At 36.7% G+C, this 144,179-nt stretch overlaps 1 protein-coding gene across 2 annotated transcripts; it reads left to right on the forward strand.

The window, feature by feature from the left end:
- Nucleotides 1–18,032: 18,032 nt before the first annotated feature.
- XIRP2 (xin actin binding repeat containing 2) lies at nucleotides 18,033–87,104 on the forward strand. 2 transcript variants are annotated; one of them, XM_036857609.1, is made up of 9 exons: nucleotides 18,033–18,171; nucleotides 40,344–40,504; nucleotides 44,844–44,981; nucleotides 66,326–66,436; nucleotides 66,815–66,887; nucleotides 67,841–67,971; nucleotides 68,633–77,996; nucleotides 80,084–80,217; nucleotides 85,222–87,104. In XM_036857609.1, the coding sequence occupies exons 2-8, from the start codon at nucleotides 40,448–40,450 to the stop codon at nucleotides 80,176–80,178; spliced, it is 9,969 nt and encodes a 3,322-aa protein (XP_036713504.1). In that variant the 5' UTR covers nucleotides 18,033–18,171; nucleotides 40,344–40,447; the 3' UTR covers nucleotides 80,179–80,217; nucleotides 85,222–87,104. The 2 variants fall into 2 exon arrangements, with proteins under 2 accessions (XP_036713504.1, XP_036713505.1); XM_036857610.1 differs by lacking the exons at nucleotides 18,033–18,171; nucleotides 68,633–77,996 and having other exon boundaries at nucleotides 40,348–40,504.
- Nucleotides 87,105–144,179: the final 57,075 nt, after the last annotated feature.

Below are 144,179 nucleotides of genomic sequence, written 5' to 3' on the forward strand. Positions count from 1 at the left end.
TAAATAAATAAATAAAAATAAATTAAAAAAAAAAAAAAAAAAAAAAAAAAAAAAATGTTGTGTAACAATTTACATTTGTAGGATATATAAAGAAATAAACCCTCTCATACATTAGTGGTGGTAGTACAGAAATGGTATGATCTCTTGGAGAGACAATTTTAAAATGTTAATTAAAATTCAAAATCTCACCCAAACATTTTTTATCAACTTTTATCTATTTATCTAAAAGAAACACTACAAATGAGTATAATCATCAATATTGGAGGATATATATTGCAGTATTGATTTTATTAGAGAATAATTGGATAAAACTTATATGCCTATCAATAGGGGGATGATTAAATAAATTATGGCTCACCAATACCAAGAAATACTATATAACTTTGATAAGAATAAGATAGTTCAGTTGGTACTGACAGAGAAAGTTTTCTAAGATGTGTTGTTAGGTTGCTCTGCTGTCTTAATGTTTTACAGCAAGAAAGTATTTTCCATGTATTACTAGTATAATTTTGAAAATAGAAAAATCCCTCAGAGTGTGGCAACTTTTCTGATTAAGTAAAATACTGAAATCTTCATAGTATTGTTGTCAAACCCAAGTTTGTGTGCCTGACTCACAGTGAGGTCAAACAAACAAAAATGTCGGCATTTAGAACAGAGAAAGATTTATTGCAAGGGCCAATCAAGGAGAATGTGTGGCTCATGCTCAAAAAGCCCAGACTCTCTGATGGTTTTCCTGGAAGTTTTTATAGGCAAAGTTTAAGGGGAGGTATGCAGGGTGTGTGGCCTTCATCTGATTGGTTGATGGTGAGGTAACAGGGTGGTGTTCCAGGAATCTCAATCATCAGTCTTCTGGTTTCAATCAGTCTGGGGTCTATGTCCTTGTGCTCAGCCTGAAGTTACCATTCTCCACCCAGGTGGGGGCCTTAGTTCCTGTAGAAGAACTCAGAAATATGTATCAGATTGTTATGTATATCCCTTGAAGAGGAACCAGGACCCTGCCCCATCACTGCACTATTGTTTCTTGACTGCCTTTCCTTTGTTTCTGCATTCCCTCACTCCTCTAATTAGTAACTGTTTGAATCTGCCCTTTGGAACTCAGGGAAGGTCTAGGAGGTTGAAACCTTTTTCCTACAAACAAGAAATGGGGGACACGGAAAGGCTTTTGTATCTGGGAGGGCCCCACAGGGTCCTGCTTGGTTTCAGTACTGTGAGTGGCATATTTATGTGCTTAAGAATCGTAAAAAGCTGTAAAAAGTTAGGTTTAAATTTTATAATAGCAATATAAGTGAAAAACTATTATATTAAAACGTGGCTATTTGGACAGTGGAACTGGCCTTTTGTTGCTTATTTGATTTCCACATTTTTTAAAAGACCACTGTTATTTCAATTTCTTTCCACCTTGGTGGAAGTTTTTTAGAGATTTTCAAGTTTAACAAATATTAGTGAGTAAAGTATTTTAGAAGAGGTTAATACAAAATCTTATAACTTTAAGTAAAATCTATTTTAGGACATAGCTCAATCTATGATATTGCATTGTTTGAAGAACAAAGTCTAGATTCTTTTACAGGTTTACAAAGGAATAAATTCAATGTTTGTCATTTATCACCAAGCAATCTGGATTGGGTCCCAGTGGCTATAGGACATTGCTTAAGTTGTTTGCATTTCAACTGGCTCTTAATAAACAATTCAGTCATCTTAAGTGATATTGGAAATTGTTAATGGCATAAAGAAGGTTGTCATTAAATATAAACCAATAGGCTGAATTCCTATTGAGGCTAGGCCCTAACATAGGATAAGAAGTAATAGGAAATGAATTCTGGGACAGAAAAAAGGTTAACAAAAGAAGGTAGATCATGAGAAAACCGATTCTCTAGGGAGCATAGGCATTTACATTTTAAGGGAGGACATTAATACCAATTATGTGTCAGACATAGGCACTGACAATGCAAGGATGCGTAAAACATCCTCTCTGAATTCTCAAGTCTTATAATTTGAGTTTCTCAAATCACCCTGCTAGCATGATTATTAAAATGCAGATTTCTCAGTGCAACCTATAGCTTAAAGTAAAATGTAGCTTATCTCTTTGATTTAGACTCTGACTATCAGTGCATTTTAATAAACTTCCCAAGTGATTTCCTTGCATTCTGGTCTAGTTTGGTAAAATATATTACCTTGGATTTTTGTTTGCTAAGGGAAATACCACTGAATTCTAGAAGCTCATAAGTACCAAGATCCATCTTGTGTTTGGAGAGAGGCAGGAGTTGGGCTGGAGTGGGATCAAAGTTTTGAGTTTTGGGTACAGGCCAGTCAACATGAAAATAGCTAACAAAGGCATAAGAACACAAATTAAAAGTACCATAAATTTTAGATCAGCAAAAATTCTCTTCAGACAGAGAGAAATAGGGAAATATATTCTCAAATGGATCCTGGGATTCTCCCTCTCTCCCCATTGAAGTCATTCAAGGAAATTATATGTCGGAGTTGTTTGTGTGAGTGGAGCAGTCTTGCAATATCTGGGTTGAATCAATTCATGTAACAAATTATGGTTGAGCATCTCTTATAGACTAGGCTCAGAAGACACAAATATGAATTAAGACTATAATCTGGCTCTCAAGGAGCTCACAGTTTAGAGAAGAAGATGGATATGGATACAAATATGTTGAAATAAATGCTGATAGAGCTATAGAAATAACTATTCATTTATTCAAGCAACAAATTCATCGGGTGACTACTGGACACCAGGCACTAGATATACCATGATGAACAAAAACGTGGTTCCTGCCCATATGGATCTTTCATTCTGGTGGAGAAGGTAGAAAATAAGTACATAAACTAGTAACAAAATAGGTAATGACAAATTGTGAGAGTAAAGGAAGAAAACTGGGTGTATGGGATGGGGATGGCTATGGAGTTACTGGGGACAAAGGAACCATTTAAAGATAATCTTTAAAATTGAATTTCCAACTAGATTTCAAAAGAATTAGCTCTTAAGTCTGACATGATATTTTCTGGGCTATTTATGTGTCAGTAGGCTGTCAAATGATTGTAGAGGTGATATCAGCTCTCTTTTCCTGTTGTCGTATTTGTAAATCAACTAACGCCTGAAGTAAGCACCTGTGACTGACAGTTCTGTGAGAGGAATGTTCTGACCATGTACTTTCATTTCATTCAGGTTAAGCTTACTTTTTTTTTTTAGACCAGCTGGGTATTATTGCTTATGTTTTTTTAAAGTCTTCATTTATACATACATAAACATTTATGTCCTCACAGCAATGGACTTGATATGTCTTCATGCCCAACACAACCTGGGCTTGAAGAGCAAGAAGATAAGTCAAATCATAGTTAATTAGGGCTAGAAAAACAATATAACAGAAACCTCAGCTCTAGATATGTGAATAGCTATTTCAATAAGAAAAAACAGCACAGGCGTAGAGAACAAACATGGATACCCAGCGGGAAAGTGGGGGTGGGATGAATTGGGAGATTGGGATTGACATAAATACACTACTGATACTATGTGTAAAATAGATAACTAATGAGAACCTACTGTATAGCACAGGGACCTCTACTGAAAGCTCTGTGATGACCTAAATGGGAAGGAAATCCGAAAAATAGGAGATATATGTATAGCTGATTCTCTTTGCCGTACAGTAGAAACTAACACAACATTGTAAAGCAACTATACTCCAATGAAAAATTTAAAAAAAGTAAAAACGGGCCCATGGAGAAATGTTTACCATGTTGATGCCCCCCTTCCATGTAATCACTTTGAGAAGTACAACATTCTACAAAATAGAAAATACCTAGATGGCTTAAATGGAAGTTGGTGTTTTGAGCCACTGGCATTAGAATAACAGATAAAATGATCCCAGGATGTCTTCTTCAGATGCTTCCTCAAATGCAACCCCTCCCCCAATTGTACATTCAACCTCTACATATATCTATATGATGATTCTGGCATGTTCTACACTGTGTTATGATTTATTTGTCTATGTTATTCACAAGTACATAGCAATATGTGCCCTGTGTGAAGTATATGTTAAAAATACTTGTTGAATGAATAAATTAATTTTGAAATACTAAGAATCATTGAACATAGTTATAATTTTGTGCATATGGGAATATGCTCTTTCATATACAGACTCGTGATAAAATAGTTGAAAATGCCCTTTGGTGACGGGCAAGTCCAGGTTAAATCCTGTTTTGAGCACTTATAAACTGTGCAACATTGAGAAAGTTACCTAACTGCTCTAAGCTTTAATTTCCTACTCTTTAAAATAGTAAAGTTAATAATAGCTATCTCTTAGGCCTGTTGTTGGTATTACCTAGAATATTACATAAAAATAACTTATTATACTGCATAGCACTCAAAATGGCGCAGATTTTGTTTGTCAGCTAGGGAAAGTGCATTCTATAAAACTTCTATAAGATATATTTATAGAGTGAATCATTTTAAAGCATATCTCTAAGATGTTTCCAAGTTCTTTGCATCAATAAACAATTGTAAGTTCATCAATACAAGTACTTGCATACTCAGTACCTAGTAGACATTCAAGGAATGTTATTTATGTGAATACATGATTTTCCAGGTCTTGACAAGGTGGTTGGCTATGGATTGCACTTCTGAGGCATAAATTTAAATGATAAGTTTTGAAAAAACTTTGTATCAGATGAAGTCTGCTGTATTCATGTTTTTATGACCTGTCAATAGAAAAATATTTTTTTAAATAACTAAGGCTTGAAGAGTAAGAAAAACTGACCTATCAATGTAAAATGACAATTGAAGCAAAACATAAATGGCTCTTTGGCTAATCAATAAAAATAGATGAGGAAACAGACAAGTGTCTAAAACTTCAAAGATAATGAAACTGACTGTTCATGACTTTCCTCTTCCAAGCTCCACTGCATCTTTTTTAGATTTTTATTTTTATCTTGCTTAGGTTTTTTTCAATTCACAGTCTAAAAATGCCCATATTAAATCATCCCTACACATTTTCCCAATTCCCAACATAAACAAATCAAATGTTGCTTAGAAACGTTTACTATGCTTTGTTATTTACAACAACGACAAATGCATTGAGTGCAATAAAGGCATGAACACAAGCATCCTCAATAGACACATGAAGCAGTTTATGACATCCAAATGGCATTCTTGAAAAAAGTGATAAGTTCATGAGAAAGCCCAGTGAACCTAGTTTTGTACTGCTAAATCCTTCCCTCAAATCTTCTTGACTTTCATTGATTCATTTACTTATCTATCTACTTATTCTGTATTTCATAAAACAAACATGTTTTGGGTGTGCTTTTGACTTAATTCATTATTTTTGCTTGGGATAACATTTGATCCTAGTATGTTCAACAGAATGTTCCTATGTCAAAAGTCAGTATCTACTTTGTATGGATATTGTTCTTCATTTACATGAAGCAAAGGAAAGAAGCTTACATATATACTAAATACATATACATGTATATAGCTCAGAGGCTATCCTTCATCTCCAATTTTTTTTTTTTTTTTTAGAAATACCAGACACAGACACAGAGAAGGAAGTCCACTAAAAAATAAGTGATTTTTCATTACTTTTAGAAAAAGTTTTGGGAATCCAGAACCCTTGCCTTTCTTCCCCCACCCACCCCCCACCCATGATCAGAGCAGCTTGTGAAATGTTACTAATTCCATACTCCTAGAGAAAAAAGCAATAAACTTCCTTGACAAGGCTGCTGGAGATCATTATGAAAAATGTTGCAGAAGGAGGAACAAACAGTATGTGTATACAAGCCTGAGTACTGACGTAAGAAGAAAAAATTGCACAGATTCATCTTGGTCATTGTGACATATCTTAACTTGATATCTGTCAAGGCTTTTGGTGAAAATATTGTAGGAGAGACTATTAAGAGTAAAAAAAAATCTATGAAAGCTGTTTCTTTTCTCCCTGAAAATAAAGAGCATCAAGTGTGAAGTTATTTATCGACATAATAAAATGCCTTAAAACAGTGTTGTAGTTATGCTGAAACATAAACATAAAGTTTGCCATCAGAACCTATAATTTGCTTAAAGATAACAAAAGAAAGATCGTAGTCAATTATATGTCTTATCAGGTTACAAACAGTAGATATCCTTACAAAATGCACCTGAAAATCACTAATTAAACAGAGCATCACAGTTTTAGTCTCTGAGGCTACATCGTTTTCTCCGTATTTTCTATCTCATTTATAACTACAAATGTTTTGGAGGCAAGAATCTACAGTAGAAGATTTTGACATGCAGTTGAAGGATACAAAGTTTTTTTAAATTGTATAATATTTACCTTTTGCAAAGTTGAAAGCACTAGATTTATCTAACGTTTTTGAAATTCAGTTCAAATGGACTTAAACATGAAATGGAGTAATAGAGATGTGTCCAAGCATCTGTTCACCAAACCAGCATTTATGGAGCACCCACAGTGTACCAAGCCTTGTGAAAGGCCCTGGGTATCCAGGAACAGCAGGACAGAAATAGACCTACCCTCACAGAGTTTACCATGTGGTAATAATAGCTTACATTTCTATTGTGCTTCAACAATATGTAAGGCATTTTTACAAACATTTGTCTTATCTACTTCTTATCCTTTGAGATAGGTGTTATTATTCCCAGCATATAAATGAGATTATTGAAACTTGGACATTTTGAAGCTGGGAGATTCAGAGATAACTACAAATATGTGTAGAGGATATTCAATCACAAAAATAGCCATTTATATTTTATTTCACTTAATGGTTCTTTCAATAAGATTTCAATCAGGAGACAAGAAACCTACAGTAATTTCAACAGGGAAAATTTAAATAAGGAATTGTCAACTATAGCAGGAAATAGTTACAAAAGGGGGTTCAATATAAAGGGGTAAAGAAAACTCTAAGGAATACAGAGATAGCAGATATAGAGAGCAGCCACGACCTCTAGGGATAACACAGAGCACCCAAGAAAGAAACAAATATGGAAAGGGGCCTCTGCCCTAATAAAGCTGGGATCCAGACCTCAGGGCACTATTGTGGCCCACTGGATGGCAGAGAAGTTCATCGGGGGGCTGCACTGGGAAAGTGGGAAATCACCTTCTGGGTTGCTGAGGGAAGTACCATGGAGAGATGCCATATGCCGCTGGTCACAGAGCATTACAAGAGCCTGCCAGGAAAGAGGATGCACAGAAACCAAGAACTGTTTCTCTTCCAGGATCCCTCCAGGGTTCTCTACTGATGAAGCTTCCCATCTTGCCAACTGGCAAGGGAGAAACGTTCCAGTATCGCAAACAGAGCCACAGAGGGTAGATTTGGAGCTTAGAGGAATAAAATGATAAGTGACACGTTGGTATATCAAGAACATTTAGATGAGTTGTATCATATCATTTATTTGTCACAATTCACTAAGGGGATACATATTTTATTCTTATGTCATGGATGAAGTCATTTAAAAATATATTTCCTGTATTTGTTTTAAAAGATAAAGAACTATGAGATTAAATATTTTGCCCATTATTATAAGGAGTAAAACTTACAACCTGGTCATCGAAAGCGTTGAATTTGGCCAGACTGGTCCAATTTCTGATTGTTAGACTTTGGGCAAAATACGTTGGGAAAAATATTTAACCTCTCTGTATTTCTGTTTCTTCATTTAAAAAACAAACAAAAAACAGAACTTACTTCATATATTTCTTATGAAGATTATATTGGATGATGTTGGCAATGTGTTTGGAATGTAGCTGGCACATACATAATGCTCATTTGTAGACTACTGTTGTTATTATCATATATTATTGAGTTACTTCTTCCATTAAAAAATCTTAAATATGTGGGATAAAGAATAAAAATCTATAAGCATCCCAGGAAGAAAATCCATCATATACAAAGCAACACTGTCAAGCTGCACTGAGTTTTTCTCCAACCTGTGCAATGCTAGAAAACAGTAGAATGACATGTGTGTGCAGGTCTTGGGCGGGGGGTAATTATTAATAAATAATTCTCTAAGCAATCTAGTTGTTTCTAACATATATAGGCAACAGAAAAATAAGATATTAAAAAATTAGATTTAAAAAATCTGGCTACAAAAGTTCTTCCACTTGTAAATGTATATTGTCCAATGGCAAATGACAGCACGTTTCTTATTTGAAAAAAAAATTTAATGGGGTTTATTGTTTTGTTCTTGTTGTAAATATGATATGGATTTCCCATTACAAGATAGAGGAAGTTTAAAGAAAATAAAAATTACTGATATTCCTACCCAGCGAGAAACAGGTGTATTTCCTCCTAGTTTTTCTCTCAATGGATTACATGTAAATAAGCATATATAAATATACATTTTTAGGAATTAGCATTCTACTAGCTGTGTAGTGATATTCTATATTCTACAAGATGTGTGGTGGTATTTGATTGTGTTTTTATTAGTTATAGTAATTTCTGAAGGTTTTTAAATATATAGTAATGCTATTTGAATAATGATAGTTGTACTTCTTCCTTTCTAATCATTTTGTCGCATATTTCTTTTTCTTGTCCTATTACACTGGCAAGACACTCAAGCATGATGCCAAGTGGAAGGGATGAGAGTAGACATCTTCATCTAATTTTTAATAAAAACAAAGCATTCACTTTTTATCATTAAGTGTGATGTTGGCTATAGAATTTTATGTACATGCTGTTTTTGAAGTTTAAAAAATTTCTTTTTGTTCTTAGTTTGTTGAAAGTTTTTAATCATGACAGGATATTGAATGTTGTCAAGTATGGTTCTTCAGTTACTGGAATGATAAATTACTTAAAATTTTTTTTAATCTACAATTATGGTGAATGACTTTATTTGCTTTGGAGATGGAAATGGATTTGCATCATTGCTCACGAAAAAATAAAGCAAATGCAGACCATTGGGTATATAATTCTCCTATTTGTATAAAAAAGGAAAGTATGGAGATATATATATATATACACATAGACATGTTTTATGCATATATTGTCACTCACATACGTGTCCTTTTATGTACAGAGAACATTTCAGGATAATGAAAAACTTAACAACAATCTGTTGCCCATATGCAAAAGGTCTGGTTGTCTAGGCTAGGAGAAAGGTTTTATTTTATGCTTACTCTCTTGTGCTGTGTGAAATGTTGACCATATATGCCTTTGAAAAAAATACATGCCTCTATTTTTTATGGTTATTTATTGCATTTAGGCTTAAGTATTTTATTAGCTTAGAATGTATTTTGAAGTAAAGTATAAGGTGAGACTTTGAAATATTTTTTTTCCAATTATTTAGTTGAGTTTAGTCTGGAGAATTAATTCCATTTTGTTATGCTTGATTCAGAATAGTTATTTTTATTCCACTAAAAGGAATATTGATTTCAACACCAATTTCACTGTATTTGAATTAATGTAGCTTTGTAAATTGAAATTTGTTTTGGGGCTAGTGTGCCATATTGGTTTATCATGTTTTTTACGTCACTCTTTTATTAAATTTTTGTATACATTTTTCTGATGAAATTTGAAATTTGGTCACCACCTTAAGGTGTGTACCTTGACCACTCAAATTAAAGTGTTTTCTTTTTCATACCACTGATTTCTTCTTTTTCATAAACTTATCCCTCTTTATGCAGTATATATATTTGTGTATTTACTAGGGCCCATGGATTTTTGTTCATCCTATAAACACTATATCTAGACAGCACTTGATACACACCTGCTCTATAAATATATGATGACTGACCTACTCAATGAATGAATGCATGTGTGAGTGATTGAATAAATTCATCAAACTCCAAAAAAACACACACTCGATTTTATTTCCACTGCTTTTCTCCACTCTTGACATTTAATGTCACATAATTTATTTTAATCTATGATTAGAGCCCTGAATTATTACATTATTAAGATAAGATGTCATGAATACTAAAAATATATTATTTTCCATATACATTTTTTCAAAGATTTTGGGAGAGTTTACATTCAATTTTGTAACTGCATTTACAATATTTGTTTACTTTTAATTCAAATAATAATTCTTTTATACAATAAATTTCTCATTCTTTTATTCTTGATGTTGAATCATCTTTTGTAGGCTTGCAGATATATTTTAGTTGCTTCCCTACTGAGGATATATTAACCATTTTCTTTGAGAAATTTTTATATATTGAAAAATATATCTCTATATGCCTCATACATGAATAACAGGCACTTGTCTATAATGAGAATTCTTCATTCAAATCTATGTCCATCATAAAAACAAACAAAAGCGAAACACCTCATATACAACATTCCACTCTATCATAATACATAATGTCTCAGTGAAGAACTCTGAGAACAGCTTGTCTTTTTCCTTATTCATTATTTTTTATCTTTAAAATTCAAAAATTTATAAGGGCATATCCAGGTATCTTGATGAGCCTTTGGTTTTTTTCCTCTCAGATCTTCAGCTTGAAAACTTTTTCTTTTCTTTTAAATTTAATTATTTATGTCCTTGCTATTTTTCTCTTTCTTCCCCTGAAACAGTTGTTTCTTTGATCATATCTCTACCGTTCGTATCCATGATTATCTAGGCCATCATTTTCATCTCTTTGATTTTGCTCCTGCATTACAGAAAAATTTCTCAAATCTTTGCCCACTTCATTGATTGAATTAATTTTTTTCATATGTGCTCTTTACTATCTCAAATGCTACTTTAATTTTCTATTGAATTTTGCATTTTCTTACAACCTGTTTTAGTCTTCACTTTTTCCATTCTTTCATTCCATCCTATTCTCTCCTTAATAGCACCTATTATGGTTTTGTAGAGGCTTCTCCTCCTGAATCTTTTTGAGAACATCAAGAATATAAGTGTAAATTTTTCAGCTATTTCAAAAATAAACTAATTTTAAAAAACTATGTTATCAATTGGCCTCATCAAGTCAGTGCCCTTTGCCTTCTTCCAGCAGTACCTCCTTAGGACATCTTGACTTATTTACTTTACTTGTACTGTGTTGAGATTGATTCAGGCTTGCCATTTCCTTCAGATAGGGTAGGTGAAGTTTTTCCTTTTCTGCCATCACAGAACACTTGGCTCTTATAATTTCTCCCATAATTTTTCCTTTTTGTCTCTGAACTACATCTAAAATCTTTAATTTTTGGTCCTATCCAAATTTGCTGAATAGAGGTTGAAACTTCTACCCCATACCTTACAAAATTAACTTAGGTTATCAGATACAGTGTGTAAATTTGCTTTTGCATGGTGCAAAGCATGAAAAATTGTACAAAGTTCCATCATCTACTCTCTAAAGTGCTTCCTCAGGAACCTAACAATCCATCCCATTTCTCCCTTCTGAGAGATGTAGTGCATGTATTGATATATACAGAGAGGGGTAGGGGTGGAGATGAGTCAGGGCTATAGCTCAGGTTGGCCCAGAAGTATTTCACATGGTACTGAGGGAAGAACTCCTAGTTTTGGTCAGAGCAACATGAGGCTGTGGAGTGAGTCAGTCTTTCCCTCTTACTTGAGAAAATTGTGTCCACTTCTGATTCAGAGAGTTCACTATGCAATGTGTCATCCAAAACTGTGATTCATGTTTGTCACTCTCAATCATAACCATTATTGGAAATTCTGTACAAATGTCAGAATATTTTCTCCTCTTCTTCTTCCTCCTCCTTTTCTCTTATTTTTTTAATCTCCTTCATCTTCTCTCTTACACAAACATAAAATCACATTAATACTCTATCTTTCATTACTGTATTAGCAATTCATGCTATTTTGTGCTGCTTTTTCTTTTTTACTATTTTATTTTACAGTTAATAAAAATCCTATTAGGAATGTGTAGTCCTCTGTCATTTTTTAACCAGGTAGCTCCCTAATTTTAACTTACCCTTTTCTGGATCAAATCTCGTAGATTCCCTAGAGTTCTTTAATTCATCCTTGTCTTTGTTATAAGGAACATGTTTTATATAAATTACATTTAAAGAGTAGAGATGATTCACATACTGAAGTACCTAGTAAAGAACGTTTTTCTTTTTCTTTTTTATATTGGGAGCCAGGTCACTAGACATCCCCCTGTATGCAGACCCTGATGGTGAGTCAAGAAGGTCCGCATTTGGCTTATTAGTCAGGTGATTCCACATCCCTGTTTGCCCTGGACTGTTTCACATTGTGCTGTTGTGTTAGCATAATTATTTATAGTATTCCTTTCACTCTCTAAAGCATCCTGGTTTGCATCATCCTACATAAGACTATGAGATACAATTAAAATGTGAGTCATATATGCCTGAAAGACTTACTCGTGCTTCCTTAATACTGTGATGTAATTTTTTTAAATTTATTTATTTTATTTATTTATTATTTTTGGCTGTGTTGGGTCTTCGTTGCTGCATGTGGGCTTTCTCTAGTTGCGCAAGCAGGAGCTACTCTTTGTTGCGGTGCACGGGCTTCTCATTGTGGTGGCTTCTCTTGTTGCGGAGTACTGGCTCTAGGCACACGGGCTTCAGTAGTTGTGGCACACGGACTCAGTAATTGTGGCTCGCAGGCTCTATAGCGCAGGCTCAGTAGTTGTGGCACATGGGCTTAGTTGCTCTGCGGCATGTGGGATCTTCCCAGACCAGGGCTCGAACCCATGTCCCCTGCATTGGCAGGCGGACTCCTAACCACTGCGCCACCAGGGAAGCCCCTTGTGATGTAATTTTAATAGAATTGAGCAAGTGAAAATTACAGTTAATTAAATTCAGCCATAATTTAGTTACTAATACCCTAATCCTGCTTGCATGACAACTGAATGGGTCATGCCATCAACAATGTTCAAAGCAGATTGTTAAACTCTAATTGGTGGATTAGTACTTCATGTATGCTAGATAATAATGTAGAATTTGAAACAATATATATTCAAGTTCTTTAATTCTAAAAATTTTAGACTTTTTGTTCTTTAATTCTAGAAATCTTAGATTGGCCCCATTGGTCCAGGGACTATATAGCAGGTGACTGAAGTACAATTGTCCCAGCTTTAAAGTTCTCACTCATCTACTCTTTTTGTCTTTGGAGTGTCCACTGATTGATAGTTCACTCTGCTTGCTGCCATGCACAAAAGGCCTTGCCAGAGCCTACCTATTTTGCAGGCCTACACTGTGCCTTAGCCACAGTATTTATCAATATGTGAAAGAGGTGACCCCTCTCAAAGCATATCATTCAGGATATGTAATAGTGATTGGATAGAATTTTTAGATTAAGGTCAGGATAAATAATATATCCCAAATAATCCAAACATATGAAATCAACAGAATTGAGTCTAATTCCCAATAAGGCTGATTAACTTTTGTCTTTGAAGAAGTTACTTAACTTCACTCACCCTCAGTTTCCTTCTATGAAATGGTGATGATACCAAAATCTTGGGGTTGTTGTAAGAATAAAAGAAAATAAATGTAAATCACCGTGGCACAATTCTCTTATAAAGTATAGATTTATTATTAAGGGAAAATTAAAGGAAGAAGAGAGAGTCACTGCTTTTCTTGGAAATTTTTAATATTAATGAACAAGAAAAGAAAGTGAACCAAATGAATTCCTAGATGGTGTCTTTTTTGTTAAGGAGAATAGGCTTCAACCAACAAATGGTACCAGCAAAAGTAGAAAAGGGAATAAATTCAAGATTACTGATGACCTAGTAAAGAAGCACAGAGAATTTTGAAATCCCCTAATCAGATACATTTTATTTCAAGTCATCAAGAATATCTACAAATGTAGATACATAAATGGATCTAAACTCATATATCAGTTTCCCTTCAGAGGGAGATCTTTAGCAGTAGTAAGACTTTATATATGTTAGTGGCTCCATTCTGTTAAATATCCTTTATCATTGACTTAGATAACACATATATTGCCTTGTGAAGAGAACAACTATGCTTGATGGCAGAAGCGAGCTGGAATAATGGGATGGAATCATTGCCATTCACTTAGGCATAAACTAAACAATTATAGGAGAATGTGATATAGCTTGTCAGTAATATATGCAAAAAAGACTTAGATTTTAATGGACGATAGTTATATGATTCAACAATGTCATATTGCTGCAGAAAATCCTGTGAGCACTTTTTGATATTCAATATAAAATATCCAAACCAAAGCTTTCTATTTTTTATTCACCTGTCTTCCAGATTACTAATCTTGTCTTTTGCTGTCTCCCATTTGCTATTAAACTATCCCTTGAGTTCTTAATGTCTGATATTGTATTTTTCAATACTGGAATGTCCATTTCATTATTATTTTGTAATTTTAATTTTATTGTGAAATTCTCCATCTTTTATATACTTTCTATGTTATTTCTTGTATTTTCTTAAATATATAAATCATGATTATTATTTTTTTTTTATTAAATCATGATTATTTTAAAGTCCTTATCTGCTAATTCAAACATCTATACCATCTGCTTTTTCTCCCCTTTTTTTTTTTTTACTTGTAACTAGCGACAGTGTTCTGTCTCTTTGTGTGCCAGGTATTTTTTTTAATTGAAAGTCAAGCATTGTGTTTTCAAAAAGCAAAGGTGGAAAAGCTCCAGATGATATACTTTCATCAGAGAGGTTCAGCCTGTCCTCTGCTAGGCAGATAGAGTAGAGGGGGTAGTGGGGCTGACCACTTTAAGTTTTCTTTGAGAATCTGTCAGATCCTATCTCTGCTCTACTTTTCAGAGGTCTTCAGCTTGGATATGTAGCCTCACACCCCGTGAAGCTTCCGAATTTGGCAAATGTCTTGAGGGGGAGGCTGGCTATGGCTGAGTCTACTCAAGTCACCACTTTTATCACCCCAAGCCTGATCAGGTCCCCAGCTTTGCCGTTTCACCTGTCTCCCACCTTCTAGGGGCTGAAACAGGATCCTCACTCAGCCTCCAGCTCAGCCCACACTATCAAGCACCACTAGGAACAAAGTTATCGCAGATTATTTTACAGTCAATTTCCCTTTCCTTTGAGGACTTTCAGCTGTCACCTGTCCTCCCAGTAGACCTTTGTCTCCTAAGTGTCATGAAAATGCGGGCTATTCCACTTTAATTTTCTGTGTTTGGGCTTATGACTGTAGCCTGCTTTGCTGTGAAATTTTGAAACTTAGCCAATATCTTGGGGAGAAAGACGAATTTGAGGTCCTGCTACTCTCCAATTTTGTTACTCCAGTCCCATGTAACTGCCAGAAGTTTTGCTGTCCTTTTGTCCCCCAGCAGCAGTGCTCTTCCTGAGTTGAGCCTGGATTCTAAGCCTCTATCTGCATCCGGAAATGAAAAATAACCTCCAGGGACAGCCTCAGAGTCTTAGCTCTTAGTCTTGCATTTCCTGAATTGTTTTCCCTCTGGTGCTTATTGTTTGGCTGATCCTTGATACCTTACATATATTACTTTTGTAACTGATTCAGCTTTTCTAATTTTTCTCAGTGGGAGCATTGGCCTGATGCTAATGACTCCGTCTCACTAAAAGCAATAGTCTTATGTAGGTTCCAATTGAGTACAATACAGGCTTTAATAGGTAGAGGTATCTAGGCTCTGTGAAGATAATTTAAAGTATGTTTATGGATTGGATAGGGAACAAAATTTTCCACTTAAACTTTCTAAGATTTTTGATACAAGGAATAACCTGCTGGATCTTTCTACCTATTTAGCTAGCTGTCATCCATCTACCCATTCATCCATCCATCTATCCACCCCTCCATCCATCTTCCTTTCAGAGTAATTTCATAGCAATTAATTAGATTGTTACAAAATGAAGAATGAAAATTAGCGTCTGAAACAACTGAAATAACAAATGGTAAGAATCTAGGTGCTGACATTTTCATTGTCTTCATGACAAAAATGAATAAACCAAATTGTATGATAGCTAGCTAATTCTATAACTGAAAGATTTTGCTTGATCTTACGTTAGTTAATTTATGCATACTACCTTAGATCTAACATTTATTGCTCTTAATCCATTACCACCTATTTTATAATGTTTCAACAAGGATTCTTTTCCTATCCATTTTTTTTCTTTTAACAATGCATAATCATTGGGTTTTGGGGTGATTATAAACATTAGAAAATATGAAAAAATAATTTTATTTATGTATGTATTTAAATCAAATATATTTTTTTCCTGAAAGGGCAGAAACAGAAAGTTTGAAGAAAGGTTGTCTTGAATGAAACTTAGAGAAACAAGTGAAGAAACCTATCACTACAATGGAAGGAGAAGGCAGGCAGTTTTAAGTGAGAAGAGAAAATAAGGAAGCTACAAGTCATATCTTTGAGTAATTACCAATATTTTGAAAGACTAAAACCATGATAAGCATCATTAGCACCTATATGCAAATACCAGATTAAATTTGACCGTATTTACATTGTGGGTCGATCTCCTCATGACTTAAATCGAACTATTGTGATCTTAGATCTGTCTAATGCCATTTTCTTATCCATATAGCAGGATAAAGTCATAATAATAATAATAATAATTTTAAAATAAATATTTTGTCCTAGATGTAGACTTTCATGAATATTACATATATATTATGACATTTAATCTTCACAACCACCATTTAAAGTAGGTAAACTTCGTCCTGTTTAGTTATAGAGAAGTAAAATGAAGCATAGACAACATATGAAATTTGCCGGGTCATAGAGTTTAGTTAGTGTCAAAATCCTGTGCTCTACATCAGCACTGTCCTGTAGAATTTTCTGCAATAATGGAAATGTTCTGTCACTGCACTGTCTAATACATAGCCACCTGGCACATGTAGAAATTGAGTACTTGAAATGTGCCTAGCACAGCTGAGGAAATGAACTTTTAATTTTATTTAATTCAATCAAGTAAAATTTAAATGGTCACATGTGTCTAGCAGCTACCACACTGGACAGCACAACTCTAAACTAATCAGATTATATTGGCTGCTGGCCCTGAAAAATCTTGTGAAGTGTACAAGAACACCATTTTAGAAGCTTTTTCTTAATCAGCTGGAACATCACTCCTTGACCTACTTTTAATAGAAATCAATACTGTATATGGAAAAAAATGTAATGTATATACTGGTCTTTATTAGTAAATAATATGGTAAATAGCTTACTTGTAAGCATTTGTATGAAATAAACAGTATGTAAGTCGGGTGCTTTCTTTAAGTCAAAGGGCAATTTTCTCTTTCTTTATTTGGGCTTGCTGTGAGGGCATTAGTATACATACTTAACCCCACATGAGGAAAATAATAGAAGAGAGGAAAGATAGGGGAAGCTGGTTGTTTATATTTACTTAGAATGTATTAGATGTTGGCATTATGGAGCTAAATGGTGAGTTCTCCTGCTTCCTTCCGGGTCAGGTCTGCAGGGTGTGCTGAGTAAGCAGGGTGGCAGCAAAGGACACTTAATATGATTCTTTCAGGAGCATGTGAGGTGACTCCTGTCCTTTGCCCGCTGTTCCTCCTGCCAAGTGATTTTAATATTAATGGGCAGGAATCACACAGTAGGTGTGCCCTTTATTCTCTCTAGAATGCCTTAACACTCCTTCTTCCTTCACTTTTTTGTCCAAAAGAGCACTTTCTTTACTTATATAAACATCACAATAGTGTTTTGCTTTATATGTGAAGTCTCAAAAAGCAAACTAATATTTTCCATGCCTAAGAACATTCTGTAAATAAAAACAGCGTTTCCACTTCCTGAGAACCCAAATTCCACCAGAATAAATTGGAACATTCTCTCTGTGCTTTATTTTCAGATTCTTGACTCTTAAAGATTGAAATTATTAAAACAAATGCAAGTAATTCAAGAGCTTTCATTCCTCTTTTTCCTCATCGGTGCTGGTTATATTTTAGGCTTTGTTCAGAAGGTCAGAGTTGGCTCGATGGTCATGGCTGTGGAAAGGATTTGATTGACTGCACATGTGCTAATACTATGCATACATTATTGAGGGCACTACGAGGCAGAGTGCCCTCAGAGAACACTTCTGAAAAGAGTAGTTGACTCAGGCCCCACCTATACAGAGCTCAGTTCCTAAAAATAGGTGCTAAGTTGCATCCTTTAGACGCAGGGCTGAAATAAATTCAGCAGTCCTATCTACTCTCTTGATAGACCCTTCAGTGGAGCTGGCCTCCACTCCACCGACTGCTTTCAGGGGACTGGGAAATTTGCTGTACAAAGGAGGAAACTAGTCTGTGAAGAACTGTAAAGATACATGACATTTCCACGAACTTGGGGTTAAGTCTAAATATTATAAAAGGTATGTGTTATATAGTCATTTATACTCTACTTCCAGAGTTGTGATATGTTCTTGCTGATTGCTTAAGATCAGTGAAGACCACAGGTCAAATTGTAATTGTCCTCACAGCAAATATTCAGTTGCATTTTGTAGAATAGTTAGCATTTTTTATTTTTAGTATTGAAGAAATATGAACCAAACTTGATAAACAGACATCAATGAAAATTATACTTCAATTTATAGCTAAAAGGGAAAACTGAAAAAATTAGTTTATCTTTTATGAGCATAAATTGATAATGTATACAGTAATATGTTTGAAATTCTAAACTATATTTCTTTTTTTTAAAAAAACTATATTTCTTAAAATTTGCTGATGGAAAGAAAGAGTTGAAAATATGCTCAACTGTTGCAGCTTGCTCAGAGAAATGTATAAAATGTATTCTTTCTCCAGCCTTAGTTTGATTTTGTGCTTCTTGCCCCAGCCAGTTCATCTCCTCTGGGAGTATTACTGGACTAAGGATTAAAGAATCAGGTTCTTACATGTTTTGCAGAATTAAGAAAAGCACTGCCAGTTGGATCTGCCAGGCCTAATTATAGTAACTACAAACTTAAAGAGAGAAGACTGAGATTTTACTTTTAAAATAACATGGCCTATATACTGTTTCAAATGAATTTATTCTGTCTTCAGTTGCCTATGAACACCTTAATTTGGTCCTGTTGTGCCTTAAATGTTTAGATGTTAGAGACTGAAGTGATTTGGAAGAGGCATTATAACAGAATCTCTTACGACACCAATTAAAAGCAAGGACACTTTAAGATTACATAATACAGGGTTTAAATTTAGCCAGCTGGTGCTGAACTGAAAGATATTTTATTTTTACCAGAGCTCTATTTGGTCACTGACGAGCTGGAGTTTGTTTGAATTATTTTAAAATTTTATGTGCAGGGTGCCAAAGGACGAGTAAAATATTTACCTCAGCTACATTCAGAGCCCTGAATTTTAATATGAGAGAGCACCTGTTTTGAGTTTTAGAAGCTATTACCATTGAGTGGCAAAAATATTGGATAAAAAACGGGAAAGTGTTGAATTCTGTGCTTAAATATTTCTCTACTTCTCTGCCTAATCTTTGAATCTTTTACCTTTTTTACTGTTAACATGTAAATGAACAGCTAGATCCATGTTTTAAAGTCATTCAGCATTTCAGATGTCTACAATACGGCAAAGTGCCAGCTGTTTGGGGAAAATGTAGTCTGGAGTTTGGAGTAAATATTTCTGCACGCAGTGTTGTGCATCTTTTAGATACCACTTCCCTCAACCACCTGAAAAATAAAAGTAGATATTCTAATGATCACAGAGAGCTTTACTTCAGAAAATGTCAGGTGGGCCTCAAGTCTTCAGTGATTACAAATGAAGAGAGGGTTGGTTGTCTTTCCTCAAGTTTACTTTTGGGTAAAAAAACCCCACAAAGTTCATAGATAATTTACTATTGTTTACCATTGATAGCTGTCTGCTCTTCAGTCATTTCCAGTATTTTGCTTCTCACTTACACTTAGCACAATTGAAAAACTTCTGCATATCAGTATTCATTTTATTCGTTTGGTAAAATACTACTTATGATGAGACAATTTGGGGTTGGACCCCCATGGTAACCTTGGAACTGGAAACTGATACTTCCTCTCTTCTCTCTCTCTCTCTCTCATGCATACACATAAGTCTGGGCAGTAAGAGACCATTTTGTAACGCTTGTTTGTTAGCTTGGAGTCACATCTAGATTCTGTAATTTACAGACCAGGCCAGAAACATAATCAGTGCTTGGCAGTATAATTCCCAGATTTCTGATTGAACAATCTGTGAGGGATAGAACTTAAATGACATTACGTTGTCCTTTTTATTTGCTTCCCACCCCCTCTTTTAAAAGCATTCAAGTTACACTTTGAAATTTAATTAAATTGTAATTTTTTTCCCCCTGCTTCTGAAACAAACACTTGCTCATTCAGATTATAGGTTCATCCTTTGCAGAATGTGGGTAACATCAGACTTTTCTGATTCAGGAATAACTTTTTTTAGAACACTGATTTATTCACTATAAGTACACGGTCTTTATGTGACTGCATGATACGTTGTATTGTTGTTTTTTCCCTGACACCAAATGCATGGTATTTTCTGACACCAACCAATTCTCCAATTCTCTGACACCAGCGGGGTGTACAACAATTCAGTTCAATTCTCACACTAACTTCCAGAGTTAGAGCAGAACCCACTGATTGCCCGCACTTTAGCCACTAACTCAGGAACAGCCAAATGGAAGAGATTCATAGAGTAATGGGCGGGGGGGGGGGGGGCACAGAGCTTCCATGCCCTCTCTGGGCTCACCACCCATCAGTATGTTCACCAACTGGAAGCTCACTAAATCCTGTTGTTTAGAATTTTTATTGAGATTTCATGATGTAGGATGATTGGCTGAATCATTGGCCATCATTAAGTAGGTTCAACCTCTGACCCCTCTCCCCATTTCCAAGGTGGGAAGTAGGGCTGAATATTCAGACTCTAATCGCCTGGTTGGTTTTTCTGGCAACCAGCCCCCATCCTGAAGCTATCTCTATTTCCTCCACCCCCGTATAAGGCCAGGAATTAGCTCATTAGCTAGCATACCAAAGACACCATCACTCAGGAGTTTTGAAGGGTTTTAGGAGCTCTGTGCCAGGCACCAGGGACAAATACCAAATACTTATTGTGTATTATATCACATATATCCACAATGTTACTTCTCCGTCTATGAAACGCTACCTATAAACTCCAGAGTAAAAGTTTCATCCTATTTATTTTCCTAATCATTGGAATCCTTCTTTTGCAAACTTAACTAACCTGAGTACTTCTCCATTTGTACAATATAATCAGGAAAAAGCACAAAGAGCAATGATAATCAGACAGCCAGTGTAAAGAATAAAGGTTTTTTTTTTTCTTAAGAATTGAGAATCAGCAAATTCAATGAGTTATTTGTATCAGTTTGGATACAAGAAATGAGAGTATTGCTATATTTAATGACTCTTGGGACTTTGTGGGCATACATGATGGCATAAAAATAATCTGGCAGTGAGCAGTGCAATAGGTAATCCAAATTCCTGGTAGAGTGGCTGTACTTCTTAAAATATCACAAAGGATAAGAGGAATTTATTACATAGATAACACAAAGAACCTCAGTGACTATTTGATTTAACACCTTTAAGTTCTAGATAAGAAAACTGAGCCACAGAACATTAACTAGTAACTTACAAGATTTAGGCAGAGAGAACTAGAAACCAACTCTCTTGACTTATATTTCAGTGCTATATGTCATTCTGCAAAGCTTTGTGCCATATCACCCCAACCTTACTCCACCCCCAGGACTTGGAACACATTTAGAGGTAAACCTTGATAAAGCCTTTTTTCTTCCAGGCTTTTGTTGCTTTTTATTTTGCGTTTCCTGTTTCTCTTCAATTTAGGATAAATTATGGAAAAGGAGAACTGATCCACATATTCATTTAAAACTCAAAAAAACGGTGATGATTGGTTTATTTTTTAACTTGACTAAGCGTCTAAGTTTGCTCATCTTCTGTGCTAGATGAGCTGCTTCTGCCCCCAACCCCACCGCAGACCCCCACCTTCACCTTGTCATTGGAGACATCATTCTTCACTGCTCCTTTTGGCAGACCTTCAAGTAGGTTTTAGTCTTCTACATTTTTCTAATTGTATGCAGGATATATCCTGTTGTGCGGCAAGGTGAACGCTTTAGATATGTCTGACTGTTCAAAAGTAAATAATTGCCAAATTGCTCCAGGCACACATACGACTGAAAATAAATATAATACTAAAAGAATTATTTTAGGAAATTTTTGTTGGTCAAAGATCCAATAACACATTCCCCCCAAATCTGAATATATCAACATGTGTGTTTCTAAATGCATTAACTTGGTAGTTATCAACATAGAAAAGCTAAAAAGAAAAAATTGTACCACCATTAATTTTTTTAAATAAATTTATTTATTTATTTATTATTTAATTTTATTTATTTATTTTTGGCTGTGTTGGGTCTTCGTTGCTGCGCACGGGCTCTCTCTAGTTGCGGCGAGCGGCGGCTACTCTTCGTTGCGGTGGCTTCTCTTGTTGCAGAGCATGGACTCTAGGCACGCGGGATCAGTAGTTGTGACTCGCGGGCTCTGAGCGCAGGCTCAATAGTTGTGACGCACGTGCCTAGTTGCTCCGCAGCATGTGGGATCTTCCCGGACCAGGGCTCGAACCCGCGTCCCCTGCACTGGCAGGCGGATTCTTAACCACTGCACCACCAAGGAAACCCTCACCATTAATTTTAAAAGTAAAGTACAGCATTATAAATGATTTCAAAACATGTCAATGGTTTTCATGTAAAGCTTCATAAATATGAACTGAATATAAAATAATGTTCGAATAATAATCATTTTATTTTATTTTTTAATTCATAGGAAGTTAATTGCATTGAAATAAGATGTAGGCAGAACTCACATTATAAAGTGGCTGGGTTTGTTTAAACTATGTATATTAAATTTTGATGAGTACGGTCACAGTTCCCCATTGAATTGCATTAAAATTCAAGGGTGCTTTATCACTATCTCTGTTGTTGTTGATTATTTCATCTTTAGTCCGTACCATCATAATAAGAATTCAGCTTTATCTTATCTAACCACTAAGCCTTTTTGTCAAGTAATTAGACTTCATAAGTAACTATAGTAAATAAGTGCTCCAGGGAAACAGTGAAAAATCTTTTTTTAAAGCCAAGGATCACCTTTTAATTTATCTGTCTTATAAGTTAGAAGTTTTTCTTGTCGACACAAGGGTCTTATTGTCAAGTTGGAATATTCTGGGAAAGAGAGAGAATAAAGTGAGTTTGGTCACATTATTTAAGGGTGGTCAATTCCAGCTACAAGCTTTGTTTAAAATTCACTGCCTCTGCTTCTGTTGGATTTTGACCGATTCTCCTGAGTATTATATAGGGTAAAAGTCTGCTATTTGGCTACTAGGGTGAAGCCCAGCCCAGTTTCCAGTTGGAACACAGGGGCCAGAGCTAGAGGTGTCAAAAGAAGAGCAACGGGCAGCAGTCAGCCGCTTGGTCGGCTCTTTCTGTCCTCTGTGCCATCCGAGGATGCTCAGAGTGAGAACAGAACCTCGTTACAGCCCTGACTTCTTCAGTAGAAACTATGCTAGCCCTCTGGGTCCCGGAGGACTCAAAAACATTTATTTTTAGGAATGGAACTGTATTAGTGCATGTGTGCTTCAGTCACTGACTCATTCTGGAATGGGAATAATTTCAGGATTCATCATCCATTCATTCATCCAGAGCTGAACAATAACCCCAAGTTTAACTCTGTAAAATATCAGAGAAATGAAATCTGAAAGGAAGGCATATGTTTGTATTAAAGTTGCAATATTTTTTTCCCTACAAAGATCTAGTCCAGCTATTGCAATTGTCAACTCAGAACTACAGTTTATAGTTTCTAACAGTCCACCCTTTAAATAGAAGCAACAAATTACCGCAAACTTCAATTTTCACTGCTTTTCATTTAATTCACCATTTCAGCCCCACTGGCCCCAGCTTCTCGACTATGTCATTATGTTATACTATTACCATCCCTTTCAATTTGTGCTCCATTATGCTCATATATACATATATGTGTGTCTGTGTATGTATACATTATTTTCTATAAAGCACAATGTTACCTTTTCCTCCATATTGTTCTCCATTTCTTTCATATTTTAAAAGTCCATTTAGATGCTCAAAGAAAGATGAGTAGTCTTCAAACAACATCCAATAACCACAATATCATCCATAATGACACCTCTTTTTACCTTTTGTGTAACATTGCGTAAAGAGCCTAACAGAGTTTTGTAAACATTTGTATCGAGAAAGTGCGAAGTTACATCTTTATAATGACGATGACAATAATAAACATTTCCTACAGGATTATTCTCCCATAGATAGCTATATAAAAGGAGTTCCAGGAGTTGACATATAAAATTTCATTATTGATATCATTTTTACATTTTGAAATTAGGAAGTTTTTTGAATAGTTTTTGAAATTAGAAAGATTTCACAAATGATGTGCTATGTTCTCTCTCTCTCCCTTTCTCCTTCCTTCTTTTTTATTTCATTTCTAGTAAAGACCTCTGGAATATATTACTTAACCCTAGAGCTATCACTATCCTTAAGATGTATGAAGTGTCCTCAGTTTACCAGAATCACAGAAACATCATCTCCCAGGGCCAGAAGAGATTCCAAAGGAAACCCACATAACATTTTACTAGGAAACCAGAAAACGCTGTCAAGTAAACCCTTATTAGTTGAACACAGACTTTGCAGCCAGACTACCTGGGTTTGAATTCTAGCTCTGACACTTAACCAGCTGGTTGAATCTGGGCAAATTATTTAATCCATCTCTGTGCCTATTTCCTCATCTGAAAATCGAGATAATAATAAAATCTATCTCACAGGGTTGTTTTGAGGATTAAATAAATTCATATTTGTAAAATGACTAAAACAATAGAGCCTGGTACATACTAAGTTCTACATAAGCTTTTGCTGTATTATCATTATTATTATTGTTCAATATATGAGACTAATATAATAACCTTTACATCTTTACCAGAGAGCAAGATAAGAATATAAAGTACCAAGTTATCCTAGATGCTGAACATTCAAAATAACAGCACACTAAATAAGAACTGTTTGAGAGAAATTTATCTACCTGATTTAATAGGTTGTTCTTTTGTTAAAGGCATCCTTCCCTTTCAGAGGTACACTCCTGAGCTATTTCTGTCCTCTCTGGAGTTGTAGAAAGCTATTAAATACCCTTTTTCTATTATAATCTTTCCAACACTTGAAACTAATAACTTTTCGGTTATCCTTAGTGATGTCAGCATCACATTACTTAAAGAAACTGAACTCTTCAACCACTTCAACCATAATGACTCTGCCTCCTTTCTGATGGAGCTGCTCACAGCCATACATTGGACCTTGTCGTTACTTTGAGTTAGTTCTTGGACTCTCAGAATACTCTTTTAGATCACAGTTTTCTTTCTTTTCAACTACAACTGGTCTTGACCCACAGCATAGCCTTCCCATCCTCAACACATCCTGCCCATCAGCCCTCTGCCTCTTTTGCCTCATCTCTCTGTGTTTTGGATCCACTCACAGTGTCTGAGTAAAGATGGAAGGAGGACTCTTACTGGGGAGGGACGCACTGAAAGATGGGGCTGTGGGTACCAGACTGTTTATCAGGAGAATCTAAAGCAGAAAAGGCAAAGAAGAATCCAATAATGAAAGAGAAAGCAAAAGCTTATGAGCCAGTGAAATGGTACAATGCATCAGGTTTGATGGATGAAGCTAAGTGGGAAAATAAATCACAAGGTCAGAAGTAAGGAGAACTAGGAACAAGACAGGACGGAGCCTAGGATGGACTAGGGCACCCATTTCAACCAAGGCCAAGAACAGTTCAGAAGTGTTGGTGGCCTGGTGTTAAGGGCTCCTGACTCCGGGCTTCAGGGATGGGTCTAAAGCTTAAAGGAACCATGAGGCACCCAATGCCCACTCAGCCTGGGCCCCATTGTCAGCTGCAAGAGAAGAGCTTTCACTGACCTCCCATCTCATTTGTCCCCACCTTCTTGAGCTAAATCTACCTCATCAAAAGCCAGTTCAACATTTTCCTCATAATCTTATATATGTGCTCCCATCCCCAGGCTGCCTAGGTGTATATATTTATATATATATTTACATATATATATTTAAAGGTCTGTGGTTTTGCATATATGCTAATACCCAACAATCATTTTATTCACTTTTAATTAACTGCATATCACATTCACCATTATTCCTGACAATCCCAGATGTTCTCTATTCTAATGTACCACTGGAAAATTTGAAAATGGAAACAAATTTGTGGGTAATATGTGTTTTTAAAAGCCACGTTGAATTTTAAAAGGTTTGTCAAGGTTAAGATTAAGACTTAGTTACTAGACATATACATTGATATAATATGGATGGAGCTGAGAACTGATGGAGTGTGTGTGATAAGACAGAAACAGAAGACTGGGGATGGAGCCCTGAAAAATATACATGGTTGGGTGTCAAGAACTGTGTGTTTGTGTGTGCGTGTGTGTGTATGTTTTTCAGGAGACATAGATAGATGAGTGTTACTTTTTCCTGGTCTAAGCTACTCACCAACTCCACACTCGGTTTTGAGAGTTTATAAAGAACAATGCAGAGAATGCTGCAAAGCATCAGCATTTTTAATTCCTCCTTCTGAGATATTTCTTGTAATGGCAAGTGTTAGGCTCCATGAGTTTTAGGACATTTCCCTCAGGCCCTGCACTGCTGGTGAATGGGACCTGGGGCTTTCTGCCACGTCTGCTTTCCTTGGCAGACTTTCAACTCAGAGCTGCACTGGGACACTCTGAAAACTTACTGAGGTCTTCCTCCTAGATCTCATAAAACAAATAGGATACTACTTGTGATTCAGTGGTCCTCCAAAGAAAAGTGTGTGTGTGTGTGTGTGTGTGTGTGTGTGTGTGTGTATTAGTGTTTGCATGTTCTAGCCGCAGTCCTGTACTTGCCCACTGGCCTGGGGAAGCTAGTTATTTTTTTCTGGGCCAAACTGCGATAGAGATATGAATGTGTCTTTTCTAATTTCTTTCTGCAAATATGTAATAGCAGGAGAATTTCTGGCAGAAATTAAACTGGGCAGAAAGCCCAAAGTTGACTAGTTTCACTTTCCAAACACACATTTTTGTGCAGTTCTAATTTTCACCTGCTCATGTGGTGTCCCGCTGAGCATTTTGGGGGATGAGCTGGATTTCATTGTGGCAGCCTCACAGGTTCACAGGCAAAAAGTTTATTTTTGCTCCCTCCCGGAAGCTCTAATCCCAAATCTCACATTGCTGCTCTGCTTAAATAACTTCTGTTACAGAATTTGGAACTTGTTTTCTACTCTTTAAAAAGAAGTACGAGAGAGAAATTAAAATCTGTCAACAGGAACCGTAAAAAGATGGGCATTGAATGTTGCAGTATTTTTGCAAGGCAGTTTCATTCAATAAATGCTTATTGGGCATACACTGTGTACAAGTCATGATGTTATATGTTAAATACCTGTGAAGTTGGCCGTATTCATCTCAACTGTCGGTTTGCTTCTTGGCAATCTAGGAATTTTAGGTAATAATAAAAATTGAATAACCAGTTCTGCAAAAATGTTAGGAAAGTCTCTGGCACTCATTGTTAGGGAAAGCACAAGCATGCCATGCTTAGAGGTGCATTATATTTCTCCTACCTCCACATAAGGGCCCACAGGAACATTTCTGGCCACTGTGTGATGGCCAGCCTTTCATATTCACAATGTGGGTGTTGCCATTTTGTAAACTGATGAAACTAAGACATTCTTTGGCTGAAATCATGGTGGACACGGTTATGCAGGCTACTAGAAGATTTAAGAGATGGAGACTGATGCTGAGTTCCTGGCTAGTGGTTGATAACCTGTAGTTGTAGTTAGGTGTCTAAATTTTTAAAATAATCTTTAAAAACAAACAAGGAGATGCTTAACTTTAGAGTCTGAGTTCCCTTTTAGGTAAGTTGTCCTAAAACAGTAGGAGATCACACTAAGATAAAGTGATTTGTCCATCTGCCTAAGGCTTTTGGTACCTAAAGGGAGTAGTCTTGTAAAGTGATTCTATTTTAAAGCCGTGAAAGCCTAGCTTCATATGGAATTTTACAAAGAAGCCCAATATATAGTTTTTAATTGCTTCTTACATTTCACTTCCCACAACTTTCCTCCTCTCACTTTCCACTACACTTGAGTTTAAATACCATTGGTCTAGGAAAACTTTTGTTTGCAAGTTTTAATTAAATTCTCGGTTGTTCACAGATGTTACTGTCTTAATGTGCATGGAAAAGAGCAAGTTTCAATCTGAATAACATTTAAAGACTGATTTTTACACTTCGCCCTCTAAAAATAGGAGTGAAATAAGCAGCAGAAACTGAGTTCCTCCACTTATGGGGCACTTACAGGATTAGGTTTTGAGTCTGAGGGAAAAGAAACAAATGCCAATGCCAAATTTTTTAAGATAAGTAACTATAAATAAGTTAAGGGATGATGAGACTGACTAACTATGTATCCCACGTGTATCTTAAGCAGGGAGGACTATTAAATTACTTCCACTCATTGGACAGTTCTTAAGACCAGCATATCATTAGGAAACTGACATCATCTCTTTCTTTTGAAATTACAGTCTGTGTTGATATGCAGAGGATATTTAGGTCACGTTAATGGTGACAGGGAGAGTAACCCAACACCTGGCTAATTCAAAGTCTTGATATATTAAAATCATTATAGCTTTAATTTATAAACATCCTTGTTCGAAATTTAAAAGACTGTTCAAAATGTATACAGCACTATCTAGTGTCCCCTGCAATTACGGGGGACAATAATCAGAAAGGAGTTGTGACAGTACAAACATTTGACAAGTGCTGATTACCTTTCATTTTAGAGCATGTTAGAAGAACCAGAGCTTTGGTAAGAAAAGCAGATTCTTAATATTTCTGCTTAAAATTCACAGTTTTATCTTCCTACCCAGGAAACATTTAAATGATTAAAGATCACATCGTTTGCAAAGTGTTTATTTCTTTAGGTAGAATTTTTCTAATTACATCAGTGCTCTGAAAGAGTGAATTTACTTCCAAACGCGTCTTTTATTCAGCAAGCAAAATGTTGCATTATTTAAGCATTTTCACTTTTCTCCTTGATTGCTTAGCTTTTCCAGATAATGTTCAGTAAAGAAAGTATATGGAATTAGTGTGCTTTCCTTTCTTTGATCAAGTCTGTCAGCCATTAAGTTCAAAAGAAAACCATATCAAAGTATGCTGTTATTTGTGGACTTAGGCAGAGAAAGCATTTTAAACAAAGACTTACTTAAGGCCATTGAAAAGAGTCTGTGTAAATTCAAAGACCGAATTTCTCTAACACAAAAGGTGGACTGAATTAAGTACATTTTATTATTCAAAGGAAAAGAATGATTAGTAAGAGAGAAGCTGCCACAGCATCAATTGTCTAAGTCATTGAGAGTCAGAGTTTAGTGATTCGCTTTCTTTTAATATCCTTTGTCAGAATAAATCTCAGATGCTAACCTTAATGGAGAGGTGAAAGTCGGAAAGAGGGTGAAGAATTGAGGAATTCCTAAAAATGGATCTGGAAACGTCTGGCTTTTCCAGACTGCAGCTAGCATAGAACTGATTTAAGTTAATAGTAAGTAAGTAACTTTCCTACCCTGCCCACGCTCAAACAATTTAAAGGTAGGCATGCTGGGAAGATGTTTTTCAAAGCTGCAAATTACTAAATGTTCATCTGCATTTTATTACTGTTGCTTATTTTTGATCTGTTGAGTGACAACAGCATACTTGCAACTAAACGAAACAGTTCAGTACACATGAACTAACTTCGTATGGATTTTTTAAAAGCCTGTGAGAAACAAAAGTCGATTATTTTAGGGAAAGACAAATTCTAAGCTAGTAATCAGTAGGAATAAAAAAGGAGTATATTAGGAAATAATGAGTGAGAAAAAGAAGTTATATCAAAGGGGTAACAACTTAGGGAGAGGTGAATAATGTAGAATGATACCAACTTTGAAGATTTTCTAGAACAGAGACTTTAGGAAAAAAGGGATGGAAATCAATTTAAACAGAAGGAATACACAGATTAAATAGAAAGAATACCTATATTCAAACTAACCAAATATTAAAACACCTCTTCCTTTAGCAGTTATCAAACACCTAAATAAGGTTCTTAGTAGGGGTACAGAGGCGCCTAGCAATGCAGAGGTACTTAGAAGAGCAACCGTGGGATGGATCATAAGTGAGGGATCCAGGATCCTTCTCTTCTTTGCCTTTGGTGGGTGGTGACAAGGGCAGCAGAGACTTAGGGAGCTGCCCAGTTATCCCCGCCTGACTGGTCCAGGCCAGGGTTCGTTGTGCCAAGCCCACTGTTCAGAGACCCTATAGGAAAATGAGAAGTGTGAATAAGCTTGAGTGATGGTGCCATGATTTTACCTAAAAAACAGAGCAGGGGAAAACATGAGGAACCATCGCAGGGAGAAAAGGAGCAGATCTGTCCCTATAGTGGGCCATACTAGGGTGATTTTCATGAACTTTACATTTTCAGGGGACTGCCCTCTTCTTTGCTGGTGAAAAATTGGTAGTTCATTGGCTAGTGCCAAAAACACGGAGAGACTAACACTTTGGCTATCATATACATTGACATTCTTCTCTTTTATATATATTTTCTCCATTCCCATGGCCATATGAGCAGGACTGTGCTAACTTCCTTGCCCTAATCTCTTACTGTAATTATCTATTCTTTCACAATCTCTTGCATTCTCCTTGTTTCAAGCAACATGGCGGACACTTGGCTTATAAAGAGGAATGGAATATCATTATAGCCTTTAGATTCATATGGACCAGAGTCAAGTCCTATCCTTTCTACTTACTAACTTTGAGATTTGGGAAAATTTCATAACTTTTATTATCTCAGACTTGTCTCATGTCAGATTATCTGGAAAATAATACCTAGGATATATAATAACACCTAAGGTGACTGGGAGCCAGTGAGCATATATTATTTACTATGTGCAAGCTACTGTGTAAAACCCCTTACTTTAATAAGATCTCCTTCAGTCCCCACAGGCAATCAGATTCTGGTGTCATTCTCATGTTACAGCTAAGAAGAAGGAGACTTTGAGAGGTTAAGAAATTTGCTTAAAGTCAAAAGTAAGTGTCAGAGATAGAATAAATATTGGGCTTTCTGGGTCCAGGGTAGATGGTCAATCTCCCTGTGGGTCTGCCTGCTGCGGGATGAAACCGAGACAGAACCCAGCGTAAAACAGGTTTCCTAAATGAACTTAACCCTGTGCTGGAGGAGTGTGCATGTGGGTGGAAGGTGAGAGAAGTAGGGAAGACAGAGAGATTCAACGATACACTAAAAAGTAACAAGTAATACAAACAGAAGTGTAATTTTTAAATGTTGGGAGAGCACAGCAGAGGGAGCTACTCACCGCCTAGATTAAGTGGGGAAAAATCTGAAGAGAAATTGAACCACTGGGAGGATACATGTGAGGGACTTTTCAACCCCATCAAATCTGATTGGTCTTGATCTATTTTAATTCAATTTCATCTCAGTATAAATAGATGTGATTTGGGGGATGGGGAGGTGGAGTGTGTGCTACCAAGTTCCTCAGGATTCCCCACCTAAGGAGGACTCCATTTGGTATGTGTTCAGAAAAGGTAACTTCCTTAGCAGGGCCAGCCATCTGGGAACTTTTTTATTCCTAAATCAGCATGTCGAAATGGTTGCAACCTGTTGTGTTTCTGTTTTTAGAGATAAGGCCAGATTAACACTTAGAATACTGTATTTCTTTTTTTTAAATTTATTTTTATAGATTTCCTAAGCACTAGTGTTTTTGTTGTTGTTGTTTTTTTAAAGAGATTGGAGTTTATTTATTTATTTATTTTTGGCTGTGTTGGGTCTTCGTTTCTGCGCGAGGGCTTTCTCCAGTTGCGGCAAGCGGGGGCCACTCTTCATCACGGTGCGCGGGCCTCTCACTGTCGCGGCCTCTCTTGTTGCAGAGCACAGGCTCCAGACGTGCAGGCTCAGTAGTTGTGGCTCACGGGCCTAGTTGCTCCGCGGCATGTGGGATCTTCCCAGACCAGGGCTCGAACCTGTGTCCCCTGCATTAGCAGGCAGATTCTCAACCACTGCACCACCAGGGAAGCCCCCAGAATACTGTATTTCTTGAGGATCTCTCTGGTGTTTTTCTTTTCCTCTCCTTTCAGGTAGAGCAGGACTAAATACAATGGTGAGTAATTTGTGCCCTGCCCTGAGCATGGTGCTTGGTCAACAGCAGATGAACAGTAGATGTTTACTGAATGTACGCCTAAAGCCTTAAGAGGAGAGTTTATCAAATACTCTTACTGTATACCTGGGATGCAGATTTAAACAAGAGGAAACTTTGATGGAAGCATGCCACCACCTCCCATGCCTTGAGGCAAAACAAATCAATAGAAATGAGAGCAGTGGACCTTGCTTCACATTTTCCTTCCCTTATAGTAAAGTTTGTCTCTCTCCCTGCTGGCTTGGATCAATACCTAACCCCATCTCAAGTTTGATCTCTATAGTGACCAAAGAAATATAACTGAAAAATTTGCTTTGCTTTCTAATTCTAAACTCAAGCTTATAAGGACAAAAAAGGATTCGCTTAGAGACATAGAAATTCAGCTTATTGGTTTCCCTTTGATTTATCCCTAGATACACTGAAATAAAGAATTTGTGTGTAGATGTTTAGGAAACAGAAAAGAGGATTCATACCCTTAATTTAAAATTTACTTTATAATGTTATATTTTAATAAAAAATACTTACATAAGAGACTGTGTAGAGTTAAATAGCTTTGTAGTCAGAAATACCTGAACTTAATTCCAAGCTGAGCCGCTTACTATATGATTTTTACCTTTTTAAATGTTACTTTCACCGCAGTAAACTAGAAATAATACCACCCATCAGATATAGTTGTTATAAGAATTAGATGTAAAATGTAGGTGTGTAAGAATACATGTAAAATGATTAATGCGTAATTGATACTCATTAATAGATGGTTATCATTGTTATAATGCAACGTAAGTCTGATTGTGCTAGGGAAGTGTCTAACAAGAGACTTATATTGTAAAAATATGCATCATCTATAAGCATTTAATAGTTTTAATTTATTTGACTATTTCAAAGGCATTTAAGTCATTTTATTCAATTATTGATTTTTTTAACTGGCCAATTCCTTAACTAAACTAAGCAATTAATTAGTTTAATAGCAATATGATTGAATTTTCAAATATGCCTGAACTAGCAATATTAACCTACTAATGATTATTTAATTTCTGTCTAACTTCTGTACGTTCATAACTGCTCTCGTACCAGAAGCACTTCTTGTGAGATGATAGGAGCTGCGGAAAACAGAAGGCACGTCTCCATAAGAAAAACTTACTACAGTTAGAAGTGGCAGTTCTGTTACTCAGAGGGATTACTATCTAAATGGCCATTTATGCTGAGTCTTATCTATAAGTAGGTGGACATTTATTCTTCGGGGTGTGAAGAAATTCAAAGATGTTTCCATCACAGGGTGGTTTGTGTATATGAATCTGTGCGATTAGGGGGAGCTAGAACTGAAATATGCCTTAAGAAGAATTTACTGTGTAGTGATTTCTGACTTGGTCAGGTGTATGTGTATGTACAGTGGATGCTTGTATTAGTTTCCTGTTGCTGTTGTAACAAATTACTGCAAACAATTGTAAGCACAAACAGTTGGGCTTATAATAGCACAAATCCATTATATTATAGTTCTGGAGGTCCAAAATGCAAAATGAGTTTCGCTGGGTCAAAATCAAGGTGTTGGCTGGAGCCCCACTCCTCCTAAAAGCTCTATGAGGGAGGTTGCCTGTTTCCTTCCTTGCCTTTTCCAGCTTTTAGAATCTACCTACATTCCTAGACTCATGGGACCTTTCCTCCACTTTCAAAGCCAGTAGTTTAGATTCTGCGATGAATCTCTCTCTCTCTCTCTTTCTTTTTCTTCCTCTCCCTCTTCTTCTCCCTCCCCCCTCCCCCTCTTCTCCTTCTCCTTCTCCTTCTTCTTTTTCTTCTTCTTCTTCTTCCCTCTCTGTCTCCTTCTGTCATTACCTCTCCTTTCTGATTCTGACTCTCCTGCCCCTCTTTCACTTGTAAGAACCCTTGTGACTACATTGAACCCACCTGGACAATCCAGGATAATCTCCCCATCTCAAAATCCTTAACTTAATCACATCTGCAAAGTCCCTTTTGCCATGTAATGTAGCATATTGACAAATTCTGGGAATAAGGGTGTGCACATCTTTGGAGGACCAATATTTTGTTTACCATACTGCTAAATCTTGTCATTTTCCTCTGTCAGGCAACTGGATGTATAGGATATCTTCCAGTACCTGTTGAATTAGGAGAATAGTGGTTATGGAAGATTTAGTAAGGAGGCAAGAACTAATCCTTTTTATTACCCTGAGAGATGATCTGTTTTTGTTAATGTATAAATCATGCTAATCAGATGAATGGATGGATTTTGGGGAAGGTGACAGTAGTACACACAACACAATGCATTTTTGGGGAGTGGGACCATAGGGAGGTTAGTTTAAAAGATGGAATCTGATTCACTGGGTTCGTATGCTGGAGGGGCGGCACAGTATAGCTTTCGTGCCATCATGGCATACACTTCCGCTCATTTTAGTCTTTGCCCTTCCTCTCCATGTTTTTTAAAAATTGTAAATTAATGCAAGATTGTGCTATACACTTGCTCTTTCATTTTATTCTCCATTTCTTGGCTTTATAATATTCAAATGAGGGTAAAATATATAAAACTCAAATTGATTACAAATTTGACTTGGCAGCAGCATTCTGAACGTTTAAAAGAGATGGATTTTATTATTAGCTGAGGGATATGCAAATATTATAAATTATAGGAAATTTATTCATGCTAATGGCTCTGAGTCTATGGTATGTCCATCGGTATGATATGCTGTACACAAATCCAAGCTGGATTATAGATTGTATATTTAGATTTGATAGAATTTAGTTCATCATTCTCCCAATTTAGTTCTCAATCAATTTTCTGAGTTCAAAGCAGTTGACTTCTTTATAATGCATCCAGAATATAATAGCAAGGCTATTGATATGTCACCAAAAGTACGCTTGCCTCTTTGAAGCTGGCATCTATATTTGCATCAGCTTTGTGGGCTTCCATGTGACACCCCAGCTCATTCTCTGCCTGGCTTTTAGTTTGGACTAAATAAAGGCTTCTCGAATTGATTTTAGAAAATTTCCAAGAAAAAAATCATTAAATTCTCATTTTTCTGCTCGAGAGTTCAAATTACTATTGAACCTTACAATTTCTTTTGAGTCATACTTATACATTGCGTTAGTTATCCAGGACTATTTGTTTATTGTATATATTTTATTGCATAGGCAATGAGTCAGTTAACAACAAAAAAGGCATCTTTTTGTTGTTTGAATTTTCCTTCATCTGTTTCCTTGGGCAAGTGATTGTTTGGGTTTGTCTTTTGGTTTTTGGACTCTTGTACTTCTTGAGATGTAGCATACATAGAATTGCGCTTAAGTCACAGAACCTGGAGCCAGACTGTCTAGCTTCCCTTCCAGCTCTGAAGCTCACCAGCCACATGATCTTGAGCAAGTTTTACAATCTTTTCTGTGTCTCTGTTTCCTTATCTGTAAAATGGAGATTAAAAATAAATATAGTCTCTACCTCATAGGGTGGTTGAGACCATTAAAAAGACTAACTAATCTGACACATAGAAAGCACTTTATACATATTTGCTATTATTTTTTTACTTGTGAATCATTGTTTTAAGTCCTTTATCTGTCTTTTCAGTAACGTTAGTTTTTTTTCCAACCAATATTCTTTCCAGAAAATTAACACTTCAACATATTTATTATAATTGTCCCTTTTCCATTTTCCTTTGGCCTTATAAATTTTTTGAAAGATTTTTTCACTTTGAATTTTCATGCTTAGAAAGTCCAACTAAGATCATTTTATGAATTACTTATATCTCTCTAAGAATTTTTCATCATTTTAAAAAGCATTTAACTCTTTATCTAATTCTCCGTGTGTAATATGCAGTGTGGTGAGGAACTCTGAATGTTTTCCTCAAAATCATTACCTACTTTTCCCAACATGATTTGTTGGTAATTCTGCTGTTTCCTCCCATTTCTGCATTGTTCTCTCTTCCACATAGTCACATGGCCAACTCCTTCGTGTTTCAGTGCAAATGTTCCACTTCTCAGGATGCCTTCCCAACACCTAGCTCACTGACACGCCCAGGTGGATTAGGTTCTCCCCCGTAGGCTCCCAACTCACCTGGTGCAAAACCATAAACTCCTTGGGCTATAATTGCCTGTTTCTCTTGCCAACTAGACTGAAATCTCTGGAGCATAGTGAATGTGTCTTATGCTTATTGTAGATAATCAATGTTTATTTAATAATAATGAATAAGTATATTAAAATAAACTTTATTAATTATATAATTCAAATAATTTATTTTTGAAGTTTCATATGGCAAAGATGGAAGAAAGTTAAAGTCATCCACAGCAATTACAGTCCCATAAAATTCTTCTTCTTGTTGCAGATGCTCTTTATATGTTTCTGTACTATGCTAGTCAGCATGTAGAGTCACATCGTTGTTACAACTTCATAGTGGGGCAGCATCTTCTATCTACAGAATAGCTCTCTATTTCATTTAACATATTTTGTCTTTAATGCTACTTTGCATGAAAGGAATATAGTCATGATAACTTCTCTTCATTTATTTTTGCCTCACAATTTCTTGGCCAATATTTTCTTTTTAAATTTTGTGTCTTGCAGGTGGCATATGGTTGGATTTATTTGTCTTTGTCTTTTAGGGTGAAGTTTGACCCGTGTTTATTTACATTTGGTTTTACACTATTACATTTGGTTTTCTTTGTTAAGGCTCTTTGTTTTCTTTTTTGGCTGACTTTTGTTAAATGGACTGTGTTTGGCTTTTTGTTGACTTCTCACATGAGTAACAACTTGAATTCACATAGAGTAGTCCTCAAAACTAAAATTTCAGTAACCAGTAATCAGTTCTCTAACTGCTTTTAGTGTTCAGTGTTTTAAAGAAGATACCTCAGGATTTCTGAATTTTGTTTCTTCATCACAGAAACTCTTCATGTCTGGATCATGTCTGGATAATTGTAGAACTTTTCTTTTTCCTTGATTCTGAAATGTTTTACTAGGATTTGCTGATATATTGGTGTTTTAAAATTAAGTTTATTCCTATATTATGGTAAATACTTTAAATCTATGCCCAAATTTTATCTTCAGCAAAAATTTCTTCTATTGTATTTCATTTGTTCTGCCCACTCTCCCTCCCTCCCATGGAAATGCTGTTATCTTCTAGTTTGAATTTTGCTGTCTGTTCTCTATCTTTGTCATCTTCTTTCACATTGTTGTTAGTATGTTATTGGTTTTCTCTTCTGCAGCATATATTACTCTATTAACTGCCTTCAATGTGTATTTTAATTCTTCTAAGAAACCTTCAATACCCTTAGTTCTCTTCTCACCTTTGATAACTTTCCTTTCTTCTGATTTCACCACGGCTAGGAAATCAGACACACCTCTGCTTACGCCTGTACTGTAAATCAGACAGAGCAAATATCAGCTTCACAACTCAGATATTAGCAAGTGTTCTCTTAGTGAAATAAAGAGGTCAAAGTACTTTTTACTTTATTCTATAGACTTATTTATTGATGACAGTAGCATCATTTTTTTCAGTCAATTATTTGCTTTTTTAAAATTTTTATATAAATTTTAAATGTTACTTTCCATTTACAGTTATTGCAAAATATTGGCTATATTCCCCATGTTGTACAATACATCCTTGAGTCTGTCTTACACCCAACTTGTTCTTCTGTGTTACCTTTCTCTTTATAGTTACCCTAAACTCATTTAACACTGTTTCCAATCTCAGTTGCATCCAAGTCTTCTGAAATAGCACATTGTGAGGTCAGGCGACCAATGTTCCTATCTTCTTCCCCACACATCCCTAAGTCCCTAAGTAAGGGACTGTCTTATCAACCCTACAAATTTACATCAGGTGTCATCAGCATCAAGATAGGAACAGATAGGTGCACTGCCTTATAGTATACTAGTCAGGAAACATCACCTTGTTTTTCAGATGAGGAAATTGAAAGACACTGACTTAGGAGGTTAAGAAACAACATGGACACAGGTTGTTAGCTGAAGGTTGGTTTTCTATTCCATGACCCTACCTGCGTAGGCAAAGTTACTGATGGGAAAAAGGGAAGGGGAGAGAGCGAGAAAAAGAGAGACAAAGAGAGAGAGAGATTAAAATGTAATGTTTTTTCTGTGATCAGAATAAAAGGCTACAAGGCAATGGAATCCAAATCTCTTAATACTCAGGCAACTGATTTCCTGACCATTAATCTTAGGCATTTCCCAGTAGGATGAAAATGATAAAAACCATTTGGAAATATTTCGAAAGTAAATACTCTCTGTAAATTTTTGCAAAAATAAACTGCTGACTTTCTGTTAAGATTAATAAAAGAATGACATCTTTAATTAATAATGTGCAAAATGAAATTTATATCTTAATGTGGAAAAACTTCAGTGGTTCATGTTCAATAAAATTTATATAGTGACCATTTACAACAAAGTAAGAAGAGTACAGCTGAACATAAACGGAATTCATCTGTGCAAATAGATAATCCAGAGAGGAAAATAAATATATATTTTCTTCAGCATGTGAAAGATTTTCAGTAGTTGGTGGGAATCTCTTTTTATCAGGATCAACTGGAGGAGTGTACCTTTGTGTGGATATGAGGTTTTGGAAGACAGCTGAATTTTTAAAACTAACTGACATTTATTGGGAACATAGTTTCTACAATCACAGCATTCATATGATACAAGGTCTTATTCCTTTATATTTTTTTCCTTTCAATACTGTGTGAAATAAAATATAAAAAATAAATATTAAAATTTTAAAAATATATTTACAAATTTTATTAAAATAAATGAAAATTTTAACTGAATAAGAAGTCCTTAAGGAAAAGCAAATACGCAGGGAGTCAAAAAACAAATGATTTTTAATTTTTCCTGGGTCGCAGTAGTTGTTCTCAACTGCTGTTGTGTACAGAAATCTTGGAGACGCTAATAGAAAGAACAAACAATGTAATAAGATGGTTCAATGTGGGGACTGGATAAGAAGGTAGGGAGAACAGGGCAGGGAAGGAACAGCTTGGTGGTCTGTTACCTGGGGTTGTTTGGGACTTGGTTCATTGTAATTAAATCAAACCGATTCAAATAACAAAGTATACCAAAGACCGCTAACCCTGTGAGTCCAAAAACCTACCAGCCCTAAGGTGAAAGGCAGGGGGCGTATGAATGAGTGATAAACATATCAAAACCCACACATACACACATATACACACACACACCATATACTGGTTGGTCCCAGAAGGAGCCCTTGAAATGATTTTGTAATTACAATTCTTTAAGAGTAAACCAACAAGCAGAGTGATAACAGCAAAGAACACTGGATAAAATAAGAAAAACTAGTTTTGGAACCAACTCTGGCACCTATATCTAAATAACCATCACATTAACCAGGGAGGGTCCTTAGGTTTCTTTCACATAAGGAAATATTTAGACATGTTTCCTTATGCCTAAAAGGAGTTGGTTAGACTAGGTGAGACTGTATCATCTCTAAGACATTTCTGTTTCTAACAACTGTTATTCTGTGATCATGCAATCAGTCTTTTGCTCTGTTGGCAAGTATGTAATTCCTAATACCCTGTATTTTTGTCAGGTAGATGGCTTACGTGGGAAAATATAAGATGCTCTGGAACAACTGACAAAGGTTTTTTTTTAATGGGACTATTATTTCTTTCTTATGTTACACATGCCTCTATGGAATAAAAGGAAAAAAATCCACAGTCTATAATTCTCATAGCATTCACATATTTTAGATTTATCTCCTTGAGGGTTGAAGGGTAGGGAGAGAAGCAAAGAGCAATTTTTAGATTTGCCAAAGATTTAGTCAAACCACCAAATCTGACACTTAACTAATTGTGTGATCATGGGAAAGTTTTTTAACTACTCTGACTCTCCATTTTCTTTATCTATAAATTTTAGAAAATAATAGAACCTACCTCATGAGGATGTTAGAGAAGTAAATGAGATGATGCTTTTATAGCATTTAGCATAACACCAACACATAATGCTTCAGGAAATGTTCATTAACATTATGTATCTCTTAATAAATACCTATCGTTTATCAGAATAATTGCAGGAGTAGGAGTGGGGACAATATTTTCTTTTGCTGTTTGCATAAGCATATGTTTCTGTGTAGGCATTTTGTAGCTTTACTTGAAAGCTTGAAAGAAAGAGGGTGACCATGAAACGTGGAAAATACCATGGAATGTTACAGTCTGTTTTCCGAGACCAGATGTTTTAAGTGCCTTCACTGTTCCTAAGATGATGCTATTGTCTTTTCAAAACCTGAAACGATGCTACATTTGTTTTCAGTGACTGCTGGCCCTAGTAAGCCTGCGAGTGGATTTGCAGAAGACAGTGCTGCGCAGAGAGAGGGTGCGTCAGACCTCCGGGAGGTGGTGTCCTTGAAGGAGCGGATGGCGAGGTACCAGGCAGCTGTTTCCAAGGGTGACTGCCGCAGCTCCTCCGCCAACGTAAGCTGCTTCTAGCGCTTCTGCATTAGGCAGGCTGCTTGTCTGCCTTTCACATGCCTCCTTAACACTGCACCATAAGAATACTACTGGACAATGGGATAAAGTAGAAAAAAACACAGAAATAGTGTGTATCAAATCCAGAGTATCTGAAATTAAGCTTCAGCTCTGCCACTTATTAGTTGTGTGAACTTGAGCTACTGTCTTAACCCTTCTCTGAACTTCAGTTTCCTTAACTGAAAAATGGGAAAAAACCATCTGCTGCAGAGGGTCTCTGTGAAGAGTAAAAGAGATAATTTACGTGTAAGCCATAAGGCACTGTATAAATGTGTTACTACTGCCATAATTATCATTTAACCTATAGCTATTCTCCTTGGGAAGGTTGGGAATTAATTTCAGATCTTAGTAATGTGGGTCTGCGTGCTGCCCTCCTTGGTCTCATGTATAGTTCATTTAAATTCACTGGCAGTATAATTTCTTTTGCTTTTCTCGTTTCTCTGTATGCCCTAAATCCATTAGAAGTAGCTTAATCAACATAGAAATGAGGGAGATTAGCAATGTAGGGACTCTGCTAAACCAATTATGATTACAGGAAACAGCAGGATTCAGTAAGACCACCAGTTTTTAGAGCAAATGCATAATAAAGTCATATTCAAAAGAATTTGTTGGGTTCCATATTCTGTGGCCTTCGATCCACAGGATTTGATAAGTCATTTTATCAGTAGCAGCTTTATAGCTTAATGGAATATAAGGATATTCTTTTATAATTATAATCTCCAAATTAGCAAAGTTGTTCATTTAACCAAAAGAGAAAGAGAGAGGGAGAATAGCCAAGAAGGCTGGTATTCTAAAATAGCTACTCTGAACAATTTTCTTTACAAATCATTCAGAGACAAGAATGACTGTGCCAAACTCATTAACAATGTTGCAATTCTAGATGACATTTAAGTTTTTACATAGTTATTGAAATACATTTCAGGCGCACCATAGATTTTGAATGAATGTACAGAAATGACATAAGTAACTTCATCACTTCCAAAACTAATAGTATCCCTCCAGCGCCTCCTGCCACTCACTCTTCTTACATAGCACCCCCTGCTGGATCATTAAGGAACTTTACTACAAATTAGTATTCTAAATTGGAAACATGATTCTTGGTGAAGCAAGCTGACTTTGAAAATACCTAGTTAAAGACTGGTTGTTTAGTAAGCAATCTTTTATCTAGGAAGACTTTTATCTTGCTAAACACTAGGAGAATATACCATAAAACAAATTTGTATAAGGCATGATTCGTATTTATAGTGTACTAAAAGGAGAATATTTAAATTGGACTCATAAGGAAACTAAATTATCTCACTATTTAATATAAAAATTTTAAATTTTAATGCTATTCTGAAGAAATTCTACATGTAAGGAATTTAATAATCCTTCTCTTCCCTGCCCATTTACAGACAAAACAAATTCAGGGACAGTGATTTATGGTAGATCATGCAATTAGACAGGGACAAAGCCAGACTAGATTCCAGTCTCTTGATTCTAGTACTCTTTTAACTATATTCAACTGCCTCCTCTTATATAAGAAAGCATCTTTGGTCCAAAAAAAGTGCCCTACTGTTTAGTTTGGCCCTAAGCTAATGTTTTGAGAAAAAATGAGCACACATATTGTCTCAGAGAAATCCTGATAAATATCTAAAGTAAAGCAAAATAACTGCCTTATTTGGTCAGTTGCATCAAATGTTTGTTCAATCAAAAAATCATGGAAACTGCTTATAACCAAATTTCTGTCTATACAAATAAACCAAATATTTTATGTGCAAAATTTGGAAGTCACTGATTTGGCCCCAAACTGAATCCATTATATTTCAGTCACATTGAAGTAGGAACTCTAGCCCAAGGTTTTAAGTGTCACAACTGGGATTAGAATTACTGTCTGTCCAACTCCCCAGATTGTTATTTCTATTATGCCCTACAAACCAAGAACAGTTCTTTGTAAAGGAAATTGCTGATTCTGTATGGAATATACTTACCTAGGTTTAAGTGTTATGTATTTAAATTAACTTATTATTAAAATAACATTAGGTAGGTTCTGTATTAAGTATTTAAACTAACTCGTTAATAGAATAATTATTATCGGCATATCCATTAAATTCCAAATCTTGTTTCTGTGTCCAAGAATAAGAAACATAGAATAAGGATAAACATTTTTAAAAAGGTTCAACACAAAGCAATCTAAGTTATGTGGTCATTTACAATTACATGGATTAGTTGGGATGTTAGTACATGGTGGTAAACAAGGCAAAGTGATCTCAGTCTGAGCAAAGAAACATCACTCCAGCTCATGGCCATAGGCTTCTCCTTGAGGAAGTCCTGCCATCTTACATATGTAAACTTTCCAAGCTGAGCTGAACAAGAAGACCTCATCACCACCACTAACTAAACTATAGCTCAAAGGACTTTCTCCCTTAGGCCGGAGAGCAGCATCAGGAGGGCTGGGGTCATGGTTGTACTACTAGTAGAAATAATCAACTGTATGCGTTTTTGCCTGTGTAACATGATCTGATTCCAAAGCACAGTGCTAAAGTAAATGAATGGATATATCTGTTTTTTAATTCATTTAGTAGATAAGAGGCAACCTGTTCAGTATAGGAACTGATATTTTTGTGTAAACGCACACACTAGTGAAGTATCCACTCGTTAGCATAATTAATGAGGCTTACCAGATTAATTTGCACATCATTTGGACACTGTTTATAGTTGTTGGAAAAAGTAAGTTTCTTCTTAACAAAATTTGCCTTAATTTCTGTAATTTAATATGTATATATTATCTGCATATGATCAATTGAAGAAGGCCATTTATGTAAATTAAATGGCAGAGGGGGTAAAAGAAATATTGTAGCCTTAATTCACCCTTCCCTTTCTTTATCTTAAATTTCAAAAGAGATGCCATAATTTCTAATGACTTTAACATGTATCAAGTGACAGTAATTGACCAGGATTTACACATGAAGTTTGTTGCAGAATTTGATAGAATGTATCCCTTCTTTCCATAGAGTCAATGTGCATTTTCTTAAATATTTGGCAGTCCCTGTAACTAGGGAAAGGTTATGAACTTGATAAAGCAACCACTTGAGTATTTGCTAGTAATTCAGATAATCCTGAATATTAATTTCACCTCCAGTATTCTGGAGTATGGAAAACCCCAATTTAGTAGCTGTATTTTTAGTATTTGTTTGAGGAACTACATATTTGGGTAAAGATTTCAGGATCCCAGGAGTCCACAGTCCAAGGTATGGGAACCTCAGCTCACAGGCATTCAGTTACTCTCAGGTCTCAAGGTTTCCAGGGTTATGTCAGGACTAGGCCAGACCTCAGGAGACCTCCTGTGCATGAAGTGTCACTGAATCTCCTCCCAGTTTCAGGTGGACCTGGATGTATCTTAGAGGAAAGTGGGTTGGCCTGGGGCCTGTTTGCTTGACAGTTGTCATCCCATCTGGGCTTGAGTGCCCGCTAGGCTGGGGAATGTGCTGAATCATCAGAACCAAAGCCTTCGAATTACTGCACTTCCCACAGGGGCATCATATCTGACAAGACTCCTCAAAGTTATTCAGGTTGTTCTAAATGACACCTACTGGAATAGGCTTTCTCATCTGTAAAATGCCAATGATAGACCTGAATCCTTCTAAACTTAGACATCCCCACCATAAATGACCGTATCTCACAGAACATGGAGAAGCATCAAGTGACAAAATATATGTAAATACATAGAAAATCACTCAGCACTATGTATTAAGTAGTTGTTATTTTTACTAATATTAATATTTTTGTATATTAATAAAAATATGCTTCCCAAAATAGCTTCAAAGCTATTTTGTTCATCCTTAATGATTTAAATACATTTTGGAATAAGTCAAATGTTTTTTAATATTCTTAATAATGTGTTACCTATATAGACATTTGGAATTTTAATGACAACTTTATTGTGGATTAAAATTGAATCCATTATTCTAATTTCTGCTAGTCTGTGTATTATGAGAGAAATCCATTCTAACAGATCTAATCTCCAGACATCAAAATCTATCTTGAGATAAGGAAAATTAACTCAATATTTTAAAGATCCTCTGACTTTATATCAAAAGACTGATACAGGAAAAAACAACATGGAGAAATTATTTTTATTAAGGTTTTCTGTAATAAGATCCTCCTGAAATAATTGTGTATGTTAATATCTTTTTAATATACCACCCAATAATTATCAACCATTTTTTAAAAAATAGCTTGAGAATCCCATCCTGAGAAGATGTCAAGCTGAAATTTCGTTTTTCTTTCCTTTTTCTTGTGTTAGATGCTGGAAGAATCAGAAACGCGCACAGTGCCTGGTGGTTTGGCCAGAGTGAAGAAACAATTTGAGAAGGACAAAACTGCTTCTTCCTGTAATACCTTTACTCAGTACCAATACCAGCACCAGGGCAGATCTGAGCAGGTAGTACTACTGTTGGTAAAGGATAAATCATGTCTGGTTGAAATGCTTTCATTTCAGTGCTAATATAAAACACACATCCCTGCCCTCTTTGGTGGTATATTTATTTTCATTACTCATTAACAAGAATTGTAATTTTAAAATGTTTTAGAAAATCACCTTTAAAGCATATCAATGTATTGATTGATTTACTTGGAGCATTTTGCCATGTTTCTAGGGAATCATACTGGAATATTTTTTCTCTTGGCTTCTAATGTCTCAAACAAAAATGAAAATTAAATAGCCTAGGTTAGTCAACAGGTAAATAGAAATGTTTACATTGAGCCTATATTTACATTGAGCCTCTGCCTTTAGGTTATAATTCATGATAAACTATCTGTTATTTGTTTGCATAGATTAAATTTGAAGCATTATTCAGCTGCTTATCGTGATGAGTTTTCTGCTTTCTTTAAAAATCACTAAAAATTGAGTAGTGGAAACCAGATGTTATATAAAACTGCATAATACAACTTCTAAATGCTCTCTTATATAAAAGATTATTTCCCATTTCATTACTCCATTGTCATATATTACCGAATATTGTCATGGGTTATGATTTTTGAATGTGAAAATCTAAGTAATAAAACTCATTAGAGTGAGCCTGGCACTTTGGAAAATAGTAATTGCGCTGTAAACAGCTGGACTTAGGCCAAGGTTTTCCAGGAGGAAGAAAGTAACTGGGGTATTTCTGAAATGTTGTAGTCAGGGATAAACGTGGGGTTTGTTTTTGTTTTTGTTTTTTGGTTTTGTTTGTTTGTTTGCTTGCTTGTTTTTTCAGAAAACTCCCTAGGGTATTTAGAGTTGCCTAAGTTGTGACTATTAAGGCAGTTGGGTTTGTAAGGTGGCGTCGGGGGCAGTATATCAGATAGATTGATTAAAAGTCTGGTATGTGGAATAGTATTTGTTTTCTTTTTCTGGCTTTGTTTGAAAAGTAAACAAGAAAAAAAAATGTGCAATGTAAGTTGCTCACAATAACTTTACGGTAAGAGTTCTTTTAATTTTGCCTGAAGGAAATGTAATGTAAATAAATTAAGATTGGATATACTTGTGACCTAATGTATAGCTCTTGCAACATAGGATTCTAAGTGAATCAAGTATATGTGTTTACTTGAAACTGATCAACCACATGCTATATAGTCGTCATTAATAATTTAAATAAATCCTACATAGAAGTATAGGTAAAGTATTTCCATATCCTTTATTTTGCAGGGAAGCAGTGTGATAGAGTGTAAGGGCTATGGGACTTGTAGATCTGAGTTCACACACCACCTCTGACATTTATCAGCTGAGTCCCATAGACCCAGGGCCATCTTCATTGTGGGCAGTTAAACAGGGCTGCGTACTTAGAGGGGCCCTGCACTTAGTTTCATGCTCTGCTGTCATCTTGAAATTCTTAATGATTTTTGAATAAGGGACCCTACATTTTCATTTTGCACTGGGTGTGGCAAATTATGTAGCCAGTACTACATAGTCCAAATTCATAACCCCCTCAAGTCTCAGTTTCTGTTGAGTTATGATGGAGAAACTGATGAGTGTATTGTCTATCTCATGAGGTGATTGTGGCGGTCAAAGATGACCAAGAGCAGTTTCCATTAAAGCATTTCATCATCTGTGAAACTTGGTATCAGTTAGGATGCTTTATATTGCAAAAGACCAAAAACCCAACCACAAGAGTCTTAAACCAAAAGGAACATTACAGATTCATAAAAATGCAGTCTTGTGGAAGGGAGGTTTGATGTAAGTTCCAGGGGTGTACTAGAGCAACTGGCTTGTACCAACTCTTTGATTATTAAATTTTCAAGAATTTTGCAAACCAGATAATATCGTGTTAATAGCTTGAAATCAGCCATGTTGAGAATATTTATACCAAGGGAATTGGCAAATGCAAAAAATCAGGGATGTCCCTTCCCTTCCCTTCCCTTCTTCCTTCCTTCCCTCTTTCCTTCTTTTCTTTGAGAACCCATTGTGAACCATTGATGTAATTAAGGACTCACAGTATGTCTCTAGCGTAGTAGCTAAGAGCACTGGGATGGAGCATGATCACCTGGGCCCAAATCCCTGCTCCTTCATTTATTTATTTATTTATTTTATAAATTTATTTTATGTATTTATTTTTGGTTGCATTGGGTCTTCGTTGCTGCGGGCGGGCTTTCTCTAGTTGCAGCGAGCAGGGGCTACTCTTCGTTGCAGTGCGCGGGCTTCTCATTCTCTTGTTGCGGAGCATGGGCTCTAGGTGCGCGGGCCTCAGTAGTTGTAGCACGCGGGCTCAGTAGTTGTGGCTCACGGGCTTCGCTGCTCCCCAGCATGTGGGATCTTCCCAGACCAGGGCTCGAACCCGTGTCCCCTGCATTGGCAGGCAGATTCTTAACCACTGTGCCACCAGGGAAGCCCTCCTTCATTTATTAGCTGAATGACATTAGACAAGTTTCTTAACTTCTCTGTGTCTCAATTTCCTCAATTATAAAGTCAAGATTATAATAGTACCTACCTCATAGGTTTGTTAAGAGGATTAAGTAAGCTGTTTTTGTAAAGTGCTTAAGACTGTGCCTGGCCCTTTATAAGCACTTCACAAGTGTTTGTTTAAAAAACTGAGTATCTCCTTGATCATATTTCTTCTTTTTTACCTCTCAGCCTCACTTCCTCTGAGCTGGCCCCATTCTCTCCCAGGTTTTCCCCAGAAAGGAGTAAAAATGATGCAGAAAAAGAGTGAGAATCCTTTTCCCAGAAGCCCCAGGGAAAAAAACCTTACAGCATCTAATTGGCTCTAAGTGGAATACACATGCTCCCCCTAGAACTAAATTGCTGTAGCTAGAGGATGCTGATTGGCTGAGGCCTCTGTACCTGTTTACCTACGTGGAAGATCTCAGCATACCCTTATGAACAAAGAATAAATGAATGCTGGGTGAAAACAAACACAACCAAACCAGCAAATATATATATATATATATATATATATATATATATCTCCACTATAAGTTCCTTGCAAATATAGTTCATTATTATAAGCTGTAGTTCCTTCTCTGTGACCATGACATACTAAAGTGTGTGAGAGTAATAAAAAAACATGTGCTAAAAATCTGAATATCTGCATGACTCTGGGCCTGTAGTGACCTCTCTGGACTTCAGTTTCATTATCTACGTTTAGATACACTAATAATACCCCATAATTCCATGAGGAATAACTAAATCTAAGTCAGTACAATGCAATATAAATAAAATATAAAGGGAATATATGGAAGGATAAACTAGTAAATACCATTTATTGAACTGTATGCAGAAGTTTGTAGGAAAATGAAAGAAAAAAGTCATCTGTATCTTAGGAAATCAAATGACTAACTTATAATCCTTAATGGAAATTTGAGATACATATCAAATTTGGTTATGAGAGAGGAAAACATAGAAAAATCATGTCTTAGATATTTACTTAAACTTTTAAAGCTATCTGAATGCATTCTAAAAATCACTTCTTTTATCAGCAGGGATTGAGAACAAAACATTTACTGGTAGACAGACAGTTAATTCTGTCTTACCCAAGTTATTGTCGGCTCTGAGGGTGTTTTCAGTCTCTTTGTTGAAAGTACTTGAGATTTAGCTCTCTGCTAAGTCTGCCACTGGTCAGAAAAATATTTATTTTGCTGCCATATAAAAATTAATATTAGCTTGGAAATCAAGTTTAATTAGAGTTAAAAGAAAGAACATTTGTTTTGGATTTCTGACAATATTTAATATCACAATTAGTAATAATTTCATAAGGTGTAATAATTCAGTCCAATCTGCCTCTTTCCTTCCTAATGTATTGAAGTGAGCTATTTCAGGGTAATTAGCTATTTGGAAACAGTTTGTCTGGGAGATCAGCAATGGGACTAAACAAGTTTGGACAATTAAGCTATCTCTGAGGTTAAAGGTCCCTCTGTTTTTTGATTGATTATTTCATACCTATTGAAAAAGAGGTTCTGAAATAGGGGGGACAAAAGGAGGTACAAGATATAGGAACATTCATTTATGCCAGACATTTTAAACTTGGAATGATGTCCTATTTATGTGTTCTAGACTTATGCTTTATGGTTCTGACTGTTTAACAGTTACCAGCATCACTGCTAGCCTGTGGAGTACCCTTATGTAAATTAGAAAAAGGAGCTACTCTCAACAGTCAGGGCCCCTGGGTGAAGGACGTTTGGGGTGAGGGTTCAGCCTCTTAGAAGAATGTGTTGGAGAAAACTTTATTAGGTGGCTCTGGTAGTTAGTACTACCCATTTTTAATATCACCCATTTAGATTCTGTTTTTCAAAGCAGCCATTACTGATTCCTGTAGATGTGAATGAAATCCAACCCTCCTTAAGGGATTATGAGCCATTCGGCACGTGTCCTGTTGATATTTAGGTTAGAAATATCACATTAGCATTGTTTCTGACTTTGTCTTAGGATTGAATTCTCAGAATTCTGTGCCAGTGAAAATCAGTAGGTTCTTAATGCTAGAATGGAAAGGACCATTTAAGAGGGATATTTTTAATCCACTCAGTACAGCAGGCTCCCTTTGGGAAAAACAAAAAAACAATAACCCATCCCCTCATCCTTAAAAGGGTGTCTTGAAGTATGCTGGAGCAGATGTTGTTGGTATGAAATGGCCATTGTCTCTTTTCAGAGTTGATTTTCACTCACCCTTTCCATGGTTTCTGGGTTGTTGTTTTTTTTTTAAGATTTTCTTCCTCTCTTTCTTCTTTTTTAACAGCTTTATTGAGATAATTTGCATACCATAGAACTCACCCATTTTAAGTGTACAATTCAATGTCTGTTTAATATATTCACAAAGTTGTGCAGTGTCACCACGATCTAGTTTTAGAACATTTCCACTCCTCCAAAAAACAAACCTTGGACCCATTAGCAGTCTTAAGACGTTCCTTCTTTGTGCCATAGTCTCACATCCAGGGTTTGATTTTCATCCTCTCATGCTTATTTCCTCTTCGTTTTCTTTCTCTTTTATTTACACAGTACTGAGTAGCTCCTTGCGTATTAATCGTGAAGTCCTAGAAGCCTCTTCTATTCTGGAGTTGTTTTTTTTTGTTTTTGTTTTTTCTTTTTCATTTTAAGTGGCTTAAGTAGGGAAGAGCAGATGGGCCCCCAAAAGTCTGGTAAGTAATCAGTGCGATACAGCGCTTAGGTAGTTGCTTTCATGTGAAAATGGCTGCACTGAATCTATGTCAGGAGTCTAAAGTATTCCTGACCTTCACTCCCTGCCTCCAAGTCTGATGGGGACCAGTAGGGAGCTGCAAGACAGTATGTATCTTTCCGCATACATCTGCTGTTGCAAAAATCCTCATGTAAACATTAGCACTCTGTAGGATTATGTGGATTTGGAACAACCTCTGGACAATTTTAGGCTGATAGAAAATATTTTTGACAGGTTGTGACAGATATAATCTGACATCTGTGTGTTTTAGACTCTTTAAAGGTGACCCATAATTATTTTCTAGCAAAATAAACATATTTTATCAGCTAAACGTCCACATTGCAAAGCATTTCTCACGTAAATGTTTTAAACCTACCTTTAGCTTTCTGCCACATGCACGATTTTTCAAGGGCCTAGATTGCTATTAACAACCCCAATCTAACCTAGATCTCTATCAGCACACAAGGTTGTGACCAAAATTGTGTCTTGAAAAGTATTTTAGTTGTGTGCACGGTTTTAAAATGACTATTATAACTAAAGTAACCCCACCCAAAATGAGGCAGTTTAGACTAATGGTTAGGCCTATTGGCTCCAGAGTTGGACAGCCCAGGTTAGAATTCCCTGAGTTAACCACATAACCTATTCTGTGAAATGAGGATGAAGTAACAGGTGTGTTAAGAATAAAATGAGACAGTTCATGTAAAATTCTTACTAGAATGCCTGGCAGATATTAAATGTTGAGCAAACACCAGCTATTATCATTAGTAGTGTTGCCACTAAAGCATAATCCAGTGGTAATTATTCTCAAAGTAGACTACGATTCATAAACATTTTACGTATAGGTAAGATGATAAAGAAGGATGGCATTGTTCTGTGCCTCACACCTTAACTTTTTTTTCAGTTTTCTAGCCTGGGGAGACAGAATCATTTCCTAGAAGCTCATTAGGCAATTAAAGATTAGTTTAAAATTAACATCCCTGTACATGCTTTGCAACTGGTGACCTCCTGCTACCCAGTCTCCATCTGTCTCCTCTCTTCCTACCCGTGTCCACCTTCCTATAGCTCTAGGTCTTGGTGGAATCCCACATTTTTTCCTACAGAAGTTGAATGGAAAAGAATTATATTTGGTAAAAAAATTTCCTTGCTCAAGATGCAAAGCCAATTAACTGCATTTAGTACTGCTTTTCCCAACTATGAGGAAAACAAAAGCAAAAACACAAACTAAACTCTGTGAAAATGTGTATTTCTCAGGATGAAAGCCTTTTTCTACCAGCCCCAACAAACCACTAATTCTTCTCCTGCTTCCATAAAGCCCGTATATGCCTGGTTTGTCTAGAAATGGGGCTTCCAGTACTTACGGAGCGCCTATTACATGCTTCTACCCCAGGCCTCCCTGGGTTGGGGTACAGGAATGTAGTAGGAGTGGGTTTCAATAAGTCCTCTGTCTGCTGGTTTCTACATCTGGACCTGAAGCAAGACCTCTTCAGAGCTCCTGACATGTCTCCTCCTACCTTTTCTCTGAGTGGATAAGGATTTAGAATTGACATGAAATCTCAGTGGGAGCGCTTGTCATCTAAGTCTCCTAGGCTCTCAGTAAGGTGGTCCTCAGGTCACACACTGGAACTCCTCGGGCAGCCCAGGTCATTCTGGTTTAATTGTCCTGGCATGTGGTCAGGGATCAGGGAATTTTATAGCCCTCCCGGGGATTCTGATGTGCAGCAATGAGCATGGCAGTGCAAGCTTGAGCCAGGATTTGTTACCCCAGAGATGACCACTCCCCTCTTAGTTTCTCATCTGAGGCTTCTCCACTGCCCACCTCATTCTTCACTCTGATACCAAGGCCCTTCTATTTCTATTGAGACTTCTCTTGAGATGCCTACTGCAAAGAATAGAACAGGGGCTGCTGAGAATAGAGAAATCAAGGGCTTAAAAAAATCGTGGTGAATATAATAAATGTCAATCAGCCGAACGACCGATTTACTGGTACCTCCAAGCCCAGTTAACTCCCTTGTTAATGGCAGACTGTATTAAAATAGTGGGGGGTTTTTTTGCATCTATACAAAGATATATTCAAATATTTTTTAAAAACTAGATAATGGAGTGATATAAGTGAACTAAAGAAATATATATCAAAGCATTTAAAATAAACCAATTAGAATAAAAATAAACTAAAAATAATGAATTTATTAGCTTAAGCTCCACTGATATGCCAATAATTAATTAAAACTGAGATTTAACTCATTAATATTGCCATCTTTCATTAAAAAACTCTCATTTCATAGGATTATACAATCTGGATACCTAATGTCTCTTGAGTTTGTACCTTTGATATTTCTATAAATATAATATTAATTTCTGAAAGACGTAAGACGATTATAAAGTGATAAACCTTATTAAATCATGTAGTAACATGCCCATAGACATTTGGCTCGTTACACAGCTAAACGAATATGTGGACTCCCTCTGGGATACAAGGTGTGCCCATAAAGCACTATAAGACTGTCTTATGTGATCTACTGGCATTAATCACATTACTTTAGAGCCACACACTATAACTCTCAACTTCTGCTGTCCCCAAATGAAGTAGATGGTAATTGCTAACTGTCTACTGAGGTGTGACCATAAAGTCTCAGTCATGGTTCCTTTGCAACTTCCAATTTCAGCTTCTTTTGCAGAATCTGTTGGTAGATGCTAGTGCACAGAGGGATTCACACCTCCCTCCCCTGGGACATCACTGCAGGCCATTCCAGTGCATCATTATAAAGGGAAACACATTCCAACCCCACACTGTGAAGACACCCACAAAGCATTTGCCTGGGTCTTGTGTGGAAACTCTATCTTCTTGATGAAACAGTATAGTCCATCCAATGTGTGCATTCTCCCTGGGTTCCTTTACTGTGCTGAAAATGAGCAAACAAACTAATCTACCTGGTGGCTTGGAGGGGTTTAGAAACATTACCAGAGGAAGGGGGGCCCCCGGCACATTTTCTCAGGCAGTCAGGGCCTCAGTGAATGGTACAAATACTCATAAGTAAAACTGAGTTGCAAGATTCAATGCTTTCAAAAAACCTTGAATTGGTTGCTTTTCTATGATTCATCTTATTCTCCAAAATAAAATTTGTAGTAGTAACATTTACCCCAATTATTGGAGTATTACTATCAAAGTTTCTCTTTTTCTTAATGGTACTGTGAGTTTTCTGTTTCTGAAACCTATTTGTTCTTATAGAATCCATTTTCAGTTTCATTTACAGAAGACAAGTATACATACAGATATACCCTTCACTCCTTTAAAGTGAAAGGAATTGGGAGAAAAGGAGGGGTATTGTTCTTATCACAGGGCCTATGGTTTTTGAGAGAGTGTCACCTAGACCCTTTCCTCAAAGACACAAAGTGAGAGCACAGAGTTTCATGTTCTTAGAGCTTCAGCAGGTGATCTGAAAAAGTTTTTGATGTTGATAAACATGTAAAACACAGATGTTTTGACATAATCAAATTTTATGTCTTCTTTTATGGGAGGGAGTGGATATTTAGGGAAAGTTGGAAAAGAAAAAAAAATACATTTGTATAGCCCCTTCTTCAATCTGGTCTCCTATTAGTTTAGAATTATAACTGTGCTCTTAGTATAATTATGCTTAATAGAATTCTCAAGTATATAGACAATATCTTATAATATACTAATTAAATTTACTTTCTTTTTAAATTTTATAATAGAATGGCAAGATATAGAATTTTAAGTTCTGAGATTTTGCTAGTTTGTGAGGAGCAAGGAAAATTATAACAACAAAGGAAACCCTTAACATTACACAATCATTTTGTTTGCAGAGCTTAGTAAAATCTGCAAAATGTTTTTTCCACATGATTACTTTTATAAAACGGGTGTTTTCTGTAAGCACTTGACATCAGAGGATATTATTAGCTCTTTCTGCTGCTTCTGGGTCTGATATTTCTCAGAATAAACCTGTTTTCATGGATCTCTGAAAATGATTGGATTGAGTCAAGCTTGTCCATTCTTTTGGGTGTTCATTTATTTATTAGTTTGCATAATTACAAATGAATTATCATGCTAAAAAAAACTGGAAGAACACAAGGCCTGAGCAAAGGAAGAGGCATTAAGAGATTCTGTCCTTAGCACCATGCTCTTACAGAGATATGTTTAAGAAATCCTTCATTTTTTCCAGCTTCTTTGCAAATCTCAACATCACAGAACCCAGAGTAAGATTACATCTCCTTCTAACAGCTTTTTCTTGTCCTTGTTCTTTATCCCTATCTATCCTGAGTGATCTACCCAGCATGGTCCAAGAAACAGCTTTTTAGGAGACTACTTCATTTCTAACCCCATCAGGAGGACAGGGCACATCATATACCAGCCACTAGATGGACACCAATAGGGGGAGAAGTGCTCAATTCATCTTCCTTATCCTTGGGTAAATACCAGGGTGTTCTAGAGACGTCATCCTGCTATGGCATTTGAAATGCCTCCCTTGGATCCTGCAATTCATCATATTGCGAAGTGTGTAGAACTGTTTGGGGAGGTTTAGGGTGCTTCGATGAAGTCAGTACTTTAGGCTGGGGTTCAGTTTGTGAGCCTTTTATCAGAAGCATTTTGTATCACTATTCTAAAAATAACAACAAATTCCCCCCAATCTTATTTTCTGTGTTTTGTTTTTCTTTTAGAGGATCAAAAATAGTTTTCCTTTTTTTCCTCAGTTGCTTTTCTTTCCTGTCTTTATTTTTTCCAGGCCTTTCATTACTAGAGAGGGGATTATGATAATGAGAGTGTACCATCTAGTCTGGGTACAGAAAATAGAGAAAGAAAAGCAATAATTTGTGGGGAGGAGGGAGTGTGAAAAAAAATACCGATGAGAGAATTATAGATGCTTACATACAGAGCTACTTTTTCTATATCAGAATCAGATGCAAATATGTTGATTTCCTCCTGTAAGAGTAGTGGTGAGACAGACAATATCATGTCACACAAAATACAGGTTAAATTACTTAAATATAATGATCATAGGCTCTGTGTTTGGCACCTATGCTCAGTATTATTTCTCTTCTTATAATTTTGAGATACATGATCAAGTATTTATCCTTTACTGTTTCATAGACCACTATACTTGAAATAAGTTTTAAAGATAACTCCTAAATAAGTTTAGTGATAACTCCTTAGCAAAGCCTGTTTGAATCTCATCCGCTCTGATGCATTCTTATAGAACCAACTTGATCTTCAGTCATGAGTCTTCAGCAAGTGGGTGGGTACCGTATCCTTTACAGTGCCCTGGAACTGATAAGTGTAATTGGGAGAAAATCCAGTACAGATCAAAGGGTATGTCCTTAAATTTCATTTCATCTGATTTGTTTCTATAAATCTATAGGAGTTAAATGGCTCAATTTTTATAAGCTGTAGATGTATATTTTTAGGCAAAATGAAACTAATTAAGCATCTACTTAAAGCAAATCGTGCTTTATCCTTTTTAGTAAGAACCTTGTTTCAATTTTGAGACCCTTCTAACCTCTGACATTGATTTTTATATTTCTTGAAATCTTTGCACTTGATGACTGATATTATACTGATAGAAAAGATGGTTCACTGAATCAACAACCCTAAAAGAAATAAAGAAAACTGTGTGATTACCTGATATACTGGTGAAAAGCATATTAGGGTAAAAGACCCAGTGATTTTTTTCAAAAAAATGAATATACAATAAAAATTACAGCACATGATTGTTAATTTTTAGATTCTTTGAAGGCATTTCAGTGCAGTTCTTCAGCATACTTAGCTAGTTGAGAATAACTCTCCTTCTTTCTTGTCCCTACTTTAAATGCACTTTAGGTACATCACAAGTGCACGTTGAGCACATCACTTATTGCTTTTAGGTGTTAAAAGCATTGACTCAAAACAACTGGTTGATTGAATTCTTGTTAATCTCTATATTCATGGTATATGTTTGGAATTTTCAAATTTTGCACAGCATTTTCCCTTCAACTCCTTTTCCTGGTTAAGTCCATGGGTAATCAACATGTAGAATTTAAAAATGGTAAAATTCTTAAGAAATTAGATGTTATAAAGTGTGAAGGGCCTTGTATATTTCCTGACACATAACAGCACTCAATCAATGGTAGCTCCTTCTATCTATCTCCTTCAATGCTTCCCTACTCTCTACCCCAACAGATTACAAATGAGGATTCTAAGTGAGACTGAAATTAGCTGTGATTTACTTACCTGATTTCTCACTTGAATTGATGACAAACTCCAGCCCATAACCCAACATTCCTGTCTCTACTTCAATCTCTTTCCAGTCCCCATTTTACTAATAGATACATTCACCAGTGAAATTGCAACTAATTACCCTTTTATTTTTCCTGATTTTTCCTCATTGTGAAGAAAACCCAAATGATCAGAGTAATTAATTTGTAGTCATAATTAATAATTATCCTGAAATGCTTTGTTTGCATGGATTATCTTGGAATGCTTACATCAGAGCCAAATCTGTTTTATGGTGCTTTTTCCTTCTTCTTGGATTTTATATAAGGATTTAAAATGTATTCCTCCCAGTGAGCAAGACTGATGACCATAAAGGCTCAGAGGGACAGTGAAAGAAGGAGGCAGGTTTGTAAAACAGGAACTCTTCATGACCCTATTAGCAGGCAAATTGTACTGTCTCAGTCTTCCTAAAGGAACTTGTAATGTTGCATGGAACATATATTGCCAAGAATTAAGCCCAAATCAATTTCATCATAGGACATGAGTAGCATTCTCTACTATGTTATGTGTTGTCAAAAATGAGTGGCATTCCTTTTCTTGTGTTTTTAACTGGTTTCTGTTTGGTTAATAAGACCTCCGTATTGACAAATAATACTTTCTTAGGAGAGGTAATGTGCACTTTTCATTCTTTTGGACATCTGAACCTCCTGTACTTGGGGACTCCACCACCCCATGAGGCAAAACCAGCCTCCACTAGGAGAAGCTGCAAATACCATACACTCACTCTCCTGGCCCTCCTGGTATCTAGGACCCAAGCTTGTGAACTAGACTGGACCAATCAGACACCTCCAACTCAGTCTTTGCATAAAGAAGTAATGAAATGGCATGAGAAGCAGGGACTATGCAGAATCAGTTTTGGTGATGGCTGGTGGCGGAGATTAGCTACAATCAATTTTCAAGAAAGAGCCATTCTAGAAGCAATATCTGTTATATAGTATCAACGGCTTTGGCAATGAGTGTGTCCAATGTCAGCAGCAAGGGTGCCTTCTCCAGAAGGTTCTGCAGCATTTTTCAGCACTGTTCCTGGCTACAAAACCTCCAAGTCTTATTCTGTGAGAATAAGTATATTTCTGGAGTCTTATTCTTGGAGATTCTGTGAAATATACTTCTGCTATGAAATGTCTCTTTAACAAAGTACCTGTCCTATTTAAATCAGTTAGACTCTGATGCTTGACACTGAGAGCTGTGACTGATAAAACAATATATAAATTACAAATCTTAACATTCTTATTTTACCATCTAGATGAGAGGCACACAACAGGACCTTTTAGGAAAGAGTCAAGTGTGAGAAGAATTGTATAATAGTAGATTAAATCACTGTGAACTGACTCTCCACTGGGTACCAGTTCATGAACGATGAACCAGAGAAAAACTGGATAGGTGATCAGAAAGCCACTCTCTGGCCATGCCTCTATAGAAATGTCCATGTCCTAGGGGCCAGAATGACTTAGAAGAGTTATGCATAGGCACCTTTTTGCTTCTCGTTGAAAAATCCCCCAAATCCACTACTTCTCTGGTTGAAAAAATGTACACATTGAAACGTTTTTTCTTTCGTTTCTGGGCTTAATTCTACAATGAAAAATTTCATGGCAAAATTTATTGACATAACCACAGACAATCTACTTTCCTTCAATCTTTTTTTTTTTTTGCCTTGTTTACTATGTATCCCAAGTTACTAGGAAAATAGCTGATGCAGAGTAAGTGTGCAATGAATATGTTAATCAAAGATAGCAAATACTAATGTAGCACTTATGAGCCAGGTTTTCACATATGTCAACTGACTTTCTCCTCACAATAACCTTCTGAGATAGGCATTATTTTTAGCTGCCTGTCCCCTACTTTTTTTTTTTTAATATTATTTTTATTTATTTATTTTTAGCTGCCTGCCCCCTACTTTTTTTTTTTTATATTATTTTTATTTATTTATTTTTGGCTGTGTTGGGTCTTCGTTTCTGTGCGAGGGCTTTTCTCTAGTTGCGGCAAGCGGGGGCCACTCTTCATCGTGGCGCGCGGGCCTCTCACTATCGCGGCCTCTCTTGTTGCGGAGCACAGGCTCCAGACGCGCAGGCTCAGCAGCTGTGGCTCAACGGGCCTAGTTGCTCCGTGGCATGTGGGATCCTCCCAGACCAGGGCTCGAACCCGTGTCCCCTGCATTGGCAGGCAGACTCCCAACCACTGTGCCACCAGGGAAGCCCCACCTCCCCTACTTTTTTTTGGCAAGAAATGAACCATGGAAGATCTAAGTAACTTGCCCAAGAAAGTGAGCAAATGTGATCCTAACTCAGGAAAGCTGACTCCAGAGTCTGTGCCTTATTTTTTTTTATTCAGCTGATAGTCATTAAGCACTCAGCATATGTCAAGCACAAAAGATTCAATGATGAGTATGATATTATTTTGCCCTCAAGAAGCTCACTCTATCAGAGAGAAACACATATAACAAATAATTACAAGGGCAATATGGTAGATTCTATCATGGAAAATATAAATGAGGTTTGTTGGGACACAAGGAGGTTGTGATAAACTTTACTCTGGATGAAGGATGGTCAAGGAGGGGAATCTGAGGGTGGAGGATGCTTCAGCTGAGACTTAAAATAATTTTTTATAAATCCAGAATTACATTCTAGGTGAAAGGAACAACTTATGCAAAAGGTAAAATAGTGTATTTGTGAATATAGTGAGGCACAATTGAGTCATGAAGCTGGAGATGTAGCCAAAGGCTGTATAAGAGAAAAACTTATATGCTATAATAAAGAATTTTTACTTTATTCTAAGGCAATCAAAAACCATTGAAGAAACAAATAGGGGAGTAATATGAATAGATATGCATTTAAGAAACATTTTTTTCTAGTTGTATAGTATTGATATAAATAGTGTCGAGGGGCTTCCCTGGTGGCTCAGTGGTTGAGAATCTGCCTACTAATGCAGGGGACACGGGTTCGAGCCCTGGTCTGGGAAGATCCCACATGCCACGGAGCAACTAGACCCGTGAGCCACAGCTACTGAGCCTGTGCGTCTGGAGCCTGTGCTCCGCAACAAGAGAGGCCACGACGGTAAGAGGCCCGCGCACCGCGATGAAGAGTGGCCCCCGCTCGCTGCAACTAGAGAAAGCCCTCGCACAGAAACGAAGACCCAACACAGCCAAAAATAAATTAAAAAAAAAAAAAATTGGTGTCGAGGTTAGACTGAAGAAGGTAAGTTAGGAGACTACTGAAATAGCAGATTAAATACATGAGGACTTAAATGGGTCAGAAGTTCTAGGGTAAAGAAGGCATTGACTCAAAAGATAATTAAAGATAGAATTGGAAGAGCTTATAAATCAGTTGGATATTGGTGAAGAGGGGTAATAATAAAAAGGTAGAATTCTTCTGTTTCTCTCTTTTGGTTTGCATTAATTAATGTAAGATATATGTTACCCCTGGTTTTCTTTTTCTTTAAATTTTTTTCATTCTTTTTGCAAGCTTTTTTTTGTAATTTCACTGCTTCTTGAGACTAAGTTTTAGCCCCTTTTATTGTACTTTTATGTTTATTTATATCCAAGTGCCTTTTTTGTTTTAAGATGCCTTACGTCTGTGTTAGATTGAAATCTTGTATACATGTATGTGTGTGTGTGTGTGTGTGTGTGTGTGTATAAAAATCATACATCTACATAAAACTTCTAGAAGGTGTCCTTTACTGAAAATTGAATGTTTTTATGTATCCTGTTCTTTTTAGTTTGTCAAATAAGTATTGTTGTTTATATTACTAATATGTTTGATGGCCCAGTTGAGAGTACATCTTTTACATGTTCTTTTAATGTACCTTCAGCATTTTTGGACGCTGGGATATGGCTCTATAAATAACACTTTGGGGAAAGTAGAGGACAAAGTTTTAGTAGTGAAAGCTGGCATTACTTATTCATAAACCTCCCTCTTTGAAGTCAAATATTCCTACTTTCAAATTAAGTATTTTTATTAAAAATTTAGAAGTTTTGCTCTTTATAGCTAAATATGACCAAAGCATAATTGTTTTGAGTGCAGAAAGAGCTGAAATTAATTGAATGATAGTGCTTCTCTCAGAGATTTATACAACAAACCTGCATAATTCATGCATGTGTATATATTACAAATCTTGTCTCAAGAGAATTTCAAGCTAAGTGAGCCATTTTTATTCCATTAGATATGTATGTACATTTTTAAAAATTAATTAATTAATTAATTTGGCTGCACTGGGTCTTTGTTGCGGCGTGTAGGATCTTTTTAGCTGTGGAATGCAGGCGCTTAGTTGCAGCATGCGGGATCTAGTTCCCTGACCAGGGATCTAACCCAGGCATTGGGAGCACAGAGTCTTAACCGCTGGACCACCAGGGAAATCCTGTACATATTTTTATATATTGCACAGATATAGAGATAGATGAATAGACAGATGATTGATATGTAGATAGGTTGGTAGATAAAACTTTTACTAAAACAGTACTGACAATGCCTAGCAAAATGCTATAGAGATAGTTGGTGCTCAGTAGCTATTGGTTGAATAAATAAATGTATAAGTGAAGCTATATACGATCACTCACATTTAGGGATGCAGTGATTTCAAAGGAAAAAGTTACTATCTTAATTTTTTTTCTGAATGTTTTGCATCATCAGTCTCTTAGGATCCAACAGTCCAACTAGGACACACTCATAGCTTCAGGCAGCATTACTACTGAACCAAGTAAAATTGTAGTCTTCACTTCCAAATATATTGCGTTATATGAAGAATCATGACTTACATTTGCCTTGATTCTTCTTTTCCCTTGATATTAAAAATAAGGATAAAGTATTGTCTTTTATTGTCATCATAAATACCTCAACTTAATTTTTTGATGTCATAGAAATTCTGCTCAACACATTTCTACTGCTATTTCTACATGATGCTTGGCAATACATCAGATTCACAAACTCAATGAATAATAACAATTCACTAAAAAAAGAACATACAGACTAGTTTTTTTTTTTTTAGCACCATGAACATCTTTTTATAAAAAGACCACCTGAAAATAAATTTTCCTATTTTCCAATGTTCTTTACCGTTTTGTATGTGTTTATTACCTTCGTGTATTTTTTGGTTTCTTGGTACAGGCTTCTCCTCCCTCTGATGATGTCAACTGCTCTTCACAGCGTCACAGCACTGCCCATATTCTTCCATAAATGTTCTGATCACTTGCAATGTTATCAAGAGACCTCTTCTGCATATACTTTGTCAGTGATTGACATGTTATTGTTATATGCATCAGCTTCAGTAACTCCACCTACAAGTCATAAAATGTTCAGTGTCAAAGATTGTCAGCCAAAATACCAAAAAATAAAATCATAGGATTATGTGGGGAAAAAATAGAATTTTAATTTTTAAATTAGATTTTTATAAAATCATAAAATGTTCACACTCCTGGGAAAAAAGTGACTATTTGCTCATGATATTACTATTGACTATTTGCTCATAATATTACTATTCACTCCTTGATATTTTGGGGGGCATCTACTCTCTACCAGGAAGCTAAATATTGGGATTTGAGGATGCATGAATTCAGTTAAAGGAAAGGGTCGTATTATCAAGTAATGAATGTGAAATGGATAGGTAGATAATAGAGATGTGTACTGACCATACAGGAATACGATAAAAGAAGCAGTAATAGGGAACTCTGTATAGAGAAGTCGGGAAAGGTTTCAAATAGAAAATAATTTTTGAGCCAAGACTCAGAAGTGTATAGTGAATGAGGAAAAGCCCTAACTTGAAGCTCCAATGCTAGGGATGTCAAATTTTATACTGTAAAGTTTTAAAGTAAAATTTTAAAACGTAAAGAGAAAACTCAGGGCAAAAAGAAAACATGTTTGAATTCAAACATATCAAAATCTAGACAAACACAATATATCAACCACAAATTTTTATGCTCATCACTTAAAAGAAAGAACTGATTATTCTTTCAAACCTTGAATCAGCTGACATTTTTGCTAACATAAATAGCACATTTTTGGTATTGCTTCTGTCTGTTTGACAATGATGCATATAACATTAATACATCATAACCCTTCCTAGTTTTATTAAGAATGAGGTTAGTGACGGGTAAAATTGCTGAATTACTGGCATTGAGCATGAGCTGTTTTTTCCACTCTAGTGAGGCAGTTATCATCTACTCTTCTGCCAGTCTTCCATCACACTTTTTCCTACTGGGTATACTTCTAAGAGTCACAATAATAGTGAGTCACCATAAAAAGTCTGTCCTTTTCTTTCCTTACTCATTATGCTAGCATGAGTTTGCATTTTTATCAGCGGAAATGTACAATGTCTTTTCCTGTAATGATAATAACAGTGGCAAGTTGGGTAGGCAGAGTGTGAACTCTTTCCTGTGCTGGAGAAATCTCCTTAGGAGAAGCGTACACCCATGAGAGGCTTTTGTAATATACTTGACTAATCTATGAGCTGATATCAGATTGGCGTGAGCTATGCAAATATTATAACATTTTGTGATCATGCCACATTTTCTCCTTTAGATTCCAAAATTAGACCACGTATATCATCTGTGTTTCTTTTCATGGATGAATGAGATTTAAAAAAAGAGTTGAAGTGTGATTTAGTAACTTACCCAAGATTATAGCATATCTAATATAAAGGAGGGAGTGAGTACTATCCCCATTCCTGACTTTGGTTAATCCACCTGTGAACAAAACTGCATTTTTCTTCTTGCAGCCCAATCTATATTTGAATTTAATTTTTAAGTACCAATTTCATGAACTGTTTCATGTGAATTTGCATATGGTATTCTGGCCGGAATTCTTCATTACATTTTATTTGTGTAATTTGATTTCTTCCTGAGCATTATTATGATCCATCCTTTTATCTAACCCTTCACTCTATAGACACCAGCAATTGGGAAGAATGAAAGTCAGATTTAAAATCCAACTCTACTAGTTGCATAATATGAAACACAGTAAATGATGGAAACAAAATCTTGGAATATTTTAAGACAGACGTTATGTAAACTGCAGAAAACAGAGGGCAGTAAAATTGATGCATTGATACTGACATACCAAACTAGTGTAGCAATTACAGTTGTATTTAGTAATAGCACATAGTGCTGAAGTAGAAACTTATAACTTTAAACTAAAGTTATGTATCCTTCTACTGTTTATGTTGTGTCATCTCCCACAAGAAAATATATTTAAAGATGATAGGCAGGTTGTTTTAAAAATGTCAACTTGGTGTTAAATACTATATTAGTGAGTGATGGGAACAGTGACCAACTGAAAAGTATATGCCCCAACTAAGACAGGTGGCCACTACTTTGTTCCAGCAAGCCACTGCCATGTTGGAATATGGCATATTGCCAGATCTTCAAAATTTTCAAACATAAGCAGAAATCTTGATTTTTTTGTAGGTTTTAATTAGTTCAAAACTTTAAAAACATTGAGTGGGTCAAATAAGCTTGTCTGTGGGCCACAGCTTGTCATCTGGGCCTCTAGGCAGAGACGTGATTCTATAGTAATGATCATTGTGCCCTTCAATAAGGATCTTGGTACTGGTCAGGTTCCCATGTCCTTTGCTCTTTCACTGTCTGTTTAATCAGTACTTCCTATTTCTCGGTGTGTCATAAGAAAGCCATAGAATATCCCCATTATATTCCTATAGATGGAAAGACTTGCCATAGTTGTAAACAGTTACTATGCAAAGAGTTGTTATTTGTGCCCATGCATTTTTTTCTATCTGTGGTCTTCAATGACAGTTATTGTTCCCTCCAGCCTAATGTTATTAATACCCTTAAATAAAACTTGATTACGCAAAACTTTTTATTATATAGAATTATGATTTTTTGAACTTAAAGGAAAGAATATGAATTGTTTATTTTCTATACCCCCTCTTGAAAAAGTAAAGTACACATTTTGTTCATTCTTCTAACCCCAGGTTCTAGGACATTCTCAGGCAAATAGAAGGTTGAATGAAGTTCATTTATTAATGGAAATTTGCTATTTTATTCATTCATTCGTTAAGTAAACTTTTCCTTAGCATAAACTATGTGTCAAGCATGTTAATAAATATCTATTGATATATGTGGATCATTAACTAGGGCTAAAAACCCATCTGCTTAGGAAAAGATTACACCGGCCTTTAATTTAATGAGATATAATTTATATTTTTTCAGCTTTATTGAGGTATAATTGAAAAAATTATAAGATATTTAAAGTGTACATAGTGATAATTTGATAGACATACACACTGTGAAAGGATTCCTCCCATCTAGTTAATTAACACACCCAATGAAATGTAATCTACATTTTAAAGTGCAAACCTACATTTTGGCTTCAATTCTCTGAAGGACTTTTGGGTGGGTATCAATTTTTTGTCTTAATTCTCCTTCCTAGATAGTGTAGTAAGATCAGATAATACTGTATATCTCTAAGCAAATGTCTGACTGCCACTTGGTTAATCAGAACTTTAACCCTGTATACCAGATACCCGTGGGGGTAATCCAGACACTACAAGTCCACTAGCAAGAAAAAAAATCACAAGTCAAGATCTCATGAGTTAACTTTAAACTTATTCTTGGTTTAAAGCTCTAGAATTTGATCCCTTAGAACTATTTAACTCCATGTTTTTAAAAAAAAAAAAAAGTTAGTGCTCCTATTTGATTAATAGTAATAATGCCCCTTTGCTCACTTGACTATTCTCTACTAAGACAAAAATTTTAAAATCCCATCTCAAAAACAGTATTTGTTAGTCATGTAGATATCAAGCGTAAAATGAAATCCCAACTTCAAAGGCGTTCAAATAGGTGTGTTCTTGGAGAGTCATCTGTCTATGTCCTTATTTTTTGATGTTAAGATTTTTAGCAGTATGCCAGCTGCTTCACCATATCAATCAGTCAATCAATCAATCATATACTTGTGTCAGATCACATTCTGTAGTAACAGCAAGGCTGAATCACAAAAATTAATAGGAGTTTCAACCCTCCAGTTCAGCCAGGATCACTGTGCTAACTTAACCAAAATCAAAAGTAGCGCCATGTGTGAAGATAGAGACACACTAGCATAATATGGCCTATTTATATTGGTTATATTTAATGGTTATATTCTTCAATTGAACTCTGGATGTGTCATCAAACCAGAAGGCCACCTTGAAGATGGGAATGTCTTTCTGTAGAATGAAAATCTGGCTTATAAACAACAAAATATATTTCTTTTTCATCAAGGGTTTTCATTTTCTTTTTGAGATTCGTCTTTGCCATATTGGGTATGAGTTGCCTCATTAACATTTGTTCCTTTCTAAGGGTAGTAGGCAGAATAATGGCTTCTGAAGATATCTATGTCTTAATCCTCAGAATTCGTGAATATGTTAAGTTACATGGCAAAGAAGAATTAAGGTTGCAGATGAAATTAGAGCTGCTAAGTAGCTGACCTTTTGACAGGGAGATAATCCTGAATACTCTGGATTAGTCCAGTGTAATCACAGTGGTCCTTAAAAGTGAAAGAAGGGATCACAAGAGAAAATCAGAGAGGTGGCAGAGTGAGAAAAAGTTCAACTTGATAGAGGAGGGGGGCCATGAGCCAATGAAAGTGGGCAGTCTCTAGAACTGCAAGAGGCAAGAGAATGGATTCTCTCCTAGAGCCTGCAGAAAGGAATGCATGCCTTCTGACACCTGCCAACACCCAGTAAGACCCATTCAGGGCTTCTGACCTACAGAACTGTAAGATATTAACTTTGTGGTAATTGTTACAATAGCCAAGTAAACTAATATACTGAGGAAACAGTTTTTTTTTTTTTTCAGAAGTGTCTGTCACTGAAATTGAATTAATAAAATAAAAGTTAAAATTTTCAGAATTTTCTTAAGGCATTGTCCATTCATTCATTCATTCATCCCTTCATTTTCAGGAGGTAATCCGTAGCAGCCAGGTCGACATTGCAGGACACAGCCAGGAAATGGAAAGAAATGAACAAGAAACTTACAAAGCACACAAAATTGATGTTCTTGGAACAGAAATGGTAACTATTTAGAAAGACAACACTTTCCACACAGTTTGCAGAACTATGTGGAAATTCTGACCTTGTTATAAACAGTTGCTTTTATTGTCCTTTATGTATTTAATATCAATACACATCAGTGTCTCTTTCCCTACTTTGGGGTTGATATTCTTTGAAAAATAAAATGAACACCCTAAAAATATAGGTGCACTTTAGGTGTCAATTCATATTTGTTCTGTTATAGCATGAACCCATGCATTAAAATAAATGATCAAAGTGTAATCAATGTGCGCTGAAGTCTTGGATGAAAATCACTGTGCAATGAAGAATATGTGTGCAATACTGAAATAATTGACTTCTTAAAAACAATTATTTATTTAAAATTATCTTTAAACACAGGTCTCTCATCTTGAAAAACACACTGAGGAAATAAATCAAGCTTCTCCACTCCATCAATATGTTCAAGAAACAGGTAAGAATCTGGTATTATTTTACCCCAATATATCTTTTTCCTATTGATGTTTCTGTGTTTGAATGGAGGACTTCCAAAGCACAAACCTTCCCACTAAATAAAGTTAGTAACTATGACTTATGATCCCAAAGGGGACAGAGTAGTATTTCTATATATAATTAGGTTCTGCCTGTGGTACAAGATGCAGTAAGCTTCTAAAATAGTTCATTGCCCTTCAACCCTATGATGTATTCATCCAAAACTCCTAGAAGGTGATAAGCCAGCCACCTCCGAATTGCATTTTGCTCAGGGATCCAGAATAAAACTTGATGTTATCAAGCTCCCTGGGAACAGAAAAGTTATCTAGATTGTATTACTTTTAATAACAAATTTAAGCACGTTTAAGTCTAATTCTCCAACCCACAGATATGAGATTAGACTACAGGCAAACCTGTGCAAGTTTGCATAAGATGGGTACAGGGTGTCTTGCCTATAAAAGGGGAATGAGAAGTTTTGCTGTCCCAAAGTGCTAAAAGGGTAGATTTAAGCCAACTGTGACCCAAACGTTATTTGACTATACCTGAATTTGGTTTTATTTTAGTTTTGCTTAAAGAAGTAGATCTTCCTTTTCTGTTCTTCTACTGTTCTTTTCTTGTTTTATAACTTTTATTATTCTTTTTGAGCATACCAGCAAAACATGCTTGTAGAAAATTTGGAAAATACATACAATTAAAATAAACAGCACTTTCATTACTTATGACTTTCCATCCAGAGATAATCACCACCATTTTTCCTCCTATATTTCTTGACATATACTAACTTACATAATGAAATACTGCCATATGTATACATTTATATCCTGAATATTTTTACTTAACTTACGTTATGAGAAGTTTTCCATAGCATTATAATGTCTTCTCAAACATCATATTTATTAGTTACATAATATCTCTGGTGTTGTTTTCTGTTTGTAGTCATAGATACACCTGAGGATGAAGAGATTCCAAAGGTTTCAACTAAGTTTTTAAAAGAACAATTTGAAAAGTCTGCCCAGGAAAAGGTCCTTTATTCTGACAAAGAGACGACCCCAACCAAGCAGATTAAGGTATGATAATTTCTCTGCACAGAGACATATTAAGTGTAAAACCAGATGTAAATACATAACATTTTCAAATTATTGAATGTTTGAGGTGGTTTTTCAACAACAACAAAAAATATCCAGAGCCAGTACTTATTCTGTTCCGTAAGAAGAATATTATTCTATATGAGAAAAGCAGTAGAAAGAAAACTTTTCTCACTAGAGAAAATTAGTGAAGAAAAAATTATGTATGCACTAAAGTTTAATAACTAACACTAAAGTAATAAAGCCAATTTTAAAATGTCAGCTACTTACTCTGTTCTGTTTAAAATTCCAAGGAAAACAAAACAACCCTCAAAAGTCCTTTAAGACTTTTATTGTTTCCCTCTAGATTACTCTGCATAGCACATTACGTAAAGGAGGGAAATAATCAAGATTACGTGTAAATGTTAAAATACTGACTCGTTGATGTATTGAATAGGGAATATAACTCTAAAAAGTGCAAATAGATTATAGGGACGATAGTAACAAATACTGTCTGTTGCTCCTAAGTGAGTCTCTAAATGGAGTATACCACCCGTTGTTCCCAGTGCAGATGTCGTAGCAGGTGGACAGGTGAAGGGCAGTGCCTAAAAAGTCTCTACCACTACACTCATCTTTATAAGATTTGATTTTCTCTCCCTTAAAGATTGAAAGTGAATATGAAGAGACTTTAAAGCCATCATCAATTGTGGGTACCTCTTCCACTTCTTACACTTCAACCAGCCAGAGGAAGGAAACATCAACCACAAGATACAGTGACCACAGTGCCACTTCCTCGACTCTGGCACAAGTTAATGCCACTTCTTCGGAAAAGGCAGAAGAATTTCCTCCTCCCCCACCCGACATACTTCAAACTCCAATAGATGTGACAGCATTTTCCCAGTCCCCTGAACTCCCCAGCCCTCCTAGAATACCACCAGTCCCCAAAGAATTATATTCCAAGCAAAGAAATTTGTATGAATTAAACCGTTTATATAAGCACATCCATCCTGAGTTAAGAAAAAACTTAGAAAAAGATTATATCAGTGAGGTTTCTGAGATTGTTTCTCGTCAAGTGAACCTGGGGAGCTCAGTTTCAGCAGATGTGCAACAAGCCCGGTATGTTTTTGAAAATACGAATGACATTTCTCAAAAAGGTCTGAACTCGGAAAGAGAACACTTGGAGTGGGATGAAATTCTGAAGGGGGAGGTGCAGTCCATGAGATGGATCTTTGAGAATCAGCCATTAGATTCTATTAACAATGGCTCTCCACATGAAGATAACATCTCCAAGGGCATTGCTGATCGAGAAATCATTGCTGGTGGTGATGTGAAATATACAAAATGGATGTTTGAAACTCAACCCATCGATACTCTGGGGGATCATTCTTCTGGCACTGAAGAAAATGCTGAGAAAATTCCTGAGCTAGCCAGAGGAGATGTCTGCACAGCCCGGTGGATGTTTGAAACAAAGCCATTAGACTCAATGCATAAAATGCATCAAAGTCAAGAAGAATCAATAGTAACTGCCATAAAGGACATAACCGGGGGGGATGTCAAGACTGTGAGATACATGTTTGAAACTCAACATCTGGATCAACTTAGACACCTTCACTCAGTAGATGAGGTGCACCTACTGCAACTCAGGTCTGAGCTCAAAGAAATTAAGGGAAATGTTAAGAGGAGTATAAAATGTTTTGAAACTCAACCATTATATGTTATTAGAGATGGTTCAGGTCAAATGCTAGAAATTAAAACCGTTCACAGAGAAGATGTTGAAAAGGGGGATGTGAGAAGAGCACGTTGGATGTTTGAAACACAGCCCTTAGACACAATTAACAAGGATATAACAGAAATTAAAGTCATCAGAGGAATATCCATGGAAGAAAATGTCAAAGGTGGGGTGAGTAGGGCAAAGTGGTTATTTGAAACTCAACCTTTGGAGAAAATCAAAGAAGAGTCAGAAGAGGTCATCACTGAAAAGGAAACAGTAATAGGTACAGATGTCTCTAGAAAGTGTTGGATGTTTGAAACACAGCCATTAGATATTCTAAAAGATGTTCCTGATGCAGACCCTCTAAGGTCTGAAGAGATAATAGGGGGTGATGTACAAACTACTAAGCATTTATTTGAAACACTTCCAATAAAGGCTTTAAAAGATAGCCCTGATGTTGGAAAACTTCAAAAAATTACTACTTCTGAAGAAGAAAAGGGGGATGTTAGGCACCAAAAATGGATTTTTGAAACCCAACCTCTGGAAGAGATTAGAGGAGATAAAAAAGAGTACATACGAACAGTGAAACTTGAAGAAGTTGACAGAGGAGATGTAAGGAATTACACACGTATCTTTGAATCAAACAACTTAATTAAATTTGATGCATCGCATAAAATAGAGGTGGAAGGAGTCACAAGAGGTGCTGTAGAGTTAAATAAATCACTCTTTGAAACAACACCATTGTATGCCATTCAAGATCACCTTGGAAAATATCATCAAGTAAAGACAGTCCAGCAAGAAGAAATCCTAAGAGGGGATGTAAGAAGCTGTAGGTGGCTTTTTGAAACAAGGCCCATTGACCAGTTTGATGAAAGCATTCATAAATTTCAGATAATTAGAGGAATATCTGCTCAAGAAATACAGACTGGGAATGTGAAATCTGCTAAATGGCTGTTTGAAACCCAACCTCTTGATTCGATTAAATATTTTAGTAATATGGAAGAAGTAGAAAGTAAAACTGAACAAGCTACAGATATTATTAAAGGGGATGTCAAAACCTGTAGATGGCTTTTTGAAACCCAGCCAATGGAGTCTCTTTATGAAAAAGTTTCATTAATGACTGGCAGTGAAGAAATTCATAAGGGAGATGTCAAAGCCTGTACTTGGCTCTTTGAAACTCAGTCACTGGATTCCATAAAAGATGACTCCGAAGCAACAGTCAAATTGCAAACTGTAAAACAGGAGGAAATCCATGGTGGGGATGTTCGTACAGCATGCTTTCTTTTTGAGACAGAAAATTTGGACAGCATACAAGGAGAAGAAGGAAAGGAAATCAAGGCCGTGGAAATGGATATCCAAGCTGGGGATGTCTCCAGCCTGCGGCATAAATTTGAAAGTCAGTCCTTAGATTCTATAAGTTCCAGTTCAGAGGAAGTTTTGAAAAAGATCAAAACCCTAAAGACTGAAGATATTCAGAAAGGCAATGTTTTAAATTGCAGGTGGCTTTTTGAAAACCAACCAATTGATATGATAAAAGAAAGCCAAGAAGGTGATAAATTAGTTAAGACAGTGACAGACATACAAGGTGGAGATGTAAGAAAGGGGTGCTTTATTTTTGAGACTTTTTCTTTAGATGAGATTAAAGAAGAATCTGACTATATTAGCACCAAGAAAACAATTACTGAAGAAGCAATAAAGGGTGACGTAAAAAGCTACAGAATGCTCTTTGAAACCCAGCCACTCTATGCAATTCAAGATGTAGAAGGGTTTTATCATGAAGTGACAACAGTTAAAAAGGAAGAGGTAATTCATGGAGATGTACGAGGGACAAGGTGGCTTTTTGAAACGAAACCATTAGACTCCATTAATGAATCAGAGACTGTGTATGTTATTAAATCTGTCACACAAGAAGACATTCAGAAGGGAGATGTTAGTTCTGTCAGATACAGATTTGAAACCCAGCCACTGGATCAGATTACAAAAGAACCACGTGATATTGTGCCCACTGTAGACTATATTCAAGGTGGGGATGTAAAGACAAGTAAACAATTCTTTGAGTCTGAAAATTTGGATAAGAAGACTTATATAAGAACAGTAAGTGTCAATGAAATACAAAAGGGCAATGTTAAAACATCTACTTGGCTATTTGAGACCCACACTCTAGATGAGCTGAGAGGAGAAGGGTCAGGATATGAAAATATCAAAACAGTCACCCAGGAAGATATGCAGAAAGGTGATGTGAAGCAGGCAGTATGGCTTTTTGAAAATCAAACTTTGGATTCTATTAAGGAAGCAGATGAAAGCATCACAAAAATCACCAAGGAAGAAATCCCTCCTTCTGATGTCAAGACAACTACATGGCTCTTTGAAACTACACCCCTTCATGAATTTACTGAAAATAGGGTAGAAAAGGTGGAAGTTATTGGCAAGAGCATTAAAGAAACCTTAGAAGAACTCTACTCTCAAAAAGTTATTGAGGCTCCTGGAATCATCATTGAAGCTGACGAAGTTGGGGATGTTCGAATGGCAAAATACAAGCTCCTGAATCAAGCCTCTCCTGAGATACAGAAAGAAGAAATCCTCAGGGTTGATCTCAGAAGTATAATGGTGAAGCTACTTTCCAAAAGAGACTGTAAGAAAAGAGAGATTTTGGTTAGTGAAGAAGAGAAGGGAAACGTTAATTTGACCAAAACTCAATTATTAAACAGATCAACAGAATTTCGTGCTGAAAAAGAAGAGATAGTGAGTGGTGATGTCCAACAAGCAATAAAAAACCTGTTCTCCGAGGAAGGATCTGTAAAGAAAGGCATTTTGATTCAGGAAGATGAAAGAGGAGATGTTCACATGACTATCTATTGTCTTCTTCATGAAAATGCTGGTGACACAATTAAGCGTGAAGAAGTAATAGGGGGTGATGTAAAACGTACCATTCATAATTTGCTATCTTCCATATCAAGCAATAAAATATCTGAAAGGGCTAAAATCGATGCCTCTGAGAGGGGAAATGTTCAGTTTTTTACAACATGCATAGAAACTGGAGCTTTGGATTATCTCAGACAGCTCCAGACATGGTCAGATGAAACACTAACAGCTAGGAAACAAGAAAAAGAGGAAAATATAATTGGTGGCGATGTAGAAGGTACAAAACTGTTATTAAAGAAAAGGCAATCTCAGGTTGAACGTACTGTTAATGAAACTGACATCGTCCCAGGAGATGTGCATAATACAGTTAAGGTTCTTCTGACAGAGCCTCAGAGTACATCTTGTAAGTTACCCAAAGAAGAAATCATAAAAGGTGATTTGAAGTCAACCCTAAATTCCCTGAGCCAGGCCATAAGTCAGAAAACAGTGGCTAAAACAGAAGAAATTATAAAAGGTGACATGCTGGCCACACTCAAGTCACTTAAGGAATCAAGCCAAAAATGGAAAGAATCTAAACAGCCTGATGTCATCCCTGGGGATATAGAGAAAGCTACTGAATGCCTTGAAAAGACTGCAAACACAAGGATGGAAATCCTGAAAAAGGAGCTTATCCGAGATGACCTTGAAGCATCATTAAGGAATCTAAAAGAAGCACAAAGACCTTTCAAAGAGGTAAATAAAAAAAGTGTAATCAAAGAAGATGTGCAATCTGTGATGGTAGGATCTGAGGAAGAGCAGAAAACCGAGAATCATCAGGTGGCTGTCCAGAGGGACAAAAAAAGCGTTCTTCAGCCAAGACCAGGACCATTTGAGCCAGCAGCCAGGTGGCAGGGGGGAACAGACATTCTTAATCAAACTATAGGCAAATCTTGTCATGGGGATTTAAGAGAAGAAAGAACTGAGGTTAATCTTCCAAAAGCCCCCAAGGGCACCGTAAAGATTGTCATAGATCGTGAACAAAACAATGATGCCCTTGAGAAAAACCTTAGAAGGCTATCTAATTCACACCACAAAGCTATTAAAAATGTGTTGGAATCAGGAGACAGAATGGGTATCTGGACTGATAACATAACAGAGCAACGTCTTAGAGATGAACATGTGAGTGGACAGCTGACTTCAACTGTGTCAGTTAGGGGACATCTAAAAACCAAGGAATCAGAGACAGTGAGAGAACAGAAGAAGGGTGCTGTCTTTACCCAATCTATTGATAAAACAATTGGAAAGCAACAGACTGAAACTTGTGAAGTGAGGAATGACCACCAGAAGAGTGAGGCTTTCCCTGACAAGAGTCCTAAAAATACCAAAAACACTAAAACATCAACAGATACACAAAGCTCTAAGCCCAGTTTAACCCAGGGTCCAGTCAACAAGATGGCTGGAGAAACCTGTGAAGTTTCAGAGGACTTTCAGAAGCAGACTCTGTTAAAGCAAGAAATGCAATATTCTAATAAAGATATAAAGAAAAAGAACGTGACCCCTCAACCAGTGTGGCAGACTTTGCCTGTGGATCAAGACATGTCAAATGTAACAGAAGTGAAAGTCTCCCAAAAAAGCCACAATAAATTTAAGGCAACTGACAAAAAGCAGACTGATATTCATCTGAAAAGCCAGGACTTTCTAATGAAGACAAATACTTCCAAAGACTTAAAAATGGCAATGGAAATGTCCTTTAATCCAATCAACTGTAACCCTGAAAATAATGCAAAAGAAAGTGAGTTCCCTCTTCCACCTCCATCTCCACCTCCTCCTCTATCTTCCAATTCATCAGCTGAAATTGAATTTCCTCTTCCTCCTCCACCTCCTTTCATGATGTTGCCTGAAAAAAATGTGTTTCTTCCCTCACTGTCCACAGAGAAGATAAAGGCTGAATTTGAGAATTTCCCAGGCCTCCCTCTTCCTCCACCACCAGAAGATGAGAAATTTGAAAGAGAATGTCTAGCAATGTTTCCACCACCTCCCCCTCCGCCAGCTCCATCTCTAAAACCAGCACATCTCCTTTCCTCTTCTGTTCAAGAAAAGCACAGTGGAGCATTCATACAATATTCCCAAGAAGAAGCCTCAAGCTCTCAGGCTAAAATCATAACAGGAAAATCTGGAGGACGTTTGCCACCTCCCACACTCCCCAAACCCAAATTTCCCAAGCAGATAGAAGATAAGAAGAATCATAGTTCCCCAAAAGTTGAATTGGAAAATTCACCGCCAGATATGGAATGTAAAATTACTCCCTCAAAGGATCAGAAAAGAGTAATAATGGCAAGTAGCAGTGAACACATAGAGACAAAGCAGAATGTATCTAGAAAAAGTCTTGATAAAAGAAAACAATTATCTATGGACTCTACAAGGTCTCTCTCACAGACAGTTCCAGAAACTTCACCACCCAAGGAAAAACTGATAGCACCTCTCGTAAAATCTCATTCATTTCCAGCAGGTTCAGGACAGCAAAGTCCAAAACCTTATATGAGAAAATTTAAGACGCCTTTAATGATTGCTGAAGAAAAATACAGACAACAAAGAGAAGAACTTGAAAAACAGAAAAAACAGGAGAGTTCTTGCTACAGCCTAGTCAAAACAGAAAGCCAAAATCAAAACATGTCAGAGTTGAAAAAGGAAGTGCTGTTACAAACAACAAAGGAGGAGGTCCCCCTAGCTGGAATGGATTCAGGGGTCACTGTGGCCCAAACCAACCCAGTCTGTCAAAGTCTTTCTCAAGTACTAGGAGTGTGTACCGATAACCAGCTTTCCACAACACCAGCAGTGACATTCGCTTCCAAGAGGCTCCAACATGTTCCAGCAGCCTCAGAAGACAAAGATACCGTGGAAAAGGAAGCTTTGCAGAGCTCAAGGGATATGACCCAATCTAAATCAGCTCGTGAAATTAAACAGAGTCACCAAGAATGTAGGACACAGCAAACACAAGAGAAGAGGTATCTGGAGCAGTTGCACTTGCCCCAAAGCAAACCAGTTTCCCCCAGTTTCAAAGTTAAAACCATCAAGCTTCCAACTCTAGACCATAAGTTAAATGAAACAAACCACAGCTATGAAAGCCATGAAAAGCAAGCTGAAGCTGATGTTCAAACCATTACCAAACAACAGTACCAGGAAACCGAGAAAACAGAAGCAAGGACTGAATGTAGCAATAAGCAATTGGTAGCTGAAAAATATTATCAGTTACCTACGAAGGAGAAGACAGTAACAGTAAAACTGCCTACAGAATCCACAGAGAAAAGCCATGAAAGTAAACTCAATATAGTTCATGAGAAGCAAAAAGAATTTAGAGAATCTGAGAGTGGGAAGCTTCCAGGAGGTGAAGAAACAATTCAGGGACCACCAATCATTGGTCCAAAGAAAGAGAAACTAGTAGTTGAAAGAAAACAAGAACATTTGAATAAATCAGCCCAGAAGGTAGTCAAACAAAAGGTTACTGATGCACATCTTGATTCACAGACTCAGAATTTTCAGCAAACATATATACAGACTTCTCAAAGTCAAGGTGAACATAAAAAATTACCCGAGCCATGTAATAATCTGCAGGAAGAAAAATGTCTTGGCGTCAAGGGCATACAACAGAAACAAGTCTTTTCTAACACTAACGATTCAAAGCAAGAGATTACACAGGACAAATCTTTATTTTCCTCTGTGAGAGAATCCCAGCAGGATGATGGAAAATGTGCTGTAAATATATTGGAATTCTTGAGAAAACGTGAAGAACTACAACAGATTTTGTCTAGGGTAAAAGAGTTTGAAGCAGAGCCAGATAAAAATGGCCTTAAAACATTTCAGATGCTCTTAAATATTATTCCAGTATGGCTATTAAGTGAAGAAAAAAGAGAATATGGAGTTCGCATTGCTATGGAGAATAACATAGAAAAAATCAAAGAAGAAATAATGCACATTAAAACTCAGGCAGAGGATATGCTTGTGTCCTGTGTAAATATAATTCAAACAGCCATGATATCCTCTAAAGCAGGAAAGCAGAGAAATAAAGCTACTAGTGTTAATGAAACATTATCTAAAGTGTCTAATGCTGATGTCAGCTATAATAAAAACACTGAGCGGAAAGAAAATACAATTGTAGAAAAAACAGAGCACCACCAAGTAGCAACTCATCAAGAAGCAACTGCTCAGCATCATGTGAAAACCCATCAGGAAATTAAACTAGATGATGCCAAGGCTTCTCCTCCCTCTTTAAAAACACGCCCGCCATCACCAGCTTTCATAACAATCGAGTCTACTGCACGGCAAACAGAAACCTCTGCTAAGGATGAGCTTTCCCAGTGCCCTAAAAAGGACAGTTTTGCTGAACCATCACCAAGACCTGTGTCACAACCACCTAGAATTCTCAGAGCAAATACCTCCCCGTCTCCACCCAAGAGTCACTCTGAACAGCTTGTCAAACTCAAAGACACCACTGCGAAGTTATCCAGGGGGACCATACCAGGTTCGTCCATAACCCCGGTTCCCATTGTAGAGAAGAGGTCTGAGATCATCACATCTCCTGCAACACTTCGTCGTCAAATTAAGATAGAGGCTCGTGGTAGGGACTCTCCACCTACAATCACAATACCTATAAGTGTAAATCACGCTGATAGTGGTTCCTTCAGAGAATCCATGGAAGCTCAAGAGGAAGAAAGGAAAGTAGGGAAAAGGGCGACTTACGTTCGCAAAGATGGAGTAAATTCCACTAAGCGCATAGTGCCAGATACTGAGAGTTTTGACGCAGTCGGAATCATCAGCAAAGTCGAAAAACCTCACCTATCAGAGCACATGCAGAGGTATGAAGCCGCCAACCGGACTGCTCAAATGGCTGAAAATGTCATGAATGACCATGAAAATGAAATAAACAGATGGTTCAGGGGATTTGAGGATGGCCTAGGTTTTGACGCAAAGTCAAATAGAAGAGTTTATGCAAATGGAGAAGCAAACCGTAATATAAAACAAGAAAGTCGTACATTTTGTAAGGAGGAATTTGGATTAACATCTTTAGAAAGCGCTAGCTTTACCGGCTTTTCTCACAGTCATCCTAGAGAGCTGCAAGAAACGATGCCTGTTAAGCCGCCCAGCATCCACTCTGAAACAAAATCTCTAAGTGAACTTTTCTCAGGTGTGGATGCATTTGAGAGTCAAGTTGTTGGGTCGAAGATGATGGTCTCTTCATCACAAGGCTCAGAAGCTGGCAGATCCGGCTTTGACTTCAAGCACGCCCCACCAACCTATGAGGATGTCATCGCTGGCCATATTTTAGATGTTTCTGATTCACCTAAAGAACTCAGGAGGAATTTTCAACAGACGTGGCAGGAGAGTGAAAGAGTTTTTAAAAACCTGGGATATGCAACCTCAGATGCTTCTGCAACTGAGATGAAAACCACCTTTCAAGAGGAAGCTGCATTTATAAGTGGTAAATGAGCTTGCAAAGAGTGAAGATTAACCCATTTAAAGGCACCTGTTCCATAACTAAGACGATTTGCAGATAAATGAGTACCTGGAAAGTACTAAACAACATAACCTAAAACTAACAGCTTTCCCTGGTTGTTGATATCCTTCCCTTTACAATGCTTGCTTTTACTACTTTCTCTTTACAAAGGAATTTAATATGATTCACCAGCACTGTGTGAGAGTAACAAATACTACTATATAGATTATTGAGACCTGTGTTTGTCAATGTAAATAAGGCTTTGGATAAAGCAGCAGGTATAATAATAATTGTTATTGTGATAGTATTAACTATTATATGGAACTATATATTTATTAATCATTGTATACCATTAGCACATTACGAATATTTCTTATGAAAAGTTATTATTTCAACCACTTGTTAAAGACAATATTAGATAATATTCCTTGACCTACTACTGACGGATTTTTAACTGTCAGACTTAAGTGGTGTTTGAGTTTGAATTCAACACAGCCTGTTAATAATCCAAGAAACAATTTACACTCTTCATATGTGTTTTAAGGATTTTTATTGATTGGGATCTCTGACAAAAGTGTAGGTATGGAATTAGACCTTTTGTATATAAATTATTGTTACTGAGTTGGATGGAATTAGCTTTCTCTACTGCCACTGTTTTTTTTTCTATAAATGATATTTTTCACCTTTTTTAAACCCCAAATTATAACTCAATTGGCCTCATTCACAGATAAACATGGACAATAATTTTAAAATATGATTATTTTTGGAAGGAGGGAGATTTAAAACATATGAACTTAGTACAAATTTTTTAATGTCAGAGAACAGCTCATTTGTTTATATTTTCCTACTTTTTACAATTAATGAGGCTTCACAATAAAAAGACTTGACATAATTAATGTAGTGCATTCTTTTGGACAGATTGAAATAGCGAGTTTCAAAATAAAAACTGCTGAAACTAATAATTCTGCCTCTATCATATTTGCAACATATGTGTCTAGTTTATCAGGTTAATATGATTTCTTAATGTACTTGCTTCTGGCATAATTAGGCAAAGCTGTCTAATTTCAAATGCTCAGTTTCTAAGATAACTACAAACAAAAAACACAAGGAAAATGGTATTACGTATAGAAGTGTGTTTCCTATTAGAACAAAATAAACAAAGGGGATTTCTCAGTAGCCCAAATTGAGCATCAAAGCATTAAAGTGTATGCATTTTTTTATGTAAAGAACATTGAGCATATATGCTTTTGTATGTAACTACTATGAAAGCTTAGTTATTCTCACAGGATTGTTGTGAAGATCAAAACAATACTCCGGTGAAAGTTCTGTGTCAGTTTTGAACCATTATGCAAACACAGGTTAGTAATATAACTACTATTATTCATAGGAGCTGGCATTCACATGCAAGCAGCAGCATGTGACTATAGGTAGAGGTAGGAAAATCATAAGAGGCAGATATAAGAATCCCCAGAGCCATAAAATCTCAAGCCATTTAGATTGAGGACAGATGGCCCTGAACATTTCAGTGTATTTAGGAGGCTCGTCTTAAAGTTAAGAATTGGTGTTAGAGAGTCAACACTAAGTCATCAAGAAAATATCTAAACAAATACAGTATCAGCTGAAAAAGATAGGTATATATTTTGGAAAAATCTCTTCAGAATGCTTTAAAAACAAACACTTTGGACCAAGTTAGGTGTAAACCTTTATATATATGGAAAGCCGAGTTATTTAGAATAAGTGTTCTCAGGGCTCCTCATGGCTGAGTTCCCTATATATTCTTTTTAATGTATTAAAGTTAATGAACACGTTATACTCATGTATATTTCCTGAAATAATAAAATCCACTTTTACAATGTACAAATAATAGAGACACCAGAATAAGGTTGATTGTACCAGGACCTTAAACCTGATGGTGGGACGCCCTGCATCTGGAGGAGCAACATGCAGGGCAGTAGTGTTAGCGCTTTCTACGCTGACTGCATGGCCAGTTAACATGCTGTTGCTGTTTGTTTTGTTTTTACAATGTGACTGAAGACAATATTACATAAGCTTTTATAAATTTTTATTTTTAGAAACTGCAACTCCAAGACAAGGAAATATGTATACTTTGTCAAAAGACGGTTTATCCAATGGAGTGCCTAGTAGCAGACAGGCAGAGTTTTCATAAATCCTGTTTCCGCTGCCACCATTGCAACAGTAAACTGAGGTAAAATGTTTTGTGGTCTGGGGCGCAAATATTTGAAGAGTCTGCAGTATACTTATAACATCATGTCTCTAGAAAGATGTCAACTTTTCCAGATCCTGTTGCCATCAGTTAAAACAACACCAAACAGGAATGTGGTCATGTTCTGTTACGTGTTGCTCAGCATGGCTGTGACGTTTTTCCTTTTGACATTTTGCTTTCTTAATCAAATCCACAAGGGTCCCTTTTGTCCCAGCGTGGAGATCACATAAATAAGAAAAATCAAGTGTTACTCTCACCACCACCAACCTGCCCCAATGGCATGCTCCATAGCGCAGGGGGAACGATCTTTCTAAAATGCAAATCTGAGAGCCCGTCTCAGTTTAAAACATGTAATGGCTTCCTTTCTCCCCCAAATTAACATCTAAATATGAATTAAAAGGCACGTCAAGATCTTGTCCCTTCTCATCTCCCAACACCCCTTCCTCCTGTTGCATGTTACTTTTCATGAATTTCTTTCAGTTCCTCAAAATCATTATTTTTTCTCTCTCACATCTAGCTGGTTCCAAATGTTATTGCTGCTCCTTGGAGGAGTTTTCCCATGCCTCTCTCCCAGCTCTCCACCCAGCTAATAACCACTCATTCTTCAGATCTCAACTGAGACTTTATGTCTTTGACGAAACCTGCTTTAACTCCCCTATGTGGATCACAACATCCCCTGTGCTTGCCCCGTTCTTAACACAATCTAACGTAGTTGTCACTGGCTGTAGGAAATGTATTAATGTTTGTCTTGCCAACACCTAGTAAACGCAGATATACAATAAGGACTCAAAAATATTTATTCAATGACTGCTATTTTTAAAAATCATTATATAAAAACCCACAAATACAAAAAAACCAAACAAAGCAAGTATGTGGCTCACTAAATTATTATAAAGTGAACATACTGTAACCACTATCAAGGTCAAGAAATACGACATTGCGAGTCATTCCAGAAGCTCCTTCCTCCCTGGGCCCCACCCAAACACAACCTTTCTCTTGCCTGTGAGTAAATGATATCCTTTGTAGTAATTGTTTCCTTGCATTTTTATAGTTTTATTTATCCAAATGTGCTTTCCTAGATTCTATACTCTAGTTTTGTCCTTTTTTAAAACTCTGATATGTCTTTCACGTCTTTTTAATCTATAGACTTTCCATCCATTCCTTGCATTTCTTACAATCTATTTGTGAAGGACCCAGGATATTTGACTGGTAGAGTTTTCCACAGTCTGGAATTGCTGATTGCACACTCACAGTGCAGTTCACATGCACCTTTATCCTTTGTATTTTCAACAAACTGTCAGCTGAATCTAGGTTCTAGTTTAAACTAAGATTTGATTCCTTTTGAAAGAACGTAGGGAGTCTGCTTTTCTCATTTTGTGATCATAGCAGGTACTGAAGCTTAATACCTATATCCATTAATTGATGTCTGCAAAATGCTGATACTCTAATTTTGTTCTTCCTTTTTCATTATGAGAATACTTTTATGGAAGATGCTTCCCCTCATTTGCTATTTGGTTACACAGGGGTACAATTGATAAAGGAAAGGCAGAATAAGTATGTAATTCTTTCCCTTTATTTACCAGTTTTGTCAATGTATCAGTTCTTTATTTAACAATTTAATGTAATGGTTTCTTACCACCTAGAGATAACCACTTTAAAAATATTTTAATGTCTTTATAAACTCTCAGAGTTACACATATTCGATTGGTTTCAATCAGATGCAATTATCATCATTAATGAAACTCCAGTTATTCTATACCTGGCCAGTGGAAGCCACTTCAAGTTGTCTCCTGAGGCCTTTTGACAGGACCTTAGTAGTCTGTGATAGCTTCCTCATTATCTGATAGGACTAGATGTCCCATGTTCCTCTTGTGCATTTACTGTTCCATTTACTGGAACCAGTTATTTCTCCAAGCCTTGATTTCCTTTAGTGAGAAATGATATTTCAAGACTACAATCTTGGGCTTCCCTGGTGGCGCAGTGGCTGAGAGTCTGCCTGCCAATGCAGGGGACACGGGTTCGAGCCCTGGTCTGGGAAGATCCCACATGCCACGGAACAACTGGGCCCGTGAGCCACAACTACTGAGCCTGTGCGTCTGGAGCCTGTGCTCCGCAACAGGAGAGGCCACGATAGTGAGAGGCCCGCGCACCACGATGAAGAGTGGTCCCCACTTGCCGCAACTAGAGAAAGCCCTCGCACAGAAACGAAGACCCAACATAGCCATAAATAAATAAATAAATAAATAAATATTTAAAAAAAAAAAAAAAAAAAAAAAAAAAAAGACTACAATCTTGATGCTCTTTCTACTGGGTTGATCACTATTTCTAAACTTTTTTAGTGTTAAGAGCTAGTAAATATTTATATATAAAGAAAAAATATATCATGAATTCATAGTGATATTTCCAAATTGAATTCAAAATTGCATTCCTTTTGCTTAGCCTCTTCTCTATTACATCTGGACCTCCTTTCTTCCACTTCAGGGCTTCCGGTTCTCAAAGGAAAAGGAGGTAACAGAATTAGACTCTCCCATATTCATTTGGACAACAAGTTTTGGAATCACAAAATTATCAGCACCACTGATTTGATTATCAAAGCATTAAAAAATTGCATTTGCCCCTCTGATCACCCACACCCCATTTTTTTTAATTGTCGTACTATGTCTTTGGTGTCATAGTATGTAGCCAATGCATGTCATATTATCTCCCTCTTTGCCCTCATTTCATCTCAGTTTATAGATAACAATTTATTTAATGCTTGTCAACTGTCCTTATGTTGACATGTCCATAGTCATTCTGGTTGTTCAAGCTTATTTTCAAGTAGAGTCCTCTGAAAAGGCTCATAGAAACTTTATTCCTTGAGTTCTCACATATTGATAACAATTTGTGATCATTACAATGGAAGGTAAGTTTTGCTGAGAGTAAAATTTTTGGCTTACATTTTCTTTCATTGAGTATCTTATATGCATTATTTCTTTTTTTTCTGGCATGAAGTGTTGGAAAGGTCTGATAATAATCTAATTTTCTTGCGCTTATAAGTAATATGGACTTTTCTTCTTTTTAGATACACAAAGGATTTTTTCCTAAACCTAGTTTTGCATGTTACTTTTCATGAATTTCTTTCAGTTCCTCAAAGTCATTATTTTTTCTCTCTCACATCTAGCTGGTTCCAAATGTTATTGCTGCTCCTTGGAGGAGCTTTCCCATGCTCCTTAAGTTTTGCTTTCCCAAACCTCATTTTATTAGAATACTTCTTGTTATTGGTCATTCTGGATCAATAGTGTCAGTTATTTAGTGTGCTCTTTCAATATGTAATTTCATACTTTTTTATATTGGGAAAGTTTCCTTAAATTATAGCTTTTTAGTATGTAACTTGTTTCATTATTTTATTTTCTTCTTCAGGAGCTCCTATTATCTCTCAAATCCTTATCTCTTTTTTCATTTGTGATTATAAATTTTCAGCTTTTTATTTTCCTATTTTTCTTAAGATGCTTTCTATGAATTTGCTCTTGTATGTCTTTTAATTTAGTTTTAATTGCTGACATATTTGATTTTTTTCCTTTTACTCCTATTTTCTTCCTGATATCTGATACCTTGTTTCTGACTTTTTCTAATTACAATTCATGCTGGTCTTTTATCATTTTCTCAATGTCTTTTAGCTCATTTTGAAATATTAGGTTAAAATTTTGATGTTTTGAGAACACATTTTTCTAGCATGTTTTCATTGTCTGTAATGATATTATAATGCTCTTTATTCTTTCATTTCTTATAATAACTTCATATACTATTTGGCCTTGATACTTTCCTGTTGCTCATTTTTATATGGAATTAGTTTATCCAAATCTTGGAAGGAAGCAAAATTCAGGATGGTTTTCCCAACTTCACAGAACTGCCTCTTCTGGTTTTCATATACTGTTCAAAAAAGTATGGTGGCTTGACTTCTTGGATTTCCTGCCTTGGATCCTCTCCCCCATGTTGATTGGGACCTTCTTTTCATTTCTGTCATCACTATCCAACTCAATTTTCATTCCACTCCCATAATTGTTTTTCTCAGGGTAGAGTCTTGTTCTAAGAGGGGATCTCAGTGGGTCAGTTTTGAGTTTGATTTCTCCAGCCTCTTCAGTCTTTCCTACCACAGGGCCTTCGCACTCACTGGCTATTGAAACGGGCAAAACCCCTCCCAATTTCAGTTGCTGCTCTCTGATTGGCATGTGACACTTTCCAGGAAATATTTATTGCCTATTTTGTGGTCTCATATTGTCAGGTCCATTAGACACCTTCATTTCTCTCTCTACTGTCACCCATACAGATGCAACTATTATGATGGTCTTGTAGCTGTTGTTGGTTTGTCCTTACCTCCTTGTATTTTGGGGTTGGTGAGGATACCTTGTCACTTAGTTTTGTTGTAATTTTATCCATGGGTTTTAAGTTTTGCTTTCTGTTTTTATGTGGAGGTTCAGAAATATTCAAAAAATGATGCTGCTGCCTTTGACTAAATTTGATTTTAATTTTAACAGGCATTCTATTTGTTAATCTCGCCAAAGAGACAAGATAAAAAAAATTGCATAGGCAAGCTTTCCAATTCATTCAAAATCCAGTTAACAAGGAAGCTCAAATAGTTGATTTTTGCATGTATGCTATTCAGGATTTATTGAAAACTGAAACCCCTCACACAATTCACTGAGTTAGCAAAGACTTAGTCCTATCATTTTACACCATCTATAACTACATATGCATTACACTATAATACCTATTATACCAATACCTGACATACAGCATGAAATTCTAAATACTCCGAGACAAGTATCATGTAGGGCATTAGTGGTGACTATTATCTAACAGGAATGTTCAATTAATAAGCACATTCCTATTGCCAGTAAGTTAACTGTGTTGAATCTCTGACTCATTCTTGAAATAATCAATTCCCTAATTCCTTATGAATTTGCAGTGTATATTTAGAATGTTAAATTTGTTTTTTCTTTTTGGCAGTTTGGGAAATTATGCATCGCTTCATGGACAAATATATTGTAAACCTCACTTTAAACAACTTTTCAAATCTAAAGGAAATTATGATGAAGGTTTTGGACACAAACAGCATAAAGATCGATGGAATTGCAAAAATCAAAGCAGCTCAGTTGACTTTACTCCCAATGAAGAACCAAATATGTGTAAAAACAATGCAGAAAATACCCCCATGCTTGGAGAGCTTAATAAACATTTAGATGCTGGTAACAGTGAAGGGCAAAGGGATGACTTGAGAAAATGTGGGGAGAGGGGAAAATTAAAAATCATTTGGCCCCCTTCCAGGGAGATGCCTAAGAAAGCCTTCCCCCGTGAGGAGGAGCTCAAAATGAGTAAACCTAAATGGCCACCGGCAATGACAACCTCTACATCTGCTGAATTTAAAAGTGAGTCGCTGATAGAACACATGAAAACTGTGGAAAATAAAGGACAAGAACAAGATAACATTTCTTTCCTGCGGCCATGTCTGCAGCCCATCCACATGTGTCAGAAAGAGGATGTTACAGGAATCAAAGAAATGGAAATGTATGAAGCAAGACAAGATGAGAAGAAGGAAGGAAATAAGAATGTGCAAGACAAGCTGAATGAGCCCAAAGATACAAAGAATAAGAGGAAAAGTGAAATGGATCTTCATGACAACAGTAATGTGGTTGTGCAGAGTGCTGAGAAGGAGAAAAATGAAAAAACTAATGAACCTGATGGTACAGAAGTTTTACAGGTTACTAACACTGATGATGAGGTGGTGCCAGAAAATCCTAAAGAGAATTTGAATAAGAATAATAATAACAATTATGCAGCAGCGTCATATCTGAATAATTGCAGGCAGAAGACATCTATTTTAGAATTTCCTAATCTATTGCCACTGTCAAGTGAAGCGCACTACACTGCAAATGAATATCAAACTGAAAACTTAGAAAATGCTTCTAGAATCTCAGAGTTACTTGGTATATTTGAATCTGAAAAGACCTACTCGGGGAATGTACTGGCTATGGCTCTTGATAAACAGACTGACAGAGCTACTGCTGGCAATCCTATGCAGTCTGTCCCCAAGTCAGGCCTCAATGACAGGATCATAGTAAAGGGGAAAAAGTCAATGTCCTCTTCTGATACAAATATCTTAAATATCAAAGGAAACCACTCAAATAACAAAAACCTACAGTTCTTCTTTTCTAACACTGTGAAAATTGCTGCTTTTTCCAAGAAGAATGAGAACATTTTTAAGAGTAATTTAATAGATTCTGTAGATCAAATTAAAAATATGCCATGTTTGTATTTAAGAGAATTGGAGAAGGACATCAGACATTGGCATGGTGAAACAATAGGAGCAGCACATATTAATGGAAACACAAGTTTTGATGCTTCAAGCAGTGAATTTACAACTGAGCCTCCATTTCCCACGGTGGAGGTCCAGTTTGAACAACTCACGGTGGAAGAGCAAATTAAAAGGAACAGGTGCTACAGTGACACTGAGTGAAACATCTCTGGCCACTTGCAGTCTGCACTCAGGCACCAAGAAATATCAATGCCCTGAAATAGGACTTTGGGGATTCTGATAACCTTTTGTTGAAATTGTAAACGTTCAGAAATCTCATGTCTATCACAATGGAATATTCCTTGTATTACACTATATGTTGTTTTTCATAATTGGTTTGAATCTGAATGGAACGAAGAGGTGAAACAACACAGCTCTGTTTTCCTGTCAAATGGCACTTAAGTATATTGCTCTGTTTTTCAACATGCCAGATAACATCACTGGTGACATTCTATACTGCTGTATTTATCACTGTTCTTAAACTTCCTCTATAATTTCTGCTGAAATAAAATTAAATCACCTGGGGTGCAAACCAAAACACTTGTGTTTCTTTTTTCCATATATATTGTCATTCTAAGTATGTATGTTTTCCATGATTTAGGAAGTATTTGTCTTGGGCCAAGTATTTAATACACACACACACACACACACACACACACACACACTCCTGGAAAAATGAAATACTAAACCAAAGTCGCAGTATTGTTAGAAAATATAAAATATTCTTTCTCTTTTTTGCTCTTTTTGTAAAGATACAAAGACTACTGTGGTTCTTTAATTAATTACCTACATTAAACTATCATGGAACATGTCTATAAATGTGTAATGAAAAATACCAGTTTTCTTCAAATTAATGTGGAGTCCATACTCAGAAATCAAATGAACTGGAAAGGTTTTAGAAGTTACTTAAATAAATTATGCCAATTGCATTTTTAAGTGCTTACTATATGCAATTGATAAACATACAAGCAATATCACTACATTTTGTCAGATTTTTTTCTTATCCTAATTAATGGATATTAATTTTTTCTGTTAGGAAAACAGAAGATTTGGCTTCTGAATTTTCTGCTGAATTTGCCTTTCCTCAAATACATTTGATGATTCTAAGAAGAAAACTAACATGAATATAAATGAACCGCTTCCTGGTGATATAGAATGTACGTATATGAAACAGGCCTTATCTCATATTTTCCTACATAAGCACAAACCATTGCCTGTCCAAACCAAAATGCAGTGTTGAAAACTCGCTCTTTTTAGAAATTATAACAATTCTCTCTTGTTAGTATGTTCTCAACAGATACCTGAGACATTATTAGTTTGCCAGGGCTGCCATACAAAGTACCACATAGTGGATGGCTTAAACAAGAGAAATTTACTCTCACAGTTCTAGAGGTTGGATGTTCAAGACCAAGGTGTCAGCAGGATTGGTTTCTCCTAAGGCGCCTCTCCTTGACTTACAGATGGCTGCCCTCTCACTCTGTCCTCATGTGGCCTCTCCTCTGTGCAGGTGCACTGCTGATGTCTCTTCCTCTTCCTGTAAAGACACTAGTACTATTGGGTTAGGGCCCCTCTCCGAGGACCTCATTTAACCTTAATTACCTCTATAACGGCCCTACCTCTTAAATACAGTCACATTGGGGGATAGGGCTTCAACATATACCTTTTGTGGGGACATTTTTACTCAATTTAATTGAATATTGTGAGAGTCTGCCAAGAAAATAGTAAGCTGTGGGGCTACAGTAGCAAAATTATTGTTTAAATTGAATTATTGCACTTTTGCACTACTCTTCATATATTCTTAAAGACACAGCATTATATCTACGATCATATATGCTGAAATTACACAACTGTTTCCATAGAGAAAAAATAATTTATGAATGATCATGATAGTATCTTAAGATATAGTTTCTTAATGTCAGCTGTGCTTTTACAAAAGTGCCTTTCTTTATAAAAATTCTACCTTGGGACTCTGCCCACTTAATCTTGGTAACCCAGTCCACTGTTCAGTTATGTTAAAACTTGGGATTAAAATAAGCTAAGGTACATATCAGGGAAAACAATAGAAAAATATGAATTGTTCTTCTGTTTACCCTTCATTCAATCAACAACATATTGTTTTAAAATCTTCTTTATCAGAAATATCTTAATTATTGACTTCATCACCTTCCTTAGATGACATGTAAGAGTTTTTAAAAATTCAGATATACTTAGAAGTCCAAATATTGTTTTATTTAGTACTGAGCATTGTTTCACTCTATGACAAAATCTTTCAGCTAAATAAATAGCAAGCTTTAGGAACTAAAGTTCAGATAAACACACAAATCCAAAATACAGCAAGTTTTCTTATTGTTGCAGAAGGGTATCAGTTTGCTGGGGCTGCCATAGCTAAGTACTACAGACTGAATAGCTTAAACAACCAGAAATTTATTTTCACACAATTCTGGAGGCTGAAGTCCAAGATCAAGTTGGCAAGTTGGTTTCTTCCAATGCCTCTCTACTTGGCTTACAAATGGTCATCTTCTTTCTGTCATGGTCTTTCTTTTGTATGGGTCTGTGTCCAGATTTCTTCCTCTTATAATGACACCAGTCATATTGGATTAGAGCCCACCTTAGTGACCTCATTTTACATTAATTACCACTTCAAAGACCCAACCTCCAAATGTATCACTTTTCCAGATACTGGGGTTTAGGACTTCAACATATTAATTTTAGGGGGACACAATTCAGTCCATAACAGCAGTAATCACCTTTCACCTTGAGTCTTTTTAAAATACATCTATTAATATTATGAAACAACTTCCCAATAATTTTTCACTTGGGATTTATATCACAGAACTATGTCATATATAGATTTATGCTATAAAAATTAATGTTTCCAGGAAAATAATTCTCTTTCAAAGGAATCAAAATGGGCTCAGGATAGACCAAGTGCTTTACCAGAGGAGGCTGTATGATGGCAGAGCTTAGCATGTAAGGGGTTTTGCATTATTTTTTCAAGATTGGGCCTTCCAATGAATCTTATAAAAATGTTCTGTTACCCAGAAGACTGTGCTGAATTATCTTTTTCAGCTTCCACACAATCAACACTTGTGAGAGATTTGGAACTCTAGGCAGCACATTCTTTGGTTTAGGACAATGGTTTTCCCACAGTGCAATAATACTGCAGAATGCACACCTACTACCCAGTCCCAAATGTGCAACCAACATGTGCATCTGCCGTATTTTCCCCCAGACTAACAATTCTCTATTCACATCTCTAGAGTAATTTCTAAAGGCACATTAATTTTTTAAGGAACTGGAAGATAGAAAAATAATACTTTCTCTGCTATGTTTTAGTAACTGACTACTAGTTACTATCCAACTGAGGAGGAGAAAAGTTTTCCCAGTGCTAAGAAAATGAACTTATAGAAAGACAGTCACAGATGCTGCAGTGAAAGAGAAGTGCAATACATTTTCTCCTCTCTGGAAATGCTATTGAGAACCAAGGGTGATTTCCATATCTAATGTAAAAGTTTAAAAATCTGCAAGTATTAACAGTAATATAAAATCTTACTTTAGAAAAATTGAATTTACATGGAGTTCAGAAATAGGCCATGAACGTAATACTCAGATTCAAAATAAGAGCCATGAGAGCATATGAGAGGTACTGAAGAATTTGGAGTCTCAGTCCCATGGAAATTATCTCTAATAGAAGACAAGAAATATTTTTAGAAAAATATATAATCTAAAAGTAATTTAATCTCAGATTTGATGGAGTCCTTTGGAAAGGCTAATTTAAGCTACCTAACAAGGTTCATTTACCATGGATATTTCCCCCCTTAAATATTATGAGAAATTTTAAAACTTTAGGTATTTGTATGCAAATGAAGTGATAGAGGGAAAGTAATAGTCGTAGATTATCTAAAATGTGATCATTATCATTATCTTTTAATACAGTACCTCTTTGTAGAAAGTAAACTGATGGATAGAAAGCCTGACAAACATAGACTGTGGTGCCCTAGTCAACAGCCATTCCACAAATATTATGGAACCCTTGGTATGTGTTAGCACAGTGATTTTTCTTTTTAACAATAAATCATAGGGGCTTCCCTGGTGGCGCAGTGGTTGAGAATCTGCCTGCCAATGCAGGGGACACGGGTTCGAGCCCTGGTCTGGGAAGATTCCACATGCCGCAGAGCAACTAGGCCCGTGAGCCACAACTACTGAGCCTGTGCGTCTGGAGCCTGTGCTCCGCAACAAGAGAGGCTGCGATAGTGAGAGGCCCGCGCACCGCAATGAAGAGTGGCCCCCGCTTGCCGCAACTAGAGAAAGCCCTCGCGCAGAAACGAAGACCCAACACAGCCATAAATAAATAAATAAATAAATAAATAAATAAATAAATAAATAATTTTTAAAAAGAATAAATCATGGTACCTTCCATATAAGCTCTCAGACTGGAATAAAAAACATTAAAAAAAAACAACCACTAATTACAGCTGATGCTTATGGATGCAGAGGGAACCAACCCAGGAAAATGTATAACCACAAAGAGTTCTCTTAAACTGGAAGACTTCAAAGTAGTAGTAAATAAACAGGTGGGAAATTCGGGGATTTGAAAGCTAAACTGTCTTCATTTTGCTATAATCATGATTTACTTCAATGTAATTATGTGGTTGTGGATTCTACTATGCACAGCCAAGATTCCCCCTGCAGGAATGAAGGATTTACTTCCCCAGACGCTGGAAGTACTGCCCACAGAAACCTCTTCTCTTTCAGACCCCTGCCAGGATTGGTTTAGCAAAAGAGAGCCCCTTCCCTCAACATGGACTGTATTCAGTAATGATCAATGAAAGGACAACCTGGCACAACTCTGAAGGGTCACTCCAGTGTCAATCTCCCTGTAAGGTTGGCTGAGGTCTCTACTGAGCCTGCAACACAACTCAACTTCTCCTTCTGCCCAATCTGCCTTCTTCCCCATCCCTTCCCTGCCCTTGGAACCAAGAGCACACCCTGATAAAACATCCCCAACGTTAATCTCTGTCTCAGAATCAATGTCTTTGAGAACCCAACCTGGACCAGCTGGTGCTAGGAGTGGCCCAAGAAAGCAGACACTGGCATGATATTTTGGAGCTGAAATATTTGCTGCCTGACACTGGGCACAAGATGGCAGTGCAATTGTTAAAAATCCCAGCATTGCTGAACTAGAATGGCTATACTGATTGAAGCAAATCCCTAGCTGGTACCATATATCAGATATTTCAGATGTGTAGGAGAAATAGCAATTACTGCAATGAAAATGGAACTGAGTGGCCATTGTTAAACCCTGTCACTCTGGGGGGAAAAATTAACAGAACACTGAAACTATTAATCAACAATAAAAGGCTAAATGTGGTTTAATTGTAAGAGTAGCTGAGCCCCATGGAAGGTTAAAGTTCTTGCCAAGGTCAAGGACTTGTTTGGAAAAGAATGGGATCCAGAACATGGATAGAGATAAGTTGGCTGATGCAACCAAAAATGTTGAAACCCCAGACTCCTCTGAAGGACGTGAGCCTATGGAAGTGGCCCATTCCTCCCTATTAAAGGTTAACACTTAAACTCTCACTCAAAGATGATGCAGATGCCTCACCCCAACTCAACTGGGTGCTTCTGCTGGTCTTGGCTGGCCTCACTCAAGTATCAGCAAGTCTTCTGGGAGCTGTATTCTAGGTTGTGCTTAGCTGGGACAGCTCTGTAGTAGGTGATTCATCCTTCTCCTGTGACCTGAGCATGTGATTCTGAGCATGCCCTTCTCATGGTGATGGCAGAAGTAAAAGAGAGGAAGGAGAAACACTGGCACACCATTTACTTCTGCCTCATTCTAATGGCCGAAGCAAGTCTTATATTCAGAGTCAGAGTGAGAGTATTGCAAGCCTCTAGTTGTATAGTGTTTACTTACAGCAAGAGGGGAGAGAGTGTGTGCAAGATCCAGCCCCTTACAATGCGTTGGTCCCCCATGGCTGGTGGATCCACTCCATAACCAACATGGGCAGTGTCAACTCACTTCATGCTACAGTAGAAGGACCCTGACCCTTGCCCCATGGAGTCTGAAATACAGAATGCTGAGGGCGTTCCCAAGAGCCATTGACACACCAAAGCTAAGCAGTTCCAACAAAAGTTTGCATGTACCCCGATACAGAGGGAACAGGCTTGTAGGTACAGGCTGTGCTCTGAGCATTGCATGCAGTGTGATTTGTGACCTTTCCAGCATGTCCTTTAGGAGCACAAGGTTCTTTGGGGGAAAAAAGAGGAGGTGTCTGGCTGCACTTGGACCCATCCCACACATGATTTCTGATGAATGAAGATTTAAAAGTTTCACAGAGACAATAATTGGTAATGACAACTACTGTATCCACCCTCTCATTTACCACATGTTTTGTAAGATGGTGGCAGATGTTTATTTATTAATTCTCATGGTGTTCCTTTCATCTCCATTAAACTCTTTCTTTTAGGAGCAGGACAAACTGGTTAACGGATATTTCTGGTGAACAAACCTTTCTATATTTCCCATATAGAATTTCCTCAAACAAATTAGTTAAAAAGCCAATTCCAAAATAATTCGTTATTTCCTGAACTCTATCTAACCTAAAATAGTTCTTGTTCAATAAAAGTTTCAGGGATTTTGTAACTGAGATGATACATAAAACACAATTAAGCTGGCAATGTCTAAGAACAAATAATGGAAAAAAAATTATTAAATGCCATACCCTAGTTCTTTTTAAAGTCTTAAAAAAATCTTAATCCCTGAATTTCATACTGTAAGTGTACATGTTTGTATGTGTGAATGTGAGTGTATGAGTATGTGTTTAATAGCTAATATCCAAATTATTAAAAAAATATCAATATCAGCACTTTTCAATGCTGTTCAGCCTGTTTTTAGCAAGCCAACACATTTAATCTTACTCCTGTCAAAATCACCAACACTGAATACGTACTTGTTATAAGTTAATGACAACATTATTTGGATATTTATTATCAAATGGATAACATTTATGTTACCAACTGTAATATTCAGGTTATGCATTTTACTCTCTTTTTTGTTAATACCTTCATTGGTTTGTTGTTGACGACGTAGATATAGTACTTGTAAGCAATGCACCTCCATTAACATAATTCTTGTAACCATATTATAGCTACTCAAAACGTTATACTAATCTCTTTTATTTCCTCATCTATATGATTCCTAGCAATTTTACCTATGCCCAAGGCTTCAATTATCTCTTTAATATTGATAACTCGCAAATTTATATCACCTTCCCTGAGCTCTCCTCTGAACACTAGAATCATATAGACAACTGCCTGTTTGACAGTTTCTCTTGGGTGTTTCAATGGCATCTTAAATCCAGCATGTCCAAATCAGAGCATCACCCACTCCCTACCTCCAGCCTCAAACTTGGGTCTCTTCCTCTATTTCCTATCTCAGACTCCATTAGCCATCCAGTTGCTAAAAAACTAGGACTCATATTTTATACTCTTACTATTTCATCCATTCACAATTAAAATCTTTCACCAAATCCAATTGATTTTTACTGCTTAAATAACTCTCTTATCTTTTCTTCCTAGCACAAATCACGTTTGTAGTTTTATGTGTTTTTTATAAATTATTTGATGAGTGCAATTAGCACTCAACCCCATCCCTCCCATACTGACTGAAAGCTTTATAAAGACAGGACTGGGTCTGATTTTACTCTCCACATTCCTCAAGTCCCAGCAAAAAGTTTGGCATATGGTAGGCATTTAATAAATTTTGAAAAAATTGAAAGAGCCAATCACTATTTAAATCTAAAACTTGAGCCACTGTACACACTGTATTAGAATTACATATGGAAATGGATAAGGATATCTTCTGGAATGATTTTTGGATTATACACAAAGTATCAACTGCAGACCATGTTGATGATATTTAAAAGCAATACTTCCAAGAGAACTGCAGTTGTACTCCCAGATTGCCTATCTAAATGTCAATGGCACCATTGGGCATTTTTCTAGAACAATGGCTGAATGGGTAGACTTCTTTATTACAAATAGTGCTAGACAGATTTTTACAGGAAAACATGTTTATTTTCTTAAAGACTGACAAAATTAAACCAGTACCTAAGGATAGACAAATTCATTCATACAAATACACTCATACATATATGTGAAATCTGTATTAATATACATTACAATAGCTTTAAAGTGTATATTTTCCCATGTATTAGTAGTTACCTTTTTCTGTACAATAACTTGTATAGAACATTTTGGTTGGATAGTTAAAGGCTGGAATGATGATAAGTTTTTGATTTGGAGGTCACATTTCAAAAAGTATACCCACATATAAATAAAATGATGTTAAAGATGGAATTTTAAAGGAACTTATTTAAAGTATAAGAATTCATATGGTAATACCTCTATTATTTTTACTAGCTATAGAAGTTTATGCGGTTCTCTTATAATTTATAAAGCATGTCAATATGATTTATCTCAGTCTTCACAAAAACCCTATACTGTATGTAAATCTTTACTTCATCTGACATATAAAGAAACTGGGGCTCAGAGAGGTTACATATTTATCCCAAGATAACCCAGTAAATTAGAAATGAAAGAGATCTTAGAATTCCTAGTTTATATTTGAGGAAAACAAGATTTAGAGATTTTGAGTTGCCCAAGATCACACATTTAATACTGTGACACAAAGACATGAAAAAGAGTTATTATTTGAAGTCCCATACCCTTTCCTCCATCCAAACAGTCTCTGTGAAAGGTTTGTTGTGATTTTGCTACCAAGAATTTAAATTTCATTTTCTGACTTTATTTTTTGCTCTTGCATTTATCATTGTATATAATTGCAATATATATATATGCGTGTGTGTGTGTGTATATATCACTTATGTGTACGTGTACATCTATGTGTGCATATACATGTGTATGCACACACACTAATGTTCTAATGTTCTAGAACCAAATGAAACATCTATTGCTCAATCAAGGTCCTACACATGATTTGGCCGAAAAAACAATTTATTAGTTTTTACATAAACACATAATTTCAATATGTGTAGAAATTTAGTGTGTTGATGATTTTAATGAACTTAGATAACCTGCGGAGTCCATTGGTTTTGGAAGATTTTAACAAGAATTGAAAAGAAAAAAAAAAGGTCTGGATTAACCATTATTTAACCAGAAATTACAGATAGGCAGGGAACTAATTGCCATTTATTAGAGAAAACAGCTATGCGTGTCCATACAAAAATAATATAAATTAGTAGCAGGTAGCATTCATCTTTTGCTGTGTTCCAAGCTCACAGCAAGGACAGCACTGTGGTCCCTGATCTCATTTACTCCTCACAAGTGTTCCATGGGTATGACATGAGATAAAGTTTCATTATTCCTGGTGAAGGGCCTGTGGATTAGGGAGGTTAAGTTTCTTGACTGAGTTTAACCAAGTTATCCAGCTTGTGAGTGCTGAAGCACAGACTGAAATTAGACCTAACTGACTAAAAAGTCCATTAACTATGGCTTTTCCACCTCCATCTGGCCTCTCAACCCTTCATTGTGTGTGTAAAAATATATACATGAAATGATTACATATATACATATGAACACAAGTATGCACCAGTAATGTGCCTATAACTATATAAATTTATATATTACAAAGAATATACACATGTACAATGTATATGCACATCACATTTTGTGTGTGTTTCTATGTGCATTTGTGTGTTTGTATACACACATACACACACGTATATTATTACATGACTACAACCAGGGACTTATGCCTGTACATTCCAAAGACACATTTGTAATGCAAAGTAGAGAAAAAAAATAAGATTACTTATAGAAAATGTTATCAACCTCAGGGAAAGGAAGTGAAGGAAATATATCAATCCCCCCCGCCTACCTTAAAGGCAAGCAGCAAGCAGAACCGCTCTTTTTAAATCGATGAAATTAACAAAAGCAATTGAATGTGGCAGAGAGGAGATGTCAGGTAGGAATCAGCACATGTGGGACCTGAAGACTGTGAATAACTTAGAGAAAGACATCAACGCCTCTGCTGCTAGTAATTACCTCACTCTCCGTGTGGCTGTAAAACATGGCAGCATTTGTCCCTGTGCCTGGAAATGTCAGGACGTGAAATGTTCAGCCTTGGTTATGTGAAACAGGACAAGAACTATTCGCCCTAAATACCAAACCTTTTAAAGTTTCAAAGTTCTGAAATATTTAAGCTAGAAATACTTCCAACACTGGAAGATGTGTAAATGGCTACGTTATAAAGAAGAAAGGAAGAGCACGTGCCTATTTTTTAATTCATAAGAAAGTTATTAAATCACTAGCATTTCAAAGAGCCCACTTTCAATTACCCACGAAGAGATTGCCTACAGAAAATGTTCAGTTCCAGGCTTGGCGTCTCCAACCTACCCGGACCGCTAGCTCCCTTCCACCTTCACTTGTGTCCTCGGGGAATAAGAACGAACTTCAATTATCAGCAGAAGTAGAACATAATGGCCACGTTTACAGAGTAATTTCCTCTGATATTTTTATTCCAAGGCAGAAGGAAGGGAATTGTGAGCATAAATGACATAGCCTGGATTTCTGCTGCTTCTGCTTTAAATGGCAATCTTCTACAAGATCCCTCTAAAGACATTCCCTGTGGTCTTCCTTTTCATCTCTCTCCTGCCCTCAGAGTCGGTAGCTACTTATTCCCACACCACCGCCTTTTCCAGCCTTTTTCATTAGCTGTGGCATCCTGCCTCTGTCTCCCTTAAGGCCAGCACACGATGAGTGCTTAGTTAATTCTTGATAGACGAACGAATGAATAAATGGACCAATGAATGGCATAGGTTCCCGTGGACAGCGAATGATAGCACGTTGCAGAAGCACCTTCAGATCTTTGTCCCCAAATATAGCTGATAATAGAGAGTAAGGGGAGCAGGAAGAAGGAAAGGAGGGAAGAAACTCATGGGGATGCCTATATTTTGCCAAAGCAAATAGATCTTTCAAAATAAAGATCTATTAATATCCATTTGATACTTAAAATATAGGGCATATATTTAAGTATCACGCTTTTGTAATTGAGGTAACTGATTGAGATTCATTTAGTTTTAGTAATATACTTCTGAGATAAGGTATTATTATCTTTCTGAAAAGAACTTAAGTCTTGAAGAAGTTAAACTACTTTCCCAAGGTCACCTATCTAGAAAGTGGCAGATCACAATAAATTATGAGAGACCATGGGAACACTGGCCAAAAATTAGTATGTATACACTGATGTGTATAAAATTGATGACTGATTAAAAAAAAAAAAGTGGCTGGTGGAGGAGATATGGGGATATATGTATACATATAGCTGATTCACTTTGTTATACAGCAGAAACTAACACACCCTTGTAAAGCAATTATGCTCTAATAAAGATGTTAAAAAAATAAATAAGTAAATTTAAAAAAAAAAAAGTATGCTTAAACCTAATCTGGGAGATCTGAGAAGTAGAGGTATGTGGGAAATAGTAAAAGAGAAAATTATCCAGGGAAACAGCTTAGAAGTATGTTTTTGTTTTTTGTTTTTATTTATGCTTTTCATTGAAATGTGAGTGATAATGAACAGATGAAGGAAAAGCAAAGGGTTTAGTAGTATAACTGGGGTTCGTTCCATCAGTGAAAACAGACTGGTTCAGGTTCTAGGATTGAAACCCCAGAAGCCAAGAAGGCAGTTAGAGGAACATATTGGTTACCAACAGTAATTCCAGTTGTAACAGACAGACCCTGAAATCTCAGTGGTTTAAGATAAGAACGGTTTAATCCTTGCTCCTATCGCAAGCCACTTTGAGTTGGAGAGGAAGAAACTCTGCTCCAAAAAGGCCTTCAGGAACTCAGTCTTCCTGCGTTGTGGCTCTACGCTCCTCTGAGGCCCTGGAGTGTCCTGAATTGGCAGACAGAGAGGTAAAGGGGAACGAGGCTCACCAGTGGGAGGTTTCTATGGGCCAGGCCTGGAAATGGGGCACATCACTTTTGCCTGCATTTCATTCATTGTCCAGAACTCAATGATATAGCCACACCTACCTAAGGGAGCCTGGGAAATGTAGGCAACTTTGGGCCCAGGAAGAAAATTAAAACATGCATATATCTGAACCTCTGCCGTAATGAGATAAAATGAAGTCCAGACTTTCAGACACCCAACCGCATCTATTGTTCAGTACCTTTGTACTAAGTATTATTCTTTAAAATTTGTACCTGTATGTTACGAGGATATGTGAGTTTCCTATTGCTGCTATAACAAATAACCACAAACTTAGTGACTTAAAACAACACAAACTTATAACCTTTTCTTTCTGGAGGTCAGAAGTACCCAAATCAAGATTTCAACAGGATTGTGTTCCTTCCATTGGCTCTAGGGGAAAATCAGTTTCCTATCCTTTTCCAGCTTCTGGAGCCCTCCTGCAATTCTTGGCTCATGTGTGCCAGCATAGTAGCAATCCAGGATAAGCACACCATTACAATACTTTTAACTTCATCTCACTTGCAAAGTCCCTTTAGCCATGTAAATAATATATTCAAAGGGTCTGAGGATGAAGATGTGTATGTCTTTGGGGGACATTATTCTGTCTAACATAGATAGTCAAAAGAATATAAAAATCAGGCAAATATCTGAATTTCATTCCATTATTAACATATGAGAGTCTATTTTCCATTTAAAAACAATCCCTTATATTAACAGTTTCATGCTCTTTAAAGCATTTCATACTCATAATCATACTTGAGCCTTAAAATAGTCCTGTGAAAGAGATAGGGGAGATATTATATCCATTTTATAGATGAGTTTATGCATGTGTTCATAAGAGTTTAGTGGCTTGCCCCAAGGTACACAGCTAGTGAATTACAGATTTAAAATACAATACCATGTCTTCTAATTATAAATCTTTCTCTCCACTGCTCTATAACTTTTCCTTGTGAGTAAAATAATAAAGAAAAATTCCTGGATTCACCAGACATTTCACAGCAGAAAGAAACAAACAAAAGGGCAATTTAGATGTTGAGCCATCATTATCATCTTTCCTACACACATCCATCATTTTGAATGACAGTGAAGAAGTCGAACACATTTCTACTCCTTTCAAATTTTGGATTTAAGACTGAAGCACAAAGTGGTCCAGAGGCACAGGACATAGAAACTGTACAGACTTAGTCCACTGCTTATCTCTCTCTTCCAGGTCTAAGGACACACGGTAAAGGGTAGCACGCATAAATGCCCGCGGAGCCGAGCAGGACTTCTAAATATGACAAGCACGTTGGGTACAGAAAGCGAGCTCAGTCATGAACAGTAACTATCACTCACCTCCCCTGGCAGGGACAAAGGGGAGCGGTAGGGCCTGCGGCAAACTGGGGTCAGCTTGAAGTCATTATTTCTTGGCCTGAGTGGATGAACGTTACTGTGGGCATTAAGCTTCTCATAAAGGCATATGAGATCACATTTTTTTACACAAAATGCGTACAGGTTGCTTTTGTAGATGTCAAAGGTGGTTATTAGAATTGACAAAATTAGTCTGAACAGTGTAATTAGTGTAGAGCAGTTAAATACATTTGTTACTTTTATTTGGAGTTGCACCAGGTTTTTGGTTCCTAAGACCAAAGGATTATTCCTATCCTTAAAAGTTTGAAAAAGCCACATTGTTGTATATGGAGGCAGGAATTAGCAGTTCTTACCTACTTTTTCGGTAAGGAAGAAGATTTGTTGAGCTTCTATCATTAAATTCACAACTGAATGTTTTTATTAAACTGTATTTACAATATACAGGTCCCCAGATAACTTGGGGGTTAAGTGTAGAAGTAGAAGAGGTGTAGGTGGAGGGTTATGAGGGTGTTTTCTTGTGTGAATGATGGTGTCATGTTATTGATATGATCGATATACTTACCTCATCATGTTATGATTAACATACGGAGGGAGTATAAGGCAGTAAGAACTATATTGATTCCGTAATGCAGGATCATGAGAATGATGATAACACTTTAAATAATTCTTTATTTGTTGGAGGTAAAATTAGGTTTGTGAGGCTTGCTAGCAGTCATCATGCTGCTCTTAGTGGGAGAAATGTTTGTAGGCCACGGACTAAAAACTCACCTTCACTCATCGGAAAGGGCAGCTTCTTCTCAGGACTAGGCCATTGTCGCTTTGGAGAATGTGGACACAGTGCGGAGAGATAATCCCCTTTACAAAAGAGATAAGCCAGAAATTTGAGTTTTTATATTAAATCTCCCAAACTGTAAGGGCTAGCTTTTTTTAAAAAAATAAATTTATTTACTTATTTTTGGCTGTGTTGGGTCTTCGTTTCTGTGCTAGGACTTTCTCCAGTCGCGGCAAGCGGGGACCACTCTTCATCGCGGTGCGCGGGCCTCTTCACTGTCGCGGCCTCTCTTGTTGCGGAGCACAGGCTCCAGACGCGCAGGCTCAGCAGCTGTGGCTCACGGGCCTAGTTGCTCTGCGGTATGTGGGATCTTTCCAGACCAGGACTCGAACCCGTGTCCCCTGCATTGGCAGGCAGATTCTCAACCACTGCGCCACCAGGGAAGCCCGTAAGGGATAGCATTTTAAATTGTTTGAAGACACTGAGTGGCCAGAGAAAACAAGTATGAAGACCAGAAAGAGTCCACAATGGGGTTGACAGTTCATGATTTCTTGCCTAAGGACATCGATAGGACTAGAATTATCTGTCCAGGAAATGTTTGGAAATAAAGGGATGAGAGGTTTTGAGAGGTTGCCAAGGAGAGGGAGAGAATAGAATAGTATCTAGATTGCCCTTTGCATGTTCCAAAAAATGACACCTGCTCCTTCATATCTCCTTTGAAAAATTTTATTGATGGAAACCTTAATTAATTAATTAAGCATTAATAATTCTTTCAAAACAAAACAAATAAAAGAAAGAGGAGGTAGATGCAGCAATGAGACACATTTTTTTTTCCTTGATAGTTTTCTAAAAATACACTTATAAAAAATGACAGGTCACCAAAAAAGGTTTTAGTCTTAAAGATGTGATGAGTGATTCTGGAGCCACCACAGAGCCCTCAGTAATAGTGGGAGTGTATTCTAACATTTCAACCTGAAAATCTCCATCATTTTTAAGAGCTAAGAGTAAAATAGAAGAAAAATCAAGTGAATCCTATATACTCTGAGTTAAGGGGACATGTCGGATGAAGTGAGGACCTCCCTGCCAAAAGCAGCTGGGCAGTCAGGACGGATCAGAGCAGGGAGACGTCCAGCAGCTCAGGAGCCAAGGAAAGCATGGATGACCTTGGCATCTGCTGTTTGCTGCTATGCAGTAGAAGCAAACTGGCAGCCTAGAAAGAACTTACTTGGTAGATAGGTGACAATGGCCCCAGGTGGTAAGAGTTAGCAACATATAGGAGGAAGACCATTTCCTGTTTTACAATTTTTGGAGATGTGGACAGAAATGAGTGAGGTGTGCAGTGGCTCTGATTGCAGGAACTCACTTGGAGAGGGTGAGGAAGGTGTAAAACGTGTTATACTTGTGTGATGATGGGGAACTGGAGAAGTCTCTGCAAGCCTGCATTTTGAGTGGTAGAAGTTGTGTAAGCCAAGAAATGCCTCATGCAAGATTTGGAAATTTTATAATGGTGTCCATTCCTTCCATTTTGATATAATTAAAATAACTTTCTTTAAAAAGTCAATGTAATTTCATAATCAAGAGATAATCATTGCTATTTCTAGGTATATATTTATATACCTTTCATCCTGGGATCCACCAACCCCCAAAGTGATTTTTGGTTTTTAGTTTAGTATATTCACTCTTTCTGCTATGAAGTGCTATGAGTTTTGAGAAATGCATCATGTCTTGTATCCACCATTATAATATCACACAGAATAGTTACACCACCCAAAAAATTCCCTTGTGCCTCACCTATTCAGCACCCTCCACCTTGAACCCCTGGCAACCACTCATCTGTCTACTATCTCTATAGTTTTGTCTTTTCTAGAATGTCACACAAATGGAATAACACAGTATATAACCTTTGCAGACTGGCTTTTTTCACCTAGCATTATGCATTTGTCTTTGTGTATCTTGATAGTTCATTACTTTTACTTTTCCCCTCTGAATAATATTCCATTGTATGGATTACTACATTTTGTTTATCCACTTACCTATTGCAGGACATCTTGGTTGCTTTCAGTTTTTGTGATTATGAATAAAGTTACTATCAACATTTGTAGGTAGCCATAAACATTTTGTGTGGGGTTACCATGTCATCTAACAAAGCATAGCGATGTTTAGCTTTGTAAGAAACTGCCAAACTGTCTTCCAAAGTGGTTGCACCGTTTTATATTCCCATCAGCAAAGAATGAGAGCTCCTGTTGCTCCACATATTCACCAGCAGTTGATTTTTGGATTTTAGCTATTTGTAATATGTATGTATTGGCATCTCATTGTTTTTTGTTTTTGTTTTTTGCCCTTTTATTTATTTATTTATGTATTTTTAATCAGTCATCAATTTTATACACATCACTGTATACATGTCAATCCCAATCGCCCTATTCAGCACACCACCATCCCCACCCACCGCAGTTTTCCCCCCTTGGTGTCCATATGTTTGTTCTCTACATCTGTGTCTCAACTTCTGCCCTGCAACCCGGTTCATCTGTACCATTTTTCTAGGTTCCACATACATGCATTAATATACGATATTTGTTTTATCTCTTTCTGACTTACTTCACTCTGTATGACAGTCTCTAGATCCATCCACGTCTCAACAAATGACTCAGTTTCGTTCCTTTTTATGGCTGAGTAATATTCCATTGTATATATGTACCACATCTTCTTTATCCATTCGTCTGTTGATGGGCATTTAGGTTGCTTCCATGACCTGGCTATTGTAAATAGTGCTGCAATGAACATTCGGGTGCATGTGTCTTTTTGAATTACGGTTTTCTCTGGGTATACGCCCAGTAGTGGGATTGCTGGGTCATATGGTAATTCTATTTTTAGTTTTTTAAGGAACCTCCATATTGTTCTCCATAGTGGCTGTATCAATTTACATTCCCACCAACAGTGCAAGAGGGTTCCCTTTTCTCCACACCCTCTCCAGCATTTGTTGTTTGTAGATTTTCTGATGATGCCCATTCTAACTGGTGGGAGGTGATACCTCATTGTAGTTTTGATTTGCATTTCTCTAATAATCAGTGATGTTGAGCATCTTTTCATGTGCTTCATGGCCATCTGTATGTCTTCTTTGGAGAAATGTCTATTTAGGTCTTCTGCCCATTTTTGGATTGGGTTGTTTGTTTCTTTAATATTGAGCTGAATGAGCTGTTTATATATTTTGGAGATTAATCCTTTGTCCATTGATTCGTTTGCAAATATTTTCTCCCATTCTGAGGGTTGTCTTTTCGTCTTGTTTATGGTTTCCTTTGCTGTGCAAAAGCTTTGAAGTTTCATTAGGTCCCATTTGTTTATTTTTATTTCCATTACTCTAGGACATGGATCAAAAAAGATCTTGCTGTGATTTATGTCAAAGAGTGTTCTTCCTATGTTTTCTTCTAAGAGTTTTATAGTATCCAGCCTTACATTTACGTCTGTAATCCATTTTGAGTTTATTTTTGTGTATGCTGTTAGGGAGTATTCTAATTTCATTCTTTTACATGTAGCTGTCCAGTTTTCCCAGCACCACTTATTGAAGAGACTGTCTTTTCTCCATTGTATATCTTTGCCTCCTTTGTCATAGATTAGTTGACCATAGGTGCGTGGGTTTATCTCTGGGCTTTCTATCTTGTTCCATTGACCTATGTTTCTGTTTTTGTGCCAGTACCATATTGTCTTAATTACTGTAGCTTTGTAGTATAGTCTGAAGTCAGGGAGTCTGATTCCTCCAGCTCCGTTTTTATCCCTCAAGACTGCTTTGGCTATTCGGGGTCTTTTGTGTCTCCATACAAACTTTAAGATGATTTGTTCTAGTTCCGTAAAAAATGCCATTGGTAATTTGATAGGGATTGCATTGAATCTATAGATTGCTTTGGGTAGTATAGTCATTTTCACAATATTGATTCTTCCAATCCAAGAACATGGTATATCTCTCCATCTGTTGGTATCATCTTTAGTTTCTTTCATCAGTGTCTTATAGTTTTCTGCATACAGGTCTTTTGTCTCCCTACGTAGGTTTATTCCTAGGTATTTTATTCTTTTTGTTGCAATGGTAAATGGGAGTGTTTCCATAATTTCTCTTTCAGATTTTTCATCATCAGTGTATAGGAATGCAAGAGATTTCTGTGCATTAATTTTGTATCCTGCAACTTTACCAAATTCATTGATTAGCTCTAGTAGTATTCTGGTGGCAGTTTTAGGATTCTCTATGTATAGTATCATGTCATCTGCAAACAGTGACAGTTTTACTTCTTCTTTTCCAATTTGTATTCCTTTTATTTCTTTTTCTTCTCTGATTGCCGTGGCTAGGACTTCCAAAACTACGTTGAATAATAGTGGTGAGAGTGGACATCCTTGTCTCGTTCCTGATCTTAGAGGAAATGCTTTCAGTTTTTCACCATTGAGAATGATGTTTGCTGTGGGCTTGTCATATATGGCCTTTATTATGTTGAGGTAGGTTCCCTCTATGCCCACTTTCTGGAGAGTTTTTATCATAAATGGGTGTTGAATTTTGTCAAAAGCTTTTTCTGCATCTATTGAGATGATCATATGGTTTTTATTCTTCAATTTGTTAATATGGTGTATCACATTGATTGATTTGCATATATTGAAGAATCCTTGCATCCCTGGGATAAATCCCACTTGATCGTGGTGTATGATCCTTTTAATGTGTTGTTGGATTCTGTTTGCTAGTATTTTGTTGAGGATTTTTGCATCTATATTCATGAGTGATATTGGTCTGTAATTTTCTTTTTTTGTAGTATCTTTGTCTGGTTTTGGTATCAGGGTGATGGTGGCCTCATAGAATGAGTTTGGGAGTGTTCCTTCCTCTGCAATTTTTTGGAAGAGTTTGAGAAGGATGGACGTTAGCTCTTCTCTAAATGTTTGATAGAATTCACCTGTGAAGCCATCTGGTCCTGGACTTTTGTTTGTTGGAAGATTTTTAATCACAGCTTCAATTTCATTACTTGTGATTGGTCTGTTCATATTTTCTGTTTCTTCCTGGTTCAGTCTTGGAAGGTTCTACCTTTCTAAGCATTTGTCCATTTCTTCAAGGTTGTCCATTTTATTGGCATAGAGTTGCTTGTAGTAGTCTCTTAGGATGCTTTGTATTTCTGCAGTGTCTGTTGTAACTTCTCCTTTTTCATTTTTAATTTTATTGATTTGAGTCCTCTTCCTCTTTTTCTTGATGAGTCTGGCTAACGGTTTATCAATTTTGTTTATCTTCTCAAAGAACCAGCTTTTAGTTTTATTGATCTTTGCTATTGTTTTCTTTGTTTCTATTTCAGTTATTTCCGCTCTGATCTTTATGATTTCTTTCCTTCTGCTAACTTTGGGTTTTGTTTGTTCTTCTTTCTCTAGTTGCTTTAGGTGTAAGCTTAGATTGTTTACTTGAGATTTTTCTTGTTTCTTGAGGTAGGCTTGAATAGCTATAAACTTCCCTCTTGGAACTGCTTTTGCTGCATCCCATAGGCTTTGGATCGTCGTGTTTTCATTGTCATTTGTCTCTAGGTATTTTGTGATTTCCTCTTTGATTTCTTCACTGATCTCTTGGTTATTTAGTAATGTATTGTTTAGCCACCATGTGTTTGTGTTTTTACGTTTTTTTCCCTGTAATTCATTTCTAATCTCATAGCATTCTGGTCAGAAAAGATGCTTGATATGATTTCAATTTTCTTAAATTTACTGAGGCTTGATTTGTGACCCAAGATGTGATCTATCCTGGAGAATGTTCCGTGCGCACTTGAGAAGAATGTGTAATCTGCTGTTTTGGGATGAAATGTCCTATAAATATCAATTAAATCTATCTGGTCTATTGTGTCATTTAAAACTTCTGTTTCCTTTATATTTTCATTTTGGATGATCTGTCCATTGGTGTAAGTGAGGTGTTAAAGTCCCCCACGATTATTGTGTTACTGTTGATTTCCTCTTTTATAGCTGTTAGCAGTTGCCTTATATATTGAGGTGCTCCTATGTTGGGTGCATATATATTTATAATTGTTATATCTTCTTCTTGGATTGATCCTTTGATCATTATGTAGTGTCCTTCCTTGTCTCTTGTAACATTCTTTATTTTAAAGTCTATTTTATCTGATATGAGTAGAGCTACTCCAGCTTTCTTTTGATTTCCATTTGCATGGAATATCTTTTTCCATCCCCTCACTTTCAGTCTGTATGTGTCCCTAGGTCTAAAGTGGGTCTCTTGTAGACAGCATATAGATGGGTCTTGTTTTTGTATCCATTCAGCAAGCCTGTGTCTTTTGGTTGGAGCATTTAATCCATTCACGTTTAAGGTAATTGTCGATATGTATGTTCCTATGACCATTTTCTTAATTGTTTTGGGTTTGTTTTTGCAGGTCCTTTTCTTCTCTTGTGTTTCCCACTTCGAGAAGTTCCTTTAGCATTTGTTGTAGAGCTGGTTTGGTGGTGCTGAATTCTCTTAGCTTTTGTTTGTCTGTAAAGCTTTTGATTTCTCCATCAAATCTAAATGAGATCCTTGCTGGGTAGAGTAATCTTGGTTGTAGGTTCTTCCCTTTCATCATTTTAAGTATATCATGCCACTCCCTTCTGGCTTGTAGAGTTTCTGCTGAGAAATCAGCTGTTAACCTTATGGGACTTCCCTTGTATGTTATTTGTCGTTTTTCCCTTGCTGCTTTCAATAATTTTTCTTTGTCTTTAATTTTTGCCACTTTGATTACTATGTGTCTCGGCGTGTTTCTCCTTGGGTTTATTCTGTATGGGACTTGCTGAGCTTCCTGGACTTGGGTGGCTATTTTCTTTCCCATGTTAGGGAAGTTTCCGACTATAATCTCTTCAAATATTTTCTCTGGTCCTTTCTCTCTCTCTTCTCCTTCTGGGACCCCTATAATGCGAATGTTGTTGCGTTTAATGTTGTCCCAGAGGTCTCTTAGGCTGTCTTCATTTCTTTTCATTCTTTTTTCTTTATTCTGTTCCTCAGCAGTGAATTCCACCATTCTGTCTTCCAGGTCACTTATCTGTTCTTCTACCTCAGTTATTATGCTATTGATTCCTTCTAGTGTAGTTTTCATTTCAGTTATTGTATTGGTCATCTCTGTTTGTTTGTTCTTTAATTCTTCTAGGTCTTTGTTAATCATTTCTTGCATCTTCTCGATCTTTGCCTCCATTCTTTTTTCGAGGTCCTGGATCATCTTCACTATCATTATTCTGAATTCTTCTTCTGGAAGGTTGCCTATCTCCACTTCATTTAGTTGTTTTTCTGGGGTTTTATCTTGTTCCTTCATCTGGTATATAGCCCTCTGCCTTTTCATCTTGTCTCTCTTTCTGTGAATGTGGTTTTTGTTCCACAGGCTGCAGGATTGTAGTTTTTCTTGCTTCTGCTGTCTGCCCTCTGATGGTCGAGGCTATCTAAGAGGCTTGATGGGAGGCTCTGGTGGTGGGTAGAGCTGACTGTTGCTGTGGCGGTCAGAGCTCAGTAAAACTTTAATCCACTTGACTGTTGATGGGTGGGGCTGGGTTCCCTCCCTGTTGGTCGTTTTGCCTGAGGCAACCCAACACTGGAGCCTACCTGGGCTCTTTGGTGAGGCTAATGACAGACTCTGGGAGGGCTCACGCCAAGGAGTACTTCCCAGAACTTCTGCTGCCAGTGTCCTTGTCCCCACAGTGAAACAGAGCCACCCCCCACCTCTGCAGAAGACCTTCCAACACTAGCAGGTTGTTCTGGTTCAGTCTCCCCCAGGGTCACTGCTCCTTCCCCTGGGTCCTGATGCGCACAGTATTTTGTGTGTGCCCTCCAAGTTTGGGGTCTCTGTTTCCCCCAGTCCTGTCGAAGTCCTGCAATCAATTCCCACTAGGCTTCAAAGTCTGATTCTCTAGGAATTCCTCCTCCCGTTGCCGGACCCCCAGGTTGGGAAGCCTGACGTGGGGCTCAGAACCTTCACTCCAGTGGGTGGACTTCTGTGGTATAAGTGTTCGCCAGTCTGTGAGTCACCCACCCACCAGTTATGGGATTTGATTTTACTCTGATTGCACCCCTCCTACCGTCTCATTGTGGCTTCTCCTTTGTCTTTGGATGTGGGGTATCTTTTTTGGTGAAGTCCAGTGTCTTCCTGTCGATGATTGTCCAGCAGCTAGTTGTGATTCTGGTGTTCTTGCAAGAGGGAGGGAGTCTGGCATCTCATTGTTTTAATTTACAATTCCTTAGTGACAAATGATTTGAGCATATTTCCATATGCTTATTTACCATTTGTATATCTTATTTGGTGAGATATCTGTTCAGACCTTTTGTCCATTTTAAAATTGGGTTATTAATTTATTGTTGAGGTTTAAGAGTTCTTTGTATATCTTGCATACAAGTCTTTTATCAGATATGTGTTTGACAAATATTTTCTCCCAGTGTATGGCTTTGTCTCTTCATTCTCTTTACTGGGTCTTTCACAGAGCAGAGTTTTTAACTTTAATGAAGTCCAACATCAATTTTTCTCTTTCATGTATCAAGCTTGTTGTTTTTGACCTGCTGTTTCCACTTAACAATATGTTTTGAGCATATTCCTTGCTAATAAATATACCCTTATAGTTTCAAAAAGCAGACAACACTTTAGACAGAGAAGAGTGTGAAAGAAATGTTTTCTAAGTTCATTAAGTGGAAAATTAGCACAGAAATTGTTTTTGGTTTTATGAATAAATGAATGTGTTATCTGAAACACAACTCCTTTTATATTCTCTGTATTTTTCTGATTATTTCTTCTTAATTTAATTTCTGTTTTGCTGCTACCACTGTTGCACTGTCAAGGTGGTTGCTTAAAGATAATCAGAATGTCAACATGCCTTTGGTTGTGCTACTAAGAGTATAACCTAGTTTTTTGTGATATAAAAGGTTTTAAAATCTAAGAATAGGACTTCAGAGAGAAAAAACTTGGAAGTGAATTTGAATCATAGAATCACTGAATCATTTTTATCTTTAAAAGATAAAATTTACAAGCAAGATCAAGGTTAGGGGTCTTTTGAGTCCCTTGAATCACACTTAATTGATAATAATCAGGACAAAAATAAACTATGAATTAAAAGCTTGCATTTATTATTCCATTATAGATTGGGTACACAAACTCCATTTCAATTCTCATAATGTTAATCAAGTAAATTAGTATGTAATCTGTACCTAGGAGAAAAGGCACCTTATCTTTTGCCACTGTATCCTTTAATCTTCCCAATTTCCCTACAAAGTAGCTATTATTATTCCTATTTTATAAATGAGAAAACTGGTTCTCTGGGAAGTGCAGTAACCCAATGGCACACAGCTAATTTGTGGTGGAGCTGGATTCTGAACTCAGGACTGACTGATTCAAAAGCCTAAGCTCTCTCAACTACCAATACAGAAATAAGAACCAAGTGTGTGTTTTACGTTTGTACATATACTTCTCATTTGGATGGAGATGAGGAAGAATTGACCTAAATATAGCTCCTGGTGAAAAATAATTTCCTATGGTGTCACAGTTAGTATAAGGAAAGATCAGTAAGAACTGAAGTAAATAGGTGAGGAACTAGTAAGCTGTTCAACAAACCCATCTCCCTTTCCTTCTGGACAGACAGACTACATTTCTCAGCCTACTTTACAGTTAGTCTGGCCATGACTGTATATCACTTCCAGGCCTCGCCCATAAACATCACCTGTGTAATCTTCCTCTCTTTCTTTCCGTGGGCTTCCCTCAGCCTGAATTCTTGAATGGATTCAGTACTACCCACCCCTAGTTGGACTTTATGTGAGCAAGAAATGAACATCCACTAATTTAAGCCAATAATATTTCTAGATTTATCTGTCATAGCAACTAGTGCTACATCTACTAACACAAAAATTGGTATTAGAAGTGGGATGCTACAAAACTAAAACTTAAAATATGTGGCACTGGCTTAGTAGTTGGGCAGTAGGCTACAAGAAAATTAATATTATGAGTTTGAAGATGTAGAATGATGCCACGTGCAAGCAAAATGTTTGGAAAAATTGTTGTCGGCAATAAAGTGAATAATACCAAGTATCCACTGAGCCTTTCTTTAGAACTAGGAGAAGTTGGAAAATGCAATTGTAACAGTGTATATCATTTGCTAATAGCTAAACTTAGCAAAGTACTAAAAATAAAGACACATGAGGTAAATCAAGAATTGATTGTTTTACAAGTAGAAATGAAAAGGACTAGTGAAAGACCCAAAAGTTGGTGACTTAAAGTTTTGACAAATTTGATTCTGGTCCTCACATATTAGGAAAGACAATTTAGAAATAGATTGAGCAACTTGGTCCATTAAGTTGGTTTGAGAGTGTATCCACCCCACCCATTTCTGTTGATTGATCTCAAAGAAGCTTTCATTGAGTTGAAGGGCAAGAGACAGAAGAGCAAGGATAAAAACAAATAAATTAGGCTTGAGAACTATGTCTAAGAAGGAACTTGTGAATATGTGAATACTAGCATACAGTACTATCTGGAAACAAGTAGGATGGGAGCCTATTAAGTCTTTGATGTATTATCAAAGACATCGGAAGTTCAGGCTTTAAAAACAACAACAAAACTTGGATTCTTCAGGGTATAAAACAACCATTGAGTTTCCAAACTTGAACCAGCAAGAAGCAGGCTGCAAAAAGAGAGCATATGCCCATCACTGCTTCAAATGTGATCATGAAGAGTAATGTACAAGAGAAAATCCTTCTTGCAGGTAAAAGCGGGGCCAGAGAGAAACATGCACAAGAGTCTTCCTCCTGGAAATTAGAATCAGGGCCTCACTAAGGAACTTTCCCTCACCCAGACTGGGGGCTTTGACAAAGCCCACAGTAAAGTTTTCTTGATTGTTATGGACCAGTGTCTCCTTGACATGTCCCACTACTCTCATTCCTAAGAAGATGGTTTTTAATTGCTACTCTATATTTACCGTTGTTCGTTGGGGCAGTGGCGGGGTGGGGTAGGATAACTAGTCTTTTAGTTTATAGTTTATGAGGAAGCATGCCAGATGGAGAAGAAGGTACAGCACACAAATATCTTAGTATTGAGCCAGATGCAGTAACTAGTTGGGAATTGGTTTATCTTTCTAACCATAGTGGAGGTCAAGAGAAAATTTAAAAGGGTAGCCTGTGGTAGAAGCGGGTGAGTGGTTCACTAAAAGCATTTCTCTTTCCTCCTGGTGAACAGTTAGACTGGCATTCCCAGACCCCTTGCAGTTGATGTGGCCATGTCATTAAGTTTTGACCAATAACATGTCAGCAGAAATGACATGTCGCACCTAAACAATGCTTCTTGTCTCATATGCCATCTTCATCTGGATGTTGATTCCCAGAATCATTTTGAAAGCTATATGTTGACGATGAAAGAGCCTGAATGACCCTGTGGAGCAAATCCCTTTGCTTCTCCTCCTCACTATACCAATAGAACAAGAATGAGTAAGAAAGAAATGTCTATCGTGTTAAGCCATCGATATATTGGGGTTTATCTGTGGCAGGGTAGCTATCCCAACAACTACTTTAGGAAAGATTTCCCAGAAAAAAAAAAGCAAAAGTGAAATAGCCCCTGAAATTTACTTGTAATGAAGAAACATATCTCTTTAGTGGGAAAAGCATGAGCAAAAACTATAAGACTAGATGGATCTTTAAAAGAATGGTTGAAAGTTGAAACAAGTCAACCACCCCAACTTTGATTACTCCTGCTTAATATATTGATCAATAATAATGAAAATTCTCTACATAGCTAATACATACTGAGCAGTTACCTTCCAGGTATTAAACTAAGCACTTAGAGCATATTATCTCATTTAAATTTCAAAGTCCTTCTGAGAACTAGATATTATTATTATTAATCCTATTTTATACCAGTGAGGAAACTGAGGCACTGAGTTATAAACCCAGTAGGCCTGGTCACACATCTCATAAGAGGTAGACCTAGAATTTTAGCTCAGATTGGTCTGTCCCCACACTCCCCATTCTTAATCACTTCATTCTATTGGTTAGAAAGCAAAGCACTTTAAAATGTCCCTGCTTTACCCATTCAATGTAAATGAAAATGTGCCTGGGATGATTGAGGTTTTGTGGTGGGGTTTTCCAAAATGAATCAAACCATGCTTCTCTTAAACACATTTTTCAGTTGATCACCAAAACCAGCACTCATCTTATTGTACCACTGTCACTCAGTTAATGTCCAGAAAATCCCATAAAATATATACCTCACTTGTGTTTATGTCACTGAATACTAGCCACTCCATTCCAATGAAAATAGACATTACACGTTAATGACTTAGTGGTTAATTTTCATTACTTTCTCATTAAAAGTCAAGCAAAAAAGAATACTTGTACATGTTTGGGTCTTTATTTTCTTCTTGCGGCTGATTTGCAATTGTGCTTCATGCAATTATCTTATTACTCTTCGGAAAACGATGATGTCCTTGCCCCCAGAGGCTAAAGCCCCACAAAGAGGACCTATGTTCTAGTGCCAATACCAGCTGTTGGAAATTATCTTCCCGCTCAAATTCAATCTATTGCTTTTAGAATCTAGGGTCTCCTGTTCAATCCCCAGAAACAACAAGTTTTTCAAAGACTAAAAAGACGTTAGTTAGTTACATTAAAGTACCTGATTTAAATGTTCTGTTAAGGGATTTCCAAGTTGCTACAACAGCTTGAGACTTTACATAATGTCTAATGGGTTGTACTGTTAGAACATTTTTGGTATACTGGACTAGGGGATGTAACCCTGGGGTTCTGGTAGAAGGGCTTGAGATGGCATGTGGCTGAGGACTGGATTAATTCAGGAAGATTTACACCAAAGACTTAAAATCCACAGGCGAGTGGCTTTATGAGAGCTGACCATCCAAGAGGCCATGGGGGAGATAAACACCAGCAAGGTAAAATACCTTGTCGTCTATCTTTCTTATACATATTAACATTAATTCTAATATAACATATTTATAGAGTACCTAAAACCTGGTAGAGATGTTACAAATGTATCATGTTGGGAATCTGACTTATTTTATCCTGTGCAGCTGTGTTTTGCAATGTCCTTGTTAAAAATATTTATAATTAATGTCTCAATTGAAAAGTGCTTGATGATAATCAGAATTGCTTCTCTAAGAATGAACTACTCAGTCAAGTACTGTACAGGTCTAACTGGTGAGTATAATTAAGGAAAAAAAAACCTGAATGCAGTGTATACAAGTAAAATCTCAATTAAAACACTGAAGGATATAAAAAATGGAAGCCATTATTACTGCAAGTTTCTAAAATTCAAATAATGAGTTTTTTTCTTTCAGAGACATTCACATAAACTGTCAGGAATTCACATCTTTTGGGAGAGAAAAATCATCAGTACAGCAATAGAGTTAGAAGATTTTAGAAAGGATTATAAACCAGGGACATAAAGATGTAGACTCTAAGATTTCTAATATTCTAGTTTACATAAGCTGCATTTTAAGAAAATTCTGAAATGTGAAACCAGATTTTCACTCTGTGATTAAAATAATGCTAATAAGGTAGGTCTTTCTACCTCTTTAAAAACATTTACTTCCACTTTCTCTCTCTAACCACATCTAAAAGTCCTGTCCACTAGCAGCTAAACGCAAGTGGGCATGACTGAGTCTACGTGCAAGGTAACTCACATTCTATGGTATTAAGGTCATAAACAACTCTCAAGTCCCCGGTTTATTTTAAAGCTTTAAAAATTCTTGACACTGCAAGGGCATAAAATACTTTGTTGGCTATTTCTATTTAAGGCCTTCAACACTGAGATGTGCAAGTCTATTATATTTTTCCCTGTGAATGTAAAAGCATTTCATGGTGCTCACTGGGTCTCTGTGCAGTCAACATGCAATAAAACAGAAGCAGCAACGGCTTGCACACTTCACTTACCAACTAAACAACATAACCCACCTACCCATAACATTGCCAGGTCAACAGCCAGAACACTAGCCGATTACAAACCAAGGACTGAATATGTTTGTGACTTGGTGTTGTAGACGTTTGGAGAAGTGGATTTTTAAAAATCAATCCTGTTATGAAATATCAGGCCACTGTTAAATAGACACCAAAGGTTACTGAATATAAAGAAAGCATCCAGCCAACCTCCAAAGTAATGCGACATCAAAGAAGAATTTTTAAAAAAGGTTGCTAAAGGAAAATACTACAGGTTTATCTATAGGTACAGAAACTAAGGCAGGATCTCAGAACAGAAAATTTTTTTTTAAGGAAGAAAAAAGCTTTACAAACTTAATTTCTAGAAAGTAATTATCAAGCTGCATGGTACCATAAAGCCCTATCGATCCAAATTTCTCTTTCTGTATGAACTCCACAGACTTGCATGACTTGGCATCAGTAAAAGCTAATGATGATTCATGCTATTAGCTTCAGCAGCCCCAGTCCCTAGGAACTCAGCTTCGACCTTTTATTAGCACTTTTCTCCCAAGTAGGTAGGATCATTCTCCAGGCATACTTCCTAATCACCTAAAAACATCAGGAGAATGAGTTAAAAGCCTGACTGGGGGAGGGGCTGGGGAGCTAAGGGAAAAGATTCAGTCTGAGGAGAGAATGCATCCCATGGCGTGTGTGATCTGCCCAGGGGAAAACCTGGGAAGTAAAATTACATGTTAAGATTTCGTTTACGTAAACTTAAAATCATCATAATTGCAGGACATACGTTACATGTTATCAGTTGATTTCAACTTTCAGAGGCAGCCCTCTCCTTCCCCCCCCAAAAAAACTCCATGTAATATTTATAAATTCATTTTTTCTTGATCAAACATTTATTGAACTCCTAGCACTATGCTAGGCACTTAAACAACATTCTGTTGTGGTAATATAGAAGTCATTACTTTTTTTAAATTAATTTTTTAGTGTCCTCTGCTTTACGTGGCTTCTGAAAGAAGTATTGATTAATGAAGCCATGGAAAACTGTTTCGCAAATAACTGAAAAAGCTCTACTCCTCTCCTTCCTACCCTCCCCATCCCTCACTGCTCCTCCTTCACCTGCCTTGCCTCCCCACAACTCCCCAACCCCACAAGTACACACACACACACACACACACACACATTTCCTTTCCACTTTTCTACTTCATGCTGGACCAATGCAATATGCAGCTCTCTTTAGTGATTAAAGCTACAGGAAAAAAAAAAAAGAAACATTATTAAAACAGATTGGATTTTCTTATTCAAGCAAATAACCTAATTCTGGATTATAAAAATTGAAGATAATCTATAGGATAGTTAAAGAAAGATTTTTTTCTTCAATGTTGATAATAGTTTGATTTCTGTAACATACACTCATTGAAGGACTGCATATCTTTGCAAATGATTTTGTATCAATAATAACAATAAAGATTGTCAATACTTTAAGACTGTGAGACCTTGTCTCAACTAAAGTTCTTTATACAGCCTTCTGCATAAATCATAATTCCACCTTTATTTCAAAATACTGAACCCAGAATAACGTAACTCTTTTCTAATATAATAGAAACATACCCACTTGAACTATCTTTTTCCCATTCTGTGTGGATCAAATGATTTTCACTCTAATCAGCCTACCATAAGTGTCCTTTCAAAAGAAACCAAAGATCTCACTTAATCCACAATCTCTCATCAACACTTAGAGTGAAGAGTTGGTATATTTCACCTTCCAGTCCTTTAACAACCTTATCCTTCCTTGGATTCCACAGCACCCAATTACTTTTCAATTTCTTCCCAGGTTTCAGATTAAATCCCCTCCCCCGCAAAATGACCCCACCATCCTTATTTTCTCTTAACTGCAGGTGATCTCTTAGGCTTGTTGCTCTGTCTACATTTTGTCCTTGGACATCTTTTACATTCTTTTAGTTCCAGTGATTCCCTCTCTACTGACAACTCCCAAATCTCAGGAGAAAAGTATGATGAGGGGGGAATAGTATAAGGCTAGGAGTTGGAACATTTGCTTAGTTTGGAGTCCTGTCCCCTTATAAAATTTTGATGAGTGACTTTATTGTGTTCCTGTGTATGCTGGGGTGGGGGAAGAACATTGATTCTGGTATAAAGTGTATTTAAAAAAAAATACTAGTTATGATGACCTGAATAGAATACAATTCCATTCTGGTGGTTTTGTTTTCTCATCGATTTTTCTTTAATCTTTTAACACAAGAAACTTACATAGTAATCTTTTAACATGAGCGTGACATCCATCGTTACAGATGTCTTAGAGTTTTAAATATGAAAATAGAAGCTTTATGTATTTGAAGTTATCTTAAGTTAACTTATTACCTTAAGTTAATAAGTTAATTAATTACATTATTGGGGGCAATAACTTTATTCCAGGTGCAACTTACATCCAATATTAAACAAAATGGGTTGACCTTCATTTAAATTAAGGAGCCAGCCTTTAAACTTGCATATTTCAACCATATTGGAAATGGCAGAGTGAAGGAACCATGGGAAAAACACTCTCTCTGGATTACATTAACAAATAAAATGTACCTGATAGTCAATTTAACAAAAAATTGGTAAAAGAGCCTCTTTGGAACTTAATATATTCATCTGTAGAAATAGGTATGACATATCCACAATGAACAGGGCTGTTGTGAGAATTAAACTAAGTCACACTCAAAAGAGGGTAATATTATCATTAAATTCCAGTGCTCTACCTTTCTGGAAAGTCTTTTCTGCAAAAAGACTGTTGTAGCTTGCAGTTCCAATTATAAGTTAATACTCACACCTGAGAAAAGCAGCTACAGGTTTACTTTGGTTTTAATCTCTATTTTACAGATAAGGAATGCTGGGCAAGTTTAAGTGACTCACCTGCAATTACTCACCCAGTCATCAACAGAGCTGGAACTAGACCAATTTCTTTCCTTTTTACTCAGTTTTCTGTCTGCTAGATGTAGCTTTTCTCAGAACTGACTCCAATGAAGTATTCAGTTTATATTCTTGATAAATACAGATTTTTTTATCAATTAATATACAATGATTTATTTATTTTCAAGGTTAGACAAGTGGTTATTGATTTAAGTAGTGCCTAAGCAAACTTCTTCCTCCACTAACAAGTTGAGTGAGTTCTCTCATTGCATGGGGAGAAAAACAGACATACTCAAGAAGGCAGGAACAAGAAAAAAAGGAAACATCAAACAGTTATTTAATTAAATATAATTAGCTCATTAAATAGTCATATATTTAAATAACATTGGACTTTCTGCCCAATACATCCCATGAAATTCACAGCAATGCATAAAACTTAGCATCAGCATGCAATCCTTTCAGCTACTTAAAAATTTTTTTTCTTACTTTTCCATCTTCGTTGATGTTAAATATTTCATGGTTTTCATTCTTAGTAGGTTGTTAATTGTGCAGGTTTCTTTTGCTCAAAGCTGTTTATACATAGAACTAGTGATGGGAGATATTACTGTTATAGCTGTATGTGTGCTGTTAATTTTAACTTTTTTGTTTCTGTCAGACAGTCATTTGATTATCTTAATCACTAACAACCCATGGAACATAGGACCCATATATTTTCAGGATTAACTGTTGCAAAATACCAGATATCATGAAAAAATATTACAAGATACTAGAAAAGAGTATGTTTGGCAGCACATGGAGGGGTGGTTAGAAAAATTATGTAGATATTTGTGTGCACATCTCTGAAAGTTTTTAGTATACTGAAGTTTCGTAACATTTTCATATTTTATATGCTTTCTTTAGTCAGGATTAATCTTTTGATTGAAGGTCATTCAAAACATCTTTTATCAGAGATATTTCTAAATTGTCATTGCACTTAAATTTTCCAATTTTATGATATACTTTTTAATATTTTTACTTATTGCAAATAACAACTCCCCTTTTCCCCCATGAAGTTTGAATAAAACACCTATTTTTTTTCTCTCAGACTGAAACTCCATTCCTCTACTGATCACCTCATGTAGTTAATGAGGGTGTTGATTTTCAGCTACACAATAATCACAAAAAATAATGAACAATAAATAATTTAAAAAAACTAAACAAACAACAGCAACAGAAACCTTCTCTAGATTAAAAATTCAAAGTGATGTGGTACATATCTGTTTTTAGACTTAAAAGTAAATAACATCTGTTTCATTTGCACAGTTGTCTCTTTAATCAGAAATGGTCTACCTCCCAAACTAGATTGGTCAAATGACTGATGAGGGGGGAAAGGAGTACAAGAAAATTGGGAAGAATGGTACATCTCCTATAGTACTAGAAGATGGCAACAACACAAACCTACTGTGCACTTAAATTTTCCTTAGAGTGCTCATAAAATTTCGGCAGGGTTTATTTTGGTTATCACAGGTCACATGGAATTATCTTGGAAGGAAGGTAAATGAAGGAAGGGGTGATTACTGCAAAAAGAAAAAGATTACTTAAATATAATTAGAAATAGCAGCGGCAGCATAGCTAACACATACCGAATTCCAACTATTTGTCAGACAACTATGTAGCTAATTTATACCCTTGATTTTTGACCTTCACAACAAAGTTGTAAGATAGAGAAGGTTGCTTGAAGAATGACCCACAAGTTAAATTCTTCACGTAGAACTTAGTTTACTTTTTTTTTTTTACTGCAACATGGATTACAGACTTATTAGAATTCTAGACCTTTCAAACGTATTTGCACTAAAGGGACTTAAAGTGCTGCACAAGGAAAGATCATCACAAGTTTTGGGGAGAGAATGATGAGGGGAAAGAGTTGGCCATTTTCGCTTTCTTTTTCTTTCCTTGTTAAATAATGTAACTTCTCTGGTGTTTGTGTCAAGCACACACACACACACACACACACACACACACACACACACACGAAAAACAAACAAAAACCTATTTTATCAGTCAGAAGTGATTCTCCAAAGGGAAAAAAAAAGGCAAACCAGCTAGGTTGCCTGTTTAAACTATCTTTCTTATTGCTACTTGAGGTGTTTTGTTGTGTTCTGTTTTGTTTTGTTTTATTGAGACGGGGTGAAGGTGGAGAAGTTTATTTGGAAGGAAGGTCTGGAAGGTCCCTCCACCTACAACTTTGAGAACATTTCTCCAGGTGCCTCTTTCATAGCTCGGGCACACTTCTGGGCTGATTACTAGGAGATGGAGTGGTTCGGAGGCTCAGAAGTTACCACTCTTCTCAAATGCCTAAGCTGCCAAAGGGAGAAGGACGGGGGCGCTGTCTAGTGGCTGTTCGCGTGATTCCTTCCAGGCGGCCACCACCTCCAGGGATACGCTCTCCTGCAATGCCGTTCGTACTAGGGTCCCACGACCGCTACACAGGGATGCCAAGACGCTGAACCTCCGGGCCGAGGCTCTGGGGACAGAGTCACCCCGGGGGGCCCTTTTCTGCCAAGCCACGGGCTCCGAGCCGTCACAAAACGCCCCAGGCCCACCTCGGTGGGCCCGGCCGTCCGGCCACACCTAAGGCTCGGGAGCCAGGAGTGCCCCACCGCGAAGCCCTCCCGCGCCTCCCCCCATCCCAAACGCCAGCAGCCTCGCCGCTTCTCCCGGAAACGAGCTTGCTGAGCAAAGGCGGAGGAAAACCTTGGGCCTTCCGCTCTGATTGGTCTTCCCCCGCCTCGCAGGGCGAGGCAGTGATTGGCTGCCGGGCGTTGTCAGTCGCCGAGGCCAGAGCCTTCGCCGGGGAAGCGCAGCCGGGCTCGGGTGCTTCGGCTGCCGCCGCGGCCGCTCAAGCCGGTGCAGCTGGGCGAGCTCGAGCGGGCGCCGCCGCCTCCGCGGCTGCCCACCCTGCCGCGCCGCCGGCGCTGCCGGTCTTGCAGGCGGACGCCGGGGAGGGGCGGCCGAGAGAACGGAGCACGAGGAGGTGGAGGCGGCGGAGAAGTGATGCTGGCGCTGGGGATGGGGCAGCGGCAGCGGAGCAGCAGCATCTGCGGGACCCAGGCTGCAGCGTCCCTGTGGCCCGAGGGCCAGCCGAGCGGCGGGAGACCACGCGCCCCACGGGTAAGGTCCGGCCCGGCGGTACGCGCACCGGCTCGGGGACCACCGGGGTTTTTAGTGGTTACGAGGCTCATTGTGCCCGGGCATTCAGACAAGGGTGTTTGGGACCCGGACAGAGAGTCCGGACGCACGGCTAGGCTGATGCTCGCTCCGGTGCCACTCCTGCTCGTGCGTTCTCCCCTCCGCGCTGACAGACTTTGATAGCGCGGGGATGGCATTGTGTGTGCATCTGCGTGTGTGGGTGCGCGGTTTGGGGCACTCTGCGGGGAGCGCGGTGGGTTCCCTCTTGCGTGAACCGACGTCCTTCAGGGATCCAGGCTGGGATGGAGTGAATAGGATGCACTTGGCTCAGCGGGAGGGAGAGCGCACGCAACGCACGGGAAAGTCCTCCGTGGCTCGTTAAGAGCCGGGAAAATTGAACTTTATTGCCTTAATGAAAAGAGGGAGCTGTGGATACAGCGCGCCAGGGGACAGGCGCATTCACCGAGGCTCCCCAAAGTCCCACTTTGCGCCGGGGACTTTGGAGGGGAGGGGAGGGGATGGGAGAGGAAAGTAACGGTTGGTCCGCCTCGCTGGAGAAAAGGAGGACAGAGGGCGGGGAGTACAACTAGGCTTGGGGAATGGAACTAGGCTTGGAGAGTGGCGGCTTTTTTGTGTGTCTGACGCCCCACGTAGGAAGCTCGCTACACTTTTCGGGAACGCAGATTTGGGGATGGAGAGAGTCCCGCTTTGAGGGGCTGATGGAGGTTGCTCCTGGCCCGCGCCAGCGTGGGGCACGGGTGTCAGAGACTTGGCGGCTGAAACGGGGCGGGGCTCGAGTGCACGTTCAGATGTAGCCCCTGCCTCATCGGGCTACCTTGGCCGGGTACCTTCGGGGTCGGGACTCGGCCGGGCGCGCCCGCGGCAGCTGCGTTCTGCCGGGTGGCCCCGCCCTCCGAGAAAGTTCCGGCCCACTGGGGTCTGCGCAGCCAGACCTAGAGCACGTTAAGCGCCAAGTGTACCTAGGTTTAGTACCCAGCTTCTTCCAGTACCTACACTGTTTTTATTTTATATTAAATTAGTTTATTTTGTAAAGCCACTGGGAGTTCCACCCGCGCTGCAAACCTTTCCGCAGAAGGCGGATTTTTGCGCTGCTGCAAATGGATGGTGCTGCCGGGCTAAGTCCGAGTCTCCGTAGCTCAGTGCAGTGGTTTCTCCACCCCTCTTCAGGACGCACAAACTTATTCTTGGCGATTGTTCTGTATGTGGCCCTTTGTCTCCTAGGAGTCTTTGCTTGGAAAGTTCTTGAAATACCTCGGTAGTAACAAACTGCGCCTGCCCTGGCACAGATGGAGAGGCTGTGGTGCTTTACAGAGGCGCTGGAATTGCAGCGGGGAATGGGACTGGAGAGGGCAGCTCCCTTCTTACCAGCTAGAATCTTTGGAAAAATGTTAAAAATTGGCTCAATACAGGCAGCCGGTTCTTGAGCTGAGAACAGCACTTTCCCAGTTATGTAGATCTTTAATCCCTTTCACTGGAGAAATCTTTGGCCCCCCAACACAACGCAGCACAACAAACAAAACCCAAACCCAAGCGGCAGAAACGACTGTTTGGACTCATTTCTGATTTGGCACAGCTGAAAAAAATGAAAGTAAGACACCTAATAGAAATACTGTAGAAAAACCAGGAGGGAGCTGTCCAAAATGTCAGCATTTTTTGTAAGTTTTTTTTTTTAATTGTAGAAGTAGTATTTACCCCCAATTTAGTAATATAAAATAATTCTGAAGCAGATGAATAACTTACTGGTGAACTAGGAGTGATGTTAGTTTTATGTCCGAGAATGGTTGCACTTTTTTCCATCATTTAATTCATGAACTGTAAATGGAATTTTTCGTACTATTTTAGTTGAACGCATTTGGGTTAGTACAAAATTGGTAGCACATATTTTCCCTGTAGTAGTCATCGCATCTGGTTTAAAGGGATAGTTTTCTGATATCATTAAAGAGTATAGCTTGTGGTTGTTACATTTCAATACACAATTTACCTGTTGCCAGGTGATTATTGTAATGTTGCAATATTTAGTTGTAACTTTTAGGACTTTATTAAGATGATTAAACACATTAGGCAGTTGATTTTAGTTTTGTGTTTCATTTATGCAGTGCTATGAGCTGATAAAATTGTTTTCCCCTATTAGCGGATGTGGGAGAAATAGGTTTACATTATATTATGCATTACTAATCAGTAATTTTAAAATAAGCTTAAATTAAAACCAAGTTACCAATAACATCCAGTAATCAAAGTGGAACTTTTAAGGAAATTTTCAACTACTTGGCTAAGAATGTGGTTTTCACATTGCTAACAAGTAATATCTTGTAAATCCACTGCATTATATATTGGGGTAAGTCACAAGTTTTTAAACAGAGCCTTTGTATTCATTTTCAGGTGTTTTGAGGGGTTTTTTTTGGAGGGGGACTTTTACTTTGGGATTCTTTTTCAGATAATTAAATACATTTTCAAAGCCACCAGACCAAAATGTAGTAAAGTGCGGAGAAATGTGTCAATGAGCAGAAATGTGGGGATAAAGCGGCAGTGTCTGTGTGTGACTGAGAGCAGAAAGGGCGCAGGGTGTGAGTGGGAGGGGGAGTGCTCAGGCTTAGGGGATGTAGTAGTGCTATAGCCGCTTAGTTCATGCAAGCAATTCAAGTTGTGTCAGTTCTGCAGATCCACTTCAGTTATGACTTGTTTTGCTGCAGGGCAATCCATGAGCTCAGACTGCCATATTTTCTAGGTGGATTTTAGTAACTCAAGTAAATGTCAACTTGTCAAGACTCTAGGCCACTAAATTCACTTTTTGACCTATACCGGATTTTAATTTTAATACTGCATAACTTTTCTAAAAAGATCACATTTACTGTGTATAGCAATGCAATAAATACCATATATTTATTTTGTCAAAGAGTCATGACTTAGAGTCTCTACATTAAGACAGTGAAGTTTATTTTATTTTATTTAATAATAATTTGCATTCATTTAATTAACGATGAGATCATTTTGGTTTTTTGAAAACTAACATGTTTCAGGGAATTAAAATCCTCAACCAGTTCAGTAAATCAGAAATTCATTTGCATTTTTCTCGAAGTCTCTGTCTCTGTCCCTGTCTCTCTTTCTCTCTGTCTCTCTCTCAGACACACACACACACACACACACACACACACACACACACACACACACACACACACACACACACACACACACACGCACACGTATTGGAAAGCTTCTCAGGAAGAATATAACCACTCCTGCATTTGAAACAAATTCACCAACATGCTAAATGATCAATATACTTCATAAGGCAAAATTCTCATCCTCTTAGGTAATCTGTTACTAATTAATTATGGTACTGGTTTATTCAAGTAAAATTTAATAAGTTGAACTGTGTTCCAACTGTGTGCAAAACACTGTTCTAGTTGCTTTGACCATATCAGAGAATAAATCAAAGACCCTTGCCCTCATAAGGCTTATATTTTCTTGAGGTAAAATAGATCATAAACAAACAATGTAAGTAGATAACTTATATAGAAGATTTATCTCTTACCAACCTACCCTGTATCCCATGGCTCAGTCTCCTTCCATCTCATTTTCTCTCCAGTTAATACACATCTACCCACACACCCACACAAATATACTCAAATTAATCTAAAAACTGGAAAGTAATCACGATAATTATCTGATACATGTTACTTCTGAAGCTATGTATCCAAAAACAGCAGTGCATATGATGAAGGTTAAAGGTAAGAGAGGGATTCAAAGATGATTAAGCAATAAAATGACAGGATATCTGCCCTTTAAAAATTCTTTAAAATCAAATAATAATATTTTTCAGAGGAACTAGAGTGGGAAACGTTATCCTTTAATTTATCCTTATATTGCATTCAAACTAGCAACATTTTAAAAGGCATTTATGACTATCCAAGGTCAAATCTACATAACCTCATTTAAAGGGGATGAGTGAATTGAAGTGGTAATAAAGGACCCAAAAGCGTAATTCTAATGCGAAACATTCTACTTCTTCCACATTGAGAGTGACGTATTCATGTAACTCTGTGAAAGTCGATCAAAAACCCTAGAGTTTGAGGTTAAGGTTTTCCTAAATTTATTCATCAAAAAAAAAAAAAAAAGACTCACCATCTGATCGTCTAATAAGAAATGCCAAAACACTTCAAAAATTTCAGAATAAGTTTGTCTTTAATTCAGAATTGATTTGGTTATCCAGTCCAATTACAGATAAAACCTTGCAGTATTTTCCCAGATTCTGTTCTCTTGGGCGTAAAACAGTGTGCAATTATGGTTCCAGTTTCACTTTCTGTGCTTTCCATTTCATTATTTTCTTTAGGGTCTTTAGCTTAAGTCTCAAAATAGTTTTTGTGTGTGTGTGTGTGTGTGTGGGTTTACCTTCATGTAAAGAATGGAACCTAGCTTGGCTTTCAAAAGTTTGTGAACAGTATTTTCATATTAGAGGAAAACTGAAGTTGTACTCCTAAGAAGCCAGATCATATAATGAATTAATGCCAACTTACCAGTTCTGTTATGACAAGGTATTAGTGCAGGGCACACGATGCTAATAGTCATTTCTGAATGGATTTCCATCATTCGAGAAAAATCTTCAAGATTGCTGTTCTACAATCCAGTTTTAGGAGATGAGGAAAAGTCTTCTGATAATGCTGTTTCAATATTTATCTAGATTCAGAGATGCATATACCACCCACTTAAGCATTTACCTTTTTTTTGCCCTGGCTTTTCTCCTTTCTGCCCAAAATACAAAACTTTAGGAAAACAGTGTTTTTAAAAAAGCAAGTAAACCAACCAACAGTTACCATACCTAGCACACAAAGTCATCTTTGGCTGATTACTAAATAGTTAGATGAAAGCTAAGCAGAAATCAGATATTTGGACCTGGGAAAAACCCAGGTCATTAGTCTAACCTCTCCTGTGTATAAGGAAGAACTTCACTCCAGGAAGTTAATAATGCCCAAAGTCAATTGAAAGTAGAAACAGGTCTAGAAACATTGTTTGTCAACTACTATTTGTATAAGTTAACTCCATACCAATTGCCCATTATACAGCCCTACATTTTGTAAAATGGAGGTATAAGAAGAAATGACAACATCCACCAATTTGTGCATCTAAATATTTTAATACCTGAAATAATAATACATCACATTAATATTATGTTGGGATCAAGAAAATGATAAATTGAGAGGCATTCGGAGATGTCATCTAAGATTTATAGGGCTAGAGGTGTGTTTGCATGTAAAATATTTGTATTTAATTCAGTCATTTTGTCTATAATATTCCTTTAAAATATTTACTAGTATCTCTAAACAAGAGATTTCTCACTTTCAGAGGTCTATGGGCTTCAAAGTGATCAATAGGTGAATTCAGGGACTCCAGGAAATACCAGTTGTTTCCAAATTTTTTCGTTCTTGAACGTTCCATAGCAAGGGAAAATGGTTAAGAAAACCTTAAAAGCTACTGCTTTAAGTTAGCATAAAACAAAAACAAAACAAAATACAGCAGAGTGAGGGAACATGTGGGGATAAGGAGAGGATTTTAAAGAACTAGAAGCTCTCTTATTACTCAAGGAAAGGAAAAAGAAAAAGAAGACAAACAAACAAACCTATTGCTAGATTCTATCAGACAATGGTTTGAAGAGACACTTCGTTGTCCTAAGATGCAAATTTGCAACTGAAGAGATGGTTTATAACTGATATACTGCACTTCGTTCTGAGTTTCTGCAGTTAGCATTTTGTTTGGTCTTTGACTATGAAATGTTTTCATGACATATATAGGTGACATCAGAGCTGAATCAATTCCTCACTGAACAACAAAATTTGTGGGTGACTTCCCCAGGGCCCTAGCACTCAATCAAAGACAATTGCCAGAGGTATACTTTGGTTGTATACAATTGGTTATAAATTTAAATGCTGCTAGACAAGAAAAACTGCACTAAATGTGCACACATGCACTGTGGCTGCATGAATAGGGCACATGAACTAATAGACTCCTTCCGTTGCTGGTGAGTTCCCACCACGGTCCATCACTACTTTAGTTTCTATGTCTATTAAATGACAGTAGCATTACTGATTACTTGAATTCCAATTTTTGAGGGGTTAGATGAATTGAATGTGAGTAATACATATTGATTTCTCTGAGTGAACACAGCCATCCAGTTAGAGACAGGAGAGGTGCTATATTTGATAAGCAAAAACTAAAAAATAATGAATTATACTGATAAAGTTATTTTAGTGACTATGTTGGCCTAATTCCCTTTATTCAAATAAATAAAAGATAATCTTTAGTTTCTAACCATGCTGACTAAAATAAAAAGTAGGCCAATCCTGAAATTTCTTGAAGGCAGCTAAAGTCATCATTTTTTCCTCCATCTTTATTGGTTCCTTCTCTCTCTCTTTCTGTCTCTCTGTCTGTCTCTCGATAGATAGGCAGATAGATAAATAGATAGATAGATATTTTATACTTTAAGTGTTATAAGGAGTTATTTCAAAGCTGCCTGAAATTTTCTCCTGACTTTTGTTAAAGTAACTCAAACTCAGAGGATATTAAAAAGCAAACTTTTGCTAACGGATATTGACAATAAATGTGAAAAAGTAGAGACTTTTTCAAAATAGAAATACTGATTGTTTATGTATGTGTATATACATACATATATATATATATATATAGACAATCCAAATAAAAATCCAAAGAGATTGTTGCAAAATTTAGAGATTCTGAAGTTCATATGGAATAGCAAATAAGTTATGATAGCAAAAGAATGTTTAAATAAAAAAAGCATTGAGACAAAGTTGTACTATCAACTAAAGATATTAAAAATAGTGGTAATTAATACAGTATATTAACATGCAGACAAACATGAAGAAGAAATTTTAAAAACCTCAGACACGCACTCTAAAGTATGGAAAATAAAACATGATATGCAGTAATCACAAACCTGTGTGAAAACAAAAAATGATCAATATATGGTGCTGGGAAAATTGAGTAATTATTTGCAAAAAAGGGATACTCCCTATCTCACATTACATTTCAAAAATAAATATCAGATGATATGAAGAGTTAATATAAAGAAACTCTAAATCAACTTAGAAGAAAATAGAGACTTCATAAACACAAATATAAAGGGAAAATATAAAGAGTTGACCTCATAAATTTTAACAGTTTTAAGTCAGAAATGCCATAAGTAAATCAAGAAAATATTTTCAATACAAATTGTGAATAACAGTTTAATATTACTCTTACGAAAACCTTTCAGTGTTTTCTCCTATTAGAGAACTTATCTCAAAATATTGTGATTCATAGCTTATATCCATCCTCTTCACTAGATTGAAAACCTCTTAAAGAGAGAAACTGATCATCATTTTATCCCTAGTGCCTTGAACATAATTGGAGACAATAGGCATTGTCATTGGCTACCAAAAAATTTCCAAGTATACCAATAGAAAAATGGACTAAGAAATAAACTGATAATCTATGAAAGCTAGAAATATATAAGGCCAGTAAGCAGCTAAAATTTTAACTTAATGACAAAATGTAAAGGAAGAAATTAAATGATAGCACTTTTTAGCTTATCAAAGTAGTTAAGACTGTCAGTAAAGGTTGATTCATTTACAAAAGGTGATGGAGATGGTGAAGATGGGGCAAATTCCCCTAGACTTCTGGTAAGGCTTTTCATTGGTGTTTACAGAATTCCTTTGTTGCATGCTACAGGTATTAATTATGACTAACTCACGCAATAAGATCCACAACAGAAGAAAGGTAGTTTGTAGCTTACAGAATCAAAAGACAAGGAGAGGAAATAGAATACCTACAGAGATCATGGGAGAAACTGATGAAATCTTTGCCAGGTACCGTCACTGGGATGAATCAGTATCAGTCCTTTTCTATGTGTCAATTTCCTGCAGGCCCAAATTCCTAGAATGAGAAGTATTAGTCAGTATACTGACCTAGCTCAAGTTTCATGCCTAGGCTTTGGTCAGTGGATCACTGGGCACCTTGATTTCTGGTCCTATCAAGACCACATTCAAAGGAAAATCAAGGGACTGTTACTGAGGGGGGGAAATGGATGCTGGACAGGTAAAAACAACAGACATCCACTGTGTGTATCAAAAGCCTTAAAAGTATTGCCTTTGTTTCAGTAATTCCACTTCTAGAAATTAATTCCATGTAATTAGTCAGAAATAACACACAGTTTCATTAAAATGGCATTTGTAGTAGTTTGGTAGTAAAAATAATCTATTTGGCCAGTAATATGGGAATAATGAAATTATGGTATGTATCATTAAATCACGATTTTGAAAGCTTGGTAATAACATTGGAAAATGCTGATTAAATCATAGTGGAAAAAGAATACAAAATTTAATATGAAGGAGAAGCTTGCATTCACATTCACAAAATGGCTTAAATAAAATATTAACGTTTGGTTTGGGGGGCAGTAGGATTATGGGGATTTTATGTTTAAGCCTGTAAAAGTACTTTTGGCAGGAACAGGCACTACTTCAATAATCATACAAAAATCAATACTAAAACATAAAAGCAAAAGAATCATTGGAGAAATGATAGCGGCTTTGAGCTTCTAGACAACTATATTGGAAGCAGAACATTGGACTGATATACTTAATTTTGTAAGGAAAGGAGCTAATTGTACAATATTCCCTTTTCCACATTAAGTTAGTTACTATATATCAAGTGAAATTTGGCTGGTTTCCTACTTGGATAACTTCTCAGGAGCCATCTTGGACTTTGCTTTCTAACTCTTTAATCTCAATGTAATAGGATTTAAAATGTATTCGCATTTTATGGTTCAAATGAAGAATTCTTACTAGCGAAGGAAGTTAAAAAAGAATAAAAATAATTACATGTATTGATATGTGTGTATCTCATCATTTACCCTGCTCATTCCCATAGGCTCATGCTTAAATTGAGACAATATAAGCTATTATATCTTAAGATAAACTATAGTCTGGCCCAGCTATTTATTAAATAAAATTAAAGATACTATAAAATTTGATTATAATAAAGCAGGAAACCATGCCGCCTCATATAAATCAGAAAGCAAATATAGCTGAATATTTTGAATATTATTTTCCTGTTGCTCATACCTACAGCTCAGAAACTATGATTTCCAAAGAAGAACAAAGGGGTCTGGATATAAGAATGGGTGGAATTTTCCTAAAAGAATAATGCATTACTATTGTAATGCATTTTTCCATAGCAGTTTACTCTGGTGTATTGGCTGAGCTCTGTATGGGATGATTTTGATGATCTTGTGAATTATACTTGAACAAATAATGCAGTTACTGGAGAAAAACAGAAGAAAAAGAAAATTGGTTGATCATTGTTCCCTCCAATAACCACTGCCTCCTTGTAGCTTGTGGGGATGTGCAGTCTGACAGCCAGTACCATTCCAAGGCACAGGAAAGGATCATTTCGTTGTTATTTTGTTAAATTAATGTATATACTTATTGAATGGATAATATACACATGGTTCAGAAAACACACAGTAAAAATTCTCCCTCTCATATCCATTCCCCATATACCCAGTGCTCATCTTCCCCAAATAGGTAACCATTCTTACTAGTTTCTTGGTATCTTTTCAGAGATAGCCTAGCACATGCAAACAAACAGTAAACTTTTCAACTTTTTCTTTTTTCTCGCAATTTTTATACAGATGCTAACATTCTGTGTGTGTGTGTCTATGTATATATGTTTTGCTTCCTGCTTTTTAAACTCAGCAGTGTTGGAAGGACTGTCAAAGTTAATAGTTTCCTCATTCATTTTTAAGCTTCGTGGTATTACATTTGTTGAAAGTACCATAATTTATTTATTATTAGCTAGTCCCCTCCTGATGAACGATTGTGTTTTTCTAATCTTTTGGCCAACACAACCAATACTGTCGTGAATAATCTTGTACAGATTATTTCATGTGTGCAAGTCTTTAAGACCTAGAAGTGGAGTCTCTGGATTAAAATGTATGTGTGCTTGTTTACTTTGAGAATGTATGGGTCTTTGTTTATTTTCACATTTGATTACCTTGCTTTCCTTGTCTTTAGTTGCATGATTAATAGTGCTGAATTGAACTGGACCAAAAACTAGGATTCCTGACATTTCTCTAGAGACCCCTGCCCAGGTTTACACTTATCTATCAGCATGCTTTGTGTTTATGCAATTTATTGTGAACTTAGCTTGCTTAGTGAGCTTCCAGCATCTGCGTAACCATCTTGACCACAATAATAGTCACTAGAATAGGCAGATTTTGTCAAATTGTTCCTTAATTTCAGATATTCTCCTTTCCTGTCCTTTGGTCAACTAGACTAAATCAGTTATATGAGCAATAGGAGGACTCGTTATTCATCTACTAAATGATAATATTAAAAATAATCATGCCCCCTGTTGGCAAGGATGCAGTGAATCCAGTGCTTTCAGAAACCGTTCGTTGCAATTAAGATTGGCACAGCCCTTCTGAAAAACAATTTGGCAGCATATGGGGGGGACTATGAAAATATTCATGCTGTCTTATCTATTAATATTACTTCTGGGAATCTATCCTAAGAAAATAGTACAAAATATGGAAAAGGTCATATGTTTGAAGATGTTGATGGATATATTTTGTGAAATAAACCCAGAAGCAACTCAAATGGCCAATAATACACAACTCAAATGGCCAATAATACACTTAGGCACATATATTTGAGGATAATATGCAACCATTAAAAGTAAATAGGATTATAATAAAATAAAAATACATATGCCATAATGTTTCTTGGAGGAAACAGTGTGCAGAATTATATACAAGTTCAACTATAGCTAGATAAAACATACACCTATGAACACTGAAATTATGAATGTGTTATAAAATGGTGGGAAAAGAGGTAATCCCTTTCTTATCTTTTTATCTCATTTATCTAGATAACATTTATCTAGAATGTTTTATGACATTTTAAATTTAAAACTGAAAAAGCACTAGATTTTCCCTTTTGTTTTTACTATTTTGTACTGAATATAAGTTACAGCTTTGGATGATTCTTTGCCACTATTCAGTGATGTGAGATTTTTCATCTTCTCTTTTTTGTAGAGATGAGTGTTTGTAGTCCTAGGGTTTGCAATGCAATGCCTGTTGCTTTCAAAAGTGCTCTCTCACCCCCTTCTATGTATCAAAAGACATCTTAATCACTCAACTTCCTTTCACTCTCATTCCTCATGATAGAAATTTTTTCTCTTTGGAAGGACAAATTCAAATATTTTGAACAGTCCGGAACTTGCCTCTTACTTTCTTTTTAGACTTAACTTCCTACCATCCTCTCCTGTGCCCACGAAGCTCTTACCGTGCCCATCTTTCTCTGTTTTACTCTAAGCCAAATCAGACTGTCTCCTAATTTTTTATTAATTTCTACAAATTTCATTAAAATATACTAAGGGACAGTTAATAGCATAGCACATATATCATGCTATCAATATACTTACCCCATGAAATAGGTGGACACTAGATAAGATTGCCCATGATAGTTACATATCTTTATGAAAAAGCAAATAACTAAAATATAAGGAGAAAAATACCCTTTTTTACATATGAGTTAATTTGTTAACTTGAAGTGGGAAAGAACAGTGTGAAGTATGCGTTTTTCCCACACTAACTCTTTGGGAAATGAATGCAGTGGCATTATCTCTCTTTATTGAAATGCGTTTTATATCATAGCCTATCTTGTTATCTTTGCCCAGTTGATTATCACATTATCTTCAAAGTATTAAGCTCACAGCTAATTTCAAAGAGATGGCAATGAGAAGAGTGTCATCTCAAGTTTGAAGCACTATATTTTACAGTTCTATCTACTTATCTTTCCTGTCAAGTGAACTGATTTTGGATACTCCATTGTAAAAATGTTAATTTCTGAGGCAGTGAACCAGTGAGTAGATGGGATCATTTTGAAGTTACAGTGGAAGGCAGTAGTGTAGCTGTCTAAAGAGCTTGCTTCCGACATGCCCTGTCAGGGGTCTGCCAGGACTGTCATCTGAGACTGGGGCAGATTTTAAAGAATCCTCTGTTTTTGCTTATGGAGTACTAAAATTCCTCTTTCTCCTTTCACTGCCAAGACCATCCCTTCCTTTATCTTTTCCTAGTTAAACTCAGAGATTTTACTCTTAGCTGTTCCAGAGTCCCCCCACTGCCCCACCAGTTGATAGTTAAAAAAATTGTGGGTATCTCCATTAAAAAGACCTTCAACAACTTCAACAAATTCTCAAGCTCTACAAACATATCCATTTAAAATTGCATTCATAGTTAAATGTTCATCCCATGATTAGGAGTAGTGATGATATAACAAAATTTGAAAATGAAGTTAAAGTATCATTTTAGTAAATGGGACACTAGTTACTATCTCATTAAGCTTTTTATTGAGAATAATAGTAAGAGTAGTAATAACAGTATATAATTTTTAGAGTGTTACTATGTGTTAGATATAGAATTGCTTACCCTTTTATAGGAATTATATAATCTAATACTTAGCAAAACCTTAGGAGGTAGTTGTCATTAATAATTTTACTTTATAGATGTTGAAACTAAGAACAAGATATTGATTAAGTAACATTTCCAAGACTCAAAAATGGGTTTTTGGTGGAGTCAAGAATCTAACTCTGAAACCTCAAACAAAAAGGGAATTACTTCTGTTTATTGGCTTTTGGTGTATAGTGAATTTTCAGCTTTTCCCCCTCTGCCGAACAAACTCAAAGGGGGTGAAATTTCAAATATACATACATCTATACATGTACACACATATGCATATGTGCATATGTATATGTTTATATCTATATTTATTACTAGAAAGGAACAGGCCGAGGGTAGTCTAATAACGGGAAAAACAATCCCATCTTCCTCAGACATTGGCTATAATTTCTGTCTATATTATTTATATCCTCTGTCATATATTTACTATGCTGTTTTATTACTTCACATTTCAATTTAAAGTTGGGAAACGCAGTAAGTGATATTTTAAAATCAAATTTGAAAGACTCTGCAATAAGATTCCCTCCATGTAGTCAGTTTAAAAATTAAATCAAGATATTTTGCTTCTAATCAAAGCTTTTTTTGTGAGATGGGGATGGGAGTTGAGAGTTGAGTACATTTCTATCAGATTTTTTTTTAAGGCTCATTTTAAGTTGATAGAGTTTATTTCTCTTTTTTAGTTGGTGATGGGAAAACGGCATCCTATACTTAATTTCCCCCTGTAGCTCAGGTAGGATGTGAGAACTATATTATGCCATCAGGGGCTTGACAAATATTTATGATGGTTGATCTTTTTCATCTATATAAAATCCTAAAAAATAACTAAAAATATCTAAAGCAATGATTTCAGTATACAGAAACTCAGTGCTTAACTCCTGTTTGAACTGGGGACTTAAACACCTGAAGCCTTGTTTCCTAGCTGTTTTAAAGTCATATTCATTGTCATATTTCTATCTATAACTTTACCAGTTGCAAAAGTAATTTACCCAGCAGGATCTGGCTTAACATCCAAGGGGCCATAAATCACAATCATGAGATTTTTTTCATTAAATATATTAATATTGTATTTCAAGAAACTGACTTCTCATAGATTATGGTTGAAGAAAACTATTAAATGTACCTTAGTCTATATTTGATGCTAGATGCTCCAGAGCAGAAGGGTTAGATCTGGCATTAATCCCTATTACTCGGTTTTTCTTTTTCTCACATTTGTTCTGGTTACCTTTTATACATCCTATGCTAGCTCAAAACTAATGTACTGTAAAATCCCAAATAAACAGCAGAATTCCAGAATTTCTGCAAATGAAGGAATAGATAATACATGAACGTTGGAAAGATGGAAACGTAGAGTTTATGTACCTTAAAATTGTATACCCACTTCTTTGGTATTACTTCATATTCATGAACCACTTTTTTTGTGTGGCAGAATTAGTGTATGTGGTACCCATGATTATTTGTTCTAGTAGGACTCCATAGCTACGTTGACCTACCTCATAAAAGTTTTAGGCTGTTTTGTAATCTGTCATCCAGTGATTTAGAAAATACTTAGTATCCATATTTTCTTATGCCTATCAAATCACATTATAATTCCAAGAGCCCAATTCATTGATAATAAAGGGTGAAGTAATAAAAATAATTTGTAAAAGAAAGAGAACGAGTTAATAGGCAGTAGGAAAGGGGGAGGGGTGAAAGTAGAGGAGGGAGAAAGAGGCAAAAAACAGATAATATAACAAGATAGCGTGTCAGGTAGTGTGAGTGCTGTGAATAAAAACAAGGCAGAGGACATAAAGTCTGATGCAAGAGTGGGTGGTGTGCTTTTGGTAGGGTAGTTAAGAACAATTTCTCAGAAGATGTGATATTTGAGCAGAGAATTAAGGAAGGACCATGCCATTTGACGCTACCTGGGGAAGAATTCTTCAGGCAGAGGCGCTGCAGGGGGATTGAACCAGGTGTGTTAGAGACACCTCAAGCAACGCAGCACTACTGCAAGGAATGAGTGAGGAATAGGACAGGAGGTGAGGATGGAGAGCTAACCAGGGCCTGCCAACAATCCCTTTGTAGGCTTGCAGGAAAGATCATAGAGTATGTTTGAAATGTCAAGGATTGCAGGGTTTCGATTGGGAAGGTAAGGTGATGGGTTTTCTGGCTACCATGTGTAGAATTGACAACAGGGGGGAAAAGAGCCTGCTAGGAAATGAGCTAGAGGCTATTTCAGAGATATAGTTGAGAAATAATGGTGGCCTTGGAGTCATGGAATAGAAACTCCTCAGCTTTATTCAAGTATGTCCAAAAATGATTTATCTTGTTTGCTGATGTCTCACTTTTGATTCTACACATTGTATAAGGATAATGGCAGAAACCAAGGTGCTGCAGACTCATTTGGGAGCAGCATTCTACACTTATCATGTGTGTGCATTTTATTTTTCCTAAGGCAACTTACCAATAAGAAAAACACTAAAAGATTTGACTACATGAAAATTAAATGTGCTAATTAGCATTTCCATCTTCTCTCGTCTTTAGATTTAATTCCTACTACACTGTTTATCATTTTACATGCCTTCTCCTTCTTGTTTGGTTATTGCTCACTGACCTGGATGAGAGGAGAGACACTCTATAGTTATACACATAATTTTATTGTGTACATAGCTTTTAAAACTTTTTAACCAGTCTAGACTCTAGTGCCAAGACAGAAACCCAATTCAAAATAACTCAGGATAATTTATTGGCTTACGTAACTGAACGATCCAAGGGGTAAATTCAGGTATATCAGGATCAAGGCTTCAGCAATGATATGGGGACATTCTCTAACCCAGCATCTTTGTATTCTGCTAGCTTCTGCTTGGCTTCATTCTCAGGCGATTTCTTTCTTTTTCTCTCTTTCTCCAACCTCACCCCTCCCTCCCATCCCACCCTTCGCCCCCTAAACTAGTCATCTCCAAATTAAAGATGCCAGAAAAGAAGGAGTGGGGTTCTTTTCTGGGGAAAAGTCATGATTGGGTCATGTGACCTAATACGTGTGACCAGGAGAAACGAGTGCTGACACATACGTCTACACCTTGCTTTTCTGGAACTCCTTATAAGGGCTAATCATGATCCTGAGGAAGTTGATGGGGAGACAAAAGTAATCACATCTACTTCAGTTGACTTACTTCAAATACATTTCAGGTTTTCTGGATTCCTTGGAAGCTGCCACTCTATTTTGGGGTTAATTTATGTGAGGAGAGGTTTTTAGAGTCTGACAGAACAGAACAAACCTCATTGTCATTTGGGTGAATGTAAAAATTACCCAGTGGCCATGAGATAACAATGGTTGGATCATCGTCTGTTAACACATTGCTTCCAGTTTTGATACACACATTCATTTGAACAAACTTTCCACCAAGAGCAGCAAGAAAAGTTGTTGGATGGAACTTAAAAGAAAAATAAAACTTTCTTCAATGCAACAAAGTTTGTAAAGAATTACAGTGCTGAAATCTGGGAGAAGGAAGAACCCATAGAAGTGAGTTCAGCATTCAAGAATATTTTTATCATTAGGAAGAAATGTCTGAGGGGTGAGTTGCACTTTTGGTGCTCTCGTGGGTCTGGCTGGAATCCCTAGAACTTCCCTAGGGTGATTCACTAGCTAACCATCCTCCATCTGGGGATGGATTTGTAAAGAGCTGCAGTTTAGGAGTAAATTTATTGGAAGCAAACCTGTCTTTGCACAACCTGCAACCCACCTCCATGTTATATGGTTGGCCTGGAAAACCACAAGCCTTAAAATCAGATTAAACTGGGTCAAGCTAGCTAGTATCTCAAGTACTTGGCAGAAGAAAATGAAAAGCCTGTCTAGAAGAAATATTATCATTCTAGGTTTGAAATGCTTTAGCAAATAAGTTTTCATATATAATAGCCAGTATACATTTAAACCAGACATACATTGACCAAGGAATCAAAATTAACACTAACAATGCAGGGCAGATGGTCATCATATGCTTCTAGGTATGATATCCTGAGGTGGAGACAGTATCATTTATGTAGTATTATGACTGAGAATACATAACTTGAATCTAATCATTGGGAAATAACAGATTAGCCTTAATGAGGTCACTAAGATCCCGCATGCCGCACAGGGAAAGCAAGGCTGTGTTGTTTAAATATGTCAATGTCATAAAAGACAAAGCGGGTAGAAATGTTCCAAATTAAAGGAGATCAGAGAGACATGACAACTAAATGCTGTACATTATCCTATATTGAATTCTGTGCTGGAGGGGAAAATATGCTAAAAAATGACATTACTGGCTCAATTCATAAAATAGTATATTGGATGGAAGACTAGATGAAAATACTTGTCTTTAGTTTGTGCTGCTACAACAAAGTACCGTAGTCTGAGTGGTTTGTAAAGAACAGAAATTTATTTCTCACAGTTGTAGTGGCCAGAAGTCTGAGATCAGGGTGCCAGCATGGTTAGGTTCTGGTGAGAGACCTCTTCTGGATTGCAGATGGCTAACTTCTCCTTGTGTCCTCACATGGTAGAAAGAGCTAGCTAGTTCTCAAGCCTTGTAAGGGCACTAACTCCATCACTAAGGCCCCACAAATGCCATCACATTGGGATTAGGGTTTCAACATAATGAATTTTAGGGGGGACACAAACATTCAGTGTTATAACAGTGTTAAAATAACGGAAGTTGGTAACTGTCTTGTAGTCATATAAGGTAATAGCCTTATCTTAGAAACTAAACACAAAAGATTTTATGAGTAAACAGTCATGTATGCAGCTTATTCTCAAATGGTTCAGAGAAGACTTATATACATATATTATATATATAGAATTATATGTAGGGAGAGAATTAGGTAGATAGCCAGACAGATAAAATGGTAAAGCAAAGGGGCAAAATGTTAACAATATTTGAATCAAGAAAAGGTTATATGGATGTGTTATGTACTGCTTTTATTCTTAGAAATTTCCTGTAATTTTGAAATTATTTCCAAATGAAAAGTTAAAAAGAAAAATTAGGCCCACTAGGACCTAAGATATTTAAGTTATCAGACACAACCTATAATACCTTACTAAAAAAAATCAGTATACATTTATTATTTTCATTGATATAAAAGCCAAACTTGAAAATTTATGCAAAGGTGACATAGCAGCTTTGAAAAAGAATCATACTGAAATTATTATTGAAAATAACAATAATTGAAGCTAAGAATTTACTGGAATAAGTTTAACAGTAAATGAGACATAAAAAAAGAGGGACTTAGCAAGCTGGAAGATGGGGCAGAACAGTGATAATCGTAAAATGAAGATATAAAAGGAGGTAGTAGAAGGACAGTGGGCGGACCTTACATGCATCTAGTTGGAGTTCCAGAAAGAAAGGAAAGAAAGAGACAGAAGCAATGTTTGACAACACAATGCCTGAAAGTTTTCCAGAACTGATTAAAAAATTTAATCCAAAGATTTAAGGAGTCCATGGAGTCCCAAGTAAGTTTAAAAAAAAAAAAACGTAAGCCATACTAAGATACTTCATAATGAAATTGCAAAAATAGTAACATAGAAGAGAAAGACATATCTTTCAATAGATTAGAACAACGTTCAGAACACCAATGGAAGGCAGAAGACAGTAAAATATTATAGTCAGTATATTGAATAAAAATAACTGCTTACCTATAAATTTATACTCAGTGGAAATATCCTTAAAGCCCTAAAAAAAATGGAGTAAAACTAGATTTTCAGAAAAGAAGACAAAAACTGCGTTTATCGCCGGCAAACCTGCATTAAACCAGTTTTTCTGTGTATAAGGAAAATGATCCCATAGGTGCAGGAAACAAGGAGGATGTTAAATGTATAGATAAATCTAAATGAAATTTGACCTTATAAAATAATTATGAAATTGAATAAATTGAATTGAGAGAATTAAAATACACAACAACAACAAAATCATGAATCAAGGGGAAGTTAAATGAAGTTAAATTGGTTCTTTTGGTCCTTGAATTGTCTGAAGAGGGACATAAGACTTTAATAAATTGAGGATGTGTGCTATGAATTCTAGGGTAAATCTGGGAGGATAGAAAAGTGTACTGTAATAGAGGGAAAAGTGAAATTCTAATTAAAAGAACATTCAGTCTAAAAGACAATCAAAAAAATGAGAGAAATTGTAATAACACAACCAGGACCAATAGAAAATATAAGATGGTGAAGCCATAACAAATATTTTGAAATGACATAAAATGTAAATCGATTAAATGATCTCAATCTCAAAGATTGTTGGACTGTATTAAAAAATTTTAACTATGGACTGTTTTCAAAGGAGTATCTATAACATTAGCATGTGGAAAGTTTGAAGTTCAAAGGCTTGGAAAAAGTTATCACTACTCACTGTTTCTGTGTGGGTAGTGATGACTTTTTTCAAGACAGCACAACAATTTAGGCATGGTTAATTGTAAGGATTGCAAATATATGTCAGAGAGACATATAACACCAGTATTAATTTAGAAGAATATTTGTGATATAATTATCAGGGAAATGCACGTCAAAACCACAATAAGATATCACCTCAGACCTGTTAGAATGACTCTATGAGACATAACAAGTGTTGGTGAGGATGTGGACAAAAGGGAACCCTAGTGCACTATTGGTGGGAATGTATTGGTACAGTCACTATGGAAAACAGTATGGAGAGTCTTCAAAAAAATTAAAAATAGAACTACCATATGATCCAACAATGCCAATTCTGGGTATATATCCAAAGGAAATGCAAACAGGCTATTGAAGAGATATCTGCACCCCCATGTTCATTGCAGCATTGTTGACAATAGCCAAGATATTAGGAAACAACCTAAGTGTCCATCAGTAGATGAATGGAAAAAGGACATGTGGTGTATATACACAATGGAATTTTATTCATCCATAAAAGGAAGGAAATTCTACCATTTTCAACAACATGGATGGATCTTGAAGGCATTATGCTAAGTGAAATATGTCAGACAGAGACAGACAAATACTGTATGACCTTACTTATATGTGGAATCCTAAAAAAAACTGAACTCATAAAAACAAAGTAGAATGCTGGTTGCTAGGGCCTGGGGGTTCGGGGAAATGAGATGTTGATCAAAGGGTGCAAACTTCCATTTATAAGATGAATAAGTTCTGGGGATGTAATGTACAGCATGGTGACTACAGTTAACAATACCGTATTGTGTACTTGAAAGTTGCTTAGAGAATAGAGTTAAATGTTCTCACCACACACAAAGAATGTAATTATGTAAGGTGATGAAGGTGTTAACTAACCCTATTGTTGTAATCATTTTGTAATACATACCTGTATCAAATCATCACACTGTACACCTCAAATTTACACAATATTATACGTCAATTAAACCTCAAGCTGGAAAAATTACTTGTGATAAAACATAAGATTTCATTCACAATATAAATATATATATTTATATAAATTGGTTAGTTTAAAAATACTACAAAGAACAGACATACATAAAAATGTACCATTAAACTACTACTGTAGTTCTGTTCTAGTTTTGCCTGGGATGTTTTTTCTTTCTCCCTCAACTCCCTCAAACAAAGCATAGTGAGTTAAGTCAAGCAATGTCCCAATATAATGCTACAATATCTTGGCTTTATTAAGTCCGATTTTCTTATTCATTCATGGGAAAACCAGTGTACCATCACTTTTGTCATTTTCCTATGGGAAGCTTAGTAAACTAACTCTCCTCTCAGGATAACTTAACTGTATATATTGCCTGCCTGTTCTCTACTTTTTATAAAGCAAGGAATAGGGAAGATTTTGAAGCCCGTATCCCAATTCCTAAACCATCTTTTGGTAAATGACTCAGTGTGATTTAAACAACCTTACCTAAAAAATTGACAGATTATTCTTGACTATGATCAACATGTTAAATGACTGAATATAACAACATTAATTTAAACACAAATAGATGCCTGTATATAGAAAGATTAAGAGTATTTTTAGGATCCAAATCCAGGCTGGATCTCCCAATCCAAGGGACTTTAAGCACTCTGGTCCTTTGATGATCCTAATGCAACAGGTCATATAAAACTCCTCTCAAATGCCAAAGCATTCAGTTTGTTTTTGACCTGGTTAAGGCAGAGAGAGAAAACATTTCCCTGTTTAGCTCAGCATTTAGATGCTATCACTAGGGAATTTCTGGTTTGGGACTGTCTGTAAATGTGGTCTCTAGTCCTATTTCTGTCAATCAGTTATTGAGAAGAATGATTTATTGATAATTATCAGATGATAATTGTGCATCTGATGGATGCACAGCAATTTAGTACGCCTAACAAAAACATGCTTTCTTTTCAGACTTGTTAAAGTCCATGTCACTTGTAGAACTTAGAGTTTCTTTACCATTGTTCCCTTTGACCAAAGGAAAGTGCCCTCATATTTTAAAATTGCATTCTGCCATCCTGAAGTACATTAAGAGTATCTCTTCTCATGCTGCACCCACAAGGAGTAACATGGCTTTGCCATTAGGTTAAAATCCTGATTAAGACCGTATCCTGTTGTAAGCATCACTGGCTGGGAGATTGGAGGGTCTTAATCCTTCCCCAAAAAATGGTTGTCAACAATATTAGCCTGATGTGCTTTTAAACTGAGCTTAGCAGTGAACATTTAAAAATACTCCCTACTCATGAGTGTATAAATGCTGCTTGGCATTGGTTTCCAGATTTTAAGGTGGGAACAATAAATTTTTTAAGACAAAGTTTGAGGAAAATTGGCCTAGATGCTGAGGAATCTGAGTCCCTTGGGAGGGGAGAGAAAATTGTTCAAATGTTGTCTTTGCTCTATAATAATATAAACTGGCTACCTACCAGCACCAGAATCGGTCTGTCACTGGGACTAGCATATATAATTTTACTTCAGTTGTACGAACACTGTAGGCTAATTGACGTGCTGCCAATGTGTTCTTTAACAAGTGTTCCTCTGGTCGTGTAAGTTCACCAGCTCCTCTAATAAAGATATAATTTGTGCCAAGAGTTGATGTGTCATTTGTGGTTTTACCAAATTAATTGTTTGTGTGGAATTAAACTATAGGTTTATTTTGTTGTTGTTAAATGCAAAATATTCAAAACTACTAATAGTGAATATTTATGTATCATTTTTAATTGTCATTTTCATTAAGAATCCATATTTTGTCCTAGCTGGCATGCAAACAGGACACATTTTTATAGAACACTTTTTTTTTCTGCGTGTGATAATGCTGTTAATGTGGGCTGCTGAAAAGTTTGGGTACATTATATTGACTAAAATAATGCTTCTATTTTGTATTTTAAAGCCCTTCAAGATTCTGGACCTCCCATTTCTCACAAATAAGGTCATAAGTTATATTTTGCATAAATTATATGGATGTATAATCTTATATCCTAGTAAATTTCTCAAATTTACATAAATGGGTTGTTACATATTGACTATCCATTTCTAATTAGAGAGCTGTTTCATGATTCAGTTCAGTGTGTCCATTAGATTGCCAAATATCTCCAGAACAGGAGTACTTAATAAATTATGTCTCTTAAGCATTATTAAAACAAATCATGCATATTAGTACAAAACTCTGTAAAGGTGATGATAGTGATATACATCCATTGAATCTTGAAATTTAATTGAAATATTAGTTAAACCTTTTAAAAACGAAGAGCTTTTGCTACATAATACAAAAGGCAGAGAATAATAAGACTTGTTTTTGCTCCATTGCCAAACCATATTTAAAATCCCTGTTTACGCAACAGTCAGCTCTACCCACCACCAGTCCCTCCATTCAGGAAACTTGCACAGGCCTCTTAGATAGCCTCATCCACCACAGGGCAGAGACCAGAAGCAAGAAGAACTACAGTCCTGCAGCCTGTGGAACAAAAACCACATTCACAGAAAGACAAGATGAAAAGGCAGAGGGCTATGTACCAGATGACAGAACAAGATAAAACCCCAGAAAAACAACTAAATGAAGTGGAGATAGGCAACCTTCCAGAAAAAGAATTCAGAATAATGATAGTGAAGATGATCCAGGACCTCGGAAAAAGAATGGAGGCAAAGACCGAGAAGATGCAAGAAATGTTTAACAAAGACCTAGAAGAATTAAAGAACAAACACACAGAAATAAACAATGCAATAACTGAAGTGAAAACTACACTAGAAGGAATCAATAGCATAATAACTGAGGCAGAAGAACAGATAAGTGACCTGGAAGACAGAATGGTGGAATTCACTGCTGGGGAACAGAATAAAGAAAAAGAATGAAAAAGACATGAAGACAGCCTAAGAGACCTCTGGAACAACATTAAACGCAAACAACATTCGCATTATAGGGGTCCCAGAAGGAGAAGAGAGAGAAAAAGGACCAGAGAAAATATTTGAAGAGATTATAGTCGGAACTTCCCTAACATAGAAAGGAAATAGCCACCCAAGTCCAGGAAGCTCAGAAAGTCCCATACAGGATAAACCCAAGGAGAAACATGCCGAGACACATAGTAATCAAATTGGCAAAGATTAAGACAAAGAAAAATTGTTGAAAGCAGCAAGGGAAAAATGAAAAATAACATACAAGGGAAGTCCCATAGGTTAACAGCTGATTTCTCAGCAGAAAACTCTACAAGCCAGAAGGGAGTGGCATGATATACTTAAAGTGATGAAAGGGAAGAACCTACAACCAAGATTACTCTACCCAGCAAGGATCTCATTCAGATTCGATGGAGAAATCAAAAGCTTTACAGACAAGCAAAAGCTAAGAGAATTCAGCACCACCAAACCAGCTCTACAAGAAATGCTAAAGGAACTTCTCGAGTGGGAAACACAAGAGAAGAAGAGGGACCTACAAAACAAACCCAAAGCAATTAAGAAAATGGTCATAGGACATACCTGTCGATAATTACCTTAAACGTGAATGGATTAAATGCTCCCACCAAAAGACACAGGCTTGCTGACTGGATATAAAAACAAGACCCATATATATGCTGTCTACAAGAGACCCACTTCAGACCTAGGGACACTACAGACTGACATGTGAGGGGATGGA

The sequence above is a fragment of the Balaenoptera musculus genome, chromosome 7, assembly GCF_009873245.2.
Source record: "Balaenoptera musculus isolate JJ_BM4_2016_0621 chromosome 7, mBalMus1.pri.v3, whole genome shotgun sequence".
NCBI classification, from domain to species: domain Eukaryota; kingdom Metazoa; phylum Chordata; class Mammalia; order Artiodactyla; family Balaenopteridae; genus Balaenoptera; species Balaenoptera musculus.

What these genes read in the sequence shown, in the direction of transcription:
- XIRP2 (XM_036857609.1), top strand. Translation starts at nt 40,448, where the DNA reads ATGGCGAGGTACCAGGCAGCTGTTTCCAAGGGTGACTGCCGCAGCTCC. An exon ending in ACCAGGGCAGATCTGAGCAG is followed by an intron (nt 44,982 to 66,325) that starts GTAGTACTACTG and finishes CTTCATTTTCAG; the next exon opens with GAGGTAATCCGTAGCAGCCA. An exon ending in GGAAGCTGCATTTATAAGTG is followed by an intron (nt 77,997 to 80,083) that starts GTAAATGAGCTT and finishes TTTTATTTTTAG; the next exon opens with AAACTGCAACTCCAAGACAA.